This window comes from Papaver somniferum, unplaced genomic scaffold (genome assembly GCF_003573695.1).
Source record: "Papaver somniferum cultivar HN1 unplaced genomic scaffold, ASM357369v1 unplaced-scaffold_18, whole genome shotgun sequence".
Lineage (NCBI taxonomy): Eukaryota > Viridiplantae > Streptophyta > Magnoliopsida > Ranunculales > Papaveraceae > Papaver > Papaver somniferum.
The window spans coordinates 2,851,670-2,995,848 of NW_020627707.1; the positions used below are offsets into that span (position 1 = coordinate 2,851,670).

At 37.0% G+C, this 144,179-nt stretch overlaps 4 protein-coding genes, 2 long non-coding RNA genes and 1 pseudogene across 7 annotated transcripts in view; 5 read left to right on the forward strand and 2 right to left on the reverse strand.

The window, feature by feature from the left end:
- Positions 1-45,662: 45,662 nt before the first annotated feature.
- Positions 45,663-54,788, forward strand: LOC113337775 (annotated as a pseudogene).
- Positions 53,176-54,504, forward strand: LOC113337939 (chaperone protein ClpB1-like). Its single transcript, XM_026583472.1, has 5 exons — positions 53,176-53,219; positions 53,335-53,597; positions 53,696-53,776; positions 54,207-54,304; positions 54,436-54,504. The coding sequence occupies exons 1-5, from the start codon at positions 53,176-53,178 to the stop codon at positions 54,502-54,504; spliced, it is 555 nt and encodes a 184-aa protein (XP_026439257.1).
- Positions 54,789-80,817: 26,029 nt separating the features above from the next.
- LOC113337912 lies at positions 80,818-83,122 on the reverse strand. 2 transcript variants are annotated; one of them, XR_003354504.1, is made up of 5 exons: positions 82,632-83,122; positions 82,208-82,334; positions 81,870-82,118; positions 81,157-81,264; positions 80,818-80,974 (listed from the first exon to the last, which is right to left on the reverse strand). It is a non-coding gene; the product is annotated as an uncharacterized LOC113337912 (long non-coding RNA). The 2 variants fall into 2 exon arrangements; XR_003354505.1 differs by having other exon boundaries at positions 81,153-81,264.
- A 2,755-nt stretch (positions 83,123-85,877) lies between these two features.
- LOC113338138 lies at positions 85,878-88,704 on the forward strand. The gene is made up of 4 exons (XR_003354632.1): positions 85,878-86,414; positions 86,597-86,672; positions 87,368-87,466; positions 88,126-88,704. It is a non-coding gene; the product is annotated as an uncharacterized LOC113338138 (long non-coding RNA).
- A 7,842-nt stretch (positions 88,705-96,546) lies between these two features.
- Positions 96,547-100,918, forward strand: LOC113338058 (boron transporter 1-like). The gene is made up of 11 exons (XM_026583574.1): positions 96,547-97,177; positions 97,327-97,409; positions 98,040-98,232; positions 98,314-98,452; positions 98,560-98,725; positions 98,849-99,015; positions 99,120-99,293; positions 99,399-99,632; positions 99,717-100,039; positions 100,130-100,397; positions 100,494-100,918. The coding sequence occupies exons 1-11, from the start codon at positions 97,074-97,076 to the stop codon at positions 100,782-100,784; spliced, it is 2,142 nt and encodes a 713-aa protein (XP_026439359.1). The 5' UTR covers positions 96,547-97,073; the 3' UTR covers positions 100,785-100,918.
- Positions 100,919-112,144: 11,226 nt separating this feature from the next.
- LOC113338105 (probable aquaporin NIP5-1) lies at positions 112,145-114,817 on the reverse strand. Its single transcript, XM_026583626.1, has 4 exons — positions 113,973-114,817; positions 113,058-113,477; positions 112,884-112,945; positions 112,145-112,694 (listed from the first exon to the last, which is right to left on the reverse strand). The coding sequence occupies exons 1-4, from the start codon at positions 114,189-114,191 to the stop codon at positions 112,499-112,501; spliced, it is 897 nt and encodes a 298-aa protein (XP_026439411.1). The 5' UTR covers positions 114,192-114,817; the 3' UTR covers positions 112,145-112,498.
- A 26,287-nt stretch (positions 114,818-141,104) lies between these two features.
- The window catches only part of LOC113338085 (peroxisome biogenesis protein 2-like), a 3,967-nt gene continuing 892 nt past the window's right edge, over positions 141,105-144,179 (forward strand). Inside the window, exons 1-7 of the mRNA XM_026583604.1 lie at positions 141,105-141,378; positions 141,519-141,632; positions 141,749-141,905; positions 142,259-142,395; positions 142,485-142,585; positions 143,103-143,220; positions 143,486-143,649. Coding sequence (XP_026439389.1) covers positions 141,220-141,378; positions 141,519-141,632; positions 141,749-141,905; positions 142,259-142,395; positions 142,485-142,585; positions 143,103-143,220; positions 143,486-143,649 — 950 coding nt within the window. The 5' untranslated portion in view covers positions 141,105-141,219. The remainder of the gene's footprint in view (positions 141,379-141,518; positions 141,633-141,748; positions 141,906-142,258; positions 142,396-142,484; positions 142,586-143,102; positions 143,221-143,485; positions 143,650-144,179) is intronic.

Sequence of the window (144,179 nt, forward strand, 5' to 3'; positions counted from 1 at the left end):
CATACTGGTAGAGAAGTTCCCCAACATGCTTTGCCAAAATATTTGCTACTTGGTTGCATAATCTAGGAATAAAAAAGAAACACAAATAATTATCGCAGAGATTAGCTATTTTATTTGCTTCGTTAATACACGATTTAGGTTTCCAGGAGATGTCTGCATTTTTTTCATTTATATAGTTGATGATACTTTGACAGTCTCCTTCTATGCTTAAGTTTTTGATTGTTTTCCTTTAGCCCAACTTTCCGCCTGCAGCATTCTTATAGCCTCTGCCTCTTGTGGGTCTGAACCTGTTGCTTGGACTGCTCTTCCTCCTTCACAATCTCCTGTGTCATTTCTCAAGATAAAAGTATAAGTAGATGATAATGATTCAGATATCCAAGATGCATCTACATTGATCTTTAGTGTGTCTGTGTTCGGGGCTTTCCAAATAGGTTGTGATTTCTTCATTTTCACATGTTTAGACTTGGAAGATGTTTCTTTTCTTGTAGACCAAAATTCTATGTGTATTTGTATTTCTAAGGCTAAAGTTTCAGTATTTTTAGTTTTGTTTTCAAAAATTCTATCACACCTTTCTTTCCATAAAAACCACGTCTTAGTGAGAAATAATTCAATAGAAATGTCATTCCTAGGTTTAGACATCCAATTCTTGCAAAGATCTAGAATAGTATTTGAGGTATCTAGATTTAGGGTGACACGGTTAGGGGATGAGTTCCATACTGACTTAGCATAAGGACAGTGGAAAAGGAGGTGTTATGTTGTTTCTATTTCATCCATTATAGCTGCTATCACTTCTTCACCTTCTTTGCCCTCCTTGGAGGTACCATCAGATATATCCCAAAGACTGCTTCCTCAGTAGCAGCAACACTCTGTCACTACTACTTATCAGGTTCCCCCCTTTTCTCTCTAAATTTTGTCATTTTTTCTTGAACTTACAGGGTTGTTATTTGCTTCATTAATGTAAATCGTATTATTTCAGTGTTGCATTTTCAAGGGTTTTGAGGTTTTTCTTCAATTTGTTGTTGACAACCACCAATACCGATATGTGAATAAGTTGATGCAGCTAGATTAGACATGGAGATATTTAAAGAACAATTAGTTTAGGTTTTCAATTTGATAAAGACATTATTTTTACATTTTTTATTGATTAATAGGTTGGTTAATAGATTCTGATTGTAAGGAATACTTTCAATATGTATATGGTGTTCATTTGTGTTATATCCATCTTGATTGGGATTATCTAGGGTTCAGCTCGATGATTTTCTCGAGTTTCTCATTTGGAGGTTTTTGATATGGCTGGATAAACCTACTCATGGAAATGCTTTAATGATTTTAAGGTGTAGAGATGAAAGTACCACCACCATGACAGGAAAAGAAGGTAAGAATTGCTGCTTACTTTCTGGACTGGATATATATGTGTTAATGATGAAATTTTGATTGGTTTACTACAATTTGATATCTATTGAATTTAATACATGAGTAATCCTAGGATGAATTTAGATCAGGTCCTAATTGGTGTGAGGAGGCTTCTCTTTACCTGGGAGCTGGATGAAAGCATTATGGGGCTGCTTTAATTGAACGAATTAAGGTCTTTTAACAAGTTGAATAAATTTGAAATGGAAATTTCAAAGTTACATACTATAAAACTTTCAATTAAACAAGTTATGTTTCCAAAATTGTTGTAGAACAAGTTCGTTGTTGACATTGTTGTGCCTTTCATAAGAAAATATTTGAATGACAATATGGCAAAAAAGTTTATAAATCATCGGAATAAATTGGTTAACCATTTTAAGAGTTTTAGAACATTTTAAAAGGCACGCTTGAATCCGCATAGGAATATATCCCAAGAGATCTCAAATTATTTGTGTGGCTGGTTCTCTTTGGAACACTTTAGGTATACATGATAATTATACTTACTTAAGTTTATAATTGTGAATTTTGTATTGGTTACTTAGTTTTGTAATTTCAGAAACGATCACGGGCTGGACCTAATAATTGGGCAAAAGTTCCCCATAATCACTGGGAAGGGTCGCTTCCATTCGTAGTCCACCGGGAATTGGTATGTAATTTTCCTTATAAACGTTCTTTATGTTTTCTTTTCTTTGTTTGTTGATTTAGAGTGATGCTAAGTATATATTAATACTCTGGTTACTTTTGTTTTTGATTTTGATCAAGCAGAAAAAAGTACAAAAAGTGTAACTTGTCTACATACAAATTTCTATAATACCCATACTCATATGGTAAAAAGTTCGGATGATGAAAATTAATAAGGTGCGGTGGATAAGTAAGGAAGCCCAAATAAGACATGTATGTTACTATGAACTTGTTTTAATCGTCTTATTTTTACTCTTCTTAGTTTGTCTTTGATTAATATGTGTACATATGCATACAGGAGAAGATGCTTGAGTTGTATCAACAAGGAATTGTAGAGGGATCTTAACCACCCGAGGAGTTGGCTATTTTAAATGAAATGACATGTGGTAAGAGATACAAAAGACAACATGTTTCTTGGCTTCATCTCCTGATGAAGTGGTTAATGTAGTGTCGTGATTTAATTGAGACATTGACTGAAAAAATTAAAAGCCAAGAAGACCAGATTTTGAAATATCATGATAAAATTAAGGAAGTGAAAGATGAGAATGAGGAAATGAAGGATGACAGTGATGTGCTTAATCGACTGGGTTTTGCTTTAGCTATGTTTAGCAACTTTCCCATTCCACCACAAGAGCGCAATTAATGTAAGGTCCAGATGAAGTTTGTTTTAGGTTACAAGTTTAATGGATGTAAGGTAGTTTGGTAGCTTGTTAATTTTAGGATTTATTCGTATTTTATTAAGTTTTTTTTAGGCTTGCAAGTCTACTACATGTTAGTTTGTTTTACGGTGAAGTTTGTCTATGTATGTCTATCGTGTTAAGTTTGTTTTTCTACCGTAATTTTTAATTTTAATATAAGTGTCAAGTTTTTATTATTTACTTTTTTTTTTTGAAGTATGTTTTCTTATGTTCTAGATAACGATCCGCGAGTTATAACCCCAGAGGTGTCACCATCCTTCCACAAAAAACCCATCAAAACAAAAGTAACACAAAAATTCCATCAAAGCAAAATTAACACAAAAACCCCAAATTTAAATGTTGGTTTCATCATATTTTATGATGAAAACAACATTCAAATTTGGGGTTTTTGTATCAATTTTTAAAAATTTGGGGTTTTTGTATCACTTTTGTTTACGATGGAGTTTTAATGGATCCCAACATTTGAGTGGGGTTTTTGTACCACAAGTTTGGTCACCTTGGGTTTTTATGACTAGTTTTGTCTAGATAATGTATCTATTTTAATGAACTATTTGTCAATAACTGGTTTTTTTAAAATAGTTATTATGGGTCTTTAAATTATCTTTAGAGAGAAATTTTCGCCACTTAATATTATTTTAGAAACAAGGTATCCGTCATTAAATTTGTTTTAGGTAACAAAATATTTTCTCATTAAAGATAGTTTAGGTAACAAAATATCTTCCTTATTGAAGATAGAATCTGTGATATTTTTTTTTGGCAGTGACTAAATGTAACCCACACAAATGTTAAATACAATTTTCCTTAGAAAATGAAAATATTTGTCAACCATCTTATACGTGGGTGAAAAAACCATTCTCTTTTATCTTCCGGTTCCACCATTTTCTTTTCTTTTCGTTGTTGAGACTGATCGCAAACGAGTCAAATCCCCAGTACAGTTCTTACACAAATCCTTAATAAGGTTTTAGTCAGGTCTAACCTAAAAGTCGACTGGGCATTCTTCAATATCAAAAGCATACTCATGTATATAACAAAAAAAACTAATAATTAATTTGAAATCAAAAAATTAATTTCTTAAGTTTCTGATGATCAACATCTTTATATATTGGCACAATCGGTCATATAAACCTTTATCCACCACTTATCTTTGTTTACCCAATTTATTTTCTAACCAACGAAACTGATCATTTTCTCGAAAGTACCTCTTTCAATTCTGCGACCCTAATCCTTTCTCATAAATATATTATAAATTCTAAACCTAATTTTGAAAGAAAAAACTCATATTACTTTATTGCTTTGATCAGAAAAACTCATGATGTTCCTTAACCAAATAAATAAGAAAAGATGATGGAGAAACAATTTTTCCAATTCTCGTACAACCTGTATATGACTTCTTACCTGGGAGACCATCAATTTGGAGTTGGTGTACCTATTGGGGGTGAGAGTATTTTACATGCTGTAAATAGCTTGTTGGAGTTAAAGGGTCAGTCTTCTGGTTCGTCAATGCTGCTTGTTGACTTCTCCAACGCCTTCAACATGGTAAGCATGACTCATCTCATAAGGGAAGTTCGACTTCACTGTCCAGGTATTTCGCGTTGGGTTGAATTTTCCTGTAGTAGGCCAGCTTGGATTTATTATGACCAATATATTCTATCCTCCGCCCTTGGTGTTCAACAAGGTGATCCTCTTGGTCCTTTGTTGTTTGCCTTGACTCTCCATCCGCTTGTGAAGACCATTGCTTCACAATTCAAACTTGATTTGCATGCTTGGTACCTTGATGATGACACTATTATCGGGGGTACTCTTGAGGTGTCTAAGGCTCTGAAAATCATTGAGTCCGAGGGCCCGGGTAGAGGTTTACATCTCAACATAAAGAAAACAGAGGTGTTTTTGGCCTACCACTGATCCTAGAAGTTTTAATGTGGATGTGTTTCCTCAGGATATTAGCAGACCTACCGATGGGGTTAAACTCTTGGGGGGTAATATGCTTTGATGTGTGTGTAATATGCGTTGTAGGATTTTCTTGCGAGGAGAGTCTTTGGTTTCCCCATGGCTCCTTGCTAAGCTTAGTAGGCCGACTTTACCCTGGATTCAATATTACTTAGTAGGCTGACGTTACTCCGGATTTAGTATTATTTAATTTATCGTCCTTATATAGCAGGAAGATTTTACCCCATATTCAATATTACTTAGTAGGTGAACAGTGTTACTTAGGATTCAATATTATATATATTATTTGAAAAATAGGGGATCTAACAACACCACCCAATATTTTGCTTAGCAATCTGTATGGACTAAATCTGAAATACTTTGCTAGAGAATCAACTAGACAGTCAAACTCAATCTAGATAAAAGTATCTCAAGGAGTTAATATCTCTCTCTTGATTTGATTGTTACTCAAGCTAAAATCAATAGCGAGTCTTTATCAAATACAAGGAATAACTTGGACGGTACCAAAGACCAATGTCCAAGGATCAATCAATATCAATCAACAACCAAAGGTTGGATTTCCAATTGATGATCACGAATGCACAACCTGTAGTATTTCGATTATATAAAATATAATGCGGAAAAGAAATAACTCAGATACCAGAAGTTTTGTTAACGAGGAAACCGCAAATGCAGAAAACCCAGGGACCTAGTCCAGATTGAATACACACTGTATTAAGCCGCTACAGACACTAGCCTACTCCAAGCTAACTTTGGACTGGACTATAGTTGAACCCCAATCAGTCTCCCACTGATCCACGGTACAGTTGTACTCCCTACGCCTCTGATCCCAGCAGGATACTGCGCACTTGATTCCCTTAGCTGATCTCACCCACAACTAAGAGTTGCTACGACCCAAAATCACAGGCTTTAACAATAAACAAATCTATCTCACACAGACAAGTCTATAAAAGGATCAATTTGTCTCCCACAGAAAAACCCTAAAAGTTTTTGTTCCGTCTTTTGATAATATTCAAGGTGAACAGGAACCAATTGATAATCCGGTCTTATATTCCCAAAGAACAGCCTAGATTAATCAATCACCTCACAACAATCTTAATCGTATGGTAGCGAAACAAGATGTCGCGGAATCACAAACGATGAGACGAAGGTGTTTGTGATTAGTTTTTATATCTTGACTATCGGAGAACTCTCAAGATCTCAATCCAATCAATATGATTGTACTATTACGATAGAAGATGTAAGATCAGATCACACAACTACGATAAAATTAGTATCGGTCTGGCTTCATAATCCCAATGAAGTCTTTAAGTCGTTAACCTGGTTTTAGAAGAAGAAAACCAAAGATTAAAGGATAAACGACTTTAGCACGCAAACTAGTATCACACGTAAGGTGTGGGGATTAGTTTTGCATAATACTAGATGTCTCATTTATATAGCCTTTCAAATAAGGGTTTTTCCTTAGTTACAAAGCAATCAATATTCACCGTTAGATGAAAACCTGATTTAGATTCAAGCTAATATTTCTCAACCGTTAGATCGAAAACTTAGCTCGTCATACACAAATGACTGTACGCTTCTAGGTTTGTTAACCGCACCCAAACGTTTACATTGTTGGTTCAACAATAGTCTACCCAAAGAGGTTAACCATATGAGCGTTTCATACCAACCATGTTCTTCTTCACCATAACTAGTTCAATTGACTCAAATGAAATAGTTAAGCGAGTTATTCAATTGCAAGGAAATCTTATGTAACTACACAAGAAAAACCCAGAGAGACCTCTTTGCGTGCAGGAACACCAGCTTTGTAGCAAATACTCGCAATTACATCCTGAACTAAATCATGACGAAACTTCAACCCCATGTCATTAGCACAATGTAATGCATGATCTCCAAAAATATCCATAGATCTATTACAACAAGAGAACAAACCATCTTCAACAAACAAAGGGATGTCGAGGCGATAACAAATAGCTACTCTAAACTGTCTGGGGCCAAGGCACTGATTCAACCCACTGATAGGGACAGCTAGGAGGTAGTCCTGAGAATGTTTGAACTGATTGGATTTCCACAGAATGGAATATCTTGCAGACAAGGTAAATTGGACAGGGATCTTCTTAACTGCATCAAAATAAGTGACTGCCAGGGAATGCATGGAGGGGGGGCAGTTTCATCGACGCGGTAAGAAGAAGGCAAACCACATACCTGAATAAATTTCTGAAGAGCCAACTGATAGGCAGTCCCGTTATCCGCTAAGAAAGAGCCACCAAGTATTGTCTTCCGCACTGAAGTAGTTTGACTCTGGGAGGCGAGATAACAGTAGGAAAGAGTGTCGGCCATAATATAAACACCAAGTCCCCCATCTTTGATAGGCAGAGTGGCCAGTCTCTGTTGCAAAGGCCCAAAACCAGGCCCATCTCCCATGATTAGAAGCCTCAAATATCTGAATAAGTGGTCATCAAAGAGGTCATAGGCATGGTGCAGAGCTTCTGGATTGGTGGTGAGCATTGCAAAGTATAACCTGGATACACCAACACAGTTCCGGAGTAACAACTCACTTTGAGGGTCTTTGAGCTTTTTGATAGCGGACATAAGATGAATAGTCTTGCTCACTCTATTAAGCACCATGTCGCTCATGAAGTCCAAATCCAAACTCACAGGACCACCTAGCATCTTAACTCCCTTGCTAGGCCGACCAATATCGGGGGGAAAAACACCTACCTCAATGCTGCGTGGATCAAGCATGGGCCAAAAAACCTCAGTCTTCTTGATATTGAGATGTAGACCCCTACTTGGTCCTTCAGATTCTATAATACTCAAAGCTCTAGAAACCTCCATCGTGTCACCAATGATAGTGCCATCATCCAGGTACCAAGCGTGAAAATCCAGCTGACAGCGAGAAGCAATGGATTTTACAAGGGGGTGAAGTATCAGAGAAAACAAAAGGGGACCAAGGGGATCACCTTGTTGAGCACCGAGCGCAGAGGACAAGTTGTGTTGATCATAATAAAGTTTAGCAGGCCTGTTATAACAAAATTCTACCCAGCAAGAAATACCTGGGAAGTGAAGCTGGACCTCCCGAATAAGACAAAACCTACTCACCATGTTCAACGCATTCGAAAAGTCAATAAGCAATATTGACATCTTGTTCGATTGCCCTTTCAACTCCAACAAACCATTGACAGCATGAAGTATACTTTCACTTCCCACCGGCACACCCACACCAAATTGAAAATCCCCCAAGTAAGATAACATGTCCTTGCCAACTGAAAAGGCAGTCACCTTAGAGACCAAACGTCGCCAAACAGTACCTACTGCGATAGGCCGAAGACCACCTCCAGGTTTGAGAAGAGGAGTAAGGGGTGTACTAGCAATTAGCTCACCCAAAGCCTTGGGACACTTACCTGCCAACAAAAGGTTGACCACCCCTGTAATCGAAGCCACCAACTCATCTGCAACTACCGCCGCTGCACAACTCAGCGCATCGACTAGATGTTGTGCACGTAGCCCATCACGACCACAAGACGTACCCTTAGGAAAACTCTTAATGGCCCCAAAAACATCCCTTGGCTCAACCGTAACAGGATCACCAACAACAACATCGTCTGAATAGAAGGTGAAGGGGATTCAGGGTGTTTAGATTGTAGTTCAGCCAAGGTTTGCTCGCTGCAAGGACCAACCCCATTCGAGGAAAAAACTCGAATCGTTGCAGCAAAATGTCCCTGCTCTATCTTTCTCCGGCAAGCACTTAAATTTGACGCTTCAAGTCTCTTCTTTTTACTGTCCGGATTGGCTGAGTGTTGTTGGCATGGCTGGCGTAACAACTTGGAAATCAGAGTGTAGCATCCCGATGGTTCCTTCCAAGTCAGGAGTGCCTGTTGGATGGCAGCTACTTGCAAGCGCTTCCTGTTGGATGATTTCTCTTCAACAGATCTCTTGGGCCTTTACAACAGTAACGTGCATATGGGAAACAACAGCAAGCGTATCCAGCCAATTGTGTCAGCAGGTTTGCAAAGTAGACTGTCAAGGCAAGCCTTCAAGGTGCGAGAAAAGTTAGTCTGCACTGATGGGATATGCTAGAGACCGTGGCAAATTGACGTTGGAAAAAAACGTTAAGTAAATCAGTCGAAAGAAAGAACGACTCTTCTGGTTCAGCATCAACCGGCACACTCTCTGTAGAATCCACAAAGGCAGGCCGAACAGCAACATCAGGCCTGTCTATGTCTTCTGCGAAAGGAGAAACTTCACTAGTGACAGCAGCAGGCCTATGAATCCCATATATAAGAAAATTAGTTGTTCCCCCATTTAAAGGACCAGCAACAACACTGTGAAGGACTCCGTATTTGCCTTTGCAGGGTTTCCAGCCGTGTATGATCATGCAATGGCTGCAAAGCCACATACGCGACTGTTGAAGAAATTTTTCCCAGGCACAGTATATCTGCAACTCACTGGAGATAATCGCTCTGCAACTGGACCTTCTCTCCTCAATTAGTAAATGCTTGTATTGTAAATGATGTACAATGGATCCCCTAGCATAGCCTCTACCATTCACGCCATTACGACAACCGTCGAAATCTTTAAATGGACAATGGATGTAGCCCCTCTGTGAAGCAGCATCTTCTGTGGGAGTTTGGCTCAGTTGACGGGATGAAGAAGGTAGCTGAGATGTACGCCTATGGGTCTGAGAGCGGCGCGAACCAGAATGTAAAGAAGATGCAGACATGATAGAAAATAAAACTCAAACCCTAAGAACAACATGAAAAACCCTAAACCAGGAAAGAGAGAAAAACCCGAACAAAAATCGTGGAAGACAAACACAAAAAGGAAATCAAGGGAAAAGGTTGTAAAAATCAAAAAGAAAAAACCATTGGCATGAGACCAATCCATCGAAAAATCCAGGCTTTCAGTCGCCGGAGTTTTCCCCTAGAGCTCATCGCCGAACTTTTTATTAGTAACCTCAAAAAGATTTTCACAAAAATATTTTAGAAACAGAAAAATAGCTTTCATGACAACATAACATGGTTTTTTTTGTAGTGCTACCAAGTTTTTTCAATAAAAAGTTAAACCAGAAATTATATTTATTAGTTGAATTTGATGAAATTGTGAAATATTTACAAATTTTTACTACTATTCAATTTCTATATTGTAATTGAAAGAGTTACCAGTGAAATCAGTAAAAATTGGATTGAAATTGGAGTGCAATTGTTGCTCAATTAGAAGAAATTGAAAAAAAATATGAAGAAGTTTGATTAACATTTGAAGAATTTGGAAGAAAATATATCTTTTTTTTAAAAAGGTGACCGAGAAAGTGTGACGGACAAACGACAGGGAAGTCCATATAGAAGGCCTCCTTAACAGTCGGCCAAAAAGGATTAAGAGGATTTTCTGGTCGGTTTTTGATTCTGCGAAACAAGTAAGATTTTTGTTTTTGATAGGGAGACATGAGAATGAAAAAGAAGCTTTCAAGCAGTTAAGATGGTGAACATTTAGAAAAGCTCAAAGGATGTCCATTCTAGACTCTGTATCAACCATATGAGGTATAAACCAGAATGTATTGTCAAGACATTGGATATATATGGTTCATATAACATGAAAGAGAGAGATACATTGGGGGCACTTGACAGAAAAGGCGAAGGGTTCCACCTTATTGAAGGGAGAATACTGGAGTCCAAACCAGAACACCTTTAATTGTTCTTTGGATTACTAATGATTATACCGCCAAAGAAAGTTGAGCCAAATTTCTCAAAGATTATCTGAATCCCGGACCCGGGAAAATGATAAAAAAGGATAAAATACGTGAATCGCTTTTACGGACAAAGTATTTGCACTGGATCAATTTTGCTGGCGTGGCGTGAGTTTATCCACTCACGCTTGATAGATTCAATTAGAGAACAATCAAACTGTAACGATGTAACGGGTTGTGTGATTTACAGAAACATTTTAATATCTTTGCTACCATTGAATATCTCTAGGAATAACATGAGTAAAGAACTACTGATTATTACTCCCTCCGTTCTTTTTTAATAGGCCAGTTTTGTTTTTAGCGAAATTTAAGGAAATTAAGAGAACTAATCATAGAAAGTGGTCCTCATGACACTTGTCAATAAAAGAAGTGAAGTGAAATGGTCCCATGACACTTGTTAGCAAAAGAAGTAAAGTGAAGTGGTCCACATGACACTTGTCATCAAAAGAAGTTAAGAGAAAAGTGGTCCCAAAAAATTAAAATAACATTTGAGTTTCCCAATTAGGAAACTGGCCTATTTTTTTGAAACTTTTATTTATAGAAACTGGCCTATTAAAAAAAACGGAGAGAGTATTATTTTTTGTTTCTTATTTCTTTTAGTTTTGGTTCGCTGAAATTACACACTTCAGTCACTTCAACATCAAGATACAATGATACCAAACCAAGGTTTTCTCTTATTATTATTTTCTTATTACTTTTGCACCTCTCTTCTCCCTGTTTCCAATTCTCTCTATATATTTTCTCTTTATTGAAAAAGCATATTTCTCTCGTGTACGCTTAACAATTTTTGTTACAAAGAAATAATCAAACCAAACCCTATTACATAAACCGAGTAGCGTACTCAAGAAGTACTGGAGAGTTCGTAGTAATGGTAATAAAGTTAATAAACTATTTGGAAACAACAACTTAATTTTAATAAACAACTACTTGGAGAGTTAAAAGCAGAATATTGAACCAAATTTTGAAATTAAATATTTTTATTAGACATCGATTTTGATTTTTCTTTTTGTTTTGACTACAGTTACAATTAATCACAAGAAGGGAGAAGTGATAATATGGATGGTAGCAACTGGAAATTGATTTTTTCTTGAGGACTACAGCTGGGTTTCTATATATACCAAATGGGGAAACTAAGTATTAAGGGAAGTGAATAAATTTTACTTATTTTGTCTTAATATTCAAAAAGATGATTAAACTAGACTCGTTTATGTGTTAACATCATTATGCGTTTCAATGAGTGTTCAACTTGTTCATGGTCATATTATATACTCCAAAGTAATATTAATGGAGTATATACTTTCATGGTTACTTAAAATTAGACGCATCAACTAATCATACTAGTAATATTAATATTTCATAAGCCAAAGTAAAAGTGACCTTTATTTTGATTGAGATCCTGTATATAAGTTTTCGAACCGGTGTCTCCACTTCTCGCCCTCTTTCTTAGTTAAGTTGTCCATATGGATTTATAAATATTTCTTATAATTGTTAGAATTTCCCCTAACATGTATAATAGTAGATGCAACGTGAGCGAGTTGACCTTCAGTACCAACCATATCTTTGTGCGCAATGACAAGGTTAGAAAATTATTTACCAAAACTTAACAAGGTATTATGTGGAGCATTATGTAGGACTTCCCCAAATGACTTAACTGTAAGAAAATTTAGAACAAATTTTCGGTTTTAGCTAGGCATGTACAGAACCGAACCGTAACCGTAAATCGAACCGATAACTGCATAAACCGAACCGTAACCGCACCGAACCGATAATCCAACGGTCGCTAACAGTTTTAATTTTAGTAACCGTTAGATTTTCGGTGCGGTTAACGGTTTTATCCATAACCGCACCCTAACCGAATCGTATGAACCCATCATTAGTATCCATTGATTTATATTTCTATCAAATCTTAGCCGTCTACTTTCAGTATATATTTAACTTATATATCTAACCCTAAATCTAAAAAAAGTATAGTTTCTTCTTCACTTCTTCTTCGCAACAACTCTAGTCTTCCCTCCCCTCCATCGGTTGCACCAAAATCACCACCTCTTTTCCTTCTTCTTTTCTTCCTTCCTCTTCCTCTTCCTCTTGCTCTTCAGTTTTAGTTAGTTTTTCTTATCCTTTTCAATCTTCTCCTTTTCAGCATGCACCACTATCAACTGCTACACCATCATTTCCAGCACCACCACCTGCTACATTACCATCAACTGCCACACCATCATCACGAGTACCACCACAAGCTACACCACCAGCACAAGCAACACCACCTTTTGATAGGGGGAAAAATCGAAGATTAATGACCACAATAGAATTTTAGGGTTCTTAAAAAATTGTTTTTTTTGTCTAATTAGTTAGATTTCATGGGTTCCAGTTCTTTCGCAGATGGTGTGTTGATGGATGTTTATTTAGTTGGATTTGTTTCATGTAATCTGAAAAAATTGCAGATTTGGAAGAAAATATTAGAACTTTAAGGTTCTTAAGAATCCATTTTTTTAGTTTTATTTATCTTTTGATTGTTATCTCTATATTGGGTTTGTAATTATAATTTTATATGAATCTTTAAGTTGGGTTTGTAATTTCATGATATGAAATACACATCATGTAATTGAGATTTGAGAAAACAGATGCAATGATAATCTTTTTTTCTTTTTTGGGTATGAGTCGGTTAAAAACCGATTGAAATCGTAACCGAACTGCGATGATGAAAACCGTAACCGAGGAAAACCGTAACTGAACAGTTCGGTTTCGGTTTCAAATATGATAACCATGCTGTATAAGGTTAGGTCAACGGTTTTAACAATAACCGCACCGAACCTCACCGTGTGCAGCCTTAGTTTTAGCGGGATAAAGCAATATCTTTGAAGTGGAGACTAACCATTGTGGAATCAAACTCAATAAGAAAACTGACTAGGTGAGTGACCAGTAAAACTGTTCTCAGGAATGATTTTAGGACCTAAATTGCTGAGTTTTGATATGCTAGGAGTACTAGAATTGGGCTGATATGTTCATTCTTATAATAGATAAATATCGAATTAAGGCAGAAGGATTTACAATAATATGGTAGAATAGATCAAGCATCTTAAGTATTCAAGAACATGAAGAGAAAAAAAAAGAATAACTAATTGGGGTATAAAAAAACTAATTGGGGATATGAATTACTAACTCCATCCAATAATATCCGTTAAGGGGTGTTTTTTGGGGGCGGAAATACCAAAATACCTTCCATCTAAATTAAAATTTAAAACTAGAAATCAAAATCAAAATCAAACCCTAACAAGTTCTTAAAGATAGGTTAAATTGAATTGTTCATGAGAAAGAAGAAGAAGAAGAAGAAGAAGAATAAGAAGAAGAAGAAGAAGAAGAAATGGCTTTATTGAGAAGGTACATGATACCTAATCATATTTAAAGTGTTGTTGTTGTTTTAAAACTTCGTTTGGGTTAGAATCATAAAATTTCAATCCACTTCCGGCTTGTGTTTATGATGAATACCCTACTATTTTTTTGTTCCGGCGTAGTTTTTAGGATGAATACCATGCCGGTACTAGTGTCGGCATGGTTTTTTATGATGAATACCATGCCGGTTCTAGTTCCGGCATGGTTTGTTAGGATGAATAGTTTCGGCATGGTTTTTTAAGATGAATACCATGCCGGTACTTGCTATTTCAGACAAGTTTTCTGTATGTTTTTGTCCTCAAACCGGCACGGTACACTTGGGAATCAACCATGCCGGCACTACTACCGGCATGCTCGATAATGAACTTTCTATGCCGGTAGTGTACTTCCAATTTTCAAAATTGGGGGATATTGTGTACCAGCATGGTGAAAGTATGAATACCATGCCAGTCTGGTCACTGCCGGCATGGTATTCATACTTTTACCATGCCGACACTGAGTTTTTCAGGCGCAACAATGGCGAATTCAATGAAAAAAAATCAAATTTCAATACATTAATACCTATATATGAGTAATTGGAACACTTATATGTTCAACTAGTTTACTTTCCTGGGTTGGTTCTTCATCTAAACCTTCATGATCATAAATATCTTGATTTGATGTTGTTGCATCAACAAATTCAATGATAATGATTTATTCTAATGATTATCAAACTAATCTATTAACTTAACTAATTATATTTAACCACTAAACATGATTAGTAAGGGGTAGATTAGGAATTAGATAAAATTATTAGATAAGGGGTGACCCTGATTTGATATTTAAATCCAGTTTTTGTCTTTTTTCTCTATCCCCAATTAGTTTTTTTAGCCTCCAATTGCGCGTTCAAAAAAATATGTTGTATATATATTGTAGGATCCAAATATCGCACAACGGTAAGAGTTTGAGATATTATAGATAGAGCCTGCGAAGTTATAGAGAGAGTTTGCGAGAAGGTAGCGAAGCTTGCGAGAATGTAGTTTGAGCGCGAGATAATATGAGTTTTACTCCACTACATATGAGCTGTCATCCACTATGTAAACACCTATATGAAGGAAAAGTCAGAGAGAGAGAAGACAAGTTTAGAATTTGTATTATTATTATTTCGTTCTTCTTCCTCTACCAACCTAGAGCTCCAAATACTCATTAATGGAGATTCTCAATGTAAACCAAATGTAATTTCAATAATTATAATGAAGATCCCTAACCCCGTGGATGTGGATCATATTGATCGAACCACGTAAATCTTGTGTCTTATTTTCTATTTTCATTATCTTTGTCTTTATTTTCATATCAAATAAGTTTAGATCTAGGAATCATAGTCATGATAATAAAAGGGGTGTGTTGTAGGATTTCCTGCAACTACATAATGGCGCTAGAAACATGGACGAGTAAAGGATTTATCCCTCCTGTAGCTTGTTGGTTCAAGAAGTTTCCATGAAGATTAGCTACTGTTCATATTTTTCGAGATCTACAAAGTTTAGGTTCAAAAATGGAAATTTTATGGAAGAAATCACACTTTCAGGGAGTAAACATTATCAAAAATTCAAGGACATGATAAGAGTGAGAGAAAAAATTAGTTGTTGTGGTGAAATTTAAGGAGAAAATGGAAGTTTCAGTGGAAGATTTTCATGTTCAGGAGAAGAAGGCAAATGTGAAAGAAGTTAAGGAAGGACGAAGAAAAGATAAGAGGCAGATGCTGCAATTTCTATCACAAACAGAAATTCGCACAGATGGTTTGAGCTGGAGCGAGTAAGCGATAGGTCACGAGTTCGAATTTCGCAAAGACACATATTTTTCATTTTCTTCTCATTTGCATGGGAGAATAAAAGAATAAGAGAAAAACATTGTGCGTTTATTTCGTAAAGAGATTCTTGAAAATTGGTCAAGAGAACAATATGTACATTCGTGGTTCCAAGTTCGAACTTCCCTGCGAGCATAGTTTTCTTCTTTTTACAGATAGCGAAAAAATGAATAATTTTGCAATATTGTTTCATTAGTTCGCAAACAAGAGGTAGCACAGTTGGTCAAGCTTCGCTAGAGTGAGTTGTAATACTCGAGTTCGAATCCCTCATCAAGCTTAATTTTTCGCACATTTTTGAAATCCTAAAGGCGAAGAAATGGAATAAAGTACAACATTGTGTGTTTCTTTCGCAAGCAACAAGTAGCGCAGATGGTCAGAGAAGGAGTATGAAAACTAGAGGACATGGGTGCGATTCTCCCTGCGACCAAATAATTTTTGCTTCGCAAATATTCATTTCGCAGAGTTGATATTTGATTACTTCGCACAGTCTTTGATTATTTCGCAAGAGAGGGTTAGCACAGTTGGTCAGGAGGCATTTATGCAAGCAGCAGGTCGCGGGATCAATTCTTGCTTCTCGCATGTTTATTTTTATTATGCGAAATTTATACAGAATTGCCTCTCACACAGTTGGAATTTGATTACTTCGCAAGAAATTTGATTATTTTGCAAGAGAGGCTTAGCACAGTTGGTATGGTGCAAGAAAATCCAAGAAGCAGGTCGAGGATTCAAATCTCACTTCTCACACTTCTTTTTGCTGCGCAAAATTCATACATTTCAAGGCATTTATTCACTTTTCTGATAACAACAACGACTCACATGAAAGATAAGTACCACTTCCTTGAACATTTTACTTTATACTAAGAACGAATAAAAAGATTTTTGATTTGATTTACAAAAAGCGATTCAATCGCACGATAACAAAAATTTCAAGATTTCAAAAATTACAAAAATTACTAAGATTTCAAGATTTCAAAAAAAAAAAAATCGATTTATATATATTTCTAGAATATTTCTTTTACAGAAAATAAAAGATTTTTGATTTGATTTACAAAGATTTCAAAGATTTCAAGATTTCAAAGATTATAAAGATTACTAAGATTTCAAGATTACAAAGACTTCAAAATTACAACGATTGCGAGATTTCAAAATTACAGAAAACTGAGAAAAATCAATTTATATATTTCTCTAGAATATTTCTTTTGCAGAGAATAAAAATATTTTTGATTTGATTTACAAAACGCGATAGAATCGCAGAATTACAAAGATTTCACAACTACAAAGATTTCAGAGTTACCATGTATTAGAATTTCTCTTGAATATTTATTTTGATTCAAATGATATGATATTATGAGAATGAAAGAATGAATGAAAGAGATGACAAAAATGAAAGAATGAATGAAAGAGATGACAGAAATAAAAAGATGAATGAGAGAATAAAGAAACGCGAACATTTTGCAGAAACAAAGAGACGCGAAAATTTCGCAGAAACGCGAGTAAAATTTCGCAGATAGGGGTGAACTTTTATGGCGTACACCCTAGTTCGCGAATAAAATTTCGCAAGAGGCAAATGTAAGACCTAAAGTACGTCATATAAGGGGGTACCTGTTGCATGGCTCAGGGAAAGGTTACACCGCCCCCGGAACCTGAGTCATGGAGATTTGGGGTCAATAAAGCCCATCCGGGAGAGGCACCTTGGATTCTCAGCCTAAGCATATGACTTAGGTTGGGCGACTAGGGTAATAAGGACTCTCCCAAGGAGTGCAGAATCTGATCAAGGCGACGAGGTACACGGTTGAGTCAAGAGTGCCAGGGGCGTTTGAAGCGTCCTTGTCATTCTTGACAAGTCTTGGCTTATACTGCACTCGGCCCGAAGAAAACCTCACTTAGGGTGCAGTCTCGTAACCATAAGCACTATAGGTAAAAGGGACAAGAGGATGCGAAAACAACTGGTTGTTGTTAAGACCGGATGGGAGGAGCTAACCTTGTATGGTAGAAGTACGTCTCCTTGAAGGGGCAACCAGGGGGGAGATAAGGGCGGCACCCTCCATTAGGGAGCTATAAGTGTCTTAAGACGCAAATGTCATGAGACTTTTTACTCGCAAGGGTATTAAGGCTTGTCATATTTGTGCGACAATCCTGAAGAGGCAATAATACTAGAGAAAAAGATAAGACGAGATCAATGGGTTTTTGCATGAAAGTGCAAAGACGTCCTGCGATTTCGTCGCAAGACGGCAATGTCATGGGGCTTTATTTTCGCAAGAATATTTAGGCCTGTCATATTGTCGCAACAATCCTGAAGAGGCAATAATACAAAATAAAAAGTTAAGACAAGATCAATGGGTTTTTGCATGAAAGTGCAAAGACGTCCTGCGATTTTGTCGCAATGACAAGAGGTGGAAAAATAAGACCTTTAACTAGGAAGGAAAAATAAGACCACATAAGAAAATAAGAAAAAGAGCTAATGAGCTTGCAAAAATGATTATATGTAAGCAAATAAGCTTGCGAATATGTACATGAAAATGAAACTGAGGCAGTGAAAATGCCGCAGACTTGATACTATGATCATACTATTATGAGATACTAATAGTGCAGGAAAGAGGAAAGATGAAACACAAGTAAGAACTTGTGAAGAACAATAACTACACGAAGAGGAATGCATACACTAAAGAAAAATCCAGAAAAATGAAGAATTGAAGCAATTTAAAGCTACAACAATTTTAGAGGGAAAAATGAGCTAAGTAATACAAACATTGGCTATACATTGCAATAGATAAGCATTCTCATATACAAGTATTACACTCGCATCATCAAAGCATCGCATAAGCATTTCATGGCATAAACATCGCATACACATTTCATAACATAATCATTACATAAGCATTAGATTCGCACAAGTATTTTACAAAACTTTACAGAATAATATCGCAGAATTTCGCAGAATTTTTCAGAATTTCGCAGGATTATTCAGAATTTCGCAGAATGTGTCAGAATTTCGTAGGATTATTCAGAATGTGTCAGAATTTCGCAGAATGTGTCAGAATTTTGCAGAATGTGATTATTTCGCAGAATGTGATTATTCCGAACGATATGATTATTTCGCTCAATTATTTCGCACAATTATAAGCAACTTGAAGAGATTATACTATCGCATGAGCACAAAACATGAGACAGAGGCAAGATGAGAATGAAGAAACAATTCGCACATTCAAAATTTTCTCAAAGATTCTACCCTCATAGATAAAGAACAGAGGCAACTATGGATTACCAAGAAAACATTCTATGTTCTTTATCTCCTAGGAAAGAATCATTTCCAAAATGGACGTTCACTAATGAACAACAAGAATCCTCACCAAAAATGGAATAATAATTTCGCACGAATAGAGGCAATACTTATTATTCTCATTCAAGAACAAATACTTCTTATATTTCGAGGATTGAGTACTTCTTATACTTCTTCAAGGATACTTCATACTTCACATACTTCAAAAGATGATACTTCTTATTTACTTCGCAACATTCCGGAACTTCACAAAAGAATAGAGGCAAGTACGTACTTTTCAAGTCCAGTATTCTTTCGCTCGTTCCTTCATCAACAAAGATCAAAGACTACTCCAACAACACGTATCTATTTCCAACAACTACAACAAAATGGATTTTTCCTTAAAGATCGCTCTTCGAGCAATATTTAAGGAAAAAGAGGCAATATGTAGGATCCAAATATCGCACAACGGTAAGAGTTTGCGATATTATAGATAGAGCCTGCGAAGTTATAGAGAGAGTTTGCGAGAAGGTAGCGAAGCTTGCGAGAATGTAGTTTGGGCGCGAGATAATATGAGCTGTACTCCACTACATATGAGCTGTCATCCACTATGTAAACACCTATATAAAGGGAAATTCAGAGAGAGAGAAGACAAGTTTAGAATTTGTATTATTATTATTTCGTTCTTCTTCCTCTACCAACCTAGAGCTCCAAATACTCATTAATGGAGATTCTCAATGTAAACCAAATGTAATTTCAATAATTATAATGAAGATCCCTAACCCCGTGGATGTAGATCATATTGATCGAACCACGTAAATCTTGTGTCTTATTTTCTATTTTCATTATCTTTGTCTTTATTTTCATATTAAATAAGTTTAGATCTAGAAATCATAGTCATGATAATACAAGGGGTGTATTGTAGGATTTCCTGCAACTACATATATCTATCATTTTTGGATTAGCTACGAGTGAGAAATGCAATAAAGAACTAAACTTCTTCAGAGATGTCTATTGGTGGGTATAAAACCGATGGGGTGGCCTTTATTGGTGTATTGCCAGCTTGAAGCCATGTAGGACTAGTGAAGGAAGATAAACAACATTTTATAGAAATGGCGAGTTTGTACAAATTTGAGCTTCAAATATAGCATTATGCACATATGGTCGATCTTTTTTTTTTCAAACAGGTTTTATTGTAGAAGCAGGAGAGTTTATCCAACCATGCCAATTGAGCCTGACGCCTTTTTTGGGGTCTTTATTATTAGGTGCCTGCAAAACGCATGGAAAACTTGAGTTAGCTGAAACTATCATGAAAAAGCTTGTAGAAATCGAATCGGATAAAGATGGTGCCCATGTTCTCATGTCGAGTATATACTCCCGTCAAATAAATCAAAAGATGTAATACACATACGAAAAACGATGAAAGAGGGAAAAATAAATAAAATTCTTGGGTATAGTGTGATTGAACTAGATGGCATAATTCTTGAGTTCTAAAAGGGAGGCTGATATAGAACATCCAACTACATTAGACATAACTCCACTTATATAAATCTTTTATTTCGTATTGTAATTCTTACTAAGATTTCATTTTTCTAGTCATAGTTTATTTTTTATTTTTTTTAGTTTATGATTTTCTTTTCCTAGTTTTGGTTTTTCACTGTTTAGATGATTTTCTTTTCCTAGTCCTACTATTTGGAATAATTAAAGCCTATATAGAAGGTCTGGTGTTATAGAGAAACACAATTCAACAACCAATTTTATTCTTTAATTATTAAAAAAATTTTAATTTGTCATGCACCAAATATTAAACCTGCTTAGCTAATAGGATTACATCCTAATCGAAGCATCAACTCTAAATTAACGATTTAAGATTCGTGATTACATAAAGTGAACTAATTCCAACCCAAGCTCTCTGATTTATTATAAATGAAGATCTCTCGAGTGATATGAATTACATAATAATGTATTGTTTTGCAGATAAACAAAGAATACATATATAAAGATGCATAAACATCTTTAGATCATTAAAGCTTTAAGCTACAAAAACACATACCTTCACATGCACCTTATCTTCTGACAACTGAAAACTGAAGTTCAAACGAGTGAGCACATCATCCAAAAAGGGTGCTCAGTGGAAACGAATAACTCTCAGTGTAGTCAAAATCGCTCTCCAGGGCCTATTAATCGCTACTGGCTATATGACCGAGGCGATTTCTGATTCCAAGCCATTCCCGACATTTACCGATTTAGGAGGCCGATTTTGCCGATTTAATTAGATTGATTTTTGAGCAAAACGAGTTAACGATTTTTCCGAGTTGGCCTTGCATGCACTAAAATCAGAAAACAAAACTTTCGTAACCTCTTAGATGGGTGTTATTAAACATAAAACCTCTAAATACATGATACATACGTTCAATATAACAATATTATACACTTAATTAAACGATAATATGATTTTTTTAATTTTAATTAGGTAATAATCTTGACTTATGAGCAGCAATATGTAAGTTATCAATAAATAGATTCCGAGTATTAGAACGACTTTTGGCGATTTCCAAGTCCGAACTTGTTGCTCCTCGTTCCAAGCTCCTCAACCGAGTAGGACCGAGGAACAATTTTGACTACTTTGCTCTCAAGTAATCACTAACATGCTTTACAGTTCTAAAAAAATACCAATTGAAAAGACAATAATGAAATAAAACATTGAACAATTCGTGCATCAGGAAGCAAGTGTTACCCTAACCTCGCCCTACTCATTGGACAAGACGACGCTAGAACAACCCCAATCAATAATGACAACATTGTCTACATGAAGTGTCCTCCCAAGTCATGATTAAGAATATTACTATCAAGATCAGAAAGTTAGACAAACAAGTATTGTATGTATACCAATGATTTTCCAAAATAATTGTCTGTATGATATTGAATCCGGAGTAACGTCGTCCTACTAAGTAATATTGAATTCGAGTAAAGCCGGCATACTATCTAAAGAGGATAAATTAAATATGAAACCTGGGTAAATCCGGCCTACTAAAATAATATTCAAACAATATAGCACTGCCCTACTCAGCTTAGTAAGAATCCATACAACACATAAGATCCGAGTTAGACAATCATAACAATTAAGCATAATATGCACATGAGTAATTTCCCCAAATAAATAATGTTAGAGAATAACTCGGTCGACCTTGCATGCGTTGTTATCTCAAGCGTGTTTGTCAATGTTAGTGATCAAAACTATGAGTCTTGATTTCTAGCCTACATATCTAAGTCTCGGACTAGGATAGGTTAGTGTAGTTGAGCTCAAGGACTTCATGGCTAATCATCATACAACGACGAAGATTAACTCAAGGAACCATGGAACTTCATCAACAAAAAGGTATGTGGAGACTTGAACTTATCTATCACTCAAAAGTCTACCTCTTTTATCTCCTACTTCTTATGAGACAAAAGTCGTATGCTATATAGACTGGATCATACACATTTGATATTTCGAGCCGAGTATATCTCGCCTATATATATCTCAAAATCATGTGTTGGTAAAGCGTTTCGCTTTGATCAAGTTTATCTTCACCTAGTGACGAAAGTCATAAAAAGTTTCAATTACTTTGAGAATTGCTCTGACGCGAAACGGTCTGTGAATAACGGCTATATAACGTCCTCTGAGAATGTCTCAATGATTGGAATGAAAGTTTAGATTACATAACCATGTATTCCTTAATCCGAAGTTTTCGAACTTTGTTGATTGAGAGAAACCGGAGGAATTGGCTTTTCCAAGTCCGCGAAACCAGTCCGTGAACTCAGTCCACGAACTGACGAAAGTTCTTGTACCGAGAATTTCTGCTGGGATTTTTCAAACACTCGTTTGCGCGCAAGTCTGCAAACTGGCGAAAGTCTCTTTGCCGAGATTTTCTGCTGAGTTTGGAAAACTCCACCGGTTGTCTTAAGTCCGCGAACTTGTTTGTGAGCTTAAGAGGTTATGATCTAAAGATGTGCTTTGAACATGAAACTTAAATTACTAAGGAATGCTTTATGCAAACTGTGGCTATAAAGTTCATGAGCCGATTCAATCGAATCGAATCATCTTTGTTTCAATTGTGTCTTGTGTAGTTACATAAGATCTCATAGCAATTGAACAACTCTCTAACTAGTTCATTTGAGTCAATTGAACTAGTTATGGTGAAGAAGAACAAGGTTAATATGAAATGCTCATATGGTTAACCTTTTGGGTTACTATGTTTAACCAACATACACGTGCACGTTTGGGCATGGTTTTCACAAACACAGTAAACGTCTACCCAAGTGTGTGTGACAAGCTAAGTTTTCGATCTAACGGTTGGGAAATATTAGCTTGAATCTAAATCAGGTTTTCATCTAACGGAGAATATGGATTGCTTTGTAACTAAGGCAAAACCCTGATTTGAAGGCTATATAAAGGAGACATCTAGCATTGTGCAAAACTAATCCCCACATGTCTGTGTGTTAATAGTGCGCTCGCTAGAGTCGATTCTCCTTTAACCTTTGGTTTTCTTCTCTAAAACCAGGTTAACGACTTAAAGACTTCATTGGGATTGTGAAGCCAGACCGATACTACTTTTATCGTAGTTGTGTGATCTGATCTTGCATCTTCTATCATACGAGTACAATCTTTGATTGTCTTGAGATCGTGAGAGTTCTCCGATAGGCAAGATAAAGAAGTCACAAACATCTTCGTCTCACTGTTTGTGATTCCTCGACAAACCGCCTGTGTAGTCAGGAAGGATTGTAGAGAGGTGACTGATTAATCTAGGCTGTTCTTCGGGAATATAAGACCGGATTATCAATTGGTTCCTGTTCACCTTGATTTCATATCTTAAGACGGAACAAAACCTAGGGTTTATCTGTGGGAGACAGATTTATCCTTTGATATACTTTTCTGTGTGAGACCGATTTGTTTATTATCAAGTCTGCGATTTTGGGTTGCAGCAACTCTTGGTTGTGGGTGAGATCAGCTAAGGGAATCAAGTGCGCAGTATCATGCTGGGATCATAGGCGTAGGAGTACAAATGTACCTTGGATCGGTGGGAGACTTATTGGGGTTCAACTATAGTCCAGTCCGAAGTTAGCTTGGAGTAGGCTAGTGTCTGTAGCGGATTAATACAGTGTGTATTCAATCTGGACTAGGTCCCGGGGTTTTTCTGTATTTGCGGTTTCCTCGTTAAAAAAACTTCTGGTGTCTGTGTTATTTCTTTTCCGCATTATATTTTATATAATTGAAATAATACAGGTTTTTCATTCGTGATCATCAATTGTAAATCCAACCTTTGGTTGTTGATTGATATTGATTGATCCTTGGATATTGGTCTTTGGTACCGTCCAAGTTATTCCTTGTATTTGATAAAGACTCGCTATTGATTTTAGCTTGAGTAAAAATCAAATCAAGAGAGAGATATTAACTCCTTGAGATACTTTTATCTAGATTGAGTCTGACTGTCTAGTTGATTCTCTAGCAAAGTATTTTGGAGTTAGTCCATACAGATTGCTAAGCGAAATATTGGGTGGTGTTGTTAGACCCCCGCTTTTCAATTGGTATCAGAGCAGGCAAACACGTTAAAGACCTCAAAAGTATGTGTATGTGGCGATCTGACTATATGGACCATAAAGTCTCAATTGACGCTTCACCAGGTGTAAAAAGCAACCGTAAGAAAAGGTCTGACAAACTGATGTCTCTTCAAAAAGGGTTGTATGAACAAATCCGGATCAACCGTGGTCTTGTTGCAGAAATTGCAGTTCTTAAGGATTTGATATCTGTAAATACTCCCTTTGAGAATTTGAAAAATCTCAGTTGTTCCTCTCTCAAAAAATGTCATAAGTCAGATAGTAATCACCGACAGGATTTTGAGAAAACTGATATGACAAAGAACCAGTCAGACAATCTTCAAAGCGTAGGCTTATGTTGTGATCCATCCGATCATATATAACAATCATGTATGTCTTTTCAAAAGAGTCTTAACGTTGCAAGTAATCTTTGTAAGAAAGCTAAACAACTGTATTATTCTCTAAAATCTCATACAACACTATCAGGAAACTCTAAATCGAGAAGTACTAGTAATATGGGTTCCTTTGCTTTAAGATCTACATCTCCCTTTCAATGGTTTCTTGATAGTGGATGTAGTCGGCACATGACAGGAGACCTTACGTGGTTTGTTTCGTCTATTGACTATGAAGGAGGACCTGTAACGTTCGGAGATGGAAGTTGTTTCTACATCAATAAAAAGGGAACGATCAAGCTACCCGGTGTTCCAGAAATCCATGATGTGGTATACGTTAATGGTATGACTGCTAATCTTCTTTCTATTATTCAAATTTGCGACAAGGGCTATCGAGTTATCTTCAATGCGAATGGATGTGACATTGTTGACAAATCTGGGAAAGTGATTTTCCAAGGAAATCATGGCAAAAACAACTGTTATCTTCTTGATACTCAGTTTAGCAACCGCTGCAATTTGACTAAGGTGGAATCTACACATCTTTGGCATGAGAGTTTTGGTCACATCAATTATCGCCTTCTAACTAAGATCATTAACAAAGAACTTGTTAGAGGCATTCCAAAAATCAATGCAAAGATTGAAGGTGTATGTGGTGCCTGTCAAAAGGGTAAGCAAACAAAAGTTCACCACAAATCATCTCGAGATATCCTCAATAAAGCTCCACTTGATTTAATTCATATGGATCTCTTCGGACCAATTCAACAACCCACGGTTTCCGGTAAGAAGTATGCTTTAGTTATGGTAGATGATTGCACCATATTTACTTGGGTTGCATTCCTATCCCATAAGAATCAAACCCTTGGTGAATTCAAGATTATTGTTAAAAGAATCCAGAACGAACAAGGTCGCAAACTAAAGAAAATTAGAAGCGATCGTGGCACTAAATTCAAAGACACCAAGGTATTTGAACTCTGTAATGAACTGGGGATCATTCAACAATACTCACCACCGATTACTCCTCAATCTAATGGAGTTGCTGAAAGAAAGAATAGGAACATCCAGGAAATGGCAAGGGTAATGCTCCACAACAAAAACTTACCTTTAAGATTTTGGGGAGAAGCTGTCTCTACAGCATGCTACTTGATCAACCGTGTGTATTTGCGGTCTAAAACCCTTAACACTCCTTTTGAGTTATGGTATGGAAGGAAACCAAACCTACACTATCTCAGGGTGTTTGGAAGTAAGTGTTATATTCTGAAAGATCGAGAAGAGAGAGGGAAATTCGACACCAAAAGTGACGAAGGTATCTTTCTTGGATATGCGTCTGATAGTCGTGGTTTTCGTGTTTTTAATCTCAGAACAAGAGTCATGATGGAATCTGCTAATGTTATCATCAATGACATTAATAATTTTCGTCAAGATAGTTCTCCTGCTGAGTTGCCTCCAACAAAGACAATTGAGAAAGTCAAAGAAATTCCAGAATCAGTTGAAGTTATCCCAACTGTTACCGATCCTGACATTTCTAGTGACGAGGAGAAGATCACTGATCAAGCCATTCCTGATGAACAAGAACGTGTCCCTCCACGACATCTATGGGTTCAAAGGAATCATGACCCCAACAGTATCATTGGGGGAAGGGATTCTACAGCCAAAACAAGGAGTCAACTTCAAAATATATGCAATTTAGGTTGTTATCTTTCGCAGGTGGAACCAAGGAATATTGATGAAGCTCTGAAAGATCCTTTTTGGGTCAATGCGATGCATGAAGAGTTAAATCAATTTGAAAGAAAATATGTCTGGGAACGTGTACCTTATCCTCCAAATGTCAATATTGTCGGTACCAAATGGATATTCAAGAACAAGTCTGATGAATTTGGTACAATTGTCAGAAATAAAGCTAGACTTGTCGCTCAAGGATATTCACAGATTGAAGGAAATGATTTTGACAAAACCTTTGCTACTGTGGCACGTCTTGAGTCCATTCGACTTTTATTGGCCCATGCCTACTTTCTCAAGGTTAAGTTATTTCAGATGGACATAAAAACAGCGTTCCTGAATGGAATTCTAAAAGAGGAAGTCTTTGTTGCTCAACTTAAGGGATTCGAAAATCCTGATTTCCCAGATCATGTGCTGAAGCTCAAGAAGGCATTATACGGATTGAAGCAAGCACCAAGAGCCTGGTTTGAGAAACTTACTACCTCTCTTATTAGAAAAGGATTTTCAAGAGGAGGAGCTGATAAAACATTTTTTATCAAATGGAGTGGGAAAGATGTTGTAATTGCTCAAATCTATGTAGATGATATCATCTATGGATCAACTTCTGAGAAATTCGCAAAAGACTTTCAAGTCTCTCTTGCTAAAGAATTTGAAATGAGCAATGTTGGTGAATTAAGATACTTCTTAGGATTACATATTCAACAACATAAGGATGGGATTTACTTATCCCAGGAGAAGTACGCACGAAATCTTGTGTCAAGATTCGGTCTGGATAAGTCGTCTCCTAAGCTGACTCCCATGCCTACTATTGGTAAATTACACAAGGATGAGAAAGGAGAAAAAGTGGATCAAAAACTATATCGATACATTATAGGTAGCCTTTTGTATCTTATAACTTCTAGACCTGATATTTTCTTCAGTGTTGGTTGTTGTGCCAGGTTTCATGTGGATCCAAGAGAATCTCATCTTGCAGCTGCAAAAAGAATCATACGATATATAAATCACACTGTTGGGTATGGTCTTTCATACACTTTTGATAATAATACTGACCTTTCTGCTTATTCTGATGCTGATTGGGCAGGATGTGTAGAAGACAGAAAAAGTACATCAGGGGGCTTCTACTATGTGGGTCTCAATCTTGTAGCTTGGCATAGCAAGAAGCAAAACTCTCAATCCCTGTCTACATGTGAAGCAGAATACATTGTTGCCGGATCATGTTGTACTCAACTCCTATGGATGAAACAAATGCTTGATGATTATGGTGTTGATACTGGAATAATGAAGATCTTTTGTGATAACTCCAGTGCGATTCGAATTACTGAGAATCCTGTTGAGCACTCAAGAACAAAGCACATTGACATAAGATACCATTTTATTCGTGATCTTTATGAAAATGGTATCATTGGAATTTGTGCCTTCCGAACAACAATTGGCTAATATTCTCACCAAACCCTTAGACACTACAACTTTTCAACACTTGCAGCAGTCTATTGGTGTTGTTTTGGTTCATTAAATCGTTTCGATGACTCTTGCCCCTATACTTATTCTTATCTTTTGGGAAATTGAGTCTGAAACTCCAGTAGGTACGTTCCAAGTTCAGTTTCTGTAGGATTGTTGTCATTTTTTTATCTCTTTTGTGCTTCAAAATCCTTGTTTTCTTTCGAAATTAAGGTTGCTCTTGTTGTTCTTTCGGGAATGACGTCAAATGGGGGAGAGTTCTTTTGAACTTGTGCTTAATGGTAATATCTTGCGAGGTGTGCGGCTGTGGAATTTTATAGGGGTTATCTTGTATCTTAAAACTCCTTGATGAATGCATTTAGCTTCGGCTTTATGATTGCATCTAAATTAAGTTGGTATGTATTTTTCTTTTAGTCTATGAAATGTCTCTTGTGGAAATATCATTATGATCCCGTTTTGTACCTTTGCCAATTTTATTGACAAAAAGGGGGAGAAATATTGTAGTTCACACTACAAATACATATGGTTTTAGATTACATAACCATGTACTCCTTAATTCGAAGTTTTCGAACTTTGTTGATTGAGAGAAACCGGAGGAATTGGCTTTGCCAAGTCCGCGAACTGACGGAAGTTCTTGAACCGAGAATTTCTGCTGGGATTTTCCAAAAACTCGTTTGCGTGTAAGACCGCGAACTGGCAAAAGTCTATTTGCCGAGATTTTCTGCTGAGTTTGGAAAACTCCACCGGTTGTCTTAAGTCCGCGAACTTGTTTGTGAGCTTAAGAGGTTATGATCTAAAGATGTGCTCTGAACATGAAACTTAAATTACCAAGGAATGCTTTATGCAAACCGTGGCTATAAATTTCATGATCCGATTCAATCGAATCGAATCATCTTTGTTTCAATTGTGTCTTGTGTAGTTACATAAGATCTCCTAACAATTGAACAACTCTCTAACTAGTTCATTTGAGTCAATTGAACTAGTTATCGTGAAGAAAAACAAGGTTAATATGAAATACTCATATGGTTAACCTTTTGGATTACTATATTGAACCAACATACACGTACACGTTTGGGCATGGTTTTCACAAACCCAGTAAACGTCTACCCAAGTGTGTGTGACAAGCTAAGTTTTCGATCTAACGGTTGAGAAATATTAGCTTGAATCTAAATCATGTTTTCATCTAACGGAGAATATGGATTGCTATATAACTAAGGCAAAACCCTGATTTGAAGGCTATATAAAGGAGACATCTAGCATTGTGCTAAACTAATCCCCACACGTCTGTGTGATACTAGTGCGCTCGCTAGAGCCGATTCTCCTTTAACCTTTGGCTTTCTTCTCTAAAACCAGGTTAACGACTTAAAGGCTTCATTAGGATTGTGAAACCAGACCGATACTACTTTTATCATAGTTGTGTGATCTGATCTTGCATCTTCTATCATACGAGTACAATCTTTGATTGTCTTGAGATCGTGAGAGTTCTCCGATAGGCAAGATAAAGAAGTCACAAACATCTTCGTCTCACTGTTTGTGATTCCTCGACAAACCGCCTGTGTAGTCAGGAAGGATTGTAGAGAGGTGATTGATTAATCTAGGATGTTCTTCTGGAATATAAGACCGGATTATCCGTTGGTTCCTGTTCACCTTGATTTCATATCTTAAGATGGAACAAAACCTAGGGTTTATATGTGGGAGACAGATTTATCCTTTTATATACTTTTCTGTGTGAGACAGATTTGTTTATTATCAAGTCTGCGATTTTGGGTTGCAACAACTCTTGGTTGTGGGTGAGATCAGCTAAGGCAATCAAGTTCGCAGTATCCTGCTTGGATCAGAGGCGTAGGAGTACAACTGTACCTTGGATCGGTGGGAGACTTATTGGGGTTCAACTATAGTCCAGTCCGAAGTTAGCTTGGAGTAGGCTAGTGTCTGTAGCGGCTTAATACAATGTGTATTCAATCTGGACTAGGTCCCGGGGTTTTTCTGCATTTGCGGTTTCCTCGTTAACAAAACTTCTGGTATCTGAGTTATTTATTTTCCGCATTATATTTTATATAATCGAAATACTACAGGTTGTGCGTTCGTGATCATCAATTGGAAATCCAACCTTTGGTTGTTGATTGATATTGATTGATCCTTGGACATTGGTCTTTGGTACCGTCCAAGTTATTCCTTGTATTTGATAAAGACTCGCTATTGATTTTAGCTTGAGTAACAATCAAATCAAGAGAGAGATATTAACTCCTTGAGATACTTTTATCTAGATTGAGTCTGACTGTCTAGTTGATTCTCTAGCAAAGTATTTCAAATTTAGTCCATACAGATTGCTAAGCAAAATATTGGGTGGTGTTGTTAGATCCCCTATTTTTCAAATAATATATATAATATTGAATCCGAAGTAACACTGTTCACCTACTAAGTAATATTGAATATGGGGTAAAATCTTCCTGCTATATAAGGACGATAAATTAAATAATACTAAATCCGGAGTAACGTCGGCCTACTAAGTAATATTGAATCCAGGGTAAAGTCGGCCTACTAAGCTTAGCAAGGAGCCATGGGGAAACCAAAGACTCTCCTCGCAAGAAAATCATACAACGCATATTACACACACATCAAAGCATATCCAAATAATCACACACATAGTAAAAACACATCATGCTCACAGATAGAAAGTAACTTAATGAGTACATGAAAGTTACAAGAGTTCCCACCTCATCTGATGACAAGCCACACCTACCTCGAAATCCTCAATATGCTGGATCATCCTTTGAAGCAATTATTTTTAAAACATATTAATATCACACAAGCACTCTAAGGATTTAGCTAAAAGGTTCACACAACAGTCATAGCACAACATAATACAAGTTCCCAGTTGTGGGCTAAGTGAAATGACTAACGGTTCTTGTTTTATCAATGGTTCTATATCCAGGTATTTTGTGTTCTTGGCATTAATCAATATACACCTATCCAAAAGGAGTCAAATTGCGTGTCATCGGAAAGCTCTCAAAAAACCATACAAATTTGCAGAAGGAACCAAAAGCTAAATTGGATCATAAGTGGCCCAAAAATCCAAAATAATAAATCTGGCCTTAACCCTAACCTTAACCTACAGGCCCGACCGACCCATGAAAAGTACCCAAGAATCGGTCTGACTCGTACTAAGTCATCTCTCTGACTCAGTCGTCTTCTTCCTTAAAGACTTGACCAAATTTTCAAGTATTTCATCCTTGTTTCCTGCACAAGGGGTCGAGTTTGGTGGTCTCTAACACATCCAATTTTGATCCAAATGAAACAATTGTTGGTTCTATAGAAAGAAGACAATCTGCTCTACAACTTCCTTTAAAACATCAGGTACAAATTCAGTCTTCATAATACCTTAATTTATCCATAAAGACGATCACTCACCGCAATCACCATTAATTTTCAGATTTCAGTTTCATCACCAAAACATCATAACTCTCTCAAATCAAGTCTAAATTGTGCAAAATAGGTTCCTATAGCTTGGTAATTTAATATACTATAAATCATAATAATAACTATCGTTTAAATCACATTATAAAATGTCTGAAAAATCAGAAATAAAGTGAACAATAATCACATACAATCATGAATATCAAACTAATACTATTTTCCACATCTAACACCTACCCAATCATTACAGACGTATTTTAAACAATTATAAGGTTGACCTTAATCATAGAAGATGTTCTATTATCCCATCATCTCCATCATCATCTTTTCCATCAACTTCATCAACAACAGTTGGAAATAATTCAAAATATACAAGATTTGGTTAATTTTGTTAAATTATATTTTGGATTAAATTTGTTTTATTTATTGATTTGGTCTTTAGAAAGAAAAATTAGGAAGTCTTAAACGTTTATAGGACATGTGAAAGTGGGTTGTAGTTGCATCTTTTTTGATGGCTACACCCATATAGATCTAAAGGATATAAACTACTAAAACATACAAGATTCAAGACGAACAAGATGTAAAGAGCATGAAAAGTAAAGATTAACACAATCATATAACGTGGTTCGGACATGAAGACCTACATCCATGGGAAAGAAGATGTTTTCTTTATTGATTATAAGGTCTTACCCTTTAAAGAGCTACAAATATCACTTAGATTTCTTACTCTTTCTCTGTCTAGATCTCTCTCAGGAATTCTCTGTTGAAAGACCATATAATAATACATAAGTTGTCTATCTCCTTCTACATGGACTGGTACTTATAGGGAAATTAGACTCGTGGAGGCTTGATCGTCTGATTTGGTGGGGCCATCATACATCGCCTTCGCTGCTTCAGACTGGTTCTATACTATCCCTCGTGATAGCTTGCTTGGTTCTCCCTCCGAGTTGTCTCGCTCTCCTCCATATCGTGCAACCCTTCTTTGGAGAACCTCGTGCCGTGTCACTTCTGTGTTGCAGTATAGATCGTCCGAGTCTTCTGTCACGATACAGATCTGCCCACATCTTGCCCTTATCCTTCATTAAATGCGGTCCTTCTTTTTAGACTTGACCGTCTGAGCGGATTAGACTACTCCTTACACGCGTCATTCATGTGACGTTGTAGCAGGCATCTCGATTCAGACAAACTCACCTTTTTAGAGGATGATTCGATGCTCCTATCTTATCATCTTATCATGGGTTCATCCCTTAGGATGTTGACACGTGTACATCGGGTATTTTACCCTCACATTTTGCTCTTTTTCTTTGCAACTTGCCGAGGGCATGATGGGAAGAAAACTTTGTGATCGTCCCATCTTTATCGCCAGGTGTGCACTTGTCTGTTAGACTTAAGGTGCTTGTCGGCTTTCTTTATACTTTTTGGGAGGGAAGATATCTTTTCTTTTGTACTTTCCCTCCAGGATTCTTATCGTCTTGTTTGCCGCGTCTTTGACCTTCTTGGGTTTGAAGAAACTGGTCAGCTTTTTCGAGGATTTCTACTTCTATTTAAGAAGGATCCTTTTGTGGTAAGGGTATGAGTTTTATTTTCCTCCTCTTTCTACTCATTGTTCGCTTCGTAAGACTCACGATCCCAAGTGGCTTGTTGCTCCTATTCGGATTGTGGGGCCTTAAATTTGTGGTTGGGATGAACTTGGCAATGTTCTTCCCAGCCTTCCTGAGATGCACGCCCATCTGCCCTCCTACAGGCCTTGGGAGCTTAAATAGGTCATTTCTCGTAGGCGTTTTTCTCAGTCTGCTCGGGATATTGAGGATGATAAGGTAGAAAATGTTGTTTTAATATTTTAACGTATATATATATAAATATACCTTGCCCATCTTTTATGCCTTAGCAGCGGATGATTTCATGTTCTTGGCAGAGGAGAAGGGTTGCTGATGGTTCTGGGCCATCTAATGCTCCGACCAATATGGTAGAGCCTGCCATGGAGGTGGATGTTGGTGCGCTATTTGGTGAAAATGAAGTGTTGGACCTTACTGATGCATTCTTTGATGATCTTGACCAAGCTTTGTTGGATGATCCCGACAATCTCGGTGGTGGTGCTTTTGGATTGGAAGTGAGTCTGCCCCAGGCGAGTGATCCCGCTGACAAGGGTGCTCTTCCCGATACGAGTGCTCAGATTGGTGATGATATTAATGTTGGTGGTGTTCTTCTAGTGGTTCTGAGTATAGGTACTCCCGGTGTACCAAGTAATTTTGCGAGAGGCTTTCCTTCTGCTCCAGTGGGTCCCTCTAGTTCGTCTTCCACCGTGTTTGGAGGGTCTGAGGCGATGAAGATGTTGTGCTCGGACCAGTATGCTCGACTGAGCGAGGACGAGCAAGATCGCATCTTGACTTATTTACCTAAGTCTGCTCAGCAGCAGCTCATGCATGCGGTATTTATTGAATACCTTTTTTTGAATTGGTTTTAAGTTTCTTAGTGCCCCAGTTTTGACTGGTATTGTTGTCCGATGTACTAGAGCAACAATTTGAGGACTGGTATGCTGTCCTAGACTCGTGTTGCTAGGAAGCGAGCTAGGGATTTTGAACAAGAGGTTCAAAATATTCGTTCTACCGTGACGATGGATAAGCAGGAGGCCTTGTCTGCTCGCCAGGATAAGACATAATTAAAAGGTATTTATTTGTTCTTTCGTTTAAGTTTTTATGTCGTCATAGTAGGTTTTATACTTCTGAAGTAGCCCCTATATTGGTAGCCATGGTCAAACGGTTGGAGGAGCAGACAGATAATGCTAGTCATAGGCATGCTAGAGAACGTAGCAGTCTTAAACTCGATGTGAGTGCGCGCCAGTGCAAGGTTCACTCATTGGAGCAAGATAATGCAAAACTTCAGGAGGATGTAAATGTACATCGGGATCTCATTGTGGAGCTCCGTGGGCTGTTGGGTAAGGCTAAGAAGGTGGAAGTAGAACGCTCGGACGATATCAAGCTCCTCCGACTTCAGAAAGATGAAATTATTGAATGGAAGTCCAATCAGTTGCCTCAATTGGCGCAAGCCGAGGATGATAGGGAGGCATTGAGGCAACTCAAGCGGAAGTTTATCGCACTTGAGAGGGAGCGTGACATATGTTATCGTGCCCTACTGGTGATGCGGCTATAACACCTGCTGAAGCAAGGATTATTGATCTAGACACCGAAAAGATTCAATTAGAACAAAATTTAGTTGTCGTTTTATTTGAGAATGAAGGTTGCTCGATGGCAGTATTCGTTTTTTTACGTATCTATCCTTCATGATATTTCTGTCAAACTGATCGTCTCCGTTTTTTTTGATTGCATCGGCTCGTATGCGAAGTGCAGAGTTGGAGAAGCTATTGGAGCAAGAGAGAGCTGCTTGGCATAGTTTCGATGAGGATCTAAATGAGTTGGTGAATCAACATGAAGAGGAGTTGGCAGCTGAGCGTGCTGATAAAAATGAGAAGTTAAGCAAACTTTGCGCGGAGTGCAAGGCTTTGGTGACAAAGGCCTGTAAATCCGATGTGCTTCGTGAGCATCAACAGGTTGTTGCAGCTGCTGCTGCTAATGTTGCGATCCCACCACCATTCGTCGAGCTCGAGCCCGAGACTGAGCAACAGGCTCATGATACCGAGGATCATATGGACACTGATCAAGGCGCTCCTGGTGATGGACAGACTTGAGCTTGCTTTCCCTCTTGAACATGTAGGTGTTGCCTTTTAAGGGCTTTGAATTTTCTTCTTTTGACCTCTGGGTATCGTTTGAGGGTGTAGTAGTAAACGTTGTTTGGTAGGTTCTCGTGCTCCCTGCGAGACGAAAATAATTTTTTATCTTTGGGAAGTCCTCAAATGTGGGAGGCGCTTTTGATATTTCCCATTAACTTATTTAATAGCATGGATAGTGACTTCTTTCTTTTATCCTGTTATGGTCTCGTGTTGCTTGTTTTAAAGGGTTTTGGTGTATATTCTTGGTCCAACCATGGGTGAAATATCCAAGGAGTGATCAATTCCTTAATTTGATAGGTCATCTCTTACAGTGTTGGACTTCAAATATAGCAGACCTTCCTTTCTCCTTCGTACCTTTGTGGGCTTTTTAATAGTGTCCAGTTTAGGTTATACTTGCCCCTTTGAGTGATCAGATGTTTGAGTCACCCTCTGTTTGTTTAACCAGGTTTTTGGGGTGCGATATCTCGGTCAAGTGATTCTTTCCTTGGCCTGAGGTAAGTACCTTGATTCTGGGTATCTCTTGTTACGGCAGGACATCATCCGATATCATGATAGTGATGGCATTACCTTAGGTCTTGTGGCCGTGCAAGGTAGCTTAGGTATTGTACCCGCATCATCCATTGTAGAATGGGAAGTGTGGCTAGCATCATGCCATAGTCTTGATGGGATTTTGTTATAATGCAAGTATGATAGGATTAATCTATATGCACATATAAAACAAAAAGCAAGAAATAAAACGAAAAAATACGGATAAAAAACGAAAACATAAAATCAGCAGAAAATACACAAAAGAGGTAATTTTATTATCTTCAAAAGAGGGTTTGGTGAACCCTTAGTACATTTGAGGGAGGTTTCATGACCTGTTTACAAGTAGGGATTAGGACCTATTCTCATATGTTGACCTTCTGAGCGTCAGCCTACATGGGCTTTGCGTTGCTCTGGGTGCTTATCATGTTATGGATGCGTTATTGCTTCCCTAATAAGTTTGGGCAGATTGTGTGCTTCATCATCTGCCTCGGCAATGATCACGCAGGCTCCTCTTAGAGTGGGAATCGGTTCCTCCGACTCGTAGTGGAATGGTAGGATCTCATGCAGAGTTTTGCTGTTTGGGTCAAATTGTTTCTGATGGGTATACATGTTGTGTCCTCGGGTATACCTCCAGTGACAGTTGTTAACCCTTTGAGGGACCAGATATGGGTTCTCCTCAGGATTGGTTGGCTTCAAGGGCGTCGTCTCCGAGGTGGGTTTCTTTCCGCGGGTTGAGGCCTCATCTATTTGGACTGTTGCCTCAGCTGTTGATATCGCTTATGTAGCTGAGGTGAGAACGATTGGGGTCGTTTCAGTCATCGATCTATGGATGATCCGACTGGCCCATGGTATATTGCGTAACCGATCGCGTCTACTGGCTCCCTGTGCATCTGTATTTGTCCGGGTCATATGAGCGATTACTTTGTTAATGGCCCTTTGGGTGCTGTTTCCGCTATCTGGTGCGGTGGTGGTTCGAATATCGTGAGCCACGAGTTTGTTAGGGACGTCATGGTCCGAGTCGTGCCTGTGGTTTGTGTTTTCTGCCCATTTTGCAAAGTGATCTTGTATAGTAGTTCTTTGTCCTGTGTCAGCCCGAAGGGGCTCAACGATGTTGGTTTCCCTCTTGGTTAATGGCCAAGGGCTCAGTACTAAGCTTGAAAATTCCAAGGGGGTACGCCTTCGTCTACCAACCTCGTGCTGCTATAGGCCTTTTTCTTTGTAAGGCCAAAGATGTTCTTGCATTCTAGCCTTGCTAGTTGGAGAGATGTAACCCGAATATCTATCCATCAGGGATAGCAGTTCACCTGTTGGTGCGTCATCTGTGAGTCAGTTGAGTTTTTGTGGACTGTTTCGTGAACAGGTCCCCACAAGTTCGCTGGTGTCAATGTTGGTTATCCTACCTCCATTTATCTATGACATCCTAGTTATGTCAAATATCGTTGGTTGTGGCATGATTCGCCATCGGTGTGCGTGGCCCGATTTCTTACAGACCGCCTGTTGGTGCATTAGTGTCATTTTGTGCTCTGGACCAGTTCTCAGCTGGTTTTGGCGTTCTCCCGTGTTTCCTTCAATGGTGCCTTCTTCCTTTTCTTTTAGGATAATAGCGGTTTTATCCTCTGATTGGAGGTTAGATTTGTGTTCTCCCTCATCGGGGAGGTTCTGTGATTGCTATAATGGCCAAGTAGGCGACCCCGAGGTTATAGCGTTGCACGAGGCTGGAGCATCTTCCGAGCGTTTTGTCTCATTAGTTATTGCTATGTAGTCATGAATTTCAGCCGAATTATTGGCATTTTTGGCCCTCCTTGCCTGCGCCTTTGGGGAGTTTACCTTGTTTTCGCCGTTCTGGACGTCCATCTTGTAGCAGTATTTTGCCTCTCCAGAGTCTCCGATAATTTATGCGACTCCATCGGGCATAGGGAACTTAGCCTTTGATGGTCGGTCGAGGCCACTCCTTTGATCCTATGGACCCAGGATCGCCCGAAAATGGATGTGTAGGGAGATAATACATCTACCACGCAGAAAGTAGTTAAGGTGAGGATTTTTCCCACCCGGATTTCTAATGTCACCTCGCCCCTTGGGCGGGTTGAGGAGCCGTTAAAGCCAAATATGTTGTAGGTAGAGGGTATTAGGAAATCGTCTCTGAGGCCCATCTGTTTGAATGTTTCATAAAACAGGATCTCGACGGAACTACCTCCGTCGACTAGGATTTTGGGCATTTCCCCAGGCAACGCCTTTGGTCTTTCTTCCTCGCCTTCGCGTTCAGGAAGATCTATGACCATCGTGACCACTAGTTGGTTGTTGTGGTTTCATCCTCCATCAGGTGCCTCCGAGGCTGAAAAGATGATAGGTAATTTCATCCACTCCTCAATCGGGGGTTCTCTAGCTCCACTGAAAACTTCATCACCTTCGAAGTTTCGCTTGTGAATTTTTCCTGTAATATTTCCTTCAGGTGTGGGGGAAACGATTGCCGAGTGCGATACTGTATTGCACCCTAGATATTGCGCCTCACGAGGGATCTCCACACGATGTATGGGTGCTCCGGCTGCGAGTGGGATCGCTGGTTGTGCGATGTACTCTTAAATCTTTCCTTCATCGATCATATCTTGTACCATCTTCTTCAAGTCTATACACGAGTCTGTCGTGTGGTTATGGAATTGATGGAACTCGCATAAGTCAGTACTATTTTTGGCTCGCTCTGGCTGCTGACCTCTTTTCCATGGATAAGTGATTTTATGTTTTCCATCGATCGTTTTGAGGATCTCGGATATGGGAGTGTTCAGCTTCGTGTAGACTGGGTCTACGAACTTTTCCTTCTTTTGCTGGGACTGGTCTCGCCCCTTCCATCCCCTAGTCTGATGTTTATCGAACTGGATTGACCCGTTGTTGGATCGCCCTTCTCCTTGGGCTGGCGCCCGAGGGTTCTTTGGTTCTACCACATTTTCTCCTCTACTGGTTCCTTTCATCAATTTGTCATAAGTACCGTCTTGGAGTTCTTCCAGGGCTATATAATCCTCTTGGATTTCTCTTAACTTTCCCAAATTCTTTGGCATGGTTTCGTACATGCAGAAGAATATAGGGTCTGTCTTCCTTAAACTATTTTTGAATCCCAAGATCGCGTAAGCCTCGGGGACTCTTTCGATCTCAGCGCATAATTTTCTCCATCGTGTTACCAGGGAGAGGAGTGACTCGTTGGGTCCTCGGGCTAACTGGAACAGTGCGTTTACTTCAGGTTTAACTCTTCTATTGCGAATGTAGTTTCTAAGAACAGCTCGGATAGGTGAGCAAACGATTTAACTGATCCCTTAGGAATATTATTGAACCACATCAGGGTCTCGTCTTTTAAGCTTGCCGGAAAAAACTTGCACAACACTACGTCATAATGATCCCATTGGGTTAACGTCATGCGATAATTTCTAAGATGCTCAATTGCGTATCCGGTTCTGGTGAACGGAGCTGTGAACGTCGGTAGGGAGCATTTCCTTGGAAATGACAATTTTAATAGATTTTCAGACAAAGGAGATTGTCCTGCTTCTTGCATTACTTCCGCTAACTTCTTGCTCTCTTGTTTTCCTGTAGCTTCTATACACATTGCCTCGAGATGGCAGAGTCAGGCCTGCAATTGATCATCATTTCGCCTCATTTCGGCCTTCTTCTTTCTTCCCTGGGCCCTCTCGGGTGAGAAAGAAAGTTCATGGTTGTGATACCTTGATCTCCTAGAGTCCTCGTACGATTGTTCAGTATACGATACAATCTTAGAACGAGTTGACTTAGAGGTCTCCCCTCGCTTGGGGTTAGCGGTTGCGAGGTTCTCGGCCTCGCAGTTGGTTTTGACTTCGTCGATTCTATTCTTATCTCGGCTGTGCTTGGGATCAATGTCTGATGACCCCTCGAATGGGTTGTCCTTCTGGTTGAGAACGCCCATGCTTCCCCTGGGAAAGTGGTCCGCTGTTTCCTCATTTGAGGTGTCAGAGATATTGATTCGTTCGTCATCCTGTAAGTTTTCAAAAGGGTTTTCCTCCCCGGGAATCTCCTCAACGGTAGCGAGTGGCACCTTCTTCTTTGCTTTACGTTTCAGCCTGCGGTTTCTCCGTTCTAGCCTCTTGTTACATTTTTCTAATTTCTTCATTCTCTCATCCTGAGCATCTTGTGCTTTCAGGATGGCTGCGATAGTAGCGTTGGCATCGCCGAGGTTGGAAGGGTTGTCCTTCTTGGCCTCACTGTTCACTGTTTGCCTTGGCAAACAGTCCAACCCTCCTGGTTGGATTAGGTGGACATCATCATGCTTCTCGAAGGGGTTTCCCTCTCCATCAAAGCTAGAATTATCAGTTAGTCCTTCCCGATACTGGTCATCGAGTTGTACCTCTCTTGGGATCACATCGTTTAGCATGGTCTCGCATGGCTCCATGTCATCTAGTCCCTCTGGATGGGCTCCTCCATTTTCACCTTGGCTCGTGCGAGCAGATCGTTGCGTCACCATTACCTTCCCTGCAATATATGCAATAATACTTAATTTTTATCTTCTTTCATAAAAGTGGGACCCTAGATTTGCAGGTCATGTGCAATTACTAAGTCATAGTTCAGACTGTACAGTTTAGTACAAGAAGACTTTGCAGTAAATTTTGGAGACATGTGAAGATGTCAAAACATTCCCTACTTGCACAAGGTGTTAGTGATGAAGAAAAGGTGTTTTATCAGTTCTCTTTATTCGAGAAAATACCTCCTTCAACACGTCATACCTCTTATTGGGAAGAAACCAAATTATGACGATTGAGCATATCTTCCCATTTTAAGAAATATTTCTCATCATCTTTTAACTTGGATTTTGGACAAACTTTGAGTTTGATGAATGATTATGTACTCATTAACCCTTCTTCTTGACTTAGATTTAGATTTCTAAGAAGAAGTTTGTAGGTTATTTTGAGTTCCTTTAAGGATGAAGAAGAACTAGCCTTTTCAACTTTCATATGAAGATATTTTCTTCTATGAAGTCTACTGATTAGCTTTCTTCTTTCCGATTCTTTCATGGAGGAGATCGTTTGAGTGCTGAAGTATCAAAAACTCCATTTTCACTCAGATCTTCAACTCTCCTGAGTACCTTGAGAAAGATATTGAAAGCTGCTACTAGACGAAAAATCTAAAAGAAAACTAGCGAAAAATCTGTAGATCTGCTGATTTTGAGGTGCTTCTAGACTTCACAGATCGTGTAGACCATATTTGAGTCTGAGATCTACTCATACATCTTAACAGAAATCTACCCAGTAGTATGGAAACTACTTCTCTCATGGAGACTATGAAATCAATATAGAGTTGTTACTAGGGAGGTAGAATAAATCTTCATACCTCCCTGTTTCTAGCGCCAAAATGTAGTTGCATCTTTTCTGATGACTACACCCATATAGATCTAAAGGCTATACACTAAAACATACAAGATTCAAGATGAACAAGATGTAAAGAGCATGAAAAGTAAAGATTAACACAAGCATATAACGTGGTTCGGCCATGAATACCTACATCCACGGGAAAGAAGATGTTTTCTTTATTGATTATAAGGTCTTACCCTTGAAAGAGATACAAATATCACTTAGATTTCTTACTCTTTCTCTGTCTAGATCTCTCTCAGGAATTCTCTGTAGAAAGACCATCTAATAATACATAAGTTGTCTATCTCCTTCTACATTGACTGATATTTATAGGGAAATTAGACTCGTGGAGGCTTGATCGTCCGAGCTGGTGGGGCCATCATACATCGCCTTCGCTGCTTCGGACTGGTTTTATACTATCCCTCGTGATGGTTTGCTTGGTTCTCCCTCCGAGTTGTCTCACTCTCCTCCATATCGTGCAACCCTTCTTTGGAGAACCTCGTGCCGTGTCACTTCTGTGTTGCAGTATAGATCGTCCGAGTCTTCTGTCACGATACAGATCTGCCCACATCTTGCCCTTATCCTTCATTAAATGCGGTCCTTCTTTTTAGACTTGACCGTATGAGCGGATTAGACTACTCCTTACACGCGTCATTCATGTGACGTTGTAGCAGGCGTCTCGATTTAGACAAACTCACCTTTTTAGAGGATGATTCGATGCTCCTATCTTATCATCTTATCATGGGTTCATCCCTTAGGATGTTGATACGTGGCCATCAGGTATTTTACCCTCACATGGGTAAACCTGATCCTAGAATTTAGGAATAGTTGAACGTGTTTTATGTGTAGAGTAATTGCTAGAAATTATGAATTAATTGTTAGTGGATTAAGGAGTGGGTTAGTGTTTTATGTAAAAGTCTACTTAAGGCAGAGTTTTATTAATAAAAATATGCGGAAGAAATTTTAGTAATGTAGATTCCTATTTGTCTGAGTGTTTCAATCTCTCTCTCACTCCTCTATGTGCTATGTTGGGAAATTCCCACATGGTACCATCAACCACTTGTTTTCCCATCCTTTTTCAATATTACTGCAATCATTGGATCTCTTTCTTTTCGTGTTTTCTTGTAGATTCCAAAACTCTAGTTAATCTTTCCCACCATAAGAATAATCCCCTTCAATTCCAATCTCTATCATCATGACTAACATTTCTCTCATCTTAATGTCTCTTTTATACACTCAAGTTTCAACTCTAAACCTCCTTGTATTTCTTTTTCAATCTGTTCCCAAACCTATCAAAAAAAATTCAATTTTCAAAGCTATAAATAAATCTTGACCAACACCACCTTCTCACATGTGAATAAGAACATGAATTCTAATTTAAATTAAATGGATTACCGCCCAAAATTATACATTGTTTACACCTATATACTATAAATAATGGACAATTGTAGACGGACCGAAATTTTGTACCGTGATTTGCACTGAACGGAATAGAATGGACTCAGTTGAGCGTTCGACGCATTGGGATAGGGTGGGGCAGGAGTGGGCCCCACCACCCACTCACACGATGCACTCTCGGTTTTTCTTTCTTCGGTCGATTAATCTTTTCGATCAATAATCCTCATAGTCAGCTAAGGGCTAACCGTATTCTAAGCGTAGGTCCTCTCAATTTCAAAGGTCCGGTCAAGGTTAAACGTCAACGATTCCGGTCAACGGAAGTTATGACTGATTTCTACTCCATCTTTCGAGTCTCATATCTTCTTTTTCATCCGTTGTCAGATCGACGCGTTCAAGTAGTTCATCTTGCACAATTTTTGGGGATCTATTTAATGATACTGTTTTTATATCCAGATTATTGTTTTATTAATTTCAATTAATTGATGTTCATATTTGGTTTATCGAGTAGTTAGCGACTAAATCGTCTCTTGACCGTTCAAATAGCGTTGACGAGCTTCCGGGTCACAACATCAATTTAATTATTAATTTTCATTATCTTTTGGATATTTGATCCAAACTTATCGCTTCTGCTATGTTAGAGACAAATCACACTTGAGAACAAAAGAGCCACATACAGTGTTAGACGATGTAGTGAACAGGTTAAAGGTGGAAGGTTTAGTGAAAGAGCAGGCATTTTGTCATCACAACGAGCGGTTAGCAATTGCATTTGGATTGATTAGTACAATATCACGAACATCATTAAGAATCGTAAATACTTTTTTTTTTTGATCGGTCAAAGAGAAAATTCATTGAAAAGAGAGGTATTTAAGAGGGGTACCTCAACCCAATGAATACTAGCGCGAACAAAAAGCGAAGGGCATTTCGACAACCCAAAACAACGAAAAACAAACTTACAAAGGCCGGAACAAAGAGTCCCACAATATTCATTTCTAGAGTATACGAAAGAGAAATAACCTTTTGGGACCGAAAATCGATTCCACTGTTTTACAGATGGCTCATGTTCTTGTGATGATTTCTGGTCATACTATTCTGCAATCCGTAGTAGTTTTTGTGCAGCCATTTGCACTTTATAGTTCACTACGATTTTTCTTAACCAACTCTTCCACCACATTTACTCTCAGCCTTCTCCGCTATTATTGAAGTCCATGGGGTTTAATAAGTAACCTAAGAAATCGGCTTGTAAGGTTAGGATTCTCCAAGGCTTACAAATCGCAGGATCTTAAACTCCATACAATGTGGGACTTATAATCTCAACACAATCCCTCACGTGCAGACTCGTTAAGTCTAACACGTGAAGATTAAATCGGATAACACGGAGTAAAGATGCGCTCAAATGATTCGTCACAAAAAATTGCTTGCTCTGAAACCATATTAAAACCATAAGCCTAACTAACCTTAAAAACCAACTTGCAATGTTAGGGTTGCCAAAAACTTATAAAATGCAAATCTTAAACTTTCCATACTATGTGCAGTGATGACTAATAGTCTCAACAACTATGAAGCCCTTCTTAGTACAAATTAAGCAAAACAAAATCAGTTTTAAGAACAGTCACTAATGACTAAATCGTGAAAATGATTATCAGAACAGTCGTGAATTAAAATGATTATCAAAACAGTATGTGTATCATTCTTAATGAAAAATCTTAGGGCCACAATTTTGTAAGCACAAAACTGAGTGTATGCGAAATGTAAGAACAAATAAAATAAGCATTAGAAATTACACAGCTTTTGAGATTCAAATTTGAAAGCAATAGTAAATATCAAAATCATTAACTATGACGATCATGATTATCAACACAGTAAGTGCGTCATGATTTAAGAAAAATCAAAATTTGGGGCACTACCATTTAAAAATAAGACTGATGCCACGTTTGTTTGCATCTGAGTCAATCCCTAAATCATCACCTGTCAAATATCATACTTTTTGATTTTGTTTTTGAATTAGATCTGACACGACACTTGACTTAGACCTGAGTCCTGGCTCGGATCCGTTTGAATCGGATAACAGAATACTCCACTCCACTGACTCACATATTTTTGAGTAAATTGAGCTAGATCTGACTCATAAAGCAAACATATTAAATCAGACATGACTCAGTCCGGTGATTTCTATCAGATACAGACGAGTCGATTGAAAACAAACAACGTGTGAGTGTAAACCGAGTGTAAGGATAAAGAAAACAAGTTTTGGTAGTACATTTGGGTAATTTTGTGTGGGAATGTTATATTTGGGTACATTTGAGAAGTGGAGAATTTCTTGCAGCTAAGAGCAACTGCAGTGGACGACTAAACCCAAATTTGGTGTCGAGTGGGCTGGCGTAATGGGACGGACCATCGATCAAAATTTGATCAAAGAGTAAAACTCGGACCAAATTTGGTCGGCGATTAAGACCAAATCCAAATATAGTCGGGCGTTTATATAATGTCCGCCTACCCGACGGGCGTTGGTATAATGTCCGCCTGTAGACGCGCGTTCGTAAAGTTAACGCCTGATGCAGGGCGTTGGTATAATGTCCGCCTGAATGGGGCGTTGGTATAATCAACGCCTGGCATGGGGCGTTGGTATAATGTCCGCCTGGATGGGGCGTTGGTATAATCAACGCCGGACACCACATAAGCCATGGGGCGTTGATAAAGTCTTGAACCCAAATTTGAAAAGTTTACAAAACTTTGGTTGGGGCGTTGTCTTTATCAACGCCCCATTTTTTTTTTTTTTTTTGAACCCGGGCGAACGTATAATCTCCGTCCCACACACCAGGCGTTGCTATAGTTCACGCCCCATACAGGCGTTGTCTTTATCAACGCCCCATACCAGGCGTTATCTTTATCAACGCCCCATGCCAGGCGTAATCTTTATCTACGCTGGACGATGAAGCGGACTTTATATCAACGCGCGACCAAATTTACTCTTCACCCGCTATGTCACAGGACGGACTAAACCCAAATTTGATCTTTTTTTTTAGTCTTTGGTCTTTAGTTATGCTCGCACCACTGTGGACGCTCTAAGAGAGAGTGAGCGAGGGAAAGAGGCAAGAAGAAAAAAAAGGTTAAGGGTTTGTATTTTTGAATCAGAGAGTGGGGTTTTTAATGGAAGAAAGTTCTTCTGATGAGAAGAACACAAATATGGATGAGTCTTTATTAGATGATATCATACAGAGATTACTAAATGTCAAGAATGGAAGAACACCACGGAGATGTTATCTTACTGAATCAGAAATTCAGCAGCTTTGTAGAAATTCAACATCTATCTTCCTCAATCAACCAAATCTTCTTGAGCTCAAACCTCCTATTAAAGATTGTGGTAAGATTCTGATGTGTATTTGCATTTCTGTGGGGGCGAGAATGCCTCCAATGCCCCATGGAAACATTGTTTTAGGTTTTTTTGGTTTTTTTTGAAGTGAAAATTTTGCACCTTTTTTTGGGGGGTTCTTGTTTTGGCTTACATTCCAGTGGGGGGCTAATGCCCCCAACATATGGTTTTAGCTGGTTGCCTGGTTGTGCCCCATGGAAACTTTGATTTAGGGTTTGGAGGGGTTTTTTAAATGTCAAAGTTGCATCTGTTTTAGGGGTAATTCTTTGTTTTAGTTGAGCAAGGATGGGTGTTTGAGCCCTTTGCCCTAGTCTTCAAATTTGTCTGAGGTGTTCTTGATGGGCAGAATGGTTCTAGGTACATAAGAGAATACAAAATTGTTAATTGTCTGTTTTAGTATTAAGTTGTCAAAAATCCGAAAAATGTACCTTAGTTTGGATTTTGGTTGATTTTCACTTTGTAGTGTGTCTGTGAATGTGAGCTGGTACCATGTGATTCTATGAAGTAGGTAATTTTTTAGCCTTTAACAGCTGCGCCTCTAGATTAACACACCTCGAAAAAGTGTTGGAGAAAACCGAGGTGGTGATTCTCAGCTAAGCTGTTTTATTTTGGTGGGTTGTTTGTATTACACATTAGGTACCATACAAATGTCTCTAATAATTCAATAAAAAATTTGTCCTCCAATGAGAGAGGACAGAACATTGAAGAGCTTTTTTCTTTCCTGTTTAATTAACAGGGGAATGGTTTGAGGTGCATAAGATAATACAAATATAACATTGTCTGTCTTAGTATTATGTTGTAAAGAACACAAACAAAGTACTTTCACATGGATTTAGGTTGATTTTTGCTTTGCAATGTGTTTGTGCATGTGAGCTGGTACTATGTGATTCTATATGATAGGTAATTTGTTAATGTTGTCATAGGATCATAGGTTGGGTATTAATGTGGGATACCTTGTTGGGGGTTGGGATCATATCTGAAGCATTTCTTCTCTTAAAGCTAGTTTACTTTGGATGTAGCAGCGAGATTTTGCAATGTTAATGTCTTTAGGATATCAGCTGCACATCTAGATTGCATACCCTGTATAAGTGTTGGAGAAAACCTGAGATTATTCGGAACATAACTTGAAAACTGAGGTGGAGATCCTCAGCGAAGTTATTTTATCTTGGTGGGTTGCGATTGTATTTGTGTTATCTTTGTATCACATATTGAAATGCCACGCATCATTAAGTACCATACAGTTTTCTTTTGTTCTTTCATAACAAATTGATCATCCAGTGAGGGGATAGTGAAGAGTTTTAGTTTTTCTGAATTGACAGGAGATATTCATGGCTAGTTTCCGGATCTTCTCCGTCTTTTTGAATGTGCTCGACCGCCTCCTGAGACAAACTACTTGTTCCTTGGTAAGTATGTTGACCGACGTGAACACAGCATATAGACAATTTGCCTTCTTCTCGCATACAAAATCAAATATAAGAATAAATTTTTCTTACTTAGAGGCAATCACGAGTCTGCTTCTATTATCCGTATTTATGGATTCTACGGTGAGGGTAAGAGGAGATTTAATGTCCGTCTTTGGAAGACTTTTTGCAACTTCTTTAACTGCCTACCGGTAGCTGCTTTAATTGATGGGAAGATCTTCTGTATGCACGGTGGATTGTCTCCTCACTGGAAGAAATTTGATCAGATAAGGGATATATCTCGTCCAGTGGATATACCAGATGAGGGTATGAATTCTTTGCCGATCGCCAGTTGGTTACCATATTCTCTGCTCCAAATTATTGTGGGGAGTTTGACAATGCTGGTGCTGTGATGAGTGTGGACGCAGATTTGACTTGTAGATTCCAGATCCCTCAATCTTCTGATAAGAGAATGAAAATTGGATTCGGTAACATGAAAGTCCATACCTGGAACACCACCAAATAAGGTAATCCTTAATTTATCTCAATCTGAAGGTGGAAACTTTATTCAAGAGCTGATATTTACTGAATATTGTTCAAAATTTTTAGTGAAATCACTGGTCTGCTTCTTCCCCTTTCTCAGTTACTAATAACTTAAAGCTCCACTTTGCATGTTAAAATTCTCTTAGGTTGCTAGTCAGGCTCGAAGTTATAGAACTATTCTTCTTGTTTTAGAAAGATATGAGAAACTAGTTACCCATCAATATGAGGTATAAGTAGGGCTGACAAACAAAGACAGTTGTGCAGATCACCAATGTTTTTTTTTTGTGAAAGAAAGATATCATTGAAGAAACTAACTTTTACAAATAAAATGTAGTTTGCCGGTAAGAAAAGTAGGGGCCTGACACAGCCATATACAGTTTAGAAAAGGCTTACTGGCATACGTAGCAAGACTATCTGCATCCCTATTTAAACACCTGGGAACACATGCACGATGTTGTTGCTATGAGCTGTTAAAAACATCTAGAAACACCATCGAAGAAGGTAATAGTTAATTTTATCTCAATCTATAGATAAAAAATCCATTCAAGAGCTGACATTCGCTAAATATTGCTAAAAGATGTCGAAGTTATGGAACTAGTCATCTTCTTTTATGGACATTTGAGATACCCCCCCTGAATATGAGGTATCAGTAGGGGTGCTACTTATGAAGATATGAAAAAAGTTTTGAGTGGCGGATAATGCTAATGAAGAGCGACTAATGATCCATGTTATGGCTGGTGGAGCTGCAGGTGCCCCACCAGCCGTATACTTTAGGTCATCAAAACTTTAGTTTAAACAATGTAGGAAGCAGGATAACAGATTTGGGTTAGACTGAAAGATTTGTCACTGGAAGAGAGGATTTGAAAATTTTCAGTATGGATCTTTGTTCACTATGATAACTGATATGCTAGAGTCTCAAGTAGCAAAACTTTATTAAGTGGCATTTGAGAAGAACCTGTTGCCAAGGCCTTGTTTTAGGAGGCTGGCCTGTTTTTGAGTAGGCAATGCGGTATACTTGAAGGTGTCCCCTGTCTTCAAGTATGCACTGAGCACTTCAAAAGCTCCTCTGGCTCTGAGATTGTTAATACCATTACAGTATACTTGCTAGAACTAAAATTGTGACTTGGGCTTGAGTTTTAATTCACCAGGGGAATATATTTTTAGTGAAGCATCTCTTCTGACTAATCCGTCTCTTGTTATCGGTTTGGACTTGTTAATTATGTGTCTTGGTATAAGATGAATCTACAGGGTGTTAGTCCTCAAGGGAGTTGGGGGAGTTGGGTGTAGTTGGGTTTTCTCCCATTAGTCGTGGGGGAGTTCGAAGGAGTCTCTCAAAATCCCCGTTAGTCGTGGGAGAGTTTAAAAGAGTCTCCCAAACTCCCTAGAAAACCCCGTTAGTCGTGGGGGAGTTTGAAACAAACTCTTAAACTCCCTGTTAGTGGTAAAAATTAGAATGGTAGGGAGTTGGTTTGTTTTGGGGAGTTCTAGGGAGTTTCCAGTGTATTTTTGCCTCACTCCAAATCTCTAAAAAAAGTAGAGATTTTGGGAGAGTCTCTTAGACTCCCTACACTCAAAACACCAAACCTCTCAAACTCCCTATACTCTCTTACACTCCCTCAAAATCCCCAAGATTCAAAATACGTTAAACACCCCCAACTCACTCGTGGACTAACCCCCTGCTAGTCTAGCTTTACTGTGTACTTAGATGAGCATAATTACTTTAATTGTTAACGCCCTGTTGGGTGTGATTTAGGAACTAAATTCATGTTTTCCACATTCTTCCACCTTAAGCCGTTTTTTTGTTTTGTTTTTTACTCTTGCGCGAATTGTTATATGCTGCATAAGTCACCAAATACCCATGGCACTAAAAACTGAACTCAGTTTGCATGTTTATCTTTTGCAACAGGGTGTATGTGGGGCAGACAAGTTTAGAAGTAGGTCTATAAGGCTGGCTCTTAAGCAGATAGCTGCTAAAGAGGGTTACCAGGCATTGTTGCGTGGACTGAAACCAAGAGTTTTGTTCCATGCACCTGCAGCTGCCATTTGCTGGTCCACTTATGAAGCAATGAAATGCTTTCTTCAGCATTATCCTGAAGGTCACCCTACTCCTCAACTCTAAAGTCTCGATGAACATAACTTTCCAATTCCCAGTTTCCTTCTAGATCCAAAACAGATCATTCTCATGTAGCTCAAGTATGTTTATAATTTATGCATCTTATAGATTAGAAATCATTGGGTTATTCTTCCATTTATTTTATTTTTGGACGGTGTCATTGGGTTATTCTTCTTTAAGTTATTGTTTGCATGGGCACGTGTTGTTTATGCTCCATTTTTGCATGGCCAACTGCTGCCTATGCCTTGTTGTATGAATAGTGAAAGAAAGAGATAGTTGATAATAATTTTGAGGCAAAATACAAAATCTGGCAAATAGGCCATTTTAAGCATGACTGGTGCAAAAAGTAAGCCGAGGCAGGAACAGAGCCTCTGATCTTTGCAGATTTTTTATTTCAGAAATTGAGATATTATGAGCTGATGTTCTTTTCTTTTTATAAAGCTCCTTCCAGATGCTGGTTTCGCTCGTACTATGTTAGAATGCAAACTAGATTCTAGTTAAACAACTTAATTTTGTACGTTCATGTCAGATTTGGTTGCCTACACCATTACTATACGTGGATTACTGCAACTGTCAAGCTTGTAAAGTGTGGGAGACTCAACTTGAAGCGTAGACATCTGTCCCTCTTACTTAGTGGGGTGAACTAGCATTATTTACAAGAAGTGAAAAAGCTCTTCTTGTCTGAAGTTAAGCAAGCGGAAGAAAACCTTGTGTTTATATCCCCACATAAGTTGCCTCTTAGTTGGACGTAGGACCTTCTTAGTAATCCAAACTATTTCGCCCTAGTCTTTTCCTTCTTTCTTTTACCTGCTTGTATCTCAAAGGTTTATCCATGTCGGCATTTACGTCAAACTGGAATATTATGAAATGTGTGGTTAACTGTTTTTTTTTTTGTCTGTTATCTAGTCCATAAGAACGGGGCTTGAAGGACCTGGACTCACTATATCTCAGAAGATATGGGCAGTACATTTTGTCCCGCTTGCAGTCATTCTCTGCCTTCCATAGGTGGTGCGACTCTGAGCAGGTAATGCCTCATTTTCCTTCTAGTTCATGTATAAACCAATGTCGTAAAATTTAGGTAGTAAAAACTGATTTATCTTTTCTTATTCCCAGTGGTGACTGGCACATCGAATGTAAGGGACGGTACATCATATAGGGGGATTTTTTAGAGCTACCTTCTTCACCAACCTTCTGATATTTCTTTACGAAAGATGGTACTTTTTTGAGCAACGACTACTCATTTGTTGAATATTTAGGATACTGTTCGTACAACAGAATTGCAAGCTTTCTTGTGGAGTCCAGTAGCATATAGCCATGTACTGTCGAGTCTCTCATTTTTACTTTCTCAAACTGTGGGCCATATATGCTGAAATTTTCCTTTGATTTCCTACTATTCGTAGAAACAGAATAGACGAGAGTTAAACCAATACAAGAAGTGTCACATATAAAGCTTGAAATGCAGCGTAGGATGGAAAGGGTTATACCTGAAATCATGTATGATGTTGTTCCAAATGAGGATTTTAATAGTTGCTCCCATTATTTGGATACTGTCAATCTATTAATATGATGTAATTTTCGTATCTCTTTCTCTATAAAGGCCCTCTCTTCATTTGGGCAAGCTGTTGCGAAATATAACAGATATTCTAACCTCTAGATTAAAGTGCCGCCTAATCAGTTTCCAGTGAACCTGAACGTATCTGCTTGACCAACAATTCCTCCACGGCTGTGGTTTATGTCAGTTTGGTTATGTTGTGTGCCATTTTTTTGGTTGCAAGGCTTGTCGGAGCCTTAACATGAACCGCGGCTGTTAGCTTTGAGTACATGAACCGCCAGTTACCACTTCTTAACTCATTATCAATCAGAAAAGTTGTTCTTCCATACTCCAAGGATAAATCTTGTGGTTCTATTGAGGATGTAACTGCCTGCCCCATTTGCCAAGCAAATCCAACTATTCAAGTCGGCTTTCCCTTGTGAAAAGAGGTATGTTCTTAATTCTTCTCGTGCTTGCATTCAATGGGGCTTGTGAAATAGTTACTAATAGCTCCTACATGCATATGTGCGCGTGCGTGCGTCGATGCATGTGTGCGACTCCTAACTAAGCCTAGGTCTTTTTATGGATATATTGAACCCTGAAATTTGTCTGGGCAGAAGCCGCGAATGGTAGTTAATAAGTTAACTATGTAACCCTAAGTAGCTCTAAATTTCAGAAACTGCTATACTAGCTCTGGTTGACTAGCTAGTAAGCTATCCTTATAGTTATTAGTTAGATGTCATTGTGTGCCTAGCTGCAATATTCTAGCTGGTTGTTCTCCTGAATGGAAGATGTTGATTTCTGGTGTCTCTGTAGGTCTTCGTCAACCTGACAAGGCAATTGGCTTGTGCAATTGTAAGGGTTCAGTGTTATAGTCAACCTGAGGAGATTGATAATCTTGAAAGAAAGCGAATTCAAGTAGAAGTTGTACTTCATGCTCTTGAGTAAGAAAAAGACAAAGCGAGCAAAGCTCGTCTAGTTTAGGAGTTCAGGTAAATGTCAAATATGCTTGTGATGCTTTGAGATCATTTAATGGTGTTGTCTTCATGGCTTCTTATGTTATTCTCTTTTCTTAATTGTGAGTCTTGCTCTGTTCTGTTTCCATTTTTTAGGTTCATAAGGAGTTGGATGATTTGAGGGATGCCAATTCAGCCACTGTTGATGAGGTACAAGAAAGGGAAAGCTTCAATTAAAGGGGAAATCTAGATGGAAAAGAGAGGAGATCACAGTTGCGATGGGGTGTTAGAGCTGCAGACTTGTAGTACGGGTCTCTTCAAGAAATAGAAGTTGCCTTAACCAAAGCTGAAGGGAGCACTGGTGAAAACTCAATGCTTACAGAGGGGGCAGTGGGATCTGAACTGAAGTAGTAAGCTATTAGACCGGTATTCCAGTTCCGAGACTCGGGCAGAATGAAAAAGAAAGATAGATTGAGTTTGGTGAGAGATTGCACATGAGGGTAGTTGGGCAAGGTCAAGCCGTAACGCAATGGCGGTGGCTATTCTGAGGTCTAGGGCTGGACTACGTCGACCACAACAACCGACAGGATCATTTCGCTTTCTGGGACCAACTGGTGTTGGTAAGACTGAGATCACTGAGCTAGCGGAAGTCCTTGCTGAACAGCTCTTTGTCTTTGATGATGAGAACCCTCTTATCCGGATAGATATGTCTGAATAGATGGAACAACACTCCCTATCTCGGTTGATTGGAGCTCCTCCTGGGTAAGTTGCTTGCAACTGTTTCCTTTATATTTATTTTTTACGCACACCGTGTATGTCGTTGCTGAAGCAGTTGCTCGTTCGTGTTTGTGGTATTTCAGATCTGTGGGCCATGAAGAGGGGGACAGCTTACAGAAGCTGTACCAAGAAGACCTTACAATGTTATATTGTTTGATGAAGTTGAGAAGGCTCATACTTCAGTTTTCAACACCTTCCAAATTCTTGATGATGGTAGACTGACTGAAGACCAAGGACACTCAGCTGACTTCAACAATTCAGTTATCATCATGACCTCAAACCTTGGAGCTGAACACCTCCTCATGGGATTTGTCAGAAAATGTACCATGCAGACTTCAAGAGAGCGAGAGAGTGATGCAAGAGGTAGGAACGAACATCAGTATGCACCATTGAGGCACTCCGTTTTATTTGGTGATTTTAGAACCTTAACACTGATATACATTTTCTGTTGGTGTCTGCAGGTAAAAAACACTTCAGGCTAGAGCTGCTTAATCGACTTATGAAATTGCCGCCTTTGATTCCCTTTCACATGACCGAGGAAAGTATCTAGATTTCAGATTAAAGACGTGGCTTCTCACTTGGCTGAGCGGGGAATTTAACTAGCTGTGTCGGATTGGATGTTGTACTGACTGAAAGCTACGATCTGGTATGTGATCTGTTCAGTACTGTGCTCTTTTGTTTTGGTACACATGAAAACTTGTTTCTTTTGTCCTCATTTATCTGGTGATCCTGATAGCGTTGTTTTCTGAACGTCAGTTTTTGTGACTTATGTGATGGTCCTGATGTATCTGTGATGTAACGGATGCTTAGACGTTGCTTCTTAAACTTATTATACTTGCTGATATATAATGTTAGGTTAGGATTATAAGTCTGTTTTAAGCAAACGGCAAAGAGTTTTTTTAAAGGATACACCCGTGCTTGGATAAAGTATTCCTGCTATTGCTTACAATCTGTTTTATGTTCTGTCAACAGGTTTCGGTGCTAGGCCAATCAGGAGGTGGCTAGAGAAGAAGGTGGTGACAGAGTTGTCAAAGATCCTTGTTAAAGAGGAGATCGACGAGAACGCTACTGTATATATTGATGCAAGTCTAGATGGAAGTGAACTTACCTTATCGAGTGGAGAAGAATGTTGGACTGGTGAATGCCAGCCAGCACCGGGGAGAAGTCTGATATACTGATTGAGATCCCAAATGGTGTGAAGAATGAGGTGGCCTCTGTCAAGAGGATGAAGATAGCTGAGGTCCATGAGGATGAGAAGATGGAGGATTAAGTGTTTGTAGTGGCTTCAGTGATACAGGAGTCTGGGTTCCCACTTTGATATATTTTCTTTGATCCAGAGTTGTAAGAATCTATGTTTGGTAAATTGTTGACGTTTTTTTAAGAGTTAGAAATTTGTTCGCCCGTCTCGGATTTGTTTTCTTATTTAACTTGGCCTATGTGATTTCCTTTTTGGTTACAGTTTGTGTTGCATTTGAGTGTTGTGAATCTTGCGATGTAACTCCGGGACTTTGCTAGTGCAAAAAAGTTATTACTTGTCGATTGACGGTTTCAGTAGACCCATTTTATCTCTGAGGCTATATGGTTCTGCAGTGCATTAGGAGGTAATGCCTACTTGTCCTTCTATTTATGTATAAGCAAACTTTGTGAAATGTAGGAAGTAAAAACTAACTTGTCGTTTCTTATTCTCAGAGTCACTGTGGTACATCGAATGTGGGGATGGTACGCCATTTAGTGGGACTTTATAGAGCTACCTCTTTCATTAATATGGTGTTTGGATGTACACTCGGAAATTAACTTTTTATTTCTGAAAGTTGAAAAATCAAAAATTGGTTTGGCAATATTATTTCAGAACGAGTTTTAAAAACAAAATAGTCAACTTTTTATAAAGTAAAATAATTGTGCTTCTGACTTCTATTTTTGAATTTTACTTTTGGTATCTAAATGCGCTATAACTTTCTAATATTTCTTAACAAGGATGGTACTCTTTTGAGCAAAGATGGAATATTCGTTCAATATAAGTGCAAGTTTTGTTAGACTAAGTCCTATGGGCCAGATTTGGTTGCTAGATTAGACAAAAAGCGTTGCAGATTATACAAAAGACGTTACCTATTCTTTAACACTATTTTTATCTTTCCAGATATATCTTGCATTCCAACTAGTAGCCAGATAGTTTCGCTGAATGGTTTAGCGCAGAGAAAATCAACTTTCGCTGTTTGGTTCAGCGGAAATTGATTTATTTTTTGATCCGACGCTAAAAAAAGTAGCGTGTCTACTTTTCGATTAAAAAAAGTAGCGTGTCTACTTTTCGATTAAAAAATTGATTTATTTTTTTACCAAGTATGAATTCTACTTTTCGTTGTTCCATTCAGCGTGTCTACTTTTCGATGTTCCACTCAGCACATCTAGATTCTGGATTAGAACTTCCATAAGAATTATTCTGACTTCCAATCCGGATGTTAGATTAGAAGACCATTTGACTTAGGCTAATGAGGCCGGCCGTACACTAGCAGTTGTGTCCCACTAGTAAAAAGTGAGTCGAGTTTTCAGCCCAAACATAACTCATGGGGTAATTACGGAGAAAACACAAGTTTCCGTTTTTGATGTTCAAACTCCTTTTATCTTCAATCTCTTCTGATCTATCAGACAGAATCTAAACAATCACTTAGGTTGACAATTTCTGTGGATTTTCTGCGTCTTGCTACACAAATCAGTAAGTTGATGCTTTTTTTTTTTTTTTGAAATAAATACCAAGTATAATTTCTATGATAAGATTTAAGAATAGATTTATTTTTTTAGAATTTAAATGAAGTTTTTTCGGGAAGATTGGAACTGTTAACTGCTGTATTTGATTGTTATTGATATGAATTGGATAAAAAAAATGCATTGATTAGCTCCATGATGATGATAAAATTTAGTTTTATGTTAATGTGGGATTTCCTTTTTCCAAGTTCCAAACAGGTTTCCTAGTTTAGTTGATTTGCGTTTTGCTAGTCCTAGTAGTACTATCATGAATTATTGAAGCCTATATAAGAAGGAAGGCTTTGTATTATAGATTTTGTCAAACTTATTAGTGATTTTATTTTGCTATTGCTTTTATTGCGCACAAGTTAGGATTTCAAGGTGAAGGCGTGGGAAATCAAACAAGTGGAACGACCAACAACATCCTAATGGAGTTGAACAAGGGTTTTACTAAAGTAGAACATGAAGAACGTGAGATTGCACAAGAGATGCAAAAGTTGTCATCTGATGCAATTTACGAGATATTAACCAGAGCATCATTCAGTACAGTTCTACGTCAATGTCGATGGGTTTCTAAAGACTGGCAACAACTCATAATGTGCAATTCCAAGTTTCAACAAACCCATTCTCGGAGAACACTTGCATCCGGTCATTTTTTTTTGTAAGATCAGAATCTCGCAGCAACAATGCCTCAGCGAAACTATCAACAACACAACACAACAGCGGCGCAAAACAATTTCAGAAATGACATAATAAACGACGTCAGCTAAAATCATGAGAAAAATGTGATGGTCCTGCGAAAATAAGAGAGTTTGCGAGATTAACATTTGTAAGGTTGCGAGAATATCGCAAGCCATATCCGAAAATAAAGGACAGATTAGCTGTCATCCACTATGTAATTCCCTATAAATAGTCGTTCAGTGGTAAAGGAAAGGGAGAGATCTTTTTCGGAAGGAGAAACAAGTAAATAGGAGAGAGAAAATCTAGAGCAGTGGTTATTTTTGATTCATTTATCTTTTCTTGTAAGATTGTTCAAAGATTGATCAATATAATTAAGATTGTTAATCTAAAATGAGTTGAATGTTAATGAAATCTTGTGAGGGATGTAGTGTAGGATTTCCTGCAACTACATAATGGCGCTAGAAACAGGGAGGATTGAAGATTGAAGATTATTCTAGAAAAAATTGAAGATTAATATTGAGATTTGTGAAGATTTGGAGTGATTGATTAAGAATTTTACATAATCTCTTGCAATTCATTAATATTGAAGAAATGGCTAGAAGAAGAAATACATCAGAACAACCAACTACTGTTAGAAGAAGCAAGAGACTTGCTGGAAGGGAAAAAAGTGAAATGGGAGAATCTACTAGAATGAGAAATAATAGAGAAAATAAAATTCAACCACCGGTTCAACAAACACTAGTACAAGGAAGGAATACAGATTATGATAGGGTGAGTATACACACTTGGCAATCAAATTCAGCAGAAGAAGTAGAAGAAGAGCATGAAACCAGAAATCATAGACAGATAGAGAGAAATCAAGAAGCAGATGAAGGAATAATTCATGGAGATGAGGAAATTGGAGCGTTAGAAATGTTGAGACGAAGAATACATGAAGAAAGAAGAGCTGAGGCAGAAGAACGTGCAAGTCTAACAAGGCAAAATCACGAATTGAGGATGGAAAATATGAGACTACAGAGTAGAAGATCGAGAAGTATTACAAAATCATATTCAAGATCGACTAGAAGAGAGATGAGGCGAAACTCACCCACAACTGATGCTGGAAATAATATTCGAGAAGAAATATCAAATCCTAATGAAGAACATCGTGAAGATAGAGAAATGACTGATGATCGTTACGTTCCACAAAATGAAACTTTTGATGATAGGAAAAATGATAGAAATCAAGAGAATGGACAACGTCAGGGACGAAATAATCAAGATGGCGAAGGGAATCGAGAGGAAGAAAGGAGAATTTTACATGAGAGAGAAGCTCAAAGAAATCAACAAACGATTGAAGAAGAAATTGAAAGACATTACGCTGAACAAGCACGTTTAATTTGTGAACGTGAAAGATTGAGAGCGGAAATGGAAGAACAAGAGCTTCAGGAAACAATTCGCCAGAACAATCACGACAATCGAGAAAGAAGACGAACACAAAACCAGAATAACGGTAATATCAATGAAGAGTATGATAGAGTACAGAGGATGGCTGAAAGACAACGAATGAAATTGATGAAAAATGAACAAAATCATGGAGGGGAAAATGAGAGACATCATCATATGCGAATTTAAGATAGAGATAAGGAAGAGAATCGCAGAAGAAGACGAGATGAGGATGATGAAGAAGAAATGCAAAATTTCGCGAGAGAAGAAAGACATGAACGTAGAAGAAGGGAGGCGAAATTAAAAAGACCAATGGATCAAAATTCAGGTGTAAATAAACAAATCTTAAAAGAATTAGAAGAAATGAGAGGAATGCTAAATAATAGAGGAGAAGTAGGCAGAAAACAATTAGATGAAGCTATAGAAGAAGCTGCGAAAACTCCATTTACAAGGGAAGTACAACTAGAAGGAATACCTCTGAAATGCAATTTTCCCGCATTAACCAACATTTTTGATGGAACAACTTGTGCAATTCAACACATTAAAGCCTACGTGAGGTGCATGTTGCAATGGGAAAATCATGATGCCGTATTATCTAAGTATTTTGCGTCCAGATTAACAGGGAAGGCGTTAAAATGGTTCGAAGGACTACCAAAGAATACAATAGCATCATTCAATCATTTGCAAAATACATTCCTGGGGGCATATATAAGTAATAATTCTTCGCGACCTGGTATTGAAGACGTGTTTGGATTAAAACAAATGATCGATGAAAGTTTGAAGCACCTAACTAAAAGATGGAGGACTATGTGTAGCGAAATGGCTGGCTGTGTGGATGAGAGATATCTTATCTTATCATTTATCAATGCTATGTTTGCAACCAACCTATTATATATCCAAATTTTCAGAGTCAAGAATACGATCACAATGACTGAATTGCGAGAACTTCAGGAAGAATATATTGCTCTAGAGGAAAGGCAAAATGAAATGGAATCATACCCAGTTGCGAACACCAGTTCACAAACAGCGAATGCAAGCTTATTACCCAAACTAATAAACAGAGTGGAGAGCACTTTGCAAATACAACAAGAGAAGGTGACGGACAACAATCAACAGAAACTGGTGGCTACGGGAAGCCGAGATCAAGAGGAGTATGAAAGAGAAATAAATTTCTACATCAAGAAATCAAGATGGGAAGAAATCAAGATGGGAAGCTATAATTTTGATGGAGAATATACCAACACCATGGAACATGGGAACGGAACCACCTCCAAACCACAGAAGTCATGAGTTCTGTTTTTATCATCATTTTCATGGACATACTACAAATGATTGCAGAAATGTAAAAAGAATTATTCTGAGAATGATAGATCAAGGAAAACTAAACCACTTTTTGGTAGGGCACCCACAATCTCAACCATTGCCACCACCACCGGAGCATCACAAAGTAAACACGACGAAAAAGAAGGAAACATTCTTCATAGAAGTTGGTGCAAAAGCAAAGAATCTGTTCTGTCACTCTATCGTACATTCATACAAGAAAATTGAAGATTTTCATGACAATGTTTCGAGTAGAGTGTTCGCAAGAGATAATGATGGAAGAGAAATTATGAATATTGCGAAAATCTCGCCACTAGAGGAGTGGCAGAAACAGATTATTTCTTTTACCGCAGAAGAAATCCCCGAAGGTGAAGAGGTACATGATAATCCATTGGTAGTAAAATTAGAAATTAATCCAAAACCGAAAGAAGATGAGGATGATGAAGCTGAAGATTCATGGGCAATTAATAGGATTCTAATCGATACTGGAAGCTCTGTGAACATCTTATTTTATCATACTTATAAAAATATGGGAGGAAGAGATGATGATCTTATACCATCAACATATATGATATATGGTTTTAATGGTACTGCCAACAAGCCTAAAGGGGAGGTTACTATGCGAATTCCATTGAAGGGAATATCTTCTGATATCCTGTTCTGTGTTGTTGACGTAGAGTCACCCTACAATGCATTAATTGGTCGACCTTGGCTACATGGGATTCTAGGTGTAGCTTCAACTTTCCATCAGTGTATCAAATTCCCTCACCCCAGCGGTGTAGGAATCATAATGGGAGATTGGGTTGAAGGAAAGAGGTGTTACGAAACTGAGGTTTAATCCTGTGAAGGAAGAGCAAACAAGAAGGAAAGTTGGCGACACAAAATCAAAGAGACACAAAGAAGTGAGAGATTGATGGTGGATGCAATCGAACGAAAAGAAGAAGAGATGTTGCGAAACTAATGCTAGCTCAGAATAAAAAATGATGAACATACCACTACAAAGGAAGCAGTAGCAGAAAATAACAAAGAAGCAAACAATGACAAAGGTAATAAAAATAAGAAATGTATGAATGATTGATTTGTTGCGACACTCTCGCAATAAATAAAATTCTCAAAAATACATTGTGTTGAATGACAAAATTGAGATTGCGAAATGCAAATACGATATGATGATGTGCGAGAATCTCGGAGAGATAATGAATTGTACAAAAGATAATCAGAAAACAATGACAAAAGAGAAAGGGGCGAACCTTTATGGCGTACACCCTAGTTCGTGAATACAATTTCGCAAGAGGAAAATGTAAGACCTAAAGTACGTCATATAAGGGGGTACCTGTTGCATGGCTCAGGGAAAGGCTACACCATCACCGGAACCTGAGTCATGGAGATTTGGGGTCAATAAAGCCCATCCGGGAGAGGCACCTTGGATTCTCAGCTTAAGCATATGACTTAGGTTGGACGACTAAGGTAATAAGGACTCTCCCAAGGAGTGCAGAATCTGACCAAGGCGCCGAGGTACACGGTTGAGTCAAGAATGCCAGGGGCGTCTGGAGCGTACCTTGCCATTTTTGACAAGTCTTGGATTATACTGCACTCGACCCGAAGAAAACCCCACTTAGGGTGCAGTCTCGTAACCATAAAACCTATAGGTAAAAGGGATAAAAGGCTGCAAAAACAACTGGTTGTTGTTAAGACCGAATGGGAGGAGCCAACCTTGTATGGTAGAGGTACGTCTCATTGAAGGGGAAACCAGGGGGAAGATAAGGGCGGCACCCTCCATTAGGGAGCTAATAAGTGTCTTAAGACGCAAATGTCATGAGGCTTTTACTCGCAAGGGTATTAAGGCTTTTCATATTTGTGCGATAATCCTGAAGAGGCAATAATACAAAAGAAAAAGATAAGACGAGATCAATGGGTTTTCGCATGAAAGTACGAAGACGTCCTGCGATTTCGTCGCAAGATGATAATGTCATGGGGCTTTATTTTTGCAAGAATATTTAGGCCTGTCATATTGTTGCAACATTCCTGAAGAGGCCATAATACAAAAGAAAAAGTTAAGGCAAGATCAAGGGGTTTTTGCATGAAAGTGCAAGAACGTCCTGCGATTTTGTCGCAATGACAAGAGGTGGCATAATAAGACCTTTAACTAGGAAGGAAAAATAAGACCACACAGAAATGAGATTTTTAAAAGAATCAAAATTCACTTCGCATATGATTGCGAAATTATACATAAACAACTACGAAGTTGAGGCACAAAATAAGAAAAATCTGCAAAATCTCTCATTTGGATACAAATAACAGAGGCAAGTATGGGAATGAATGAAATTAGAAAATGTTATTTGTCTCCATATGATAGATTTACGCAAAAATTCAAAAATTAATGAATATGTTGATTAACTGTATCGCAAGGAAGAATTGTTTTAATGAATGCATGTCAAAATGAAAGAAACTCATATACTAAGGAATATGGGGAACCAAAAGAATTCGCAAATATACAGAAAGAAGGAATAAATGTACAAATATTACAGAAGATCAAAGAAAGAAACAAAGACTACTTCTTAGTTGATCCTTCATCATCTTCATCAGAATTGTTCCCTTCTTCGTCTGCATCAGAAATTTTATCTCCATCAGAACCTTCATCACCATCAGATTCTTCATCATCAGTTTCGCTATCAGAGATAGTCATACTAGGAATGTTCTTTGGGATCTCCTCCAAGAGACAAGGATAATCAGAGTGAGGAATACTATGGTCATCACAAACCATTTGAATAGTTTGATTGCGAAAATGCAGAGCGTCATTCTTAAAGTTCGCAACAGTGATCTTGATTTGATTCTTTAATCTATAATACTTGTCGTTGCGAGAAGAAAGATTCTTTACGAGTTCCTCTTTTTCAGCTTCAAGTTCCTCAATTCTTTCGCGATATCTACTTTCAGAATCTGGGAGCAAAAGGCAATCAATTAATAACTTGATGAAAATTCATAACAAAAGATTAGTGAAGAAGAACAGTTAATAACCTTCTCTGTCAGAAATCATATCTCTAATCAAGGCTGTATGCTCAACTTGGAAACTAACATTTACACCTAAATCTTTTCTGGCATCGTCTAAGATTTTCGCAGCCCAAGCGAATTCATCCTCATTATTTATAAGAAGACGAGAACGAATTTGGTTTTCTCTTTCGCAGAGCTCGATGTTCTTGTGGTTAGCTTCATCTCGTTCAAGTTGAACTTCAAGAAGGGTCTCTTGGAATTTCTCCAAAGCCTTAGCACCTTGATCAGAGATGTGATCCTTATCATCTATGAGACCGCTAATTTTGGTTCTTAGCTCATTGATTTTCTCTTTAGAATTAAGAAAGAGACGCTTAAATCGGTTGGCTAAGCCTAACCTAGATCTATGGTCAATCTCTAAGAGGCGAAATTTGGATCTCAGTTCATTTAGAGAAAGAGATGAAATTTTATCATTTGAGAAACTATTTAAAGATTTATTAAGACGCTCAAGAAGGGTATCATTATCCAAGGCATTAGGAAATGAACGAAGAATGGTAGCTTCATCAGAAAGACCATAAATTTTTGCAAAAATGATCAATTAAATAAGATAAAACAACAGGATGAATGAATGAAGGGAAAGGAGAAAAGTAACATACCATAGAGTTGATTATTAGCTTGCTAAAGACTAGAGATTTTGTTCTTGTACGAAGAAGAATAAATTTCTAGTTGTTTGTTCTTCTCGCGAAGACATTTGACTTCAGCTTCCAGTACCTCATTTTTTGTACGAAATTGAAGATTCTTCTTTTCAAGAATTTCGCGTCTCCTCTCCAGATCTGAGGCAACAGCGAAAGAAGCTTTTCCAGCCTGCGAGAAAATGTAAAAAGTATTAAAATAGAAAGAGATTTTGAGTTACAATAATGAAGAAGTAAAAGGACGAAAGCATACCAGACTATTAAGATAATGCGGGAAATTGGGAATCACCGATCTAGAAACTCCACGAAGAGAATTATCACCATCCAATAAAGGAACATCGCAAATCATAGCGAGAGCTTTGCAGGTATTAGCGAATTGACTATCTCCCATTCCTTGCAAAGAATCAGAAAAGAGGCCAGAGAGCTTAGCCATAAAAGATTCAGATGGAGAATCTTCATTTGCAGCAAGGTCATCATTATCCTCATCATCCTCATCACTCTCGGAATTTTCATGAGAAGGAATATTTGAAGGAGAGGAAGAACGGATTTTTCTCTTCTTTGAAGGAGGAGCAGTTGATTTTTCCCTGCGAAGAGCACCTTTGCCTTTATCACCGGTCTTCGCAACATTGGCAGGCTCTTCTATTTCAACAATAATCTTCACACACAGATAAAAATAAGAAATAGAGGCAACAATATACTGTTTAAAATCATAAGAGAATATTTGTTACCTCATCTATGTATGAGCGAAGAGCTAGCAAGGTACTAGCCTTCCCAGTCCTGTGATAGCTATCTTTCAGTTTCTGGATCTGTAGAATCTCGCAAGAATCATCAAACAAAAGAATAAAGATAAATAAAGAAATGTAAAATGGGCGAAACTGGAAGAAACATACCTCTTTCTCCTTCTCGGGCCAAGAGAATACCCAAGGTTGATAAGTAGTGATATTCTCAGGAAGAACATTTGGCCCAACAATGTAAGGTCCTTTCAGCATCAAGGGAAAAACACACCATTTATCATCTTTGGATTGGCGAGGAGTTATGTTCTTACCAGAATGCCAATCAATGTCTTGCATGAGTATTTTACCTTCATCAATATTATCTTTCCATTTCAAGCGAATACCCCAGCGAGTATTCTCTTTCTTCATGGAGATCAATTCATAATTATCAAAGAAACTTGCTACTGTGTATTTTTCAGCGATTATCTCCAAATCTGCGAATTTAGGATCCCTAAGTTCTTTAGAGTAAATATATCCTTTACCAGCACCACGATTAGCGAACTCCAGCATCAGACGGATGCAATCCCCACTCAATTGGAAGATAGCTCGCGAAAATCCCGAGTGAGCGAGAATTTCATAAAACAGAGGAATATCTGGGTCATAAAGAGGAATGGGGAGACCTGCGAGAATTTGACCCACCGAAACTATGATTGATTGATCATATCACAATGTTGATCAGAGAAAAGTTTGATAGAAAGAATTGATTTGGCACTTTCACCAGGAATGGTAGAAAGTGTGAAACCTTTCTCGGCAAGATCTTTTTGGGTTTCCTTAAAGTTTTCTCTTGTTTTTGACCGCTTGGAGGCATATCTGAATATAGAGTATGAAAATGGATGAAAAATAAAAAGATTGAAGAAGGAAGAATTACATTAGCAGAACTTACGGAAGAACAATAGAGTTGCAGAGATGAGAGAGTAAAAAGAGAAGATAAAGTAAAAAGAAAATAGAAAGAAGAGTAAGAAGAATATATAAAGAAGATTTTTTTTTACTCGAAGAAATAAACACCATTAATGCGAAAAGACGTGAGCGGTTGAAAAGCAGCGGTTACAGAAGACGTGTCAAGAAATAGATGGAAGAAAGGATACGTGTGATAAATGCAGAATATGAAGAGATGGACAATTGCGGCATTTCTCACGTCGTTCTCTACTTCGAAGAGAAGATATGAGAAGAGGCAAGATGTAGGATCAGAATCTCGCAACAGTAATGCCTCAGCGAAATTATCAACAACACAATACAACAGCGTCACAGAACAATTTCAGAAATGACATAATAAACGACGTCAGCTAAAATCATGAGAAAAATGCGATGGTCCTGCGAAAATAAGAGAGTTTGCGAGATTAAAATTTGTAAGGTTGCGAGAATATCGCAAGCCATATCCGAAAATAAAGGACAAATTAGCTGTCATCCACTATGTAATTCCCTATAAATAGTCGTTCAGTGGTAAGGTAGAGATCTTTTTCTGAAGGAGAAGCAAGTAAATAGGAGAGAGAAAATATAGAGCAGTGGTTATTTTTGATTCCTTTATCTTTTCTTGTAAGATTGATCAATAAAATTAACATCGTTAATCTGAAATGAGTTGAATGTTAATGAAATCTTGTGAGGGTGTAGTGTAGGATTTTCTGCAACTGCATTTTTCAAGATGTCTCGTCTACCCTGACCTTTGTCAGCTTTGTCAAAAGCAGCAATGATCATGAGCACTACAATTCCGCGCAACAAGTGGAGTCTCCTTCTCTTGGGTTTACGATTGCAGGTTCATCTCTTCATGGTTCATTACTCTGTTGTTTGACTGAATCCAGCAGTACCCCAATCCCATCCTTCTACATGTGTAAACCGGCCAGTCGAGAATGGAGAAAGATACCAAACCCTAAAACTAATACTACATTATGCGGTACTACGATTATCGCAATCAAACACTGGATATGGTTATTACTGTCAGTTGTTCAACTCGGAGAGCTGGGCTTGGAAGACACTGCCGTCTGTTCAGTTTAGGCGTCATGGCACTCTCTTAGAGGCTGGAGATGGTATTTGGGTTAGTGGGGGATTACATTGGTTAACTAATTATGATCAAGTATTCGTATTCGACACTGATCAAGAGAAATGGACAACTTTTGAGGTTTCACCGGAGATGAAAAACATTTCAGAATCATATAAAGTGGCTGTAAGTTGTGAAGGTAAGCTCGGAATTATCTATCATACGCGTGAATGGATAGAAATTTGGATATTAGAAGACTATTCCATCACGAAACCGTCCTGGAAAAGGAAGTATAGCAATGATATGAGATCGCTATATCAAAACTCGGACCATGTTTATGCATGTCATATGTGGACGAACAACACCGTCATGATGATGAACATGTATGAGCTCATAGCGTTTAATTGCGAGAATAACACCTACACTAGAACGAATTTCTCTAGAACGGCAGACATATCAGATTTATCACCTTATGTGTTTGAACCTCAATTTTGTTACATTTAGTTTGTCGAAACCTAAAGGTACAATTTTGTTAATTTTTTATGTCTTATCATTTACTTTCTCCTATTATTTTTTCGTCTATGATTTACACATAAGAATAGAAATAGAAACAGGGGAAGAAGGATATGGCCACTGGCCAGTGCTGATATTTGCTAGATGTTGAATAATATGGAGTGAATGAAACAGAAAAAAAAACTATAGCACATAAAAGGCCTTGATCTGAGGGGGTGCTCCAGGTTTCTAAACATGTCAGTCAGGTCAACTTCAGAGTTGGCATTCTCCAAAAACTCTTACAGGCACCTAGTCATGTTCTGCTGGCTGAGCCTTTCTTGCAGGAACATGTGGAATCAAATAGCACTTCACTTTATGGCCAATTAACATTTCACTGTTAGTCTGACTATCTATGAGACAGCTACAGAAACCTTAGAATGAAGTGAGGAAATGTTTTTACATTGAATATTCAATACTAATTACAGGAGAGGGCTGAGGCTACTTATACTAACACCTGACACTCTTAAACTGATAAGAAGAGAATAAGTTTGTAAAGTGCAAAAGGAACAAACATAAAAACAAACACACACCCCTCAAACTGATAATCTGTTTGAGGTAACAAATATTCAAAGCAGAAAAAACAGACTGCAAGAAGCAATAGTCTGAAAAAGCTACAACAAAAATCACAAACAACTCGTCATTGCAGCTGCTGAGTTCTTAAAGATACGAGCAGAAAAAATCACCACAAATAACGGTATTTCCATCAGTGATATATGAATTAGTTGGACCTAGCTTTCTTATCTAATAAAACGTACTTGTCAAATTAAAAAATACGATTCCTTATTCCTCCAAACTAGCCTTGAACACCAGCAGACCCTGTTGCACCATTAAAATAAAAAACCCAAATTAGTTTAATGGTCAAACTTACAATGATTAAGAGTTGATGCTGATGAAAATCTGGTGGTTTCTTCGATTTGATGATTAGAATTTTGGGTTTTGATCAAATGAGGAAGGGAGACAGCAGACGAAAAATAACCAAAAGAAATAACCTAAACTTTACAAAGACAAGTAATCTCTTTCTGAAGAACAGTCGAATACTTCGTAAAGAGTTGTTCGGAGTGTTATTTTCTTTCGTCGGAGTTAGTGGGTTCTTGCTCACCGTTTCTGTTTTTCTCAAGTGACTCGACTGAGACTGGGAAGAAAAAGGACGATCCGGTTGGTTTCATAGATAAAAACAGAAAAGGACTTCTTCGTCTAAAAGGGTCAGTTGGCTGACAAGGACCAAGGTATCACATTTTGGGCCTATCAAGGTCCCCATAAATCTTCACCGCAGCATTTAAGTTTAAATGCACCCTTGCATTGGGTGCACGTCCACATTTGGGCACTATCTATTTGCCAACTTTACCAAGTGGTTTGTGTTAAATAGTACCACGTCACCTAAGGCAATTTTGGGTAACCTTGACATCGTAAGCTGGTTTTCGAGGTTAGTTATGTACGAAGATTCTTAACAATTTGTAGTTGTTGCTTGTAGCCCTTTCTTTCTTAAATATGTTAGACATATTCTACGATAAAAATATTAAGATACCCCTCACCAATTTATAATCAACTTAAATCTAATTAAATACCTAAACTTAATCCTCGATTAAAAGCGAAACAATTCTCATCTCTCTTGTGTACATCATCCGCTCGTCTTCTCCCAATCACCTTTTTTCCTCTCTAACGACGGTTCATTGTCGATTCTCGAAATTATTCATCATCGATTAAACCTCTAAAAAGAAGATGACTTGAACGGAGGAGATAAAAAGAAACAAGACTAAAGATCCGAAAGTGGCATCACATTCGAATAATCCACCACCAAATGATTTATCCGATGAAGAAGAAAAAACGAACAATCAATGAGTTCAAACACCCGTTAATCAACCAAAATGACTTAGTTAGGTAAGAATCGAGAAATCGATCATTTTTCTTTGTTTTTTTTATTGCATGTATAGAATAGATTTGACGACCTAGGTTTGCCTATGGTTGGTATTTCAAACCATATGTATGTAAATTTTGTTCAAAAAAATACTCCCGCGGTAGGGAATTATACTTGAACAGCCATCCTAGCTTTAGGTGACCCTGCGTTTGTCCATCATTGGTGTTTGAAACTGTACGTATATAAAAAGAATTCGAAAAAATATTCCCACCGCAAGTAGTTATACTTGAATGGCCATCCCAACCGTAAGTTTAGATTTTCTTGAAAATATAGTTCCCACCATAGGTATTGTTATTTGGAATTTTCAAATCGTACGTTGTCCTGAGTTTTCCTATGGTTGTTGTTCCAAACCATAGGTGCAATTTTTTTTTTTTAATAATTTTAACATCCCAATTTTTTAGTTTTTTAAGTATCATATTTCAGGAATCGACTGGCAAAGGTTAAGAAGAAGAAAATGCAAGAAGTAACACCAAGTCATGAGAGAATTCTAAGCCCACATAACAAACTTAAATTCATAGGGTGCAACACAAAGGAACAAAGGTGCACTCGTCATTGGTGGACCAACACAAGAAAATACTGAACGTTTATTTGTGCTTCCTCAACAACCAGGTCAAGAGATTGTTTAAATTCAAAAAGAAGGTACGAGCTTCGGTTACTCAACCTACAACAAAGGCAAAGAGAAGAAGTATGTATGTTATGGGGTTATTTCCAAAGAAGGCGGATGGCACTGCTTGGGTTCAGCCCAAAGATGGACAAAAGTTCTATTTAGTTATGAGAGTTAATGGGATGCGAGAGTTTGTGCTGCAGTGCTAAAAATATTAATATTTCCCTAAAATTGAGCGCGTATGTTGACTTCTTTATTTATCATTGTTTTCTGTATTTTTCACATTCCTTTTTGTGTTTTTGTAGGATCATACTAAAGGGGGCCCTAAACTGAAGCGTCAAACCGCCCTTTTTTTATCATCCGATAAAGAATGTGAAAGGGTTGTAATTTGGTAAATATTTTGGGGTTACGATCTGTAATTGAGTATGAGTAAAAGGATTTTAATATTGTTACTTTTTCATGATTTAGGAAAAAATTCTATCACGAACAACCATTTTTCACCTTTCATTCAGCGAGGTGACTGTCACCCTAGATGATGTTTATCAAATTATCATGTTCCCCATGGAAGGTAAAGCTGTCTTTGAGGATTTAAACAACCAAATGCCTTTTGAAAAGCTTTATGAGTTAGTCTTTGAATATATTTGGTGGGGTAAGCATATGGCCAAAGAAGAGTTTCATGCTCCTACTGGACCAAACTTATTACAAAGAGGGTAAAAAAATGGATGAAGTCATCAGCTCTCATTATGAGAAAATTAAATTTATGTTATAAACGTGTAATTATGTTAAGAATATCTAGGGAAAATCCCGTTTATTACTGGGATGCCTTTCTGTCTAGCCCTATAAATAGAGGCTCTAATGTTAGTCTATTTGTTAGAGCATTGCTCGGTCGAAATCGCATGCGTTGCTATCTCAAGCATGTTTGTCAATGTTAGTGATCAAAACTATAAGTCTTGATTTCTAGTCTACTATAGCTAAATCTCGGACTAGGATAGAAAGTGTAGTTGAGCTCAAGAACTCCATGGCAATCATCAAACAAGACGAAGGACTACTCAAGGAACTGGTGGAACTTCATCGACTAAAAGGTATTTGGAGACTTGAACTTATCTATCACTCAAAAGTCTATCTACTCTATCTCCTATCTTGAGACAAAAGTCTTTTTGCTATATAGATTTTGATTATACATATTTGCTATTTCAAGCCGAGTTTATCTCGCCTATCTATTTCTCGAAATATGTGTTGGTAAGCTTTTGCTTTGGTCAAGTTCATCTTTAGCTAGTGACGAAAGTCATGATATGTTTCAATCACTTTGAAAATTGCTTTGACGAAAAATGGTTTGTGAATAACAACTATATAACGTCCTCCAAGAATGTTTCAATGATTGAAATGAGAGTTTAGATTATATAACCTATGTTGGATATAAGTATTGTGTGGAAACACATATATGTATAAGTCATTTTTTCCTTGAACCGACGTTTGCGAACTTTGTTGATCAAGAGAACCATAACAAGAGCCGTGAACTCAGTCGGCGAACCCAGTCCGCGAACTGGCGGAACTCAGTCCGAGAATATCTGCTGGAGTTTGAGAACTCCTTCCGGGAACTTAAGTCCGTGAACTAAGTCTGCGAACTTAAGTTGGTTATATCTAAAGACGATTGTTAGTGAACTTATTTATATTAACTAAGGAATGCTAAATGCAAACGGTGGCTATAAAGTTCATGAACCGATTCGAGTGAATCAAATCATTTTTTCTTCTATTGTGTCTTGTGTAGTTACATAAAATTTCCTTACAATTGAACAACTCTCTAACTAGTTCAATTGAGTCGTTTGAACTAGTTATGGTGAAGAATAATATGGTTGATATGAAAGTGCTCATATGGCTAACCATTTGGTTAACTATTGTTGAACAAACAAACGTACATGTTTGGGTACGGTTACACAAACCTAAAATCGTGCATTTCATTTCTGTGTAACAAGCTAAGTTTTCGATCCAACGGTTGAAAGATATTAGCTTGAATCTAATCAGGTTTTCATCTAACAGTGAATATTGAATGCTTTGTTACCAAGTTAACATTGATGCAAACCCTGATTTGAAAGACTATATAAGGGAGAACTCTAGCAACTGGGAAACCTAATCCCCACACCTCCTGTGTGATACTAGTTGCATTAGATAGAGTCGATTCTCCTTTAGCCTTAGGTTTCTTCTTAAAAACCAGGTTAACGACTTAAAGACTTCATTGGGATTGTGAAGCCAGACCGATACTACTTTCTCGTAATTGTGTGATCTGATCTTGCACCTTCTATCGTTTTGAGTACAATCAAACGATTGGATTGAGATTTATATCTCCGATAGGCAAGATATAAAAGTAATCACAAACATCTTCGTCTCATCGTTTGTGATTCCACAATATCTTCTTTCGCCGCGTCGATTAATATTATTGTGAGGTGATTGATAATACTAGGCTGTTCTTCGGGAATATAAGTCCGGTTTATCAATTGGTTCCTGTTCACCTTGATTTATCAAAAGACAGATTTATCTATTCCTGTAAACTTTTCTGTGTGATACAGATTTGTTTATTAAAGTCTTCGACTTTGGGTCGTAGCAACTCTTAGTTGTGGGTGAGATCAGCTAAGGGAATCAAGTGCGTAATATCCTGCTGGGATCAGAGACGTAGGAGCATAATTATACCTTGGATCAGTGTGAGATTGATTGGGGTTCAACTACAGTCCAGACCGAAGTTAGTTTGTAGTAGGCTAGTGTCTGTAGCGGCTTAATACAGTGTGTGTTCAATCTGGACTAGGTCTCGGGGTTTTTCTGCATTTGCGGTTTCCTCGTTAACAAAATTCTGGTGTCTGTGTTATTTCTATTCTGCATTATATTTTGTTATATAATTGAAATATCACAGGTTGTGCGTTTGAATCAATCAATTGGAAATCCGATCTTTGGTTTTTGATTGAAATTGATTGATACTTGAACATTGGTCTTTGGTACCGTTCAAGTGATTTCTCTTATATTCAATTAGACTCGCAGATTTCTATTTGCTTGAGAAAGAATTGAATCAATAAAGAGAGATATAACTTTTTGATATACTTTATTAAGATTGAGTCTAGTTGATTCTCTTGAAACTATATTGGAGTTTGTTTATACAGATTGCTAAGCGAAATATTGGGTGTGGTTGTTGTACTCCCACTTTTTCAATTGGTATCAGAGAAGGCAAACACCTTAAACCTGATAAGTTTGTGTTTGTTCGGTCCTTAAAAATTTTCCTATGGGAAATTTCTTTGGAAAACTTTCTCTTGGCATTTGTAACGCACGCCAGGATTCCTTAAAGATTTCTCAAAGATTATTATAGATAAAGCCCCCGGTTTCTCATAATAATCTTAATTCATCTAAAAAGGATAAATTAGATGATGAGATTCAATCTAAAGGAGAAAATAAAAAGAAGGTAAGATTGAGGAAACATTCGTCACGCTCAAAGATATGGACTCTCGCTAGATTAACTCTTAATCTCCTTGAGGAATACTATAATGGATCAATTGACAAAGATCTATTCAGAGCGTTCGAAAGTGTTTTTAAATTCTTAGAAAAACTTAATTCTGTTAAGTCTAAGTATCATCCCGATAAAGGTCCTGTACATATAAAACTATCAAACAATATTGTACAGACTAAAAATCGGAAGAATCTTCTTTCTAGTCACCCACAGAGGAAAATACAAAGCTTCAACAACCCTGATTATCATCATTCACTAGAATTGTTCACAAATATCAACCAGAAATGTTGCATGAAGATATCTCTGCACATCATGCCATTCGGTAATATACCTGGCATTACCCCATTTGTATATTTCTTGAGATGGGACAAGAACTAGTTTGATTTGTATACAATTGGGTTAAAGTTAGATTATGCTTTCTATGGCATCCGGTTCCTCTCAACATTTTGTGTTGTCACGGATTGCACTTTAAAAGAAATCCCACATTCCTTTTGTGGGTCACGGTTCATAAACGGGTCCAAGCCCATAAGTGAGCCTATAAAGAAGAGGTACGCGGACCTTCTTCTTCCTCAACAGTCCGCGTACGTGAACTTTTTAGGGTTCATCTCTTTTCTCCATTAATTCTTCCTTGGAGAAAAATAAGACAAGGAGGTGGTAAAAGTTCATTCCAAGTAAGTAACCCCCTATTGTTCCTCTCCAATTTCTAGATCTCATGATGAATCTCAAAGGTTCAAAAAGGACTTCAAAAGGTTTGGGTTCCTCTAGCATGGATCTTCCTTTAGACCAAAATTCTATTAGAATTAGGTTTGTCAATGATTCTTGTGCTAATATTTTTGAAAGGATTTCATCTATGGGTTTTATTCTAGAAAAGAAATTTGATTCTTCTAGTGGAGATAAAGAGGATTTAGTTTGCTTTGAAAAGTTCAATCTTGGAAACTTATTTGATGGTCTTGGTCAAGGTTTTGATACTCTCACAAGAATCTTCTATGCCAACATTCATGATGTTGATCATGGTAAAATGGAATACAAAACCATAATAAATAGAGAAAGATTTCTTGTTAATAGAGAGTTAATTTCGAAGATTACCAAAATTCCATTGGGAAATGTTCGTCTACCTAGACCAAGTGATGAACGACCATCGCGTGATGACATCTCTCTTGTCCTCTGCGGTAAGAAAGTGACTTGGAATCAAGGAAAGTTTCCTACTAATGTTCTTAGTATTGCTTTGATGGATTTTGGTAAACTTTGTATCTCTAATCTTTGTCCCTCCACAATTGAGAATTCTAAGTGGAGCCATGATTTTGCGGAATTGGTCTATTTCCTTGAATTGGGTGTCCCGAGTCTCGATATTTGTGGCTTCATCATTTCTCAAATGATATCGATGACTTCACCCAGCAAGAAGTTAGGTTACTCATGCTTGATTGGTCAAATTTTCCGTGAACGTGGTATTGTTGCAATTGGCAACTCTCTTGGGGTTCCCAAACTGGTTCGTCCCTGTACTTTCAAACATATAAGGGAGAATGTGTGCAAAAGATAAAGAGATAATTCTCTTGATAATTGTGACCCTACCACCTTGAGTCTACTTCAAAAAATTCACAAGGGTGTGTGTAAGGTAAATTCAAGAGTGAAGTGCGTACAAGAACAATTGTCATTGGTTGCAACTAAGTTTCCCGAGCTCAAGGAAGAATTGAACATGATTCAAGCATCTTGGAGTGTTTCCGATGATGAAGATGATGAGTAATTTGATTTTAGTACGCCTAGTAAATATTCTATTTTTTCTTTTTTTGATTAGAAGAATGACTAGAGTTCGGAATAGCCATTATTGTGATTACACATAGCTATGTCCAACGTTTTCATCTTCATGTTTTTAGATTTATTGGTTTAAATTCTAAAATTGTTTGGAAGATGATTTTTGCAGTATTAATCTTTATGGTTTTATATATTGCAATTTGTTATGGGATATGTGTGATTACGTCCGTGAACTATGATTGTCTCATAACTTGTCAAAAGTTAAGTCCTTTATATGTCGATATGCATGTGTTGATAAATGAAGGAATGAACTTTTGACAATACAAAAGTTAAGCCTATTATGTCAATTATTGATGGAAGATAGGTTAAAATCTTTTGTTTACAAGGATTATGTCTATTGTATGTCATTGTGCAAATGGTAATGGAGAATAGAATGAATTTTTGAATATTCCACATTATTTGGTCGACCTCCGGTCTACAATTTTTGTGCATATACTGTGTTGTTATATAAAATGTCTTATGTTGAGCACAATCGAATGCGTTATTCTTGGTTGTTGCTCCGTGAGGTATTTTATGTCGAGCATGTTCAACTAAATTAATCATCCTTGTTTGGTTATTTAGTTGTTGCTCCGTAAGTTTTCTTATGTCGAGCATGACCAATTAAATTGATTACTTTTGTGGTTAATTTGGTTGTGTATTCCGATTAGATTAATTATGGGTTCTCTTGTAATTTATCTAATTGAGTATTTTTGAGTCTCCATAAGTTCACTTATGTTGAGCATTTCCGATTAAATTAATCATGGGTTCTCTTGTGGTTAATTTAATTGAGTATTTTGGATTCAAATTCATACTTGTATGTAATTTGTTATGTCCAAAGAAATCCTTCTTTTCTTTTGAAATTAAGGTCGCTCTTGTTGTTCTTTCGGGAATGACATATAATGGGGGAGAGTTCTTAATTGAACTTGTGCTTAATTGCCAAATCTTTGTGGGGAGTGCGGCTGTGGAATATTTTAGGGGTTATCTTGTATCTTTATAAACTCCTTGATGAATGCATTTAGCTTCGGCTTTATGATTGCATCTAAACAAGTTGATATATGCTTTCTTTTGGTCATGAAATGTCTCTTTTGGAAATTTCATTAGGATCCCGTTTTCGTACCTTTGCCAATTTTATTGACAAAAATGGGGAGAATTAATATATAGTTCACACTACAAATACATATGGTTTTTGTATCATTATGTAAGGGGGAGTGGTTTCCATGTGATATGGAGTATTGACTAAGGGGGAGTGATACATATCACCATAGTATTGTTGTCGAAGTTGTGATACAATTGAACTTTGATACTATATAATGATACTATGACACTGTATAACAATGATTGAGAACTCTTGTTTTCTCGTTGTTATAGCTACGGATTTTCAACAACGATGATGCTGAACTTACAACCTTTGGGATCATTGGAGTACTTGGAAGTGACGAAGATTTCGAGTAATGTTGAAGATTAGGCATGTAGAATAGGAGCTACAAAAGTTAATTCATTTATTTTTTGTATTCCATATGTATTGATAGTTTTGTCACCAAAATTGACAAAAGGGGAGATTGTTAGAGCATTGCTCGGTCGAACTCGCATGCGTTGCTATCTCAAGCATGTTTGTCAATGTTAGTGATCAAAACTATAAGTCTTGATTTCTAGTCTACTATAGATAAGTCTCGGACTAGGATAGAAAATGTAGTTGAGCTCAAGAACTCCATGACAATCATCATACAAGACAAAGGACTATTCAAGGAACTGGTGGAACTTCATCGACTAAAAGGTATGTGGAGACTTGAACTTATCTATCACTCAAAACTCTATCTACTCTATCTCGTATCTTGAGACAAAAGTCGTTTTGCTATATAGACTTTGATTATACACATTTGCGATTTCGAGCCGAGTTTATCTCGCCTATCTATTTCTCGAAATATGTGTTGGTAAGCTTTTGCTTTGTCCAAGTTCATCTTTAGCTAGTGACGAAAGTCATGATATGTTTCAATCACTTTGAAAATTGCTTTGACGAAAAATGGTTTGTGAATAACAACTATATAACGTCCTCTAAGAATGTTTCAATGATTGAAATGAGAGTTTAGATTATAAGTCGTATAAGTCATTTTTTCCTTGAACCGAAGTTTTCAAACTTTGTTGATCAAGAGAACCAGAACAAGGGCCGTGAACTCAGTCCGCGAACTGGCGGAACTCAGTCCGAGAATATCTTTTGGAGTTTGAGAACTCCTTCCGGGAACTTAAGTCCGCGAACTAAGTCTGCGAACTTAAGTTAGTTATATCTAAAGACGATTGTTTGTGCACTTATTTATATTAACTAAGGAATGCTAAATGCAAACCGTGGCTATAAAGTTCATGAAACGATTCGAGTGAATCAAATCGTATTTGCTTCGATTGTGTCTTGTGTAGTTACATAAGATTTCCTTACAATTGAACAACTCTCTAACTAGTTCAATTGAGTCATTTGAACTAGTTATGGTGAAGAAGAATATGGTTGATATGAAAGTGCTCATATGGCTAACCATTTGGTTAACTATTGAACCAACAAATGTACATGTTTGGGTACGGTTACACAAACCTAAAATCGTGCATTTCATTTGTGTGTAACAAGCTAAGTTTTCGATCCAACGGTTGAAAGATATTAGCTTGAATCTAACCAGGTTTTCATCTAACGGTGAATATTGAATGCTTTGTTACCAAGCTAACATTGATTGCAAATCCTGATTTGAAAGAATACATAAGGGAAAACTCTAGCAATTGGGAAACCTAATCCCCACACCTCCTGCGTGATACTAGTTGTATTAGCTAGAGTCGATTCTCCTTTAACCTTAGGTTTCTTCTTAAAAACCAGGTTAACGACTTAAAGACTTCATTGGGATTGTGAAGCCAGACCGATACTACTTTCTCGTAATTGTGTGATCTGATCTTGCACCTTCTATCGTTTTGAGTACAATCTAACGATTGGCTTGAGATTTATATCTCCGATAGGCAAGATATAAAAGTAATCACAAACATCTTCGTCTCATCGTTTGTGATTCCACAATATCTTCTTTCGCCGCGTCGATTAATATTATTGTGAGGTGATTGATAATACTAGGCTGTTCTTCGGGAATATAAGTCCGGTTTATCAATTGGTTCCTGTTCACCTTGATTTATAAAAAAACGGAACAAAAACTTGTAGGTATTTCTGTGGGAGACAGATTTATCTATTCCTGTACACTTTTTTGTGTGATACAGATTTGTTTATTAAAGTCTTCGACTTTGGGTCGTAACAACTCTTAGTTGTGGGCGAGATCAGCTAAGGGAATCAAGTGCGTAGTATCCTGCTGGGATCATAGACGTAGGAGCATAACTGTACCTTGGATCAGTGTGAGTTGATTGGGGTTCAACTACCGTCCAGACCGAAGTTAGTTTGTAGTAGGCTAGTGTCTGTAGCGGCTTAATACAATGTGTGTTCAATCTGGACTAGGTCCTGAGGTTTTTTCGCATTTGCGGTTTCCTCGTTAACAAAATTTTGGTGTCTGTGTTATTTCTATTCCGCATTATATTTTTTTATATAATTGACACAAGGAAACAAATAAGGAAACAAGCCTATTTTTTAGAAACGGAGGGAGTATGAGTTAAAGTTTCCTCTCCAGAATGCACAACTGACTTATTGGATCAATGAAGTGAAATATGCTAGTTGTTTTAACATTTATGTGGAGAATCCCATGAGCATATTTCCAGATAAAGATATTGATGACAGGAGCAATATCCATTTTCCATAAAGCTTTTCAGTTGTTGGTGTGGAGACCATTGTTGTAAAGCCTGTCCATCTTGGCTTTGTAAAGAGATAACTGAATTTTCCAGTGTCATTGAGGTTCCAAAAAATTTCGTCCTCCTCCCCTGGATGTATAGGGGCTTGAAGGATGGATTGAGCAGAAGGATTATTAAAGTAAGTATTTATCAGGGCAGCATTTCATTCACCACTTGGGAGGATAAGATGTTCAACCCTGACTATCTCAGATGGACAATTAGCAGGTTTAGGGGTGATATCTTTAATAGTTGGAATGCATATGTCTTCCCGGATATTGCTGGTATTTCTATTTCCAATTCTCAAAGAGATGTGATCCTGTATATTGTTGATGCCTTTTAGGATGCCTTTCCAAATCCAGGAGTCTCCATCCTTGTGCTTAATATCCATGTTCAAAACATTTCTGCATGTGAGATACTTAGCATCCATTAGCTGGTACAAGAGAGAATCTTTGTCAGTTTCAAGTCTCCACCCAATTTTAGTAATCATGGAGCTATTGAAATGTTCTATATTCATGAAACCTAGACCACCCATGTCTTTTGGCTTGCAGACAACAATCCAGGCTTTTGGATAGTAACCTTTAAGGTTGTCTAAGAATTTTTCCCAAAAGAAATTTCTTTGCAGCTTGTTCAGATCTTGACAAGTTTGTTTAGCAAACTTGAAGCAGTTCATTTGGTAGGTGTTTGCAGTTGATCTGACAGAGTTGATGAGGACATGCCTTCCAGCTGTTAAGAGGAATATTTTTCCAACTGGACAATCTGAGCTTGAGTTTAACCACTCCAGGTTTGAAAGAGTTAATCTTGCTCCTATGAGTGAACAGTGGTGAGCAATGATACTTTTCATTTGTCAGCAGGACTTGGACTCCCATAGAATTACTGCTAATGGGGATTAGATTAGGGTCAGTAAAGTTTACTGAACCCAATAAATTTTGTTGGACGTCAATGAAGATTGCAATCAAACCGTGTAATCCTTATTTACCCGACTACCTATTTTGTGATTGATCCAACATTAAAACAAAGGAACTGCATTTGACGGGCCTTATGTAAACAACCGAAATAATAAATGAATAAAAGCTCATTTTCTCCCACTTTTTTTGTTCTCTTCTAACATCAATTCTAAAACGAGAAACATAAAATGTAACAATAATTTGAGGATGAGAAGATGGAAGATTATATTTTGGGAAAATTGGAAAAATGCCCCAATATGGGGTGCAGTATTGGAAATCTATCCCAACATTTAAAAACTTGGAAAAATATCCCATTACGTCTGAAACTCAGTTAAGTCACATATGTATAGGGTTAAGCGTTCAAAATTCAAGATTCAAAGTATAGGGTTCGGGAATTAAGGTTAAGGTGGTGGCGACGGCGATTTTGATGGTGATGATGACCTTACACACGTGACTTAATTGGGTTGATAATGCTAACGAAATGGGACATTTTTACAACTACTTTTAACATTGGGGCAGATTTCTAACATTGCCCCCCGTATTGGAGCATTTTCCGAGTTTCCCTTATATTTTTGTATTGAAGGCGTACGTAGTAATATATGAGCTTTTCTCCTTGTTTGACGATCTTAAAACTTTCTTTGGTCCGAGTTGTGAGACTTTGTGTTTGGTAAATCACTGATGTTACAAGTCAAAATTCCTTTGATGTGTGTCAAATTTGCTTTCAATTATTTTCTCTTGGCCTTCCTTTTTGATTGACAATTTGTGTTGGATTCAAGTTTTTTGGTGTAGCTCCAAGGTTCTTAGATCTGCGTGCAAAAAATTCTATCAATAGACTATTTCAGTTTACACATTCTAGCTCTGAAACTACATGATTTATTTAGAGTCAGCTAGTATGGAAGCCATTGACAGTTTATAAGATGAATAAGTGGTGCACCGTGCACCATTCAGTAAAAGCTTCACCTGGAATAGGTAAGCCAATAGCGGCTTTACGTCTTGTGTTCCCATGGATCCAAAAATCTGTTTGACAACACTCGCAAACCAAAGATTCATCTGACATTCTGTCTCCCCCTTAAAAGCTGATTTTCTATTTTCGTTTTTAGGTTTATGTATTATTATAATTGTCCATTGCAGTTCATTTTGCAATTTTCATTTTGGAACGATAAATCTAAAGGTGTCCTTACTGGTTAGAAATCACATACGACGGAATTCTTTTTCTTTTATTTTTGATTCGAAAGCAGAACTTTCATTAAGAATTAAGAACTAACACACACTGCCTTTCTTCTGACAAAATTATTTTAGATGGAGTTCCTTAGATGACAAGTTCTTTTAGCATCCCACATGTTGTGATTACGGGTTGGATGTCTAATTGTACTGTTTATACTATTTTGTTTTAGTTCTTTTCTTGCATTAACAATGTAATAATGATGGTCAATCTTTGCCGGGGTTAGACCGTTTGGGTGCATAAGGGTGTCCGAGAAAACACTACAAAAAACCTGAGCATTGGCAACCATAATAGCTTAGTTGCCTAAGATGAGTTTTGAGTTGCCAAATAGAAAGGCAATTAATGGTAGTTGCGAAGCTTAAGTTGCCGTATGGGGTGTTTCCAAATGTAAAGGCAACTACTAAAAATGCCTAGTTGCTATGTGCACTTTTGGCAACTCAAGTTTTAGTCCCCAAATACGTTGTTTGCTAATTGCTACAAATTAGACATACTAGTTCCTGTAGTTGTTAATTACTTTCCAAACGTTATGGCAACTGAATTTTTGTAGTAGTCGGGTACTTTCCAAATATTGTGATTTCATAACTGCGATAGGCGTGCACCCGGGTGGGTCTTCGAAGTTCAACTTCAACCCATCATTAATACGAAATTTGAGATTAAAAAAATGCTACAAATAAAGCTAAACACAAAAATTAATTCACAAATAATTTTATTCATTTATAATTGATTGATACATTAATTATTTCGACTACAACAACGAGGTACTTAAAGAACATTTCATGAAAAAAAGAAATAAAAACTGATCCCAGTCTGATGGTATATGCTTGGTCAACCCGAACAAATGGTCCACTGCAACAACAAAGCCACGCAAAAATGGAGGTCAAATGAAACGGTGGTATCCGGTAAATATTTTACAGACATTAAATTAGATGAAGGTTATTACTTGGTCAAGAACTACACAATAAGAAAGTCAACCACAACATTTTCATTCGTGAACAAATTTCAGCCTTTTTAGAGGAGGTCATACCAACCATTTAGGATAACACCATTAGCAATGATCATGTGCCAAAGCCATATGAAATTTTATGAAACCAGATGGAACAGACTGATGGTCGTTCGTTGACAAGTGCTTGCTCTAGCTGCAGTGTCATCATCCGGTTTCCATATTCAGACGAAAAAGAAAAACAAAAAAGAAATGTTAGCTAAATATCAACATACTGACATAGTAAATTAAGCAGAAAATCTGTAGGCAACAGTTGTGCACATTTCTAAGGATCAGGAATAACCTAGAGGAAACATGTGTGTTCTACATCAAGAATTTTGTGACAAGACAAAGAAGATTGTCTAAAAAGAAATGAAAAACGCAGATATACAACAGTGGATCCTAGAGAGTGGAAGGTGAAAATGCAGTTAACCAGTGCCGGATATAACAAGACGCACCGCGAGAAAGACTTTACGAAACTAGTAAAGTACTGGCACGGAACCATATGGAGATTAAAAGGGTGCAAAGCCAAAATTACCTCGAGATTTTTACACAATTGAAGGAATTGGTGGTGTTTCCGAAAATTTTGAAGAAGCTAAACTCTAAGCTACTCCGGAAAAAAATAACAAGACATGGTGGTTCTAACTATAATGACGGAGATGTGGACCTCAACGATATAATATCCTCATTTTTGAATATCATGTGATTAACATTCACAATAATAAAATCAGAAGATACAAATATTAAAAGCATGAGACCTACCATCAAATAGCCTGTATTAGCTCCATGAGAAATAAAGCCAGTGCTTTGACACCTATCCACCTAATTTTTCTTTTGCAGCCTTTGCAGCAGCCTCCTGTCTTGCTCTCTCTTCCTCCATTGAAGATCTAAGAGAAAGAAAAGCTCAAGATCCAAGTTGGGATCCACTCCAGAAGCACTACTTGCCGTGCTGCTGCGGAAGATGCTGCAAAAGCACTCCCTCCTTCTCCATCCCCAGTAAATATGGGTGTGCTGCAATGAGTAGTAAGGAATTGTGCCACTCAAATATACAAGTAGTATAGATTTCTGTAACAAAATATGCACAATTGACCAATACATACGTTAAAAGCACATCACATAGAGCACTGGACTAAGGGGTAACGTGAACAATGTGACTATTGCCATTGTTTACAGCAGCGTGAAGTGCCTCCAGCTTCTTTCCAAATGACTCCAGGACATTTCACCGGACTGGTAGAGAGAAAAATGAGCACATTTAATTTCACAACAAAATTTTACGAAAGGCAGAAAAATTATTCCAAACATGTTGAAAGTTTTGATTTTTCTAAAATATGCACTGCACTTACTAACCAACTATACAATCTTAGCCAACAATGTCATGAACAGACCAATATCATGCCATGCGTCTTTCCTAATAGTCCTTCTAACAACTAGTTTTTGAGACAAATTCAATTTTTTACCATGAATTACTAACAAAATGTGCTGTAAAATCCCAAAATTACAAAACAAATAGAAAAGAACTCTTACCATTTCTTGAGAAAGAGGATTAGCACCAGTAAGTTTACATTGGTTAACAACAATATTTTGTAGCTGATCTATCTGATATGAAATTGGTCATTCTCAAATTCCAAGAATAAGACTTTGTATTCCCAATATCTACTTCCATTAGAGTATTATAGATCGATGCAGCATAGGTATTGAGAGTATTAGTTTAGGGAAATCCTAAATTCAAAACTGATTATGAAACTCTTTATTGCTGAAAAAATTGGGTATCTTTTTTCTTCGTGAGAGATTATCTTCTCTACTCAGAACCAATTTTGAGTATCAGAAATTTTGGCCATGCAAACAATATTTGGTTTTTCTGATTTTTTATCGGTTCCTTCATCTCGATTTGGGGATAGGTGATGTGTTTAGAAACAAAAACAGATGAAATCAAGTTGGGGTTCCAATTTTGCATTTTTAGTTTTCTCTAAGTGAGGAAGAGGGAGAGGAGGCGGAGAGACAGAGGAGAGGCGAGAGTGAGAAAGTAGGTTAGGGTTTTAGGTTTTGGCTAACTTCTTCGATTATATACTCTTTTGAATTCTCGGGTAGCTAAACATAAAGATGTACGACTGTGATTTGTAACACATTCGGAACCCACGTACACATCTCTTAGTTGTAATGCAGCTAGGTTGGACGATTTTTATTCTCGACACCATTTTCATTGGTCTCAAAAGATATAAGGGTTAGCTTAGTGTCAAGTGTCCAAAGTGAATCTAATCTAACGGTTCTCATAATTTTAATAATAGAATATATTTTTTACGACTTAGTGAAATAGCGTGACACCATTGTGTAAGGGTCCAAAGATGTAGGAACTTTTTACTAGATTTTTCCAGAGTTAAACCACACAATCGAAAATATCAAATCTACAGTAGTTTTCTGATTGATTTTTGTTCTCCTTTTTGTATACTTTTTGAGTTAATTTGTTTATAAAATCGAATAGTTTTCATTTCTAGGTATATTAGTTTAATCGAATGAATTATAAAAACGAATAAAATTATATGGAATCAGATTTATATAATTTATTAAGCATTTCGATGAGAACAAACGAACTACGAAGATAGGGAATTATGTCTTATACGTAATCATCTTGAGTAGATCTTAATATTTGTATCCAGTAAAATCTAATGAGAACAAACTCTGATGAACTTGTTAGGAACCGACTTCAATATATCCTCAAGCATGTCCCGTAAGAAAGAATACGTTACAGATTGATATAAATCTTTCTTGGACTCAACTTATGTAAATATCTAAGATTGTCCAAAAACATTTAACGAATTCCAGTGTCAGTTGATTTTTTTTTTGAATATCGATTTATATAAGTATCTAAATAACATTGAACGAACTACAGATTCGAATGAATCTTCCATGAGATTAACCGATGCTAAGCCCTCTTTTAGGCTTTAATTCATGTTATCCCTATAAATATTTTTTATTTTTGTTATTTTTTATTATTGTGCTAAATAAGGATTAAACCTAAGAAAAAATCGGAAATAAAAATGAGAAATAACCAAAATCAAAACTAGACAAAACATTTGATGAAAAAAATCATTAACCAGTCAGACATCGTGAGATTTTGGGTCTAAATAAGATAATACCGGTCGGTATCTAGATTGCTAATGGGCCCGATTTTAGGACCCATAACCAGACAAATCAATTAATGTCAGTTATGTTTCTGGTAATAGGGTACCCACTGACAACCCTAATTGAGTTAGATGGACTTAGTTCACCAGTGAATCTGAACTTGGTATGAAAATCCAAATCTGCTACGCTAGATCTAATAGTATTGCAACCTAAATCATATACGTTTTTGGCTAATATAACGACTTTCCGATCTTGAATTAAATATTATTTGATGGATCCTCAAAACGTCCTTGAGGGTCGCCAAATTTCTCGAGAGGATACATATTTATGTACACTTTGGTGGTCTAAGCATCAAATTGAATTCATATTTCTTGTTTTTCTTCTGATTCCAAGTTTCCTTATTAATTTTATGAGTTTAGACGGGGGAAAAATACTGACGAGTTACGGTTCTTTATTTCTTAATCTTAGTTTTTTTTGAGTGGGGTTAAGGGAGAAACATATACCCGGATGAGAGGATAAGAGAAAGACGAAAATAAAGATAACTATTTAGGTTTTCTCTTTCTTTTTCGAGATTAAACAGATTGTAAAGTCGTATAATCCGGTTTGGGAATCGACATATGAAAATCTCCAAGCATATTCAATGAGAATGAACGAACTCTTGAGTCGGGTGAATGTTTCGGTGAATCATAGAGAGGAATTACACTCGCATTTTATTGATTTCTCTGGTTATCTACCAATTTCCTTTAATGTTCAATGACCTCACTCATTTTACCTTTACCCATCATGCTTACGCAATATGGCTTGACCTTACTTGTTTTCATCGGTGTTCCATCCATTTCCTCGACATTTAAAATAATTTTACTGATCAATTTCACCGACTTCACATGGATTTCATCAATTTCTTAATTTGCTTATTCATGAATCTCATCTAGTGTCACTCGACTTTTGCTCAACTTCACCCAAATTCCTTCGACTTTTCCTGTTATCCATTAATTTCACCTAATATCCACCGACTTCATTTAGTTATATCAATTTTATCCAGTAGTGTAACAATCCGACTTACATTTTTTCTAAGCAAACAAATTTTACTGATTACAAAATTCTCCTCACCAACCCATACACACTGCGCATATATATCCTGTATTTACTTTTTTATTTTTATTTTTTTATTTACATTTTTAATTCATTAATTTTTATTTTTTTTGGATTAAAATTTAGTAGAAATTGTTACACATTATCAAAATTGAACACGGGTTCAGACAGGAGGCGAGCAACCAGCTGCGCCCCAATCCCTTTTCGAATGACAACCCCTAATATATGAAAAAGAAATCTCCCACTCTGACATTCGCATCGTGACTATCCATGTAATTTCAGATATTTTTGAAACATGCATATATCCGGATATATTTTTTTATATTTTTTTTCACCAAAAAAGAAGGAAAAAAAATACATATCCCTATATCAACTTAAATGTGGCGCTCTAAATTCCCACCAAACTTTTTTCACGAAAAATCAAATCTGTTCAACCTATTTTTACATCTAATCCATTCTATTTCAAGTCTAACGACATCAAACTACGACAACTCATTGATCCGTATGCACTCGTCAAGGTTTCATTTCACGATTGCAATCTTTTGGCGGGAATAACTAAGTTTTGGCGCACTAAACCCCGCGAAATTTTCACCAAAAATTTCAATAAAATTCTTTTCCTTACCCTGGAACCCTAGCCGCATCTTTGCTTATAATGTTTATTCTTCGTTTTCTCGACCTAACCTTGTAAAAAAACCCACAGACAGGACTTTATTCCCATTCACCACCAAAAGATAATCAAACAAGAAGATAACTTTCTCTCACCAAAATCAAAAACCCAAAACTTCTCTTAGTTTTTAATCCACCCTAACCGAAACCCATCTTCGAATCTGAATGATTTTTGTTCGACAAAAAAAATCATCATCAACAACAACGTCAAATGCCATAAAAAAACCCATAAATTTTTTGATTTCCCAACCAAATCTTTAACCCGATTCGGAATCCGGCTTCAGATTAATGCTCAGTATGTTGTAAATCTGCATTACCCATAAAATGTTTTCGTAGTCAATTAGTCAAATCATTTGCAAGTTACAACTTTTCGATCTAATGGAGGAAATCAAAGTTTATCCGAATGTAACTGTAAAATCCATTAATCCGGTAAGTAAGTTTGATATGTTCATCTATTCACTTCAAATAGGTTTTTTGTGGATTGAATCTTTTGAAGTTTTGTGCCGGTTTACATCTTTATTTTTGAAATTTCTTATGATTCCCATCAGTTTCTCTGGAATCTATTCAAATAAATTGATTTGTTAATTGGATTTTAATTTTGATGAAATTAGGCGTGGAGTCTGGTTCATTTGAAGGAATTGGATGTTTGGGTATCCATCAGCAGCTGAAATTAATCACCAGTATGGGGTAATTTTCTTCTTACCTTTCTTTTCCCCCTTGTTTGAGGTAATCTTAGTCATCATTTTGATATGTGTTGCCTGTTTTGAGATAATGTCTCACTTTCGAATGTTATACATTGCTTTCTCAACAGTAGTTAACTAGTTATAGTGGTGAAGAAGATGGGGCTCTGGTTTGAACTACGAAATTTGTGTGTAACTAGAGATTTCTGATCTCCAATCCAGTTCAGAAATGAAATTTTCAAAAGTTCAATACTAATTTGCCTTAGCTACCGTTCATATTTCTTGAGTCTCTCTTTTCTTTTGTTGATTTGGTCATGGCCTTGGGTTCTTTCAGGTGGTTATTGCTCACATTGACATTCGTGCTAGTTTCTACCATAGATCCCACTATGGTTATTGTACAAAAGCATTGTTGAATAATTTCTAGGCTCTTAGACTCTCTCTAACCATACTTGAACATTTCTTCTTGCTACTTCAAATGGATCTTAAGATTTATGCACAGATGTTGGTGGAGTTTGTATGATTTTCCAACACAGATTAAAATGTTTGAGAAGTTTTACTGGATTTATTGATACATCTACTTTTTCTGTCCTAGATGTCATCTGTTTTAGTGAAATATCAATCACTTTGTTAAGCTACGATTGAATGTATTTGAAACGCTGATATCGTCTCATCTAATACTTAGGGGCCCTTTGTATGATTTAGGAAAAAACAAAGCAAGTGAGAAGCTAAAGGCAGGACCCAGCTGAGAAGACATGCGCTCTGGCAGCGAGAGATATACTGAAAGAAATGGATGTTAATACCGTGAGTAGTTTTCGCACTGGGCTTTCTCGTTATTTATGTTTTTCTAAGACAATACATACGACCTACCATTTATCCTGAGCATGAAATGGAGTTATTATTGTATCTATGCTCTGCTAGAGTTGATTTTGTTTTGGGTTGCTTCTGGAGCAGATGACAGATCTTCCAAAATTGTCAGAGTCAAATATATGATCACAACCGAAAAACAAAGGTCGCACTAGTTAGAATTTAGAAATACCATGTCAAAATGCTTGGATAAAAATGTCCCATGAAAAGTGAAAGACCTTGATTTAAAATAGTTTCTCAAGATGTATACATTTACAGTTTTACTCTATAATTCGCTGAAGGGTTTAAAAATACTTGTTGATTTAAGTAACACTGATACTTAGGATAATAGTTTAAGAATCACATATTTAAGGATGAAAGGTTAGGTATTGATTGTATGACTTGAGGGACCTTGAACGTAGAATTTCTTAAGGGACATTGGATTCGAAATGGATTGTGTGAGTTGAAAAATGATATAGTGGGTACTGAATATCTAAGAAACATTTTTGACAAATTGTTATATCTAACTACTGCTTGTTTATGTTCGTTTGAGGCAATTTGTTTTCAAGTTGATGGTTACTAAGTCGATGTTGATCAATTTATTTTTTTATGCACAGGGATATTCAGTTTGGGAAAACGGCAGGTCTGATATTGGTGGAGTACATTGGATTATATTAGAAGCAGTTTAATGGCGAAGACTACCATGTTGAGTTCCCCTTTTGAAGCTCTAGCCCATATGACATGTCTCTTTTGAGATGCCTTTACTGCTTACCGGCTCACTTGTTAGAACCGATGCTGTATATGCATCCTATCAAAGACTAGGACAGTACATGAATGCCATAAAAATACTGGAAATCTATGGCTGAGAACATGATAAATCTGGTAAACTGAAGCTTGCAGAGCTGTTGCGGACTGTTATACTGAAATTGAACAAGCTGGGAGATTCTGTGATAAACACATTACTCCAAGACTAATGTTTTACATTTAGTGTTTCGACATGTAGAGATCTTTCAACATTGTTAGAGGCTCTAATTTTCTTGAACTTTGAAAACATTTCGTTTAACTCAGAAATGTTTGGGCTATTAGAAAAATTTTTTGGAGAACGATAAGGACAATGCACTTTGTGACATCTCATGGCAACGATTTAAGAACTTTATATATGCACGTAGATATAGTTAGTCTAACTAAAGACATTAAGGTAGACATTAGAATAAGTTGTTCTTGTATGTATTACCTGTACTCAGTTCAATCTAATTGTATCTTTCAGTTCATGAGTTTGCACTGTATGTATTCTCAAACATAATAGTAAAATTTTCATATGGAAGCTTTCTTAATTCGTTAGAACTTTGATTAATGCTCTCCATATTCTCCAGTTTAACAATACATTTGACATATTTTTTCTTTTGGCAATTGTAGTTGTTTTTAGTTCCCGATGAACCACCTAAACATTGGGTGCTCTATACTTTAAACTGTAAAATGGATGTTTTAATTAGGTGTATTGTGGTTTTGAATGAGATGTGCTATAGCTGTTCAGTGAAAAGAAGGGGATGCAATTTGCAGTACTTATTCCAAAACTCAACAAGTTAAGTTCAATGACGAAGTACAAAACATAAAATATCAGGAAACCCACAAAACTTTTTACTAATGTTTTAAAGTTCAGTTACTGCATATGGTAATAACTTTTATCAACAATTAACAATTAACATATTGTAGTTGGTGCTATGTGGTTGCTCAAACCTATGGCAATGGCGGTTGCTGGCTCTGGTTTCCAAAGGCTTAAGCAACTAGCCAATCGGTTAGTTTTCGTAGCTTTGTTGCTGGAGAGCGGTTTACGCAACTTATGAGGAGTTAGTTGGTGGTTTTTGGTTGCTCATATATGAGGCTACTAGAGCATTTTATTTAGTTGCCATACGTTTGTTGCTGACGAGTTTGGAAACTAATGAAAACGATAATTGCGATTAACGTGTTGCCGAAGTAAATAAGAACTAACTGTTGCCTTTTTCTAGTTTCGAAAGTATTAGGCTACCAACATATTTCATGTTGTTGGCATATGTTTGTTTCTAAATAATTCAGAAACTAATAAAAATAGTAGTTGCGAACAACATGTTGCCGAAGTATATAGGAACTACTAGTTGCCTTTGACTAGTTTCGGAAGCATTTGGCAACTAATTTTTTGTGGAAGTTGCAAGATTTTAATGGCCTTTGCTAGGATTTTTTGTAGTGAAATGAGTTTTATTATTTCGGTTTTGTAGTCTTGGTGGGAATGGAACTTCGGATTTTTGAGTCTTTAAAAGCACTTGCTCATTTTTTTATGAGCGAATGAAATATGATCTTTAGGTCTACATATGGTATAACTAAAGAGAAGCTCCACTATTTAACTATTCCATTATGGATAGTTAGAACAACAATGTGGGTGGAATGGGTGGGGCAAACAATACTTGTTTTCACTAAGGCTTGGGCTTAAGGTTCGGGCGCGTTCTTACGCCGAGGACATAGGTCAACCAAGACTTATCTTTTTGAATTTTTTTTTTTTGAATTATTTCGTTAAATATTTTAAAATAAAAATAAATTTTGTCTTTAATGTGGGGGGCGTGTGACCTGGGTGATTTTATTTTCTTACTAAATATATTTCATAACGTTTTTATGTGCATAAATGACGACATTATTTCTTACTGTTTTTGATTGTTTTATGACCGATTTGTGTCGACATCATGCAACATAATTTCGCACGTTAACGTGCATTGATTTCACCCTCTCTGTTTGCCTATAAAAAGAACTCGAATCCTTCATTCCAAATTGTGTCCAGAAGAAGCTACTATCCTTCTTCTATTCGTCTTTCTCCCTCTGTGTGGTCTTTTTATTCTGTGCCATTGCTGTTAAGTTCGTAAGAGTGGGCAAGTACTATAATGCTTATAGTATTTGCAACGGGCAGTTTAAACCTGAATACGACTTCACCACAGGGTATAGGCATTACTCATTTTTGAGGCATATCGGTGAACTATCGTGTTAAGGACAGCTTGATGATCAAGTGACTCTGTCCTCTATTTACTGATTCCATCGAGTGTTTATTTAAGCTTTTCAAAAATTTATTTTTAACATCATTCTTTCAGTATTTTATTGTTGCAGTACCAACAAAGGGTACATGATTCGGTATTAGACCTCGGGAGTCATGAGGTGATGTGGTGGGGAAGACATCTAGGGAGCACGAGACGCTGCCAAAGTTTGGAAGTGTGGCCGTTTGGGGGTTATCAAAGAGGCATACATTTTTCTTTCTTGATCGGCAACAAATTTGGTGGTGCTACCAGTGACTTTATCACTGTACTACAGTGACACCGACTAAAGCAGAACCAAAATCAATAACCCCTAGGTCAATAATGATTAATGGTTGAGATTTGTCAGAACCGAAACAAAAGAAAGGAAAGAACCCACCATTATGGATGGTGTTGGTTGGTAATGAATTATGTAACAACCAACAAAACCAAGGCGAAAGCAGCTTCTCAATTGGTTTGCACTAAACCATTTCGATTTGGATCGCAGCGTCTTGACAAATGCTTTAGTTTATCATAAAAACGCTCATAAAGATAAAGTGGTGACCAAGTGGGGAAAAGGGGTTGTGGGTTCTTTTTAAGGTAGAAGACATGGTAAAGTATTCATGTCCAAGTTATAATAGTGTAAACTGAATCCCTCCAAAATTTGAAGTACGAATGCCTAAGTTGTGCAAGTATGGCTCACATGCTACCAAGAAAATGAAAAAGAAAAAAAATGTCTTGCATATGTCCTATTGCAAAATACACAGCCCTTCAGCGCCATTTCTCCCTATACTATGGCTGGATTCGTTTACAAACCAGTTTTGCTTAACGAAAGTTGAATATTCAGTCGGTCCCACGAATGTACCACCTTTACTTGTTTATGCCTATGGCATAGGGTCTTAAGAGCAAGTCTTATGGTGGAAGAATTCCATCTTCCACGCCACCTCATCATTTGGAATCGTTTATGGAAGGTCAAGTGTAATGGTAGATCTATTAAAACGCGAATAATAATAATGCTGGACGCTAATTGAAATATAGCGTTAATAAAACGCTAGTATGAATAGCGTACAATATATTCCGAGCTTTTTTTCCTTGTTTTGACAAATCTAAAATATTTATCAGTGGGACCTACATGCCACATACAGAGAGTATAATGTGGAACGTGGCATAAATGTTTTCTTTTTTTACAGATCTAAGTAAACAGAACTTTGTGGTGGCGTTTTATAATTGGCTCAGATTGATAGTAGTATATTTAGTGTATCATCATGTCTCGATTCAAACATAAAATTCATCTCCGTACTCGGATCAACCAATGGCCCTAACCCTTTGAAAAATTCCTTCTGAGGCTCAAACCTGCACTGATACACCGGCCGCTTAACATAAATTATGTCCGGCCTCATCCACGCTGCGCATTGTGTAATCAACGACCGCGTCTTATTCCCTAACCTCCCCATCAAATTCCATTTATCCAATCTCTTCTCCCCTGATTCAATCACCACTTCACACACCAATGTCCATTGCTGCCACGGAAGCTCCGTCACTCGCCATTTCGGATGCCGAACAAACACCCAGTAATGGTGAAACCCAATTTTCTTATCCAAAACAGTCAATCGCTCACTAAATTCCGTCGCCATATCGAATTTCTCAATTTCTTCCCATTCCTCATGACTATTCACTTCTTGTATCATCGTCACACCTTCTTCCCATAAATGAGCATGAACCGGATCGCCTACCACGATCCCCCGCCACGAATAAGGCCCGTACTCGCCGTATTTGTACCAATCGTGTGGATGTTTCAATAAGCGAACACTGTTATCAATAAGCGTTTGGCGCTATTAAGTCTGGCGTTTTTTTATTGTTTAGCACCCTATTCTAAATAGCGTTGAATTTGGATTCCATCTAGCATTCGACAATATCATGGAACATGGCTTGGAAAAACTGTGAAAGACTCCAATCTGAAAGTCATTAGACTTGACACTCCACAATTTTTCCACACTTAGAATAGGTTGGATTCCACCATAAGACTTTCTCTAAGACTTAGTACAACATTTTACTTGATTAAATTTGAATCTCTTGCAGGTCCCACATATGTGAAATAATCTCAAGGTTTTTAGATTATGAATCAACATTATGTGACTTGCTTTTAGGTTTTAGATATTGATTGAATGGCCCAAGTTAACTAAAACACTAATATAACACATCCGACTGCAAGAAGCAAAAATCAGAAACAAAGTATATTTTTGTTTCACAAAAATTATAGTAGTTTTTACGCGATTAATTTTTTTTTTATTAATGCTAAATTTTTAATAATTTCTCAAAACCGAGGGGTAGGATTCGATGACATGGTTATATTGAGATTATCATTATATGGTTCGGCTATTTTTTCCCCAAAACCCAAGCAACAATAATCTGAAGCTTGTTTTTTTGGCGACATGTTTTCCTCTTGTAAAACTCTCCACTCCAACAAAAATGAGAGTATTTCGAGATGTATAAGATTACCATTTATCATTTTGAATATCAACGGTTGAAGATTAACTGGTTGAAATTAAAATTTGTGGATGGTGAAGTTTTTGTATATCAGAATACTCACATTTTTGATATGAATGTAGAGATAGGAAAAATTAGCTTCAAACTCATTGTTATTTGGATTTTGTAAAAAAGATGGCGAAACCATAATAATCTTTATATAACCATGTCACTGGATCATGCCCCATTTATAATTAATAATCCTGGCTAAATTGGGGCCTACGCCACTTAATTGGGCCTATGGATTTATTCATCCATCCAATAGAGAATGATAAGGGGTGTCTAAAAGATTGTAAAAATACTAAATTAACCCTTAAAGAAACCTTAATTATTCTAACACAAATACAAATACAAAATCATAACTTAATTAACAAAAACAAAAATCATTAATCAAAACTCAATTTCTTTTTCAATTTCCATGAAAGTCAAAACTAAATCCTAATCAATCACAAACAACAATTGAAATCTAATTTCTTTATGGGTTTTGAAAAAAAAAAAAAACAATTCAAGTGATTGAGTTAAATCCCTTTAAACCATTCCTTCTAAGTGAGATTTACCTCTAAATCTTTAAAATTCAGTCATTAAATTTTCTGAAATCCACCCTGAATCGGTTTATAGGTGCACTATATTTATCCGATTGTGGCCTACATCAGTTTTTAATGTGAACCTATATAACCCGATTCTGGGTTGATGTGATGAACATCAACTATAATCGGTTTACGAGTTAAAAATCTCTGTAACTTTTTCATCGAACAATCAGATTACATTCTCGTCCATATAAACCGATTCTGAAAAAGCTGCAGCAAACTACCTCTAAATCGGACTTTATAAACGTACTAGAAGTCCGATTCTGTTACAAATTTCATGAGTCCAAGGTACCCAAAAAAGAAAACCACTTTCATTCATTAAGCTTGGTTCAAGTTTGCAAAATACAATATAAGAAAGCGACAAAATATAAGCATCCGATAGATCAAGTTTTTAACATAAGGAAAATACTCATTCCAACAAATGGAGACCATCGAATTGATCCGGACCGATAGTGGGAAAAGGTATCATGACCCAGCAGAGATACGGGTTTGGGACGATCTTCTTCAAACGCCACAACAATCTACAACAAATATCAACAAGTTGAGGATCCAAAATCGGTTTATATGTTACAGTCGAGAAAACCGATTATCAGTAATTGGTTTATATGTGCAACTATAAAGTCCGATTAAGGACTTGACGAAAAAAATTCAAAGTTTACAATCGGTTCATGTAATCCGATTTTTGTTCACATTTCTCCTGTCATTTTTTTCTCCAAAATCGGATTACATATACACGTAAATAAACCGATTGTCAACTTCGGGTATTCTTCGTGATTATTCAAGGAATCGGCATATGCACATCACCAACATAAACCGATTTTGGAAACATACCCATCGCGCCAAAAATTTACTATAATTGGATTATACGATGATGAACAACAACCGATTATGATACCCAATTTAGGGATTTTACCCAGAATTGGTTTATGTGGTGATACCGAATAAACCGATTCTGGAAAAAGATTTTGAATTTGTTTTCCTTTTTGGCGATCGAGACGTGCAAATACATGTTTGTAGATCGTTACAACTCATACCTATTTATTAGAAGCATCATCACCTTCTTCTTCCTGACGATATTGTTCTTGTGCTTGAATAATATCCTCAAGAATTCTTTGGTTGACATCCTCTTCTTCTTTCAACAAATTATCAAATTCAGTAGGATCGAAATCATGATAATCTGATGCACCAACTTCTTCATCACTACCAGAGTCTTCATCATCACTATAAAGTTTCATTTTTGCTAAGAAAATCACAAACCCTAGTTTTTTCTTTTTTCCCTCTACTTCTTCTTTCCCTCCCAACCTTAAAAAAGAAAATGAATTTCTACTCTAATCCTAACACTATAATCAAACTCAAACACTAATTAATTTAAGGGCCAACTATAGAATGGTCATACTTTTTGTAATTCGGTCACAAAATGATCATAATTTTGTCATTCATTTACAAAATGGCATTTTTTCCATCTGATTTAACACTTTTGAATAAAACGGTGTTATCTTTCCCGAAAATACCCTCCCTTAATACCCTTCCTAGTTTACTAATTGGTTGAAGTGGTGGTGATGAAGCGGTGGTGGTGGTGGTGGTGGTGGAAGCTTAAGAATCTCTGCTAAACCCCGAAGGAATAGCGGTGAATCCTTTGGGTGAATGCGGTATAACGATCCTGAATGCGGTTTTGCGATCATGAATGCAGTGTAACGATATGTAAGCGGCACCACCACCACCTACAAATAGCACCACCGTCAAAAAATTATTACAAGCAAAAGTTAAAATTATGTATGGAGGGATAAATATGAAGGACACATAGGTAATTTCATTAACATATTTAACTGTGAATCACCACTTAACTCACTTTTTAACGGAAGTATGATCATTTTGTTAATAGTTTGTAACAATGGAATGTTTTTGTGAATCGGGTCCTAATACTAGGATTGTTTTGTACATTTTTCTTAATTTAACAAATATTAACTTAATTAATCATCACTAATTTTATAAGGACATATTAGACATTAACATAAATAGTGGATAAGGGGTTTCTAAAAATTATTTGTTAATGTCCCTATTTTGCCCCAACCCCAATTTAGCCGGGTTAATAATCTCACTTAACAAAAAGATTCAATAGTCTCAAATATAACTTCATATTTTTACATAAAAAAAAAAAAGTAAAAAATCTGACATCACGTTAACATTAAGTCAATTATTTAAAATTAATTCACCTCCGGTGCACATCCTACCTTTCATAAACATGTCTGTTTTGCTCCTTACACGAAATCCATTGCATATTATTGCGTAGCAGATAACATAAGGCTGCTACCTTCAATTTATTTAAGCCGTGGACTAAACTAACGTCAATAATACAGAAATAGACTACTGTATCTAGCTGCATGAATCTAGGAATCAAAACTCAATAATTTCTTACATTAATTTAACAAAAAATTAATCTGTCGTTTCTCTGCCACCATTTATCTACGCGGGTTCTCTAACATATTGGCAATTTGCATTACCAACCGAAATGATAATGAAAAACCAAACAAAAAATTATTGAGAAACAAAAAACATAAAAATACAGTAGAGAGTAAGTAGATGAATGTTTCCATGCCCGAGACAGGTTGTGATGTACTGGCAGTCAGTCAGTCAGCTACTCCCATTTTCCATTTTCCTAGTAAAACCTTTGAGTAATTACTAATTAATATCCCACTTGTTCGGGCTGTACTAATTAATTTTAATTAATTACACTCACTGAGATCAGTGAAAAAGAATATTCATTCCAGCTAATTCTTCATCCCTTTGACTCACCCACATTCTATGTACTACTACTACTCTTGAATCAAAATCTACAGTTTCTACATACTTTTCTTCTTTACATCATCCTTTTTCAAAAGCCTATATATTTCCAACTTCCTACAACAATACTTTCATGTGTTGTTTCATCACTTGAACTTTCCATTTCTCTGTTTCATTTTCCTACTATACTTTCGTGTGTGGTTTCATCACTTAAACTTTCCATTTCTCTGTTTCATTCACATTTTGATTTCTTCTTACTGTTGTTTTAGTAACAATTAATGATATAAAGTCTGGGTTTTGAATGATTTCTTGTGTCTTTGAGGTAAAGAGTACTAGTTTTTGCAATCTGAGTAGCATTTGCCAATCTTCTTGATTTTGTGTGATTTTTCCTGTTTTGTTTCATTGAGATTTCTTGATAAAATCTCAAAATCATGTAAATAAAGGTCTTATTTAGTGAGCGAGTGTATTTTCATTTTGTGAAATTAGATTTCTGTGAAGTATAATCTGATCATGTAAATTATCTAGATTTTTAGACTTTTGTTCTCTATTCCCTTATAGGGGCAATTTTTTTCTCCTGGTTTTAATACAAACCCAGTAAATCAAGAAACCCTCAAATTGTGTGATTATACAAACAACGAATCCATGGAGGAGACCTTTGTTCCTTTTCAAGGAATCAAGAATGACATTAAAGGAAGGCTGAAATGCTACAAGCAAGATTGGACTAGTGGCTTCAGTGCTGGTCTAAGGTGAGTAGTGTACTAGTTCTGATGAAATTGGTTGCTTAATTATGAAATTACACCACATTATCTCATTTCCTCTGATTTTATATATGCTCAAATTTTTTTGATAGAGAGATTCTGATAATTTAGCCAATACTTTCTTTGTCTGTTTGCAGAATTTTGGCTCCTACAACATACATATTTTTTGCTTCAGCGATACCGGTTATCTCATTCGGCGAACAATTGGACAGGAGCACTGGTAAATCCAATCAAGCTATCTTTTACTTCCTCCGTCCCACCATTAAGTGACCTATTTGATTTTAGATTTTGTCCCACTAATAAATGACTTATATCACTAAACAAGGAGATATTTCTAAAATTATCCTTTTATTTAATTATAAAAAATATAAGAAATGTGCATAATTTGGTAGGCATGTTTATATTCGTTACGTAGGTGTTTTAAAATGCTTTTCAATGGTATGAAGTTTACGAACATCTGTGGAATAGTTTGAGAGATAAATCATTTCTAAATTTCACTTGTTATTATCCATAAGGGTATAATTGTAAAAAATGCATAAAAATTACTCATTTCCTTGCTTGTCTTAAAAATTGTGCAAACTTGAACCAGGTCATTTAATAGTGGGACGGAGGGAGTATTAGATTTAGAGATTACTTGATGTCAAAGTCATTTTATCATTATTTTATTAACTTTCTGACTTTTTATTAAAAAAAGAAAAAAAAGAAAGAAGAAAGAAACCTTTTAGTTGCTTTTTTTCACAACTTTTGTGTTCCAGCAGCATGCTATGTGTTCTAGTTTTGTAGGAGTAGTGCTCTTAGTTAGATGCATAAACAAATAGATGAGCTCATGTATGTTCATCTGTACTGGCAGATGGAGTTGTGACTGCAAGTCAAACATTAGCCTCGACAGCACTTTGTGGGATCATACATTCACTAATAGGAGGGCAGCCCTTGCTGATTCTTGGTGTTGCTGAGCCCACCGTACTTATGTACACTTTCATGTTCAATTTTGTTAAAGATAGACCTGAATTGGGACCAAAGCTATTTCTTGCATGGACTGCATGGTACGCTATCTTTCTCTTGTTTATAGATGGTGAATGCAGGATTCTGTTACGTACAACTTACATGATTCTACAAATGGCCAGGGTATGTGCATGGACTGCAGCCTTGCTAGTCTTACTGGCCATCTCGGGGGCTTGCTCCATCATCAATAGGTTTACTCGTGTGGCTGGAGAACTTTTTGGTCTGCTTATTGCAATGCTCTTTATGCAGGAAGCAATTAGAGTAAGAAAATGAACCAGAAAGTTTTACTTGATTGTTTTAACAGATCTCAATAACTTGATTTTTACCTGCAATGTATTTATTTTATTTTTATTTTCTTTGTTCTGTAGGGGATTATTGATGAATTTCGCATTCCAAGTAGAGAAAATCCAAACCTGCCAGAGTTCAGTCCATCATGGAGATTTTCAAATGGGATGTTTGCGTTAGTTATGTCGTTTGGTTTGCTACTCACAGGATTGAAAAGTCGAAAAGCACGATCATGGAGATATGGCCCTGGTAAGTGTATCTATATATATAAGAATTCGATTTTTGTTTACTTTCTTCGTGCTCCTTAAGTCTTGTTCATCCGAAAACATTCATCTTCTGTATAGAAAGCCTGACATTGGTTTCTTTTTACAGGGTGGATTCGAGGTATCGTTGCAGACTATGGTGTGCCATTGATGGTTCTTGTTTGGACAGCTGTTTCATATATCCCATCCAAAAGTGTTCCGCATGGTATTCCTAGACGTCTCTTCAGCCCAAATCCGTGGTCGCCTGGTGCCTACGCGAACTGGACAGTCGCCAAGGTATCTATAGTTGTCAACTGAGCTTTTCGATATAAATGATCTCGGGTTTCTATTTGTTAAGAGGATAAGAGGTGTCGTTAAATTATTTTGCTTTGGCTTCACAGGACATGCTAAACGTGCCTATCCTTTACATATTTGGAGCATTTATCCCAGCAACAATGATTGCAGTGCTTTATTATTTTGACCATAGTGTAGCTTCTCAACTTGCACAGCAAAGAGAGTTCAATTTGAGAAAACCATCTTCTTTCCATTACGATTTACTTCTTTTAGGATTCCTGGTAAGCATCTAATCTCTTCTTTCCTGCATTCTTTCTTTTTCATTCTCCATTTTTGTACCTACGATATACGCTAGTTAAGTACACTCAAATGCAAACCTGTTGCAGACTCTATTATGTGGTCTTCTTGGTATCCCGCCGTCAAATGGTGTCATCCCACAGTCTCCAATGCATACAAAGAGTCTTGCCACTCTCAAACACCAGTTGCTTCGTGACAAACTAGTGCACACGGCAAAGAAAAGTATGGAGGATAGTGCAAGTTTGGGAGAAGTCTACGGAAATATGCAAGAAGCTTATCAACAGATGCAAACTCCATTAATCTACCAAGAACCATCAGATCGAGTAAGAGAACTATGCATTTCTTTGTTTTGATTTCTATCCGATATAAAGCTGTTTCTCATAAATAGCCGATTATTTTTTTTTCAGAAAGGATTAAAGGAATTAAAAGGGACAACTATCCAGTTAGCTTCTTCACTGGGAAATATTGACGCGCCGGTTGATGAGACGGTATTTGATGTTGAGAAAGAGATTGATGATTTGTTACCCATTGAGGTCAAAGAACAACGGGTTAGTAACTTGCTTCAATCGACAATGGTGGGAGGCTGTGTTGCAGCCATGCCTATACTTAAAATGATCCCAACCTCTGTACTTTGGGGTTATTTCGCCTTTATGGCCATTGAGAGCTTACCAGGAAACCAGTTCTGGGAGAGATTCTTATTAACCTTCACTGCTCCAAGTAGAAGATACAAGTAAACCATTCTTGCCATCTTCTGCGTTTTTCTAGTTTTCATCTTCATTTTAATTGCAATAACCATTTTCCATTTTTTTGCTTGTTTCAGGGTTCTTGAGGAGTACCATGCCACTTTTATAGAAACTGTTCCTTTCAAAACAATTTTGACTTTCACATTATTTCAGACAACTTACTTACTAATTTGTTTCGGAATTACATGGATTCCAATAGCTGGGTTGCTATTCCCTTTAATGATCATGCTATTGGTTCCTGTAAGACAATACATACTCCCCAAATTTTTTAAAGGGGTACACCTTCAAGATTTAGATGCAGCAGAATACGAAGAAGCACCCGCTTTACCGTTCAACATCTCAAGTGTAAGATTCAGTATCCTATAAACTAGTCCCGTTTATTTTCCTAAAATTCGCCTATTTTAATGAAGTTGTATTGAAAACTTTAAAACTACATATCAGGAGGGGCCGAAGGTTTCTAGAGCTCCTTTCGCAGACGATGCAGAGATTATTGATGAGATGCTTACGCGAAGCCGTGGTGAAGTTCGTCGCATGTACAGTCCTAAAATAACAAGTTCCAGCACAACGCCAAGAGACCCGAGAATCTTTCGGAGCCAAAGCTTTATGGAGAAATCGCACACTAGTCCTCGCGTGTATGAACTAGGAACCTCTAGTTTTGGTGGAAGAGTGCCGGTTAGTCCGAGAGATGTAGAAGTGAAACCATCTAAATTGGGACAAAACCCAACTGTGTAAAGGAAAATTTTCTTGTACCTGTGTGTGCCTGTGTGGTTTCTACATTAGCCTCTTCTTGTTTGTGTGTCTTCGTGATGTTGGGGTTTGGCTAAAGTTTGTTGTAAAATTTTCTTTCTGTACGTGTTTACTCTTACTTCTCTAACCTGAGAAGACTGTAATAATTAAACCAGCCTTGGTTAGTAGAAAAGGTTCTTGTGGAGTTATTTTGTGCATTATAGTGAAGAAATTTCGAGTTTCCTCGAATGCCAAAGGTAGAGTGACCACCACACAAACTTGCGAAGTGGTACAGCTAAAGGAAAAGAGTCGTTCAGGTGTTGACTATGAGCATGTTTGTTTTTTAGTAACTCGGGTCTGGATGTGACTCGTCCCCGACTCGGCCCGAGTCAGATGTCAGACCGTTTGTTTTTTCTTTTGAGTCAGATTTGACTCGCAGTCTGAGTCAAACCTAATCGGACTCGGACCTGTTTGAGTCAGGCAATAAAATACCTCCGAGTCAGTTCCACTTATACATATTTTTGAGTCGTATGAGTCAGATCTGACTCATAAAACAAACATATTGAGTCAGATCCAGATGAGTTAGATGATTGCAATCAGATCCAAACGAGTCAGATTCAGACGAGTCAGGTGCGTCAGGTGAAAACAAACAAGGTCTATGTTTTGAAAGACCTCCACTCCGAGCTAATAACGCGCAAACACATTAACAAGAGGAATCCCATCGAGGCAAAGCGCCCAACCCTCTGAATTATGCGCCGTTGGCATATAGGCGGGCGCTTCCCCCGCCTTTGGCAACATAGCCTAACTGTGTGTTTTAGTCCGAGTTTAGTTGTCAAGGATCCAAAGATTCCAAACCACTACTCTGGTCTTCTTTTGCTTGATTGTTATTGTTTTAATCAAACATTACGACCATGGGAAAATGATGCAACGAGTGGAATGTGCGAACCTAAAACATTACGGCCCCTGCAACAAACATATGTTAGCTGGTAATGATTCGCAAGAATTATTTAGCCTAGCAATAAAGAAAAAATATGTAATCATTTAAGTGAAATTATTCCCATAAACATATGTTAGGTGGTAATGATTTGCGTTATGTGGCCTAGAAATAGAGAAGACGAATGTAATCATAGAAGTGAATCTTTGTCTATAAGCATATGTCAGCTGGTAATGATTTGCAAATATTATTTGGCCTAGCAATGAAGGAAAAGAATAAACGTAATCATTTAAGTGAACAATGATTTCATGCGACCTAAAACATTTGATTAATGATCGGTCTACATTCGAAAGACGTTTAAAGTGAAAATGTGCAATGGAACACTATGGTAGCTGAAAAGAAAAGAAATGATGTTTATGAAGAAAAGAATGGATGTAATTCATTCGTGCATTCACTAAATCCCTGTAAATTATGATGAGAAAGAAAGAAGACATTGAATGGAGTCCCAAAAATCACAGAGGGTTTTCATTTTCTGAATGTTTGTGCGTCATGTTGTTTTCAAAGCCATTGACTTAAACATTTTTAGTATGACAAGCTTTTTCCATGTTCGTTTGGTCGGGTGTCTGAAAACCGCATGCGCAACACCGCTAGGAACTAAAATAGGTATTCCTTTTAGAACTTTGGGAATGACTTCTTTTTAACAGTAGTTTGTATTCGGTCTTGCGTCTACTCTCTTATTATGACTGGTTGGTCAAGCGACCTAGAAATAATGTGTAATAGTTGTGCATTATTGACAATATGGCATAGGCCGGAAATGTGGTGGCGCATTCAGAGTTGCAACTAGACAAAGGCATGGGCCAAACAGGGTTTGGACATAGTCAAGGATGCGAGACTAACATCAAAAGGTGCCAAATGAATTTGACATATAACATGTATGCATGAGGCGTGCAGTCCTGCAAGCTAGACTTGCATTAGCATACTTGCATCATTGGGAGAATGATGCTCAACAATGATTGTCGGATTTTGGCTGGACAAAGCTATCATTGCGCAACATGGCTGGATGACATGTGCCTGGAAAAAGGCCTTGACGGTTATGAGTTTGTTACATGCAAAGAATGTTTGCTTTATGCATTTCTAAGGCTAGGAACTGTTTGGTTTCTTTAGGAAAGGAGTTAGGCAAGTTGGCACAGTTGGCCAACTTCCTTGTGCAAAGTAAATCTGTAACTGCATGACAGTTACTTGTATATAGTTTTGTAAGGCTATTTAATAAGCTTGATCTTGTGAAGGGATTGGGCAATCCGGAACAAGGAGAGTTTGTGTAACCCTAAGTGTGCAGTAATAACAAGGCTTCAACCAAGATTAAAACTAAGTTCTGTTGGCGTATTTCTCCCTTTGTTTGGCTTACTGTATATGCATCAAGTGGAATGTGTGTATTTGGTTGAAGGCTTGAAAGATTTGTGAGCAGAACCTCTATTTGGTATGAGCCGAATAGAGATTTAGTCAAGAAGTTGAAGTATTGGATAAGTGCGAGTTGACTGATATTGTGATGTGGATCATAGTTTCCATTGTCAAGGGTGGTATTGCATTTGGGTAGTGCGGATCTGTGAGACTTCGGGTATCAGATCCCTGGTTACGGGTCTCTCTGTTCACGTTGAATTATAGAAGGCTGATTGAGTTTGTTTTTGTTCTTGAAATTGGCCGTGAATTTTTTTTGAAGTGAAGAATCCACACAGAGAATACAAGGCATAGAAAGGACGGGGTGAAGATCAAGCCAAAGGTTAGCAATAAATATATGTGAACCTTGTATCCAAGAATCTACAAGCAATAATCATACACGAAGGATGTCCTCGGAACAACTTGATGAGGGTGAAATGAGTTTTTCTACATATCAGAACTACACTAAGGGTACCGGAGATGCTGCAAGTGCTGATGAGAAACAACACGATGCTGGGAAGGCTCGGCATTATGTTTCCATTTGCCAACATAGCAACATCAGTCGTTTGCTAGGGAACAAAGCACACCAAGAAGAAACTGTCTTCTGGACTGATGTACATTGATGTGAGGTTCAATGGAGAGTGGGTATTTGGCTGATACCGCTGCTACCAAGTCCTTTATTCATCTAGTCGTTGGCTTGGCATTGAACCTAACAGTTACTAGCGCGGATAGTACCATCAAAGCTATTAACTCAAAACCTGAAAAAGTGGGGGTACAACAACCACACCCAATATTTCGCTTAGCAATCTGTATGGACAAACTCCAATATACTTTCTAGAGAATCAACTAGACAGTCACACTCAATCTAGATAAAAAGTATATCAAAGAGTTTATATCTCAATCTCTCGATTTGATATATAATCAAGCAAATAGAAATATGCGAGTCTTTATCAAATACTAGAGAGATAACTTGGATGGTACCAAAGACCAATATCCAAGTGTCAATCAATTTAAATCAACAACCAAAAGGTCAGATATTCTAATTGATTGAACGACGCACAACCTGTGATATTTCAATTATATAACAAAATATAACGCGGAAAATAAATAACACATACACCAGAATTTTGTTAACGAGGAAACCGCAAATGTAGAAAAACCCCGGGACCTAGTCCAGATTGAACACATACTGTATTAAGTTGCTACAGACACTATCCTACTCCAAACTAACTTCGGTATGGACTGTAGCTGAACCCCAATCAATCTCACACTGATCCAAGGTACAGTTATGCTCATACGTCTCTAATCCCAACAGGATGCTACGTACTTGATTCCCTTAGCTGATCTCACCCACAACTAAGAGTTGCTACGACCCAAAGTCGAAGACTTTAATAAACAAATCCGTATGACACAGAAAAGTATACGGTAATAGATAAATCCAACTCCCACGAATATACCTACGAGTTTTGTTCCGTCTTTTGATAAATCAAGGCGAACATGAACCAATTGATAAACCGGACTTATATTCCCGAAGAACAACCTAGTATTATCAATCACCTCACAATAATCATAATCGACGCAGCGAAAAAATATATTGTGGAATCACAAACGATGAGACGAAGTGTTTGTGATTACTTTTCTATCTTGCCTATCAGAGATATAAATCTCGAGCCAATTATTACAATTGTACTCGTAACAATAGAAGATGCAAGATCAGATCACACAACTACATGAAAAGTAGTATCGGTCTGGCTTCACAATCCCAATGAAGTCTTTAAGTCGTTAACCTGGTTTTAGAAGAAGAAACCAAAGGTTAAAGGAGAATTGCTCTAGCTATGCAACTAGTATCACACGTAAGGTGTGGGGATTAGGTTTCCCAGTTGCTAGAGTTCTCCTTTATATAGTCTTTCAAATCAGGGTTTGCAATCAATGTTAGCTTGGTAACAAAGCATTCAATATCCACCGTTAGATGAAAACCTGATTAGATTCAAGCTAATATTTCTCAACCATTGGATCGAAAACTTAGCTTGTTACACACAAATGAAATGTCCAATTTTGGGTTTATGTAGCCGTTCCTAAACATTAACATTTGTCGGTTCAACAATAGTTAACCAAATGGTTAGCCATATGATCACTTTCATATCCACCATATTCTTCTTCACCATAACTAGTTCAAATGACTCAAATGTACTAGTTAGATAGTTGTTCAATTGCTTAGATCTTATGTAACTACACAAGACACAATTTAAGCAAAAACGGTTTGATTCACTCGAATCGGTTCATGAACTTTATAGCCACGTTTTGCAAAAGCATTCCTTAGTTTATATAAACATGATTTCAAGGACAACCAATTTTAGATATAACCTGCTCAATTTCGCGGACTGGGTTCGCGGACTTAAGCTCACGGAAGGAGTTCACAAACTCCAGCTTAAAATTCTCGGGTCGAGAACTTCTGCCAGTTCGCGGAATTGGCTCATGCCACATTCCGTTTCTCTTGATCAACAAAGTTCGCAAACTTTGGTTCAAAGAATAAGGACTTATACATATATGTGTTTCCACAACAATGCTTATATCCTACCAATGGTTATGTAATCTAAACTCTCATTTCAACCATTGAAACATTCTCAGAGGACGTTATATAGCCGTTATTCACAGACCATTTTTCGTCAGAGCAATTTCCAAAGTGATTGAAACATAACATGACATTCGTCACTAGGTAAAGATGAATTTGGATAAAGAGAAAGCTTACCAACACATATTTAGAGAAATAGATAGGCGAGTTACACTCGGCTCGAAATAAAAAATGTGTATAGTGAAAGTCTATATATCAAAACGACTTTTGTCTCAAGAATAGGAGATAGAGTAAATAGACTTTTGAGTGACAAATAAGTTCAAGTCTCCACATACCTTTTAGTCGATGAAGATCCACCAGTTTCTTGAGTAGTCCTTCGTCTTGTATGATTATTTACATGGAGTCTTGAGCTCAACTACACTTTATATCCTAGTCCGACACCTTTATCTATGTAGGCTAGAAATCAAGACTTATAGTTTTGATCACAAACATGCTTGAGATAGCGACACATACGAGTTCGACCGAGCAATGCTCTAACAGAACCACAAACCAGTCGAGGGAAAGTTCGCAATGGAAATGTTCAAGTTGGAGAATGGAAAGGAAAACTATATTTTCTAGTGATGGTCATGGATGATTATGACTTGATATTCGGCATGAATTTCTTTTGTGCGACGAAGGCGTCGCCATTACCTCATAGAGATGGGATATTGATTCAGTACCCTCAATAACCATGTTTTGTCCCAAGGGTGAGACAATGTGGTGAATCAGACAAGACACTTAAGTCATGTTTATCTGCGATTCAGGTGAAGGAAGGTCTACATAAAGTCTTGGCTACTTTCCTAGGCGTGTTGGTGGAGATCAAACCAGGAAAGGAAGTAGAAGTTGAAGATGGTATAGCTGAGGTCTTAGAAGAGTTTGCATACACGATGCCTGCAGAACTGCCTAAGACGCTACCACCAAGGCGTAGGATCATATGATAGAGTTGGTGCCAGGGACCAGGCCATCCGCACAAGCGCCATATCGTATGTCACCATCAGAACTCGAGGAAATGCGCAAGCAGAATTCTGAACTACTGGGGGAAGGCTATATACAACCGTCTAAAGCTCGATTTGGTGCTTCGGTTCTGTTCCAAAAGAAACAAGATGTCTCGCTTCGTATGTGTAGACTATAGGGCTTTGAATAAGCTAACTGTGAAGAACAAGTACCCAATTCCACTAGTGGATGACTTGTTTGACAGATTAGCCAAAGCGGAGTTCTTCACCAAGTTGGATTTGATCTTAGCTGTGAGAAACGATGGGATTTTGTCCCGGTCAACGTAAAATCACTAGTGGAGTGACTTCCCTCGATGCAAAGTCAAACGAATTAGCTAGATGTTATCCGTTTCACAACAAGTGTGCTCAAACCCTTACCGAATCAGGTCCACCTTTGCAACATGTTTATATTCTGGTAGAGCCATATTTTGATTATTTTCCTCGGCGGGATCGAATTTATGGTTTTCGAGTGGTTGCGGGATGTGAAAACTACCACCACACCCATTGTTCAGATTTTCTACACTGTCAAACCCACGCCCAGAAAAGTTCATACTCGCACCCATTTTCACGTAATAAATTTTTCTAAAACCCATATTTTCTGAAATTGTAAAATTAGTTAAGCTCCGTTTCCAGATCTACAAACTCTTGAATCTACGAGAAAGAGAGGCGAGAAGAACTTTGATATTTTTAGAAACATATTCTTCTTATGTTTCTCTCTAAAAATATCATAAATCTAAATCACAATCAATTGTAAAATTTAGGTTGTTTGAGAATTTCTCAAACTTAAATCAAAAACTTTCTTCACTTCATCTTTCCTCCGTTGCCCAGATTGATCAGAAATCCCTTGTTGTTGTTGTTGCTGCGGTAATATTGGGTTCAATCAGAAATCCCAGATTGTATTATTTTTCTATTTGCTGTTGCTGCCATGGGAACTTAAATCAAAAACTTGTTGAAAAAAGCGATTTACAGTGCGGCGGTGAATGCGAATAAGGGCGTGCTAGGAACTAAAAGCAACGGGTGCTATTATCACCTGAAGTTGCTGTTGTCAAAGAGTAAAATCGAGAGACCGAGAGAAGAAATCAAAGAATAGAAAATGAAAATTGAGAGATGAAGAAGAAAGAAGAGCGATGCTGATTTTGGGTTTTGAAAGATGAGTTCGAAATCGAGTTAATGGAGAGTGTTGTTCACAGGGAGGATGAAATTCAGAGATTGAATCTGAGATGAAGACTATGATGTCTCTGCAATTGAAGAGAAGAAGACTGAATTGAAGCTGTTAGTATTGATTAGGGGTCGACTTGTGTTGATGTTGTTGATATAGGTGGTTGACGCTGAAACTGACACAGAGATGAAGAATTAAATATGGTGGTTGAGAAGAACATACATGTCAGTGGATGCCGTGATGGTTATGAGTTTGAATTAGATCGACATTTCATGTTTGCTTCGAATAACAGTAACAGTACTATAACTGCTACTGGTAAAGATCAGGTGGGATCGAATCATCAAGATCAGCTCCCCGGGTTGCCTAATTTTGATTAGAGATCATAGAGTGCTTAAATTGGTTTTGTTTTACAGTCATTAACAATATAAACACATTTGTGTTAATAAAACTAAAATGTATTCTTTCACCTCGGAGAGTACTATTAGACCTCTTCTTCGTTTCAGGCCACAAACAATCATTTTTATGTTGTCTTGGTTTTGTACGGGAGATATTGAAACAGGAAAGCTGGTGATGATGCTGTTATGACTGCATAATCTGTCATGCAGTTGAAAAAATGTCTTTGTAACATGTTATGAAGTCGTGAAAATGGATGCATAACCTATTATGCATATATAAAATTTGTTGTATAACTTGTTCTGCAGTCCATAAAACGGTTGCATAACACGTTATGCAACAATTTTTTTTATCACTATTGAAACCAACACAAATAAAGTCTGCATAACTTGTCATGCACCTACAATAATATCTACATAACATGTTATGCAGTCGAGAAAATGGATGCATACCCTGTTATGCATCCGAAAATATGCCTGCATAAAGCATTATGCATCGAGAAAATTATTGCACAATCTTTTATGCATCGAGAAAATAGATTATGCATCAATTTTTTATGTACGCACTAATACAATGGCTACATAACTTATTATAGATGCATAGCTTTGTTATGCAGTGGAGAAAATGGTTGCATAATTCATTATGCGTCTACATAATGTGTTATGCATCTTTTTTGGTGGCTGCATAATGGTTATGTATCAAGTTTTCGAAAATTTTACCTAAAATGATGATCACCTCCGATTTTTTCGTGAAAAACAAAAATTTAATATTTTTGTTTGTACTCGTTGCATAGCTCTCTTTAAAAGATTTCCAACTATATGAAATTTGTAAAATTCCAAGGCGCGGTTTTTTAGATATGTTATATCCAAATTTGCTTTACAATTATACCCCTGAATAAATAGTATGCATAACGAGTTATGTATCGATTTTTAATAATTTCGGATAATTTTGGGTGTGACAGAATCTAAAGTTAATCGTGGGCCTGATAACAAGAATGTTATTTTTTTGGGAAAATTAGGCGCAGGCCCAAAAAAAAAATATTCTCATTGTCAGGCCCATAATTAATTTTAGGTACCGTGACACCCATAATTATTTCCGTGACACTCATAATTATATGAAATTATTAAAAATGTTTGCATGACGGATTATGCATTCGCATGACGGGTTATGCATCAGGGGTATAATTGACAACGCAACTTGGATATAACATATCTAAAAATCCGCGCCTTGAAATTTTACAAATTTCATATCGTTGGAAATCTATTTAAGAGAGCTACGCAACGAGTACAAACAATAATATCAAATTTTTGTTTTTCGCGAAAAAATCGGAGGTGATCATCATTTTAGGAAAAATTTCGAAAACTGACTACATAACCATTATGCAGCCACCAAAAAAGACGCATAACATATTCTGCAGACGCATAACGAATTATGCAACCATTTTCTCGACTGCATAACAAATTATGCATCTGCATAACAAAGTTATGTAACCATTATTTTGGTAGATTTTAGTGTGTACATAAAAAATTGATGCATAATGCAGTATGCATCCATATTTACGGATGCATATCAGGTTACGCATCTATTTTCTTGATGCATAAAAGATTGTGCAACAATTTTCTCGATGCATAATGCATTATGCAGTCATATTTTCACGACTGCATAACATGTTATGTAGATATTATTGTAGGTGCATGACAAGTTATGCAACCTTATTTTTTGTTGGTTCCAATATTAAGAAAAAAGTAGCTGCATAACGTGTTATGCAACCGTTTTCTGGACTGCATAACAAGTTATGCAAAAAAAAAACACTGCAGAACGTGTTATGCAACCAATTTCGAGAATGCATAACAAGTTATGCAACAAATTTGTAGATGCATAACCTGTTATGCATCATTATTTACACATCCATTTTCTTTTAAATACACGTCACACGGACACCAAACCCATCTGCACATACTAATTCATCCCCGCAACATCAACACATATCTCTACCCAGTACCCATCATCTTCTCAATGGTAGCAACTACAGCTACGCCACTAGCTACAATTATTTGTTGCTTCAACTGCACTACCCCACTGCATTTCATACAGCATCACCATCTCTTATGTCTTCTTCTCCATCCCGACTGCAACTTCTTGTTGCTGCAAACAACCACAAACCCATCTCAATTGAACTCATGCAAGCACCAGCTCCAACTTGTCAGCAATCACATCTTCTCTTAACTAGTTTTGTACATATCCTGGCTTCATTTTAGTTCTCGGTATTAACTTCATTCCAACTTCACTTTGGCTTCAGGAACCAACACAAATCACAGCATCAAAACCCTCTGTTACAGTTAACTAAATCCCAATAATAGCATTAATCTTCACCACCATACATCATCCATCCTGCATCACTGCATCGATTCCGTCTCAGCTCCAATTTCACCTGTTCTCAGCACCGCTGAGTCTCTTCATTAAACCACCAGCAGTTCTAAATCCCTGTAATGAGCTCAAGCCATCCGTTCTATAGACAATCACCAGCTTCTTCTCAAACACCAGCAATGCTCCATCTCAGAAACATCAAACCGAACAATCCTACACATACATCTAAAGCCTTCATTGCAGCTCATTCACTTAAAGCCGAGAGTGAGTAAACTCTTGTTTATCTCCCCTGCTTCCCTTGCTCTAGCCTACAAATGCATTTAGAAAACTACCAATGAGGGGATAGTTTTCACACAAAAGCATTGTTTTTCCCGAGAAAAATTACATCATCTATCACCCGTCTAACACATAACTAGAAAGGGGCCAAGCCTAAATTTGGTGGATATCATACAGAAGACCAACTTAGCACTTACATCAAAAATACTTAAATGGTTCATCACAAAGTTCAGCGATGATTTGTACATTAAATCCACATAAATGTCATGGTACGAAGCTCTCCACCCTAAAATGCAAAACAAATGAAGTATTACACAAACAAATTGGTAGATGTAATTTTAAATCTATAATGAAAAACCTAAATTATAAAATGAAACTACAACACTAGTTTGTACCTTGGTTTTAAAAGGGATTTGCATGTAAGAAGACAAGAATGTCAGCACAATCAAGTGAATTCATACTATCACCACTACCCATTATATCTTTTTCAGAATCAAAATTAAAGGGGTACCGATTCCCATCCTGGCATCCTTTCGTAAGTGAAGCCTTGTATAAGAAATTTATGAGATCCATTTACAGTTTCTGTAACATACCTTAAACTCGTTGGAGAGATTTATGAATTCCTTGCATGTAGTATTGCACTTCCCAATCTCATTTAACCTAAAAATCTCTCAATTTCATGAAAATCTCAAGATAACCTCAATTTCGAATCGACCAAATAACAAATTTTTTTCATACTTCAACAGAAACGCTTAAAAATTGAATCCCAATCGATGACGATTTGATTAGTTTGCCTGAAGTCATTTCAGATTGGAAAGAATATGAATCGATCTCGATAGATCTGTTACCTGGAACGTGATTTTGGAGTTTCCTTCAATCTTTCCGCAGCTAAACTAAAAAAGGTAGTTTAACTTAAAGAAAAATAAAAATCTAGAATTTTAGAAAATGCGGGCTTCACAATATTATTTGCATAATATATGGGTGCGCCAACCAAGTTTTCCGATCGTGGGTGTGACAGCGTACAAAGTTAGAAAAATGGGTCTGATGGTAGTTTCCGATCGTCAATAACACCCATTTCATCGGTGTGAAGATAAGCGAGGAACTGCCCACTATCACTAGCTCTTTAGAAATTTAAAAAGTTACTGATAAATGATGAACCGAGACCACACATCAGTTGCCGGTTACGACGTTCAACACAGATACATGACAATCCGGAATACTTAAAGTTACACTTGCAAACATTTTTATTTAGGGAAACCACACAACACAAGACAATCCACACATGATATCTGCTGTTTTCTATTTTATTTATTACATCGGAGTAGTACTGACTACCGAGACTTGGAACATAGGCTTAATTTTTGTTTAATTTTTTTACTTTTTTTTTTGTCCATTTTTACCTCTATCACACACGTCTATAGGGAGAATAATAATGCACACATAGCTCGCAGCAGTAGCAGATGCTATAAATCTTCGAGACTAGAAAACAAAAACAAACACACGTACATAGGAGAACACATATTTGGACGGTCAGAATGAAAGCCATCTGATAAACTAGCGACGGAAGCTTCTGACAGGGCGAGGTGGGTCGCTCTCTTCATCTTTGAGCTTGACGAGGGTGTAGATGCCTGAGCCTGCAAGTGCACCCAAAGTTGGCGCTATCATATACACCCATATGGCTCTGTAGTTACCTGATGCTACCGCTGGACCCAGTGTCCTCACAGGATTCATTGATCCACCACTTGCAGGCCTGCCGACCCAGACGATTAGAAAAGTCGATTAGCGCATTAGAATTTACTAAATCAGACTTGAAACAATGCATGGCTGTTGGATCACTCTACCTTGAAGTTGAATAACAATATAAATAGTTTATCTAGAGCATCATCTTTAGAATAAGGGAAAGACTTCATCATCTTTACAAGAAAAGAAAAAGACTTACCCTGAGATTAGAATGTTCATCATGACGGTTGCCCCGACTGCTATTCCTGCCAATTCTCCAACCTGAATGAGCAATAAGCGTGCAATAACATAGGTTATAATGAATAAAAATATATTTAAGAAGAAACTTACTAGTACTTGCGCAACGTAATTCCAACAAAATATGACAACTTACCGCACGAGTATCAGTTGCAACAGCAGTGACAACAAACATGAGAATGAAGGTGATAATAAACTCAAGAGCAAAGGCTTGACCAAGAGTGTCAGAAGGGATAGTAACTCCACCAGACATGTAGGGGTGAAAAACACCCTTGAGGGCAAAAGAGGCGCATATTGATGCAGAGACTTGAGCTAATATGTAAGCAGGAACTTGAGTCCATGGGAAATGTCGGAATGTTGCGAAAGCGATGGTGAGGGAAGGATTGAAATGTGCCCCTGATATATGACCAGTGGATAATATCAGTACCATGACTGCTAGTCCAGCACAAGCTGCGTTCCCTATGAGTGTCTCAGCATGGTCGTACTTCTGGTTTAAGATAGGTCCGGCCGAGGCTGCAAACATCAATATGAAGGTCCCTACGAACTCTGCTCCTAGCTGTACAGTATAAAATAATTTAGATACTTGTTAATATATATACTACTTAAAAGTGAATTTTGAGTTGGGGTTGACAAATAAACTCAAAGGTGAAAAAAATAAACAAAAAAAAGGAGTGTTCTTGATTATGAATAATTAAAGTAGAAAAGCGAATATTAATCTGATGTACGAAAATGACACCATTCATAGGAATCATAGCAAGGCCGGCCAGAAAAACTTCAGTCAAACGCCAAAAACAAATCGAATATCCACCAGGGTGGCCATACGCCAACTCTAATTTTTAATAATTTTTATTGAATTTTCTATTATTTCAAAGCAGCAACATGTGTGGAGCTAACTAAGTCGAGTATTTCTTGGATCGACAAAAAAAAAAAAAATCTGACTCCTTCCCTGCACATGCATACTTCAACGGATGCATGAGATCTTTGCATATAAAAATAGGCTTGTAATCAGAAAAAAGAGAGAAAAACAGAGAAGATAATAGTAATTATGTACCTTCCTGGCAAGAGAAACATCCGGTGTTGCAAAGTCGGTGACACAGGTATGACTGGGAGTCCATGATTCAACTGGGAAACACTTGCACCTCGGCATGGACTTCCTTTCCCTTTCGTACGACAATGAGTCAATTCTCAGAGATGACATCAATGGCGTTGGAGTTCCGGGGGTCGCCGGTGGCGTTGGCGAACCGTTCCCAATCGTTTCGAATTCTGGCATTTTAGAGGATTGATTGATGGGGATAAACGTAGAAAACTTTTTTGTATGTGTGTGTTTTATTTTTTTGGTATATATCTCTGAACTAATTTACATGATCGGAAGGCTTTTATGAATGTATTTCTAAGTAACAGATTGAAACCTCGCCAGTCTAATCACTTAAGATAAATCTTATAATATAATGACTCGATGAATCTAGAGAACAAGAGACCTTTTTCTTTCTTTTTTGATAAAAATTCCGAGAGAAAATTAATGGAAAAACAATTACATACTTGTAAAGCTTTTATAAAGGTAGTTTTAAGGAATAAGAAAGATCGACTGATCCAGTCTTAACAATGAATCTTAAATTCAAGAACTAATTCACCAAAGACATATGCAAGAACCAATGGGAACAAGAAATTAAAACCAAAATGAAGAAGCTAGCGCATGCAGCAAAAGATGAAGAGGATGATTAATATCGATCGACAAAGAAAGAGATGGATGAACAGCTAGAACAATGGGTGACTACAAACAAACAAGAGTGATGGACTGGTAGTAGGTGGTGAGGAATGAGAATGAGATTGATGAATGAAAGAGTGATTTCTTATATAGTACGCAACGAATATACGACTATGAGAGCGAGCGAGATAAAGAGAGATCTGAAAGAATTAAAGAAAAGTGGAGGTCAATGCTGCCTTTCTAATATCTCTAAACCACCACTTACATAAATCGATCATGAGTTATACCTTAACCTTGCCCATTTTATTATTCATCATTCATCATAATTAAAGTTCAAATTCACTAGAAAAGTATGAAGACCACCACCCAAATAATACGTACAGACTTGATTATTGATTAGGAGATCACAATTTAACTGCTCCCTAGTAGTTTAATTTTGTATTACTTTAATGATGAATTATATTTTTATCAAGAAAATAGTAGTTCGAGTATAATTTGTTTGTCAGTTGATGTCTTGTGTTTATATGCATGTCATTGAATAATACACCTCGGCTGCTATTGTTGGTGATTCCCCTCTTGCCTAGTATCTTTTTATGCAATTACAATATGGGGACTTTTGGTCAACCATCAACGACAACAGTTGACCCAAACGGACAGTTACAGAGTTAATAGCTATTTTAAATTTAAATAACCAAATTTCTTATTTAACGTTATTATTCAGCGTCAGGGTGAAACTAGGATTTGGAACTAGGGCTGGTTTGAAAAAAAAATTGTGCCTATTTGTAATTTTCTACCCTGGCTCACTAAGAATTTCAGCTGGGATCGCATTGGAGTGGACTAAGATCCACTACCTATTTTAGGAATTTTTTCAAGTTTGGGGGTGGCTTAAGCCAGCGCAAACCTGGCTGTACATCCGCCACTTATCAGCGCCGGTGGCGTGTGATTTCAAAAGAAAAAAAGTTCATGGGAAAGAATTTTTTCTTTGGTTGAATGTGAGAAATACAGTTTTGATTACAATTGATCTAGGGGTTGTTTTTCCACTTCAAAATCCATCAAATCCATTTTAATTAGCACCAATACTATCTCCACACCTCTAGTTTTTCCACTTCAATATTATCCATCAGATCCATTTTAACACTAATACGTCTCTACCTCTAACTTTATATATTAGGTCATGTTCAGTTTCACTGTTTAACATCTACACAAAATTGGTTAAAAAGACCAAAATCAATAATTCCTGGGTGAAATGGACAGTTGGATTTTGATACTGTTTAAATGGACAAAAATGTAAAAATAGGCAGGACGTAACCAGTTTCATCGTGCCAATTTTCAAATATTTTTCTTATTTTTAATTTACACATGATGTATCCAGTTTCATCCTTGCTATTTTTTAAATTTAAGCTAGGATGAAACCAGTTTCATCCTTACTATTTTTTTTGGCCATTTCACCCAAACTATTTTTTTCTCGTCCATTTGAACCGTGATTTAAAAATATTTGGACAAATGACCCATTTTCCGTAACATCTATGATCCCTTAGAGCAACTGCAATGATGCGATCAAAAGCATAGACCAAATACCAAAAAAAAAACGACCAAATTTAAATTTAGTCTGTGGTGTTACACTAGGGTAGAAGAGTAAATTTGGTCAGGATCACTTTATACGTCCGCCCCATCACGTGATCATTTTATACCTTCGCCCCACCATCCATCAGGATCACATTATACCTTCGCCTCACTGAGGATCACATTATACCTTCGCCCCATCATCAGGCTCACATTATACCCTCGCCCCACTCATCAGACTCACATTATACCTTCGCCCCACCATCATACGGATCAGGCTCACATTATACCTTCGCTCGGTATCAGGCGCACTTATAATGTCCGCTCGACTATATTTGGTTTTGGTCTTGGTCCCAGACCAAATATAATCTGAAATTTGGTTTTAGTCCGGATTTTGCTGTTTAGTCCGTCCCACTGTGTGTGCTTTGTGGACCATATTTATAGTTTTACTCGCCGATTGTGGTTGCTCTTAAAGACTATCTTCTTTTTGATTTAAACCGTTCAGTAATACTTATTTTAGGTAGTATTTGGATTTTTTTCTTTTATCGGCTTTGCTCATTTATACAATACTCCAAGTATGTTATTCTTATTACTATCGATTTTTTGATGTACGTATTTGATCTTCAAGTACCCATTGTTTGGTGTTATTGAATGGAAAATGAAGCAATTTTATTAAAAAGAAAAACAAAACCCATCTCATCAAGCAATCCTTGATACCTGTAGGTACACATTTCATCTTCCGCCACGTGCCCACAAAGACACACGTGGAGGACATGCGGCTAAGGGCATCAAGATATGATATCACGCGTGGAGAGCCAAGAGTCACTTTATCCTATTCTTAGAAAGATCTAAGATCTACGGCTGGGGATAGTCAGACTGACGCAGACAAGACAGGGGCAGAGGACAACTGTCTACCGCGGACAGACATCTCAACTACCCGCATTAAATACCCTCAAACAGCATACGTGTCAGTCAGCCTATATTGGAAGCGCAGATAATACTGCGTATCCAGACAGAACACGCAGATGCAGCCGAGAACACGAAGACTTTTGCGTGAGCGGCACAAAACACAAGAGGATAAGGTTATAACGGGCTTCAGAAATGGACCCCACGTAACCTCCCTATAAATACCCCTCTCTCCCAAGTGAAGAGGGAGGCCGAAAAACATTGAGAGGAGAATAGGAGAGAGACAAAGAGATAGAAAAAGTGTAAGTGAAGTTCCTCCTGCTACGCAGACTTATATTGGTCTCAAAGTCATTCGACTATTTCTGTAACCTTCACACATGTAATAAAAAACCCAAACCCGTAGACAGAGATCTGAGTGATGAATCATATAAGTTAATTGTTTCATCTATATTCATGCATTTACACTTTATATGTTCAATTCAATACTTATGGTATATCATGTTCGTACATTTTATATTTCATCCACTATTTATCTTATTGTATGAGCCAAGAATAATGATTGTAGTTGATGAGACGAGAAAGAGTATTAGAACTCTGAGTCAAGGATTCGACATAACTTATTCATTCCCCTCAGGCGCGGATTATTCGCTGTATTGTCATGAGTCTGCGCACATTATTTCTGAATACTCAGATGACACCAGATCTTTGTGTTCACAATACCCTTCAACTTTTGGACGCTTGGAAATTCTGGTCCCATATGGTTTCTCCCACGGATTCTTCCCAACCCAATGGCTTACTATCGAGGATAAAGTTATTGAAATGGTTCAAAAGTTCTAAGAATCTCGAAATTATATCCTACAAGAATAATTAATGGAAACAAACTTTTGTCTCAACCAAAAGACCCATCACCCGGAAAACCCTTCATAACTTCGGCCAATTAACTATGTTAGGACACGTCCTACAAAATTATGTACAAGCCCTTGGCTCTGCTAAGCCCTGTCATGTGCGCACACCCGCACTGCCCAGCATCTACGGATCTACCCTCGTAAGTCTTATTTGTGAGGAACATGTATCTGAAACGCAAACACGTCCATAATGCACGTCGAATTGCAGGGGACAGATTTTTCTCGTTACAAATTAGCACCCATATAAGTGTCTGTTATTTTATTTTTATCAGCGTTGTTAAGTGTTGTAACCACGTGATTTCAAAAAAAAAAAAAGAAAAAAAGAAAAGAAAAGAAAAGAAAAGAAAAAGTGATGTGAAAAGTAAATCTCATTTTACGCTTCTGGTTAGAAATGACCTAGCAATCGATTTTCCATTTCAATATCCATCGGATCCATTTTAGCACCAGCGCCATCTCTAGCTATTTCTAACTTCATAAATCACCCGTCATGTTAAGCTTCACAGTTTAACATCAATGATCCCTTGAAGATCGTAGCTTCTCTGATTTAATCGGCTCTATAAAGCTTGTTTTAGGTAGTTCTTTTGATTTTTCTTCCGTTTTGTCTCGTCGGATTACTCAACTTTTTAATGTTTCAAGTATATTGTTCTTGTTACTATATCGATTTCTTGATGTATTTGATCTTCATGTAACCCTTGTTTGATGCTATTGAATGGAAATGTAGACTTTTTATCAAAAAGAAAAAAGAATCTCATCTCATAAAGCAATCCTTGATACCCTTAAACTTTTGGACCCTTGGAAATTCCAGGCCAGAAGGTTTCCGTCGTAGATTCTTCCCAACTCAATGGCATATTATCCAGGATAAAGCTACTGGAACGGTCTAAAGTCTTAGAATCCGCTAAATGGAAACAAACCTTTGTCTCGTACAAAGAACTAATTGTCTTTGTAGGTTTCATGACTTAAAAGATGAATGATTTTTTTAGGGACCGTGGCTTTTTTGAGGGGACCATGGTTTTATTAGGTCACCTTCCCTATAGTGATAAGGGGTGTCCTAAAATATTGAAATGACTAACCTATCCTTAACCTAATATAATTTAAAACCAACCTAATAACCACCTATATATATATAACCACCACCGTCCACCACCGCTACTTACCACCACCGCCCACCACCACCTCCGATTATCACCACCACCAACCACCACTACACCATTTCCAGGATTTTGTCACAGGCTATACCTGTTACTTATTGAATTTGTAATGGTTATAATTGTACTAAATAGGCCGTTATTAATAATTGCGATCGTGTTTTGTAACGGTTTTATCTGTGGATCCAGATACAGTCACATATAAAAAGCGCTACAATAATTATTAGCCACAATTGACCTAATTTTAGGAAAGCGACACGTGGCTCATTTGTCACGAAAACTATCACTCTTTAGGTGTGAGTATACTATTGCAACGATCCCTTTAAGAACACGTGTGTTATTGTAGTAACGGTTACAGTAACACTTATAAGTGTTACCTATTGTTTGTAACAAATCTTTTGGTAACACGTGTCATCGTCCTATATCAACACCCAGATGATGACACGTGTTCTTTTTAACTAACACTTTTTGTAACAATTATTTCCGTGACAATTCTTTAAATTACAACTAAAAAAAATGGATAGTCCAGATCCATTATAACGGACCTAGGCTTCCAGTTTACAGGCCTGCGACACAATTTATCCTGAAACACAGGCTGCGACACAATTTATCCTGAAACACAGGCTGCGACACACATTTCAACACTCATACATACATTGTGGAAATACAAGCACAAAGGTTTATTCATTATGATACTTGCAACCAAAAAATTGTTTTATTTAACCAAGCACAATTCAGAGCCAACACTTTGTGAGCTGCAACCAAGAAAAAACAAGCTTAACTTAATTAATACACAATGAGATAAGAAGTTGCAAGAGAATAAAAATATACAAATGAATCAATAAGATTTATTATCATACGATTTAACGCGAGCATAGACAAATTTATCATTTCAAGTAATTCCAGCATTGGCATCAAACACGCATGAGCTACAAATAATAAAAATTGAACATGTTAAATGACGAGTTTTGATAAAAACAGAATAAAGAAATGTAAAGAACTACATTATTATTGATCTCTCTTCATGAAGTTTGATACTTGGAGAGAATTCATATTCCTAAGTTTGAGGGAATATAACATATGTTTAGAAACTTAAATAGATAACATATAAGAAGACTAAAAGACAGAACTCACATAACAGTCTTTGCCTTGTCTTGCGTGCCGATTTCTTTCAAATATGCAACACTTGTGAGTTATGCACCTGAACAAGGTCCTGGTAGTGAGCACCTTCTGTAAGGCAAGCATCCACCATCGTCCGATCTGCAAGGGAATGAATTGGACCAATCAGTAGTAAATTAGACACTTCCGACTTATACTTGAGAAATTTGTTTAAAAATTCAATACCCCAGCAGTAAATTAGATGATCGGTAGTAAAATAGGCGATATGCCAGGCAATGAATTGACCTTCTCTTTTGTTCAACAAATATGATTCTCCTCTTCCAGCAGTTGCAGGTCCAACAAGCATTCCAAGTAATATGTAACCGAACTATATAAATCGTCCTCCAACTTTGTCGTTTTCCTGGAAAAGCAAATGCAATTGGGTCAGGTCCTGCTAAGAAATAATCAACTGTATCGTTCTTATAGCATCACAGAGACATAATAAATGTAATACATATACGAAACTCGACATACATACCAAGGTTTTTATCTAAGGTCTTTGTGAATTGGTTCAAAGCAGGTGGTACCTTCGAACGTTGCTTAAAATCCTCCTTTGGAGTTGAATGCTGACAACTTTTGGCCATTTCACGAACCTATGCAAATCCTTTTTGGAGGCAATGCACCACCAATACCAAACTGTTTTGGACGCTTTTCAAATAAAGGGTTCACAACCTTATCCTGCAAGATGAAAATTCCATCTTCAGCAGGGAAAGCTACATATTTAGTAAAATAGCTTCTTTGGTGAACATGTTCACAAGAAACTAAAACTTACGGTCTTCTTCTTTGCCGCCACTGGTGCCTTCACCCCTCTTTTGGGAGCCTGCCAAAATAGTAAATTACACAAAACAAGGTCAAACTAGCTGCAGAACCTTCACATCTAACTCATACTAACAGAAAAACATTGTTCCTTATATATCTAAGTTGATATTACGTTTTGTAACACCCATAGTCATAGAAACTTCACATACTGTGGGCTCAACGGAGCATAAGGTGTTAAAGTTGTCTGTTTGTCATCGTACTTAACCATTGACATGTTCGCAAAATTTCTAAACACCGGAATCAATTTTAGACCAAAGTATGGATTGTTCCAATCTCATGCAACCATTAACTTCCGTCATTCACTGTCATAAATCAAGCAATGTTAATATTACTAAGTTTAAAACACACCATCCAATAATAATAAATTTGCGTAAAAATAGAAGTAGATTCACCTGATTGGTAAAGAATTAAAAGTAGTCCTGCCAAAGCCTTCCAAATGGCCTAAAATTAGACAGGTTGATTCCTTGGAGGTGTTACTGATTCCTTGTAATGAGAGATAACTGACCCCATCAACTCTGGAAAAAAAAAGACAATACAAAATATTATTGTAAGATGTCTCTAACAGGCTAAGATAAAACAAGATTTAGTATTAGAAGAGCAAGATGACACACAGTTCAGAGTAAAAGGTATATCTTGGTTCTTCAATATACATACCCATGTAAGCAACGAACAAGCAATATAAGCCATCCAAAATAATGTTGTTGGAATAGAAGCAAAGATAGCTCCTTCCTGTGAAAGCCCATCAATGGTTAATCTTATGACCATTATCAAACACCAGTAGACACATTACCTAAACTGAAAAATGCTTTCCTCATAGCATCCAATAGAATCTGGGAGGTCATTACCATTACCTGCAATACATTTAAAGGGAAAATATAAAATACTGGCGAAAGGAATTACATATTTAAAGACAGAGCTAAGTTATAAACAGAACCAAGCTACGAGATAAAAGAACTACCGAGTTACGTCACTATTTGTCTTTCGTTCTCCCAATGTTCTGCAGTCCACACATGTCCCCCACCTTAGCTCCATAGTTTTCCTCCATTTAAAGTTTGTTGATCCTTAAAACTTCTGCTTGCTGCAAAGTAAAACCAACATTAAAACTGCAAAAATCACATATTCACAGCCTTAAATTGATTCTTTCCCCTGGAAAACTTTACCTAGATCCCTCATTCAGTTCCAATAGCCAACCGAAATCATAAAAATAAAAACGTATCCTTATAACGACTATCGAAAACTCAAAAAAATCCCAGATTCAGACCCATTATCAACCACATACATACAAATAAACCCATACAATAATAATCAAAATCATTTTAAATTGGTTACTAAACATAAATAAAGATCAAAACAACACAAAATTTATGAGTTCAGACCCGTAGTTATTTAGATCTATGAGTCCAACATTCTATAGCTTCATCTTAATGATTCGGCAAACCCCCAAAAAAAATACTACTCAGAAAATATATACTCCTCCTTCAGATTTATATATAACCTTCACAACAACCTTCAAAAATAAAAACCCCATCAGAAAACACTTTATTACTAATAACACAAAATCAAATCAATAAGGCAAATCAAATTGCTAAAAAAAAAAAATTTGGGTTTTGAGAAAACATTACCTGAGTTGAAAGATTGACTTCACCAAGAAAACCGAAGAAGAACTCACTTTGGTTCCAAAATAGAGGCTAGGATTTCTTCTCTTTTTGCTGATAAATTTAGGGTTTCTCCTCTACTCGTTCTCCTTCGAAAAAACCTAATAAATCACACAGAAAAACAAGATTAGAAATATGTCATCAAAAGTAACTCATAATCGATCAAACAAAAAACAATTGAAACTGAAATCAGTTCCTAGATTCACTTAGCTGTTGTTCCGAGTAAGTATAAACAGAAATAGAAAAACAAAATTTCTTCTTCTTCGATCAGATCGCGTTTCGATTTATTGCAGAAACATTAGAAGATGTAAGATAGACACAAAACACATATAATAGGTTAGGGTTACATGTTCACAGAGAAAATGGAGAGAGTAAGAGGCGTAGGAGAATGAAAAAGAGATAAGGTTGACTGATTTTCTCTCTCTTCTATAACTTCACTTCATAAAAGAAAACCTAATAGATATAGGGACACGATTTTTTGTTTGCGTATTTCGCACATGTACATGTACTCTAACTCGATTAAAGTGGAGTAGTGGTAGAGTTGCACGCCACTGGATTTTTATACTCAAAAAAGATTAATGAAGGGAAGGGGTCGAACCTGAGAGGTCAGGCTACCCATACGGGAATCTAACCAAAGTGCCACAAGCTGATTTTCGGTTGGGAGCTCATATATTTTCTATATTACCATAAAACATAGAAATTCTTATACCCACCCAAAGACTTTCATAAAATGCTATTTTTTCTCGGTAAAGTCTAAAAATACATATTAATTTAATTTTGTATATAGGCCGAATTTTCTCTCCTGTATTCAAATATATAAAACGACTAATACACGTATGTCGGTAAAGTCTGAAAATACTTATTAATTTAATTTTATATATAGGCCGAATTTTCTCTCATGATGGTTAGGTTCTTTCTATGTGTCAAAGAGAAAAATTATTGAATGGTTCAAATGGTTTTAATAATAGGTGCAAAATCCATTATACCTAAACTTATTGCAAAGTCCACTATACCTACTAAGCTCATATTTAAGATCAGTTCTTCAAAGCTCCAACTCTGGCGAACCCTAAAATTAAATTTAAAAAAAAAAGGTATTAGATGAATGACTTAACAGATGACGAAACCCTAAACATCGACAATAAAAAAAAATGATGAAACCCTAAATCGAAAACATACAAATGATGATGATTGAAGACTTACCCCTGTTATGATTGACATACGATCTCATTTGGAAGAAATAGAGAAGAAATATATCAGATTCGAACATCTCAGGTTCAAAGATTACTAGAGTTAGATCTGAGTTTCTCATTCAGAAGAACTGGAGAAGAAATATATCATATTCGAAAACATCACAGGTTAAGATTACTAAAGTTAGACCTGAGTTTCTCATTCGGGTGAACTCGAGAAGAAATATGTTATATTTGAACATCTCAGGTACAAAGATTACTGGAGTTAGACCCAAGCTTCTCACTTAGATGAATTGGACACAAAATATATCACATTCAAACATCCTAGGTTCGAAGATTACTAAAGTTAGACTTGAGTTTCTCATTCGGGTGAACTGGAGAAGAAATATATCAGATTCGAAAACATCCCAGGTTAAGATAACTAAAGTTAGACCTGAGTTTCTCATTCAGGTGAACTGGAGAAGAAATATATTATATTTGAACATCCCAGGTTCAAAGATTACTGGAGTTAGACCCAAGTTTCTCATTTGGATGAACTGGAGCAAAATATATCAGATTCGAACATCCCAGGTTCGAAGATTACTAAATATAGACCTGAGTTTCTCATTCGGGAGAACCGAAAAAGAAATATATCATATTCGAAAACATTCCATGTTAAGATTACTAAATTTAGACCTGAGTTTCTAATTCAGGTGAACTGGAGAAGAAATATATCAGGTTCGAAACATCACAAGTTCAAAAATTATTAGATTTAGACCTGAGTTTCTCGTTTGGATGAACTGAAGACGAAATATATCAGAATTCAACATCACAGGTTCAAAAATTACTAGAGTTAGACCTGAGTTTCACGTTAGAATGAACTAAAAATGAAATATATCAGAATTGAACATCTCGAGTTCGAAGATTAGTAGAGTTAGACCTGAGTTTCTGATTCGGATGAACTGAAGACGAAATATATCAGAATTGAACATCCCAGGTCCAAAGATTACTAGAGTTAGACTTGAGTTTCTCGTTCGGATGAACTGGAGACGAAATATATCAGAATTGAACATCACATGTCCAAAGATTACTAGAGTTAGACCTGAGTTTCTCGTTCGGGTGATCTGAAGATGAAATATATCAGATTGAACGTCACATGTTCAAATATTACTAGAGTTAGACTTGAGTTTCTCGTTCGGATGAACTGAAGAAGAAATATATCAGAATTGAACAACACAGGTTCAAAGACTACTAGATTTAGACTTGAGTTTCTCGTTCGGATGAATTGAAGACGAAATATATCAGAATTAAACAACACGGGTTCAAAGAGTACTAGAGTTAGACTTAAGTTTCTCTTTCGGATGAATTGAAGACGAAATATATCAGAATTGAACATCACAGGTTCAAAGATTACTAGAGTTCGAATTGAGTTTCTCGTTCGGATGAACTGAAGATGAAATATATCAGAATTGAAAAACACAGGTTCAAAGACTACTAGAGTTAGACTTGAGTTTCTCGTTCGATTGAACTGAAGACGAAATATATCAGAATTCAACAACACAGGTTCAGAGACTAGAGTTAGACTTGAGTTTCTCGTTCGGATGAACTGAAGACGAAATATATCAGTATTGAACAACGCGGGTTCAAAGACTACTAGATTTAGACTTGAGTTTCTCGTTCGGATGAACTGAAGACGAAATATATATCAGAATTAAACATCACAGGTTCAAATATTATTAGAGTTAGACATGAGTTTCTTGTTCGGATGATTTGAAGACGAAATATATCAGAAATGAACATCACATGTTCAAAAATTAGTAGAGTTAGACCTGAGTTTCTCGTTCTGATGAACTGAAGACGAAATATATGAGAATTGAACATCACAGGTTCAGAGATTACTAGCGTTAGACCTGAGTTTGTCGTTCGGATGAACTGGAAACAGAATATATCATATTTGAACATCACAGGTTCAAAGATTAATAGAGTTAGACTTAAGTTTCTCATTTGGATGAACTGAAGACGAAATATATCAGAATTGAAAAATCACAGGTTCAAAGATTACTAGTGTTAGACCTGAGTTTCTCGTTCGGATGAACTGGAAACAGAATATATCATATTGAACATCACAGGTTCAAAGATTACTAGAGTTAGACTTGAGTTTCTCGTTTGGATGATCTGTAGACGAAATATATCGGATTCGAACATCACAGGTTCAAAGATTACTAGAGTGAAAATGACCAGACTACCCTTATCGGAAATAAGTAAAGTAAATATTATAGTTTAAGAAAATGACGATATTACCCTTATCGGAAATAAGTAAAGTAACTAGTACAAACAGTGAAAATGACCATATTACCCTTATTAGAAATTAGTGCAATAAATATTATGGAGATAGTGAAAATGACCATACTACTCTTATCGGAAATAAGTGAAATAAATATTACAGATTGTGAAAATGACCATATTACCCTTACTGGAAATAAGTACAATAAATATCACACAAACAGTAAAAATGACCATATTACCCTTACTAGGAATTAGTGCAATAAATATCATGGATACAGTTAAAATGACCATACTACTATCGGAAATAAGTAAAGTAAATATTACAGATTGTGAAAATGACCATATTACCCTTACTAGAAATAAGTTAACAAATATCACAGAGACAGTGAAAATGACCAAACTACCCTTATCAAAAATAAGTAAAGTAAATATTATAGACTGTGAAAATGACTATTTTACCCTTACTGGAAGTAAATGCAATAAATCTTATGAAGACTGTCAAAATGACCGAACTGCCCTTATTAGAAATAAGTGCAGTAAATATCACACAGACGGTGAAAATGACTATACTGCCCTTATTGGAAATTAGTGAAATAAATATTATGGAGACTGTGAAAATAACCAGACTACCCTTATCAAAATAACTAAAGTAAATATTACAGAATGTGAAAATGGCTATTTTACCCTTACTGAAAATAATTGCAATAAATATTATGGAGACTGTCAAAATGACCAAAGTATCCTTACTGGAAATAAGTGCAATAAATATCACACAGACGGTGAAAATGACCATACTACCCTTACTGAAAATTAGTGAAATAAATATTATGGAGACTGTGAAAATGACCAGACTACCCTTATCAAAATAAGTAGAGTAAATATTACAGAATGTGAAAATGACTATTTTACCCTTACTGGAAATAAGTGCAATAAATATTATGGAGACTGTCAAAATGACCAGACTATCCTTATCGGAAATAAGTAAAGTGAATATGACATACAGTGAAAATGACCGTACTACCCTTACTGGAAATAAGTGCAATAAATATTATGGAGACTGTGCATTAAGGGTAATATGGTGATATGGTAGTTTGGTCATTAAGGGTAACAATCTCCATAATATTTATTGCACTAATTTCCATTAAGGGTAATATGGTAATTTTCATAGTTTGTAATATTTACTTTACTTATTTCCGACAAGGGTAGTTTGGTCATTTTCACAGTCTCCATAACATTTATTAACCTTATTTCCAGTAAGGGTACAATGGGCATTTTCACATACTGTAATATTTACTTGACTTATTGTTGATAAGGGCGGTTTGGTCATTTTATAGTCTCAATGATGTTTATTGTAATATGTATCGCTCCCCCTTAGTCAATACTCCATCTCGATCATGGAAACCACTCCCCCTTACACAATGATCCGAAAACCATATGTATTTGTAGTGTAAACTACAATATTTCTCCCCCTTTTTGTCAATAAAACTGGCAAAGGTACAAGAATGGGATCATAATGAAATTTCCACAAGAGACATTTCATGACCAAAAGAAAAATACATATCAACTTAATTTAGATGCAATCTAATAGCCGAAGCTAACAACATTCATCAAGGAGTTTTAAGATATAAGATAACCCCTATAAGATTCCACATCCGCACTACCCGCAAGATATTACCATTAAGCACAAGTTCAAAAGAACTCTCCCCCATTTGATGTCATTCCCGAAAGAACAATAAGAACGACGTTAATTTCGAAAGAACAGAAGGACTTTTTATTGGACAGCAAAACCCATATGAATGATTTTCTATATCCAAAGCTCAACCAAAATAACCACAAGTAAACCCATGATTAATTCAATTGGAATACGCAACTAAATCAAACCACAAAATTGATCAATTTAATTGAAAGTTCTCAACATAAGTAAACTCACGGAGCTACGACTAAGTCAATCACACGGAGATGACTAACTTAACCGTTTAAATACTCGACATAAGGAAAACCTTACGGAATATATGACTACATTAACCAAAGAACAAGATAGTGTAGCCTTCCATATACTCAACACAAGAACTTGTGGAATATATTAAAACTCAACTAGATTAATTACAAGAGAACCTATAATTAATCTAATTGGAATACAAATAACCAAACTAATCACCGAAGTAATCAATTTAATTATTTTGGGCTCAACATAAAAGAACTTATGAAACCCCGACTAAGTTCATCATAGACTATGACAATCTTAACCGTACATGTAATCGACATAAGAAAGAAAACTTATGGAGTACTAACTAAATAATCAAACTAGTTGATTAATTTAGTTTCTAATGCTCGACATATAGCATCTTATGGAACAACCGACAAAGCCAAGGTAAATTGACTTAGTTGTAAGGTGCTCAACATAAGACACACAATGGAGCCTTCACGGTAAAACATAATAAAATGCATCAATGAAGATCAATACCGTGGATAACATACAAGGATCTATTCTATTTTCCATCACAACGACATAATAGATTTTATCCTTGTTCAACAAAAGATTTTATCCTATTTTCCATCAAATACATGACTGCATATGCATAATATTTGTATATGTCAGAAGTCCATTCGTCCTTTCATCAATACGAATACCGATTCATGAACGACTTTACTTTTAACCGCAATATGGGACCTTCAAGTTCACGGACGCAAACAATACATATCCCATAAAAATATTGCAATATCACAAACCATTAAAATACTGCAATAAACATCATCCTCCAAATATTTTAGAATTTAAAACCAATAAACCTAAAAAATAACATAAGAAGAAGAAAACAAAAATAGCTATGTGTAGTCACAATCATTGCTATTCAAAGCACTAGTTATTCTTCCAATTAATCCAAAAAGAAGACTTATTGTGCATATAAGACTCAGTTTTCCTTGATAATTTCATACCTCTGAAATGGTCCATCAAAGTATGAGTCACTGATATCCTTGACCATGTTGACCGTAGAGACACCATGTTCAAAAGTTAGAACGTTGACTTTTCGATCAATAATGCGAGCATAATGACGAGCCTTTGCACAATCAAGGATAACTTTCTTCTAATTTCTGATCAAGATATTCTGAGTACCAAGGATTTTCGCCTGTCCATCAATCAGCTGGTTTATCTGCAATTGAAGGTTAGCAGTTCGTTCTTAACTTCGTTCTGAACAGTAATATAATCCTTGACATATTCACCAATCCAAGTGTTATACTCTTTTCTTTCAAGCATCTTCTTCCGTATAAACTCTTGACCAGAATCACATCCTTTGAGATCATCTTCAACCAAGGGGTCAACTTGTTCTTTGGGAACAGATACCATAGTGCTCCTTTCTGAAGAAAAATGAAACACATATAAGATTTATATATGTTCGTGAATGCCCTGGCTAGAAACCCTAGAGTTCTTTGTGGAGATACGGGCGTTCGTGGGCCCACCAAAAACCATTGGCCCTTAAAGTGTTATTGCACACTATGTAGCTTTCAAAAATCCTCCATCCCAAAATCATAGAGACAAGAAGACAAAGCGACTAGAAAAGGGTAAAACAACAAAGACAAGTGAAAAATATATCACAATGCTTGAGCATCTCTCAAATCCTCATCCTTGTATCTCTCAAGTTAGACACAAGGATGGACCATTCCGCTGCTAAGTAGGAGAGGGAGACATAGTCTCACCATAGGTTATGAGAGAGTAGCTGTAATTTCTTTCAAGATGTCTTATTACAACATTTCTAGTCCTTTCACTGCAGCTTCCAGGAAAAATGGTGCGTCTAGCAGTTCTTCTGGGAATCACAGGCGAGAAACCTTTCTGATGACAAAGTCTAGGACCTCTAGAAATAGGTTCTAGGGGATTTTCTGGAATTCGTCTCCACACACTAGACTTAGATTTATCAGATGTGTTCTTATAAGTACAGGACATACTTTCATTGGTAACACATGGATTTACAAATGTCCTGTAATGATTTCTAGGAGCTAGATCATTTGTATAAGATGCCTGGTTTCCTGTGAACGGGACCTTCACTGTAGTAGTGGTTCGACTATTTACTTCATTGACAGTGGAAAGAAGCAACTTGTGAAGTTCAAAAACACGTTTCTTTCTAGAAAAACAATGGATAGCATAGTGATTTCATTTTCCACAGAAGGTACAAATTCGTGGAGGAGAAGCAACAATTGGTACTTGTTTAAACTTCATAGCCACCGGAGAAGATTGTAAGTTATGAAAACTTTTCTTGACACAATCTTCTTCTGGAGAAAATTTCATTTTGTACAGTAACTTATGAGAATTAGTTTGTGCAGAAGAATTTTTCTTTAAGACGGAGTTTTCCTTTTCCAAGGATTCACACTGTCCATGGGCTAAGACAAGCGATGCTTCAAGTTTCTCTTTCTCAACACGAAGTCTATCAAGATCAGATGAATGCGTCTTGATCAAACAATTTTCTCTAATTGTACCTTCTTTGACCAGCTTTTCAAGATCACAAATCTTTTCACGTTGTATAATGTTTTCTTGAAGAAGTTTCTCAATTTCCTTAGAGAATGACCCTATAATGTTGTAGAGTACTTGCTCACGATCAATAGACTTTTCGAATTCATCCATGAGCTGTACATGATCCTTGAGATCAACAAACTCTGTAGAATTTTTTGAAATTCTGGTGAGCTCCATTTCATCTATTTCCATTATGTCCAAAGTCTCATTGGAGGAAGAATGACCAACCTCGGGATTCGGAAGAATCATCTAAGGAGTGACCCTTTGAGGTATTTCCGAGACGCTTGACAAAGTTGACAACTTTAGGAGAAATTTTGGTATGCGTATGAGATTCTGTCCACATAGTCAGATTGCTACAAACAAAGACTGATGAGGTCTTAGTGTGTATACCTGCTCTGATACCAATTGAAAAAGCGGGGGTCTAACAACACCACCCAATATTTCGCTTAGCAATCTGTATGGACTAACTCCGAAATACTTTGCTAGAGAATCAACTAGACAGTCAGACTAGATCTAAATAAAAGTATCTCAAGGAGTTAATATCTCTCTCTTGATTTGATTTTTTACTCAAGCTAAATACAATAGCGAGTCTTTATCAAATACAAGGAATACTTGGACGGTACCAAAGACCAATATCCAAGGATCAATCAGTATCAATCAAAAACCAAAGGTTGGATTTCCAATTGATGATCACGAACGCACAACCTGTTTTATTTCAATTATATAAAATATAATGCGGAAAAGAAATAACACAGACACCAGAAATTTTGTTAACGAGGAAAACGCAAATGTGGAAAAATCCCGGGACCTAGTCCAGATTGAATACACACTGTATTAAGCCGCTACAAACACTAGCCTACTGCAAACTAACTTCGGACTGGACTATAGTTGAACGCCAATCAGTCTCCCACCGATCCAAGGTACAGTTATACTCCTACCCCTCTAATCCCAACAGGATACTGCGCACTTGATTCCCTTAGTTGATTTCACCCACAACCAAGAGTTGCTGCAACCCAAAATCACAGACTTGATAATAAACAGATCTGTCTCACAAAGAAAAGTCTATCAAAGGATAAATCTATCTCCCACAGATAAACCCTAGGTTTTGTTCCGTCTTTTGATATAAAATCAAGGTGAACATGAACCAATTGATAATCCCGTCTTATATTCCCGAAGAACAGCCTAGATTAATCAATCACCTCTCTACAATCCTTCCTGACTACACAAGCGGATTGTCAAGGAATCACAAACAGTGAGACGAAGATGTTTGTGACTTCTTTATCTAGCCTATCAGAGAACTCTCACGATCTCAAGTCAATCAATCGATTGTACTCGTACGATATAAGATGCAAGATCAAATCACACAACTACGATAAAGTAGTATCGGCCTGGCTTCACAATCCCAATGAAGTCTTTAAGTCGTTAACCTGATTTTAGAGAAGAAAATCAAAGGTTAATGGAGCTCGACTCTAGGGGGCGCACTAGTAGCACACAGACGTGTGGGGATTAGTTTTGCACAATGCTAGATGTCTTCTTTATATATCCTTCAAATCAGGGTTTTGCCTTAGGTACAAAGCAATCCTTATTCACCGTTAGATGAAAACCTTATTTATATTCTAGCTAATATTTCTCAACCATTAGATCGAAAACTTAGCTTGTCACACACACTTGGGTAGACGTTTACTGGGTTCGTGAAAACCATGCCCAAACATGTACGTGTATGTTGGTTCAACATAGTAACCCAAAAGGTTAACCATATGAGAATTTATATTAACCTTGTTCTTCTTCACCATAACTAGTTCAATTCACTCAAATGAACTAGCTAAAGAGTTGTTCAATTGCTTTGAGATCTTATGTAACTACACAAGACATAATTGAAACAAAGATGATTCAATTCTATTGAATCGACTCATGAACATTATAGCCACGGTTTGCATAAAGCATTCCTTAGTAATTTAATGTTTCATGTTCAGATTACATCTTTAGATCATAACCTCTTAAGTTCACAAACAAGTTCGCGGACTTAAGTTAACCTGTTGAGTTTTCCAAACTCAGCAGAAATTCTCGGAAAGTGAACTTCCGCCAGTTCGCGGACTTAGCACACAAACGAGTTTTGGAAAATCCAGCAGAAATTCTCGGTCAAGAACTTCCGACAGTTCGCGGACTGAGTGTGCGGACTGGGTTCGCGGACTTGGCAAGCCAATTCCACAATACTCCCGATTTCTCTTGATCAACAAAGTTCGAAAACTTCGTTCAAGGAATACATGGTTATGTAATCTAAACTCTTATTTCAATCATTGAGACATTCTCAGAGGATGCTATGTAGACGTTATTCACAGACCGATTCACGTCAGAGCAATTCTCAAAGTGATTGAAACTTTTCATGAATTTCGTCGCTAGGTGAAGATAAACTTGGTCAAAGCGAAACGCTTTGCCAACACACGATTTCGAGATAAAAGATAAGAAATGAATGCTCAGCTTGAAATGTCAAATGTGTATGATCTAGTTTATATAGCATACGACTTTTGTCTCATAAGAAGTAGGAGATAGAAGAGATAGACTTTTGAGTAATAGATAAGTTCAAGTCTCCACATACCCTTTTGTAGATGAAGTTCCACGGTTCCTTGTATAGATCTTCGTCGTTGTATGATGAATCTCCATGAAGTCCTTGAGCTCAATTACACTTTTCTATCCTAGTCCGAGACTTAGCTATGTAGGCTAGAAATCAAGACTTATAGTTTTGATCACTAACATTGACAAACATGCTTGAGATAGCAACGCATGAGAGGTTGACCGATCTATGCTCTAACATAATTTATTTTTGAGAAAAGGATTAATTATTTATTATTTCAGAATACGATCCAAAAAAGTTGAGTGCTACAAGTATTCACAACTGGTGACTCAATGATAGGTAACTCTTTCAAAGTCTTTACCTTTCTAAAACATCATAAAATCCATAGGCTCCAGAAAAAATCCAGTTAAATTTGTCGAAAGAATTCCTAAATTGAGTGTTAATAGAAAAGGTACAATAATGTGATTGACTTTTCTAAATCATTAGAATTTAAATCACCAAAATTCTGCCAAACCTTTCAATGGATTCCGAAGAAATCCAAGTATGCGCCATGTTACCCCAATTCTGAGAAAAAGAAAATCAAGATTGAATTGGTAAAAGACTTTTGGATACAACTAGCCTTTCCCAAATGAAAATTCACTTGGATTTGGTATCCGCTAATTAAGGTTGTTCGGGTTAAGGCCTTGTATGACACTGTAATACCCCAATATTCGATAGTGGTTGGACGAATGGAATATAAGTAATAGTTTGTCTCTTCCTATCACCGAGGCCTCATGGGTTCACTTTACTGAGTTTTGGGAAAAACTTATCAGTTAAGAGTGCTAGGGTGGGAGTAGTCCAGGGATGGGTGACATCCAGGAAAGTTACTGTTGGGTAACCGCAGCGATGACAGTTGAAAACCATACACTGCCGGATAATCGTAGTGGCTAAGTGCGGACAATATCGGTGAGGGATGGGTCATTACAAATGGTATCAGAGCCGATGACGGGTCACTTTCCTAGGGTGGGAAAGTACGCTGGATAGGGTTGATCCAGGTACTTGTCTCATGAGGGGCACAGAACGTCAGAGATCTGGGCTTGAATATATTCTGGAGCCGAGGACGTCTCCAATTTAAGGTGGTAGTATTATAATACCCCAATATTCGATAGTGGTTGACCGAATGGAATACAAGTAATAGTTTGTCCCTTCCTATCACCTAGGCCTTTTCAACACAATTGGCTCCAGAATTGGCAGAAAACTCTGCAGTTAAGCGTGCTCGGGCGGGAGTAGTCCAGGGATGGGTGACCTTCAGGGAAGTTGTTGCTGGGTAACCGCAGCGATGCCCGTTGAAAACCTCACACTGCCGGATTACCGCAGTGGCTAAGTGGGGACAGTATCGGTGGAGGGACGAGTTATTATAGATACTGCAATTGCTTAATTAAACTTTGGCATACTATAAGTTGGGAGACCAAAACAGGGTGTTACATAAACTTGGTACTTCTTAAATAAGCAGTTTCCATATAACTATCAGTGACTGTATTTGAATGTTGGAAACCTATTTTAAATCAGCTGAAAAAAAGATTACTTCTCAACCTGGTAGATACGACGTAGGTACTTTTGTCTTAAACAACCATATTCGAGTATTGAAAAAGTATAACTTGAAGTAGTTGGAATATTTCTAAGCTACTTGATCTGGTTGAAGCTGTGCAGTTGATTATATTTTAAACGACCATGTTTAAGAGGAGGTAAGTAACTTCTAAGAAGTTGGAAAAGATTGCTAAACAACTAATATGGATAGTAACTAAAATGAGTTAGTGTTAAGTAGTAGGTCCATGCGTAGAACTGTTAAATATGAGAGTTGGTCCATTCTTTTGAAATAATTGAAGAATTAGATATGAGAGTTGGTTTATTATTTTGAAATATTGAAGAATTTTATACCAATCAGACTTGGTCACTTATTGTGTTGACTTATGCTTAAACCCACCACATTTTGGGTCATAGAAATAATTTGAATTGATGGAAAATTAAAAACATCCAAAATTATTAATTACTAGATTATTGTTATGTACTTAGATCCAGTAAATTTATCAGTTGGTGATTGTTAATTATGGAGCATTAAACAAACTTTTTTTTATTAATTTTTTTTTTGCTAGGTAATCTAAAATTAATATAGTTTAAAGATGTATATATATTTTGATTAATCATTACAATTACAAAAGAGGAAGGATCCAAGGACAATTTTGTGTGTACACTATCTATACAAGACTGAACAAAACCAAAAATTGGAGTCCAAATGAAAATGAATTTGAACCCAGTATTTTGATGATATGTATATTGATTCATACAAAAAATAACCACAATATGAGACATATAACACCACCATCTACCACTTTGAAAATCAACCGTTAAAAATTAACTGTCGAAATTAAAATCGGTAATTGGTGAGGTTATGTTATTTTGAATTGTGCTTATTTTTGGTAGAAATATAAAGTGTAATAATAGAAACATATCATTAAAATATTAAGTTCAAATTCATTGTTAATGTATATATAAGATTGTTCAAATATAATGTGCTTATTTTTGGTTCAATATTGTATGAATAATGTATATATAAGATTGTAATAATAGAAACATATCATTAAAATATTAGGTTCAAATTCATTGTATGAATAATGTATATATAAGATGTTCATTCTGGGATACAACGCATTCTCAATTGATTTCCATGGTTCACAGTTTCTTCAATGATCTAAACATCCACCCAATCATGAATCACACACACCTCATTTTCATACTAAAATAAACCACCCATCAAAGCCTTCTCAATTCATGCCCATAGGCCTCTGAAACGATACATATAAAATCACTGCAAAAATCCTGGTTGATCGAATTAGGCCACTTCTCTTATTCCTAATAAACCCCTATCAATGTGCTTCTGTACCATATAGATCAATTCATGACAAAACATATGAAAACGTCAAATCATCATACCTCACCAAAAAACCCAAAATATACCTCAAACTGATATCCTGAAAGCCTACGATAGCTTAGACTTGGGATCATCAAAACTACTTTCACTAAACCTGGATTTCCAACAACCTTCGTGGATTACATCATGTTATATGTTGCAAATGTAACATGCTCGATCAACATTAATGGTACACCTCATGGATATATTCACCCAAGAAGAGGCATTAGACAAGGAGACCCGTTATCTTCCTATATTTTCATAATCTGTGCATAAATCCTGTCTACAAACTTAGGGAACCTTCAAAACCAAAAGCAAGTTAAAGGACTCTGCATATCAGGAAAAAAAAACCCACCCATTATTCATTTAATGTATGCAGAAGACCTTCTAGTCACCAATAAAGCCTCCGCCCAAAGTAACATTCATCTCAAGAACCTTCTCCATTCTTATGGTACTTCGGCAGGACAAGTAATTAATACATCCAAATTTGTAATCATTCATCATCCAAGATTGGATCCAATCAAGGTGAGCAATCCGCAACAATTATTTGACATGCTGGCCACATCAAATCCTCCTATCTATCTATGGGTCCAATTCAAACAAGGAAGAGCGTCTAATAACACTTTTGCACCACTCCTACAAAGAATCGCGAAAAGAACTAAAGGATGGATGACAAAATGCTCAACGAAAGCGGGAAGAATAGTTCTCATTAAAAACTCACTAACACCCACCTCAAACTATCTTATGAACACTACCCACCAATGTTCACAAATAAATAGATCGTATTACCAGGAATTTTTTCTGGGGCATGAATCGTCAGTAAAAAAGCTCCACCCTATTGGCTGGGATGAAGTAGCAAAACCAATATCTGAAGGAGAACTAGGTATAAAGAAAAGTAGTGAACAAACAAGGCTCTTCTGATGAAAAGAATATGAAGTTTGCATGATCAACCTGACTCCATATATGGAAATATTTGCTATGAGAAATATCTCAAACACCAACCAATTATTCAGGGAATTGAGAGCATACTATCTTCCTCCAGCGCCCAATGGAGGTAATTAGCATCCCTCATCCCTTCTATGCAACAATTGATCTTCCATCGTATTGTAAATGGTCAAACAACACCCATTGAAGCGAATTGGATTCCACACTTCCGAAACCTGGACCTATCGCAATGTTACCCCATCCAGACGGTAGCTGATATTATCGACACGATCTCAACTGGATTCAGGGAAAATTAAACTCTCTCCCCTAGCTGGCAGCCCAAAAAATTATAAACATCCACCTACCCCAAGATAGCCTCCAAGACATGATCATCTGGACACATTCAAAATCTACACTACTGCTTTAGGATACAAATGTCTAACCCAACAAGTACAATAACCTACTCAAAACTCTCTACAATCTACCAATTTTTTGTGGGAATTACTGTGTCCACCAAAAATTCAGCTTTTCTTGTGGAAAGCAATCAACGAAGGATTACCAAACTTCGTTATCCTCAATCGTATCCATCTAACCAACTCCAATATCTTCCCCAAATGAAACAATGATCCAGAATTTGTGAATCACCTGCTGCTTCATTTCCCTATATCGGCTTCATCTTGGAACACATTGGTTACGCACCTCCAACCACATCAAATTCCAAGCATAGATCCACACTTGTTGTAGTTCCTCAAACAACCATTTCCCAACTCTTACAACAATCAGAACCAATTTCGCTCATCTCATCGTGTTGCTTTCTGCTCTGGACCTTATGGTTATCTAGAAATGAGCTAGTATACCGTCAAAAACATACAACATCGACGAAAATTGTAGCATAGGATCAAAAACAACAACAAGAGTATTCTAAAGCTTTAAAAGCGCTACCTCCTATGCTACCAGGCAACGCTCCGGTATCTAATCACGCTGATACCACGAGAAGAATATCGACAATCTGGGTGGATGGTCCACCCCAAACCTAAACTGGATATAAATCAACACTGATGGAGCTACCAAAGGGCACCCAGGTTTTGCAGGTGCATGATTCATATGCAGAGACTCAGAGGCTCGAATTGTGATGGCTTTAGCGCAACTACTGGGAATTACGACTGTCTTAACAGCTGAAATATGGGCACTACTTTTGGCATCCATAACCACCACAGAAAGACAATTGCCAAAAGTTCTTTTCGGCACAGATTCAGAAAACCTCCTCCAATTCATTACCTCGCTAATTACTCCGCCTTGATACATATCGAGATGATTGGAGAAATAAAGAATAAAATGCGACGGATCCCGCAAGCTGCTATCCAACAAAACTACAGAGAAGGAAACCATGCAGCAGATGGTATGGCCAATCATGCAGCTGATGGAAGTCAAATATGGAATATCTCAACCAAATTTTGGGACCAGGCGACCCCAGCTTGTATTAGTCAAATTCTTTTCCTTGAATCTATTAGTACCACATATCCTGGGAATTTTGTGACTTAAATAAATCTCTACATTCTTACCAAAAATGAGAGTATTCCGAAATACGAAACTTCACTATCCGCAAATTTTAATTTCAACCGTTAATCTTCAACGATTGATATCCAAAATGGTAGATAGTGGTCTTATACATCTCGGAATGCTCTCATTTTCGGTGGGAGTGTAGAGACTTATAAGAAGAACATGTCATAGAAATATTAGCTTCAAATTCATTACCGGTTGGGTTTGGTAGAAAAAAGGACGCTAAAATGTCAATATTATGTCATTATAAGCATGTCAATGGATCCTACCCTTAAATTTTATGCTTCAGAAAAAGAAAAAGAAAAAAAATGTCTTCACATGGAGACATCTACATACTTATCTGTAGCCTCTATGGGTGTGCAACACACGGACGATTGCGGATTAGGGGTCACCCGCAACCAAACCGTCAAAGTTGCGGATTTGGAAAATTGAACCGTGACCGGCCCAATCATCTGCGGATGTGAAATCCGCGGATCAGCGGGTAATGCGGACCGGATGCGGTTTAACCGTGGATTTAGTCAGAAGAAAGAAAAAAAAAGTAAACAAACAAAACTGGTGAGAGAATTTTTGGACATGCTATGCTAGGCATTTCATCATACAACTTGCGTGCATAATAATGAAAAACAAAGTAGCTGATTTGGAGTAGAATCAACATTCAGGGACTAATAAGCCGAAAGGAGAATTCCATAATATAGATATGAACACCATTCAAAAAAATCAAAAGATATTTGTACTGAAACTAACATGAAATTGAGGGAAGGGGAACTTCAGTTCTTTTCATTTCAAAGCAAACTCCGTTAGGTTAAATAGCAGAATACATGGCACCGGCTGGAGGCTCATAAGCTTTGTTTTGACGGGCTTTATTTAACTGGCTTTATTTAACTAGCTTTATCTTTTTTTTTATAACCTACGGTGCGGGTGAATCCGCGGATTTACAAAACCAACCTCAACCAAACCGTTAAACCTTGCGGATTTGAAAACTAACCCGTATCCGGCCCAAAAACTCTTGTGGATTGGCTTTCATCCGCAATTTTATGGACGGTTGCGGATGAAATCGGCGGTTCCGGATTTTATGCACGCCCCTAGTAGCTCTATCCCAGGCCATTGAAAACTAATCAAACCCGGTGGTTGTTATATCTGGATACTTTTGCAGCCCAGTGGGCCAAAGAAATGTTTCCTGGTTATTAAGTAACCGTTAAAAAAAGAACCCTGATTTTGGGTATACCAAAATCTTTCAAGGCATACCACATGAAGATAAAAAAGGTTGTGAAATAGCAAAATCAGGTTACCCCTTAACCCATTTTTTAATGGAAAATCTGCCCTTTACGATTAGTGTTAGTAATATTGATTAGTGATTAAATATTTTATTTAGTGATTAAGATAATTTTCAGAATTATAAAAGGTTGTTTAGATGATTTTTTTGATCATGGTTCGGCGAAACATGTTGAGGTTCGGCTCACATCTATGAGCCGAATCTACCAATTGATGAACGGTTCGACTCACATCTATGAGCCGAACAACATCCTGAATAGCCCAGAAAAATAATAATTACTGGTTCGGCTTATATTTCGAAAATCGTATGAGCCGAACATCAATTTGTTATTTTTTGGGTTAAAATATTGTTATTGGTTCGGCACATATTGAGAATATCGTAATAGCCGAACCTCATAAATCTGCTAGGTTCGGCACATATTATGATTATCGAATATGCCAAACCCCTATGCATCTCTATCTGTGACTAGGTTCGGCTTGAAATTTCATGAAATTTTAAGCCGAATTGTTCATATACACTTACAAGAAACTTTTGTGATGAACAATTCGGCTAAAAATGCAACTCAATATTGAGCCGAACCCAACACTGTAACCGTCATTTAATCGATGAAAAACAACAAATAGGAGATTGAGTTTGTAAAACTTACTTTCTTATCCTTATTTCCGGAGTTGGAGATGCAGTTGGTTCAGTTTCTGGTTCAATTGGTGGTTGATTTTCAGTTTCTACACCTTCATCTTCAATTGGTTCTTCTTCTTCAATTGATGGATTAGAAGACGATTTGGTTTGCCTAGTCCCTAGTTTTCTTTGTACGAGTCATTATGTGGTTGAGTTTAATCGACGATCAAATTTTTACGAATCGACAATTAATCACGATGATGAATTTTTTTTCGCAGGAGGGGGAAGAGTTCGGCTAGAGGAGGAAGAAGAAGAAGAGATGTTAAGGGAAACTGATTTTGATTAGAAAATTGATTTTAAATTTTTATATTAAGGGTATATAGGTAACTGAACTATCCTTAGGATATCCCTTATAAGGTCACCCAAGATGGGACTATTGTTTTGTATGCCTTGAAAGATTTCGGTATGCCCAAAATCAGGGTTCTAAAAAAATGATATTATCTGTGTGTGTAGTTACAGAGCTCTCAGAAATTAGCAGAAAAAATAGTGAAGAAAATCTCTCTCTCTTTCTCATCTCTTCCTGTAGAAAGAAGAGATGAAAGAAGAAGAAATCCTAACCATATCCCTAAATCCCACTTCATCTTCATCTTCTTTGCCCTCTTTGGAGATACCATCAGAAGATGCTTGGGTTAATACATCTCAAAGATTACTTCCTCAGTGGCAGCAACACTCTGTCACCACTTCTTCTTCTCAGGTTCTCCCTTTTCCCCCTAAATATTGTGATTTTTCTATTGAATTTATAGGGGTTTTTGGTTACTGGATTATCTAAATTGTGTAATTTCACTATTGAATTTTCTAGGGTTTTAAGGTTTTTCTTCAATTTGTTGTTGACAGCCACCGATACCGATTTCGATATCCAGAGTGAATCAAGTGGATGCAGCAAGATTAGATATCGAGATATCGGGGATGTTGAAAGAACAATTAGTTAAGGTTTTCAATTTGATAAAGGTATTATTTCTAATTATTGATTTGATTTAGTATGTGATTTTCATTTTTACGGGTTTGTTTGATTTTGATTGATGTGGTATTTACTAGTGTTGTATATCTGTTTTGGTTGGGATTAGCCAGGGTTCTTATTTCAATATGAACCAGAGCTTGATGCTTTTCTCGAGTTTCTCATTTGGAGGTTTTCGATATGGGTGGATAAACCTACTCCTGGAAATGCTTTAATGAATTTGAGGTATAGAGATGAAAGCGCCACCACCATGACAGGAAAAGAAGGTACGATTTGCTGCTTAATTGCTGAATGTTTATGTGTTAGCGGTGAAATTTTGATTAATTTATTATCACATATCAATTGAATTTCATACATGAGTAATCCTAGGATGAACTAGATCAGGTCCTAATTCATGTGGGGAGACTTTTCTTTTCCTGGGAGTTGGATGAGCTATATCCCCACATCAGTTGCCTCTTGTTTGGTGCTTTCTTAGTTGTCCAGACTATTTCTCCCTAGTCTTTTCCTTCTTTCTTTTATCTGCTTAAATTTTAGATGTTTATCTGCATCAACGTTTATGTCAAATTGGAGTTTTGTGAAATGTGCTGCTCATTGTTATGTTTGCCTGTTATCTATTCAGTAAGAACGGGGCTTGAAGGACCTGGACTCACCATGTCTAAGAAGATATGGTACTGTCTTGCTACTGTAGGCGGTCAGTATTTTTGGGCCCGTTTGCAGTCCTTCTCTGCCTTCCGTAGGTGGGGCGACTCTGAGCAGGTAATGCCTCCTTTTCCTTCTAGTTCATGTATAAACCAATGTTGTGAAATTTAGGAAGTAAAAACTGATTTGTCTTCTCTTATTCTCAGAGGTCGCTGGCGCATCGAACGTGGGGGATGGTACGTCATTTAGAGGGATTTTATAGAGCTGCCTCCTTCATCAACCTTCTGATATTTCTTTACAAAGGATGGTAATTTCCTGAGCAAAGACTACTACTCATATGTTGAATGCTTAGGATACTGTCCATACAATAGAATTGCATGCTTTCTTGTGGAGTCCACGAGCATATACTGTCAATTTTTCGCTTTTACCTTTTCAAACTGTTGGCCATGCATGCTGAAATATTCCTTTGATACAAGAAGTGTCACATGTAAAACATGAAGTGCAACTTAGGACTGAATGGGTTATACCTGAAATCATGTATGATGTTGTCTCCAAATGAGGATGCTTACAGTTGGTCACTTTATTTGGATAATGTCAATCTACTGAGATGATGTCATTTTGGTATCTTCTGTGAGATGCTCGACTTTCTCTATAAAGGTTCTCTCTTCATTTGGGCAAGTTGATGTTCTAGAATATAGCAGATATCTTTAACTTTTAGATTAAAGTGTCGTCTAATCAGTATCCAGTTAATCTGAACTTATCTGCTTCCTCAGCTGCGGTTTATCTCTTGTTGATCATGTTGTGTACCTTTTTCATCGTTGCAGGTACAGGAGTCTTATCGAGAGAGCTCTGAAAGCAAGGCTTGTATATGGGAGCCCTAACATGAACCGTGCTGTTAGCTTTGAGTACATGAATCGCCAGTTAGTGTGGAACGAATTCTCGGTAAGCCTGTCCTTCTCATCCATGATTTTGAAGCTTTGACCTTTATGGACCAAAATAGACATGTAGTTCCGTTGTTAGATTTTTTTTCTCATTCATAATAAAGAGGTTAATTTGAGAGATTTGAACCATGCCTCGTTCAATTTGAACTTAGAAGTGCAAAAGCTCTAATTTCTGTGTAAAATGATAGAAATTTACTGTAATTTTAATCCTTAGAGAAATTATACTTGCTCTGGAGCTGGAACTTATTGGTAATACATGCATGCAGGAGATGCTGTTATTACTTCTTCCACTTCTTAACTCATCATCAATCAGAAAAATTCTTCTTCCATTCTCCAAGGATAAATCTTCTGGTTCTGAGGATGTAACTGCTTGCCCCATTTGCCAAGCAAACCCAACTACTCCATTTCTTGCTCTCCCTTGTGAACACAGGTATGTCCTTAATTATTTTCCTGCTTGCGGTCTATGAGTTATTAGCTAATGGCCTCGTGAAATAGTTAATAATAACTCCTATATGCATGTGTGTGACTCATAACTAAGCCTAGGTCTTTTTATGGATACACGAGACCCTAAAATATGCCCGAGCAGAAGCCGCAATGGTAATTAACTGTGTAACCGGAAGTACCTCTAAATTTCAGAAACTGCTTTACTAGATCTTCTGGATCCTGGATTCATTTGTTAAATTGATCCCTGGATTGGACATCTCATTTAACTGGACTGAGATTATCTGATAATCTGCTGTACGTTGTTTATTAAAAACAATTGTGTAGGAAGATGGTGATGGACCATATTGTCATTTGGCAGTAAATCAATGGGTTTCAGTAAGTCCTGGGAAAGCTGGATTGTTTTCTTTTTGGTTAAGTAATGAATGGAAGAACTGTTGAATGACTGTTTTGTCTCTCTCTATGTGCTTAAAATGCCTATATGGCCATATTTTCATTGCTTTAGTTTGTCACTTGGTT

Coding starts and splice junctions, on each gene's coding strand:
- LOC113337939 (XM_026583472.1), top strand. CDS start 53,176: ATGGAACAACACTCCCTATCTCGGTTGATTGGAGCTCCTCCTGG. Junction 53,220..53,334: donor TTGATTGGAGCTCCTCCTGG/GTAAGTTGCTTG, acceptor TGGGCCATGAAG/AGGGGGACAGCTTACAGAAG. Junction 53,598..53,695: donor GCGAGAGAGTGATGCAAGAG/GTAGGAACGAAC, acceptor TGGTGTCTGCAG/GTAAAAAACACTTCAGGCTA.
- LOC113338058 (XM_026583574.1), top strand. CDS start 97,074: ATGGAGGAGACCTTTGTTCCTTTTCAAGGAATCAAGAATGACATTAAA. Junction 98,726..98,848: donor ATCATGGAGATATGGCCCTG/GTAAGTGTATCT, acceptor TTCTTTTTACAG/GGTGGATTCGAGGTATCGTT. Junction 100,398..100,493: donor TACCGTTCAACATCTCAAGT/GTAAGATTCAGT, acceptor ACTACATATCAG/GAGGGGCCGAAGGTTTCTAG.
- LOC113338105 (XM_026583626.1), bottom strand. CDS start 114,191: ATGCCAGAATTCGAAACGATTGGGAACGGTTCGCCAACGCCACCGGCG. Junction 112,946..113,057: donor TTGCAACTGATACTCGTGCG/GTAAGTTGTCAT, acceptor TTGCTCATTCAG/GTTGGAGAATTGGCAGGAAT. Junction 112,695..112,883: donor ATGAACATTCTAATCTCAGG/GTAAGTCTTTTT, acceptor CTGGGTCGGCAG/GCCTGCAAGTGGTGGATCAA.